The sequence below is a fragment of the Dermacentor variabilis genome, chromosome 1, assembly GCF_050947875.1.
Source record: "Dermacentor variabilis isolate Ectoservices chromosome 1, ASM5094787v1, whole genome shotgun sequence".
NCBI classification, from domain to species: Eukaryota; Metazoa; Arthropoda; class Arachnida; order Ixodida; family Ixodidae; genus Dermacentor; species Dermacentor variabilis.
In genome coordinates, this window is record NC_134568.1 from 249,106,082 (window position 1) to 249,221,403 (window position 115,322).

The 115,322-nt window shown below is 46.0% G+C and overlaps 1 protein-coding gene across 1 annotated transcript; it reads left to right on the forward strand.

Moving 5' to 3' along the window:
• The first annotated feature begins 9,186 nt into the window (after positions 1 to 9,186).
• On the forward strand, positions 9,187 to 81,567 carry LOC142563767 (uncharacterized). The gene is made up of 8 exons (XM_075674401.1): positions 9,187 to 9,400; positions 9,631 to 9,692; positions 11,586 to 12,050; positions 53,256 to 53,441; positions 55,916 to 55,948; positions 56,918 to 57,019; positions 78,375 to 78,386; positions 81,556 to 81,567. The coding sequence occupies exons 1-8, from the start codon at positions 9,274 to 9,276 to the stop codon at positions 81,565 to 81,567; spliced, it is 999 nt and encodes a 332-aa protein (XP_075530516.1). The 5' UTR covers positions 9,187 to 9,273.
• The last annotated feature ends 33,755 nt before the right edge of the window (positions 81,568 to 115,322 follow it).

Genomic DNA, 115,322 nt, shown 5'->3' on the forward strand with positions numbered 1-115,322 from the left:
TCTTTGCAAATGTAAGTAGTACGTTCAAATTCAACATAAAAAATTTAACGCTACGAACGTCGCCTCCGGGGTTCCACAAGAGAGTGTCTTGGGCCCTCTGTTATTTTTTATTTTTATTAATGATCTGCCCAAACATCATCATCAGCAGCAGCCTATTTTCCGTCCACTGCAGTACGAAGGCGTCTCCCTGCCACCTCCTATTACCCCTGTCTTGCGCCAACCGATCCCAACTGCACCTGCGAATTTCCTAATTTCATCACCCCCCCCCCCCCCCTCCCCAGTTTTCTGCCGTCCGCGACTGCGTTTCGCTTCTCTTGGCGCCCATTCTGTAACTCTAATGGTCCACCGGCTGTCTATCCTACGCATTACATGGCCTGCCCAGCTCTATTTTTTCTCTTAATATCAATTAGAATATCAGCGTTCCCAGTTTGCTCTCTGATTAACACCGCTCTCTTCCCGTCTCTTAACGTTACGCCTAACATTCTTCGCTCCACCGCTCTTTGCGCGCTCCTTAACTTATTCTCGAGCTGTCAACCTCCAAGTTTCTGCTCCATATGTTAACACCGGTAGAATGCATTGATCGTACACCTTTCTTTTCAATGATATTGGTAAGCTTCTTGCCAGGATCTCGCTATGTCTGCCGTATGCACGCCAACCTATTTTTATTCTTCTGTAAATTTCCTTCTCATCATCACAGTCCCCTGTGAGTAATTGACCCAGGTAAACATACGCCTTCACAGACTCTAGAGGCTGATTGGCGATCCTGAACTCTTGTTCCCTTGCCAGGCTATTGAGCATTATCTTTGTCTTCTGCATATTAATTTTCTACCCCACTCTTACTCTTTCGCTGTTAAGGTCTTCAAACATTTGTTGCAATTTGTCCGCAGTCTTGCTGAACAGGACACTGTCATCTGCAAACCGAAGGTTGCTGAGATATTCGCAGTTGGTTCTTACTCCTAAACCTTCGCAGTTTAATATGATATTACCCTGCTTATATTTCAGCGCATACATCTTGGCTTGTACTATGCCAAGTTTTCTTCTCACTGTTTTCGTGCTGCATTAATATATTATTATTAATATTATAATATAGTGCATTAATAATATAATATATATGTATTAATAGAGCTTTTCGTATTTCACGGAACAATGTATAGTCCGATAACTACCCCTTCCGATCAAGTAGGAGCATGTTTAAATCTGCAGAAAATAAACAATTGGTGCTGTGAGTCGCAGACAGAATGGCGTGTGTCAAAGCCAGTTGTGACGTCATTAAGCAGGAAGGAACATATATTAGAATACACGTAGCCTATAAATTACCATAAACTATAGCCAGAGTCCAGGAGCACAAATATCTGAGCTTATCGATAACGTCTGATTTGCGAGGGAATTAGAACACAGACAACCTTTGCTCCACGGCTAACAAAGCATTGTGGAGCCCTCGACGAGACTTGACTAATCCAAATCCTGAAATTAAATGCTTGACTTTTAAGGCACTAATACGTTCAATGATTGAGTATAGTATGTAGAAGCGCACGTGCGGGTATGTAGAAGTGTGCGAATATTCGAAGCTTTCGAATAACGAAACGAATATTCGATTCGTTATTTGAGTCGAATAGTCACTATTCGTAAATACGAATATTTATCTATTAGTTTTCTGATATATCAAAAGTCAACTGTGACCAATCAATATAAAATTGGGAGCAACATACAATAATTTTTATCCCCGCGGGCGTAAGACACGCATAAAGCTTGAGAACTTACGTAGTGCAACAGGCTCCATGCTGCAATAGGCTACATTACAGGGGTCATTCGCTTTCACCGGGAAGTCGTGTATAGGCGAACAAACTGCTTAATTGTTCCTTATGCTCTATTCGTGCATTTTGATAAACAACGCTGGGGAATGCGCAATGTAATGACAAAGTTGCCAATGACAATATATTCATACGCTTGGCAACTTTGTCATTATACTAGGATGTGCATACCGTTTTGCATCAATTGTGAAAATGACTGCTTATTACTCGAAAACTATTCGAATAGTACAAGATATTCGATTCTATTCCGTTCGCTTCTGATACTATTTGGTTCGTATTCGATTCGGTCTCAAAAAATCCCCATTAGCACACCCCTAGTCACGTGGGTTCCCAATACAGAAAGTAATTGCCTAAAGATTGATGAGATACAATAGCTTCCATTCAACTTTATATAAATAAATTTCAGTATTTCCACTTTCCAAATGAGCTTTGCAATCAAGTCCACCTATTACCATTTGAGAAAAAAAAAGCCTCACTATGATGTGTTGGAACTTTTGTTTCTCATAATCAAAGCTCAAGTAAAAGTAAACAAATCGAAGTACATTGAAATAAAATGCGGGGAATCATCGAGACAATAACGACACAGTATATATATTCCTCCTCCAGATCTCACAACGATTGCTTTAAGTGTAGATCTTTTTCCCCTCGGGCAATGAGCGCATCGAACAGGTTGCCAAACTACATTGTTTAGTCTCCATGCTTGAACTCATTTTTTCAAAAATGTAAATGAAATAGTATTTCCGAATGTTCTATAGTGTCACGGTATCCCTATTTTATCTTTTATTTTTTCGTTGTATAAAGCGATTTGCTTCTCCTGTGATTATTCCTTTTTCTAGTATACATGTTGTTCATGCTTTGCTGTTTGTGCAACAGAAGGGCCTTATGTTTTGGAGCCTTGCTTTTTGTCATCCCTGCAATAGACCCAGTGGGGCTGAGAGCATTAATAAGTGAAATTTAAAGAAAAGTGTGTCCCACATCTTGATTGTCTGACAGCTTCTTATGAACAGTTTTAGCGTAAGAACATTTTTGTGAATAGATTTCTATTAGTGCCGTTAGGTCATCAAGAATTACATTTTTTTACGTAAAAGATATGCTACACCAGACGTTAACGAATTGGCAGTTTTGTCTCTACGCGACGTGGGTGGCATACGCAAATATTCACAGCCCGTACGTATTCCCAAAGCAGTCGGTACGCAAAAGCGGTTAGTGACGAAACGTGTCCGACACTCGTTATATAGCGAACATGCGATTAGCGAAGGTCGTCGGCCAGTAACAAATATTTGTTACGAACGAAGCGCTCTGTGAATTAGGCCCCGCGTTCTTTAAGTCTGCTTGATCCGCTGGGGCGCTCATTCGTCGCTGCATGCCACGAATGACCGGCGCCTCTTCTTGCCAACTGTGGGCGAAACTCACTAAGCTCATTCGTTAAATAGTTTGGAACTGGACGGCCGACTTCACGAATAGTATACGCCCGCTATTACGCTTGGCCGGCGCCTCATCTTACGAAGCGCCGTAGATTACGAAGTGCTTTATAAGCGCTGGACCTTTCCTGCGTACAAAAGGGTTCGTCAGCAATGACACTGTCCTGTTGAATTAATTCATTACTCAATTTATTTATTTATTTATTTATTTCGCCAGAACCGGTGGCTGTATATGTTTACTGTTTTCTGCCGACTTGTGTATTTTGACGTCACCACAGCTCTGCTGTTGCTGTTTATCCTACAATACCCTACGTCTGTGCGGTGGGCGCCCGTTGTAAACCTGCCGCGCTCTTTACAGCAACTGACGGGGGCGAGAGTGCGGACGATGCGGGACTTGCCACCGGCACCTGGCGACGCACGGGAGAGATGGCGGCGTCTCCTGCTTCGCAGGTGTGGCTCGAAGGGCAGTCGCTGCTCGCGAGGTGGCAAGTATCAACGTTTCCCCTCTCTTTGAAAGCAATCCACTCCACTCGGCACATTGAAAGAGTGCGTCAGTTTCCGCACTTAGCGCGTATTTTAAGCGGCCTTTCTTTCCGCGCCTGATTTTCCGCCTTTAATGACGTCGTCCGGCGTCAGAGCTACAGTAGACCTGGCCAGTGGTAGCCCCTTGATCGCACCGCCCACTCGAGCAGCCTCCTGATGTGTAGTTCTTTACCGGCGCTACGTTGGAAGCCTGAAAGCCCATAGTGAAAATAACACCACATTAACACAACCGGCTCTTTAAAAATTCTGCTTTTAAAAGAATGGAATCAGCTTATACCGTATATAGACGCGTACTATACAGCTTGCTAGCCGTACGACTTATTTTAAAGCGATATGTCTAAAAAGAAATACATATGCAGTATAACCTAACTGTATTCAGCGAATCTCATGGAACCTGAACTTAGGGCATTTACTTACTGGAGCTTGCTTAGGGTAAGGGGGGGGGGGAAGGGAAGGTTAGGAAGTGTAAAAGCGTGTTAAGGAGCGTGAAAAGGATTTTATTTGGCGTTGTTCGCGTACACCTTTGGTGCCTTGTGAAAGAGATGTCTTCTGCGCTTGTGCTGTCGGGTTCTCAGACATGGCCTTATGCATATCCACGAGTATAATGCATGGCGCGGTATTAACGCGACAGCGTTAAGGGCCCCGTGTCGCAGAAAATCCTATGTCGGCGTCGTAGCCGGTGTTGACGTCCCGTGAGCGAAAAATATTCTATACGGCACTAAAGTTCTTCTATCACTGAAGTTGCTCATACCTTGTCTTACATTCTTTACATTCTCGAAATTTTGAGAATGACAACGCACAAACAAATGTCATTAAAAAAATGAAACGACAGTGCATGCCTCTTATGTTAAATCTTCTCAGACTGAAATATTAAAAGTGCGAAACAATCACAGAAGATCGGTCCACACAAGAGGCCGCGTTTCTACCAGAAAGCTCGCCTTTGTGCATATTGTTTGCCGCCAGCGTTTCCCGGTAAACATTAGTGTTACGTAAGCTGCAGCTGCCGGGAAGCGTGAGAACAAGTCAGGGATCTTTGAATGCTACCGCGTTCCACTCTTAAGGGCGAAGTTTAAGCGTCCTTCAAATTTTTGAAGGTCTATCATTTTTCTTTCTTTTTATTTGCACAAATAATTAGCTTAGGTTACGTTTTCTCTTATGGCAGCGATGTTAGGCTACGCGTGTACGTGCAAAGCAGACAGTTGCAGGTTCCCCCCCTCAAGATTTTCACAAATAAGTTGCACGATTTCTCCTGCGCACCTGAAATCATTTGAAAACGCTTGTTGCCGCTGTAAGTTTCTGGAGTGCACAATATGCTTGTCAGATTGTGCAGCGTCGCAAAAATCGGAACCCTGCACTGTTCGCTGGAACATGTATGTACGTTGGCAGTGCGTTCGATGGCGCTTGCCTTTCGATGAGTCCGTCATTGCAATGCACAGGAGTTGGCATGCTCCGGCTACTAAATCAATACCCTTTTGCACTTTTGCCACACATTACAGGTGGTGTCGTGTTATTTGTCCCTAAATTATTGACTGTACCGCACAGGACCGCCTAATGTTAATAGTATTAATACGCATTTTTCCTTGGAATAGACTATTATCAATAAACAGCCTCAGTAACAATACTTGCAGTCCATGCTGGCGGCACGTACGCAAGCTCCCGAGTAAACAATGTTAAACGCATAGTATTACTGTCAGTTATTATGCCCAGGACACGGTCACGTCCTTACACAGGGGAAGAGGAAGAATAGAGTGACGTAGTCAGTCACCCGCCTTTTCTGTAATTGCCATTGCGTGCGTTCACTTTACAACGCAGAATTTCGACCGGCACTTGGGTAAAACGCTGTTGTACAAAGAACGCGCTACTGTTGCATGAAGGTGCGCATTCATCTGTGGAAGTGCTATGCGGGTAGTGCTCGTCGACGGACGCCTTTCTGTAAGTGCACAACCGTCCGCCGTAGTTTTCTGCGTCATTGCTCGTGCTCCTCTGTTTGATTCATGTTTTCGGAGCGAAATAAGCAACGCCTGTCACATGTGTGTAGTAGCCAAATCTTCAAGGCATGTCGAAGAATAATTGTTGCGAGGTGGCGCGCTCAAATGCGTGCAAAAGTTTGCCAGTGACACGATTCTAATCGTTCTCGTCGCACGAGCTGTCACGCAATTCTTTTAATCTATTTTATGCACGCATTTCGCACATGTTGAAAGCCACTGGCACGGGGTCAAGCGGACGCCCGACCGAGAGAGGGTGCTATGCGTCTCGCGTGCCTCAGGTGTGACGGATCCCAACCCAGCGTGCCAACATTTGCTGGTTTATTCCTTTAGTAATCCATGAGTGTAAAATGTATTACAGAAGAGCCGTAGCTATGGGGCCACACACGGTAATATTATTTTTTTGTTCTAGTCGCGTACAACACACGCAAACACACACACACACACACGCTCGCACGCACGCACACATACATACACTCTCAGAACAGTTTGCACCCTTTGGCGTGCCCTTTCTGCCACACAACAATAATCGTCATCTGCCTTGATGTGTTTCCTTTCTTTAACGCTGCGAGCCCGGAACTTTCCAGTAACCAACGGCACGCGCGTTATCAGCATGGAACAGTTTACACCCTTTGGAGTGCCCCTTCTGATAACGCGCGTGCCGTTCGTTACTGGAAAGTTCCGGGCTCGCAGCGTTAAAGAAAGGAAACGCATCAAGGCAGATGATTATTGTTGTGAGGCAGAAGGGGCACGGCAAAGGGTGTAAACTGTTCTTAGAGTGCACACACACACACACACACACACACACACACACACACACACACACACACATATATATATATATATATATATATATATATATATATATATATATATATATATATATATATATATATTGTTACGTCCAAGCGCGTCAAAGGGACGCGGGGATCAAGAAGAGAGGGGAAGAGGAGAACGAAGACTGTGCAGCGGCCATTCCTGTTCTTCGTAGCCTGCCGTTCCTGCCCTCGCACGCCTAAATAAACCCCTTTTCCCCGTGCTTGTAACAATATATATATATATATATATATATATACGTGTGTGTGTGTGTGTGTGTGTGTGTATGTATGTATGTACACTCTAAGAACAGTTTACACGCTTTGCCGTGCCCCTTCTGCCTCACAACAATAATCATCTGCCTTGATGCGTTTCCTTTCTTATATATATATATATATATATATATATATATATATATATATATATATATATATATATATATATATATATATATATATATATATATATATATATAACTACAAGAAAGGCGGTTAACCGAGGGGCCCGATTTTATTAGTCATATCGTAAGAAGCCAACAAACACTGGCACCAAGGACAACATAGGGGAAATTACTTGTGCTCAAGTAATTTCCCCTATGTTGTCCTTGGTGTCAGTGTTTGCTGGCTTCTTATGATATATATATATATATATATATATATATATATATATATATATATATATATATATATATATATATATATTGTCAGGATTTGGGGCTCAATCCCGTCGCTCGTGATCCGTTGTCAAGATTGGATTCCGGCATGAATTAGAAGGTAGCTGGCCCATGCCGTCGTCCAACTTATCCACGCTGAGGACGTTGATGAAGGGAAGGACTGCTTCTCATCGAGAACGAGGAATATGGGTTATTTACAGTATTTATATCAGTCTAACATGACTGTTTGAGAAAGTACATCAGTCTAACATGACTGCTTGCGAGAGAGTGTCAGTCCAACATGACTGCTCAAGAGAAGTGTGTCGAGCATCCGCACAACAGCAGTTTTTAAACACTCGGTCCTCCGGCCATACAAGGCGGCGAACGTTCCTTTCGTCGGCGCAAACTAGCCGCCTCCCGCAGGAAGGCCTACGCACACAAAGGCACACACGTTCGAATGTCCGGAGCCGACGTCAGAGGTGCCCCGTAGCACTCGGAGCCGTACCGGGTAGCGCGTTGGGGAGTTTGGGAACAATAGTTGGCCCGCCGAACTCATTCCGTCATAAAGTCGATTTAGTCACGCTGTGGCTAGAAGTTGACGGTGAAGCCCCCGGTATGTTGCCCTCATAGTCGTAATCGGGTGGCAATCTTGCACTGCAGCTGGCCATTCTTAACAGCGCCGGGATGTTGCCTTCACAGTCGTAAGTGGGTGGCAATCCTGCACTGCAGCTGGCCATTCTTAACGATATATATATATATATATATATATATATCCTTTCTTTAACGCTGCTAGCCCAGTACTTCCCAGTAACGAACGGCATGCGCGTTATCAGCTTGACGTAGCATTCCCGACAGGAAAGGAACGAGCGCAGCGTTTTCAAGAAAGGAAACTCAAGCAAGACAGATGACGATTGTCGTTCCGTGGCAAATGTACACCCCAAAGGGTGCAACCGTTTTTAGAGTGTACGCGCACGTTTTTTTAATTTCACTCCCATCGAAATGCAGCCGCTGCGGCTTGGAATCGAGACAGCGCCCTCGGGCTTCGCATAGCACAACGCTACTATGCGATCAAGGAGGGTTTGCGCCATCGTTTCGTTCCCATTCCATTCAGGGTGCGATGCGATGGAGATGGCTGTGGCGTTCGCTCGTCGCCTGCAAGTCATACCCCATGCCATAGAGTTGGTTATATTAACCCTATGGGACCCATGCGAGCGACGATTTCGGGTAACGTCTACCCGGTGTTGCCGATATGAGGGCAGCAAATACGCGTCGAAACTAGCGTGACGCGTGCTTTATTAATTTAAGTTCATGTATTTTACTGTACAAAGCAGCATAAAATATTTCTGATGGTCTTGCAGTAGGTTCTTATTCTTGCCCGTATAAAAATTCAATTGTTTGCTTTTTCCGTGCCACGGTTCCGTGCGACAATCGGTATAATAGTATTTGAGTGACGTACGTGCATCCAGTTCCGGCATCGCGCTATTGGATAGTCGCTCATAGCACTTCCTGGCGACGAGCAACGAATTCTATATTTCCAGAACCAAGCGATCGAGCGACAAGACCGAGCTATCTGTTCAAGCGACGGCCCGTTTCGTCGCTCGTCGCCGTCGCGTACAATATGGGTGAAAACGGACAGAACAGTCCGGACAGGACAGCCGTCCTGTAGTTTGCCTACGCTGTTTTGTCATAATATACGTAAACTAACTGTCCATGCTCAGAACTCTTGTCGACCTTCGGAGTTCACACTCCGCAGCTCTGTAATCAACAAGTAGACGCGCGACAACCCCTAGCGAACCGGCTTGCGTCGGTGCAGCTGCCCGCTCGGATACCGAAACCGCAACTAGGGTACCGCTCCACGCTCTTCGGCTAGATTTGGCCACGGAGAACCTGTATTTCATGGTAGCGACGAAACTTTTTTGCCTGCGTCTGGCAACACGCGAGCAACGGTAAATGCGGTCGCCTCTGGTCGCCTCCCAAGGTAGAGAGAGCTGGAGAGGGCAGAGGGCTGTAAACAGGTGTCTTAACAGGCGCCACTTCAATTTACAATGACAAGCATAGAGGAATTTAACTTTGAACTCGTAAAGCAGTACTTAATAGACAAGGGAGGCAAAGTTACGAACCCAGAGCTCGTAAAACACTTCAGACATTACTTGAACGATCCGGTTCACAAAGGTAAGAAAACTTCGGCTGCTGCCATTGTCGGACGTGTCTAACTGCCTTATTTCCTTGTTGCCATCGTGTGTTCATTTGGTGTTGATAGTGTCTTCTGACAGTGTTTAAATTTAGTCTGTAAATCGTTACGCTAATGGCAGGGAAACAATCAAGATCTGCTATATTACATCGTCTTGTCATTGCCGGCGATCTCTGCAACTCTTAAGTAATGCGATCTTTTTCTCTTGTAGACAGCATCCGCCAGAAGTTCAAGGACTTCGTCAACAGGTTAGCGTGCGTGAAAGAAGAAAACGTGAGTAAACGAATGACGCTCTGCTTGAAGTTGACGGAAAAATCGGTGATGAGCAATCTATGTCTGTCCTTGACCCCCTAACCGTAATTACTGCCTTAAAGGAAACTCTCGCGCACGGGACATTTTAAATACAATTATTTTAAAGTGGGCTCCTCGAGTTTTGTTGAATCTGTCCCGTAATTGAGGTACTATACCTTAGAGCAACAGCGGCCTGTTGTCGCGGTATAAATTCTTTACGGGCAGGTTTCGTGTGCCAACAGTAACGATAACGGGGGATGTTGACACATTCAAGAATTGCTGCTTACCGTTTATCACGTGCGTCATTTATTCTATGACTTTGTTTGCAGTGTAGCACACTGTTGGCACATTTGCAGTGTGGCACACTTGTTGAATGTAAACACTTTTCTTTCCCACCTGCGCCCCCAATTGATTTCTGTTGTTGAATGGGTGTACGTAGCGCCGGAAAGCTGTAAGGCAGCGTATTCAAGCCACTTATGATAGTCTTGCGACTATTTGAAATGCGATCCCGTGAAACAGCGCGTCTTCCTGGTGTTCAACCTGTCGTTATAGTGCCTAGAAGGCACTATACAGTCTTGCTGTGTGATGAATCATATGGCACTGACTAAGAAGGTATTGTTATCGTGCCTGTTGAAGAATGCCACTCCTTGAGGAGAATTCTTGTTCGGATATATATATATATATATATTTTAGTGTTGTGAATAATGGGAATTCTTAACTCAGTGAACATATGTTGTTGTGCTCTTCAATGTAAACCAGTGTGTTTTACTTGTGACATGAAAGTTGCAAGTAGGACTTTTTCTTTTACTTCAATGTCTGTGCAAAACTATACCATAGTAGTTACTGACATCTTCTAAATAAATTTTTCTGTTTGGATCTTGCTCGGTACACCTAACTCGCCAAAGGCAAACACATAAGTTTGCTAGCCCCTATCAGTAACTGATGAATGACTATGTGTGGCTCAGGTCATTTCAGTGTTTGTTGCTATAGTGATAACTACTGTCAGGAAGTGGTAAGTCTTGTACCTGTCACGATAACTTGTAACAATACGCACTGGCTATATTTGAAAAATGGCTGTGGCGTTGTTGAGTGGACGGTGATGCTGGCGAAGAGGCATGCTTGGCCCAGCCAAATACACAGTAGCTGTTGAAGTAGTGAAGAGGAAAGAAGGTGTCATGTGGAACGGACCTGACAAAACTTACTTAGCTCTGCCTAAGTATCCCACCAAGATTTATGTATATGTGACATAAATACATCATGCGAGCACGTAGGTCTCAGCAGCTTACTTAGTGCCACCTGCTCGAGAAGACAAGCACTTCAATGCACAATGGTGTCTGGGCTATGAAATGACAATATTATTGGCTTCAAGATGCTTATGCCCCTGTTGATCTGCAAACTTCATGTCCCTTCATATGGGTATCACCTGGCGTTGGTGTCATTCATGGACAAGCTTCTTTTGATATTCACTGCAGTATGTACTTATCACCACATGCCTAAGAAATGGTTATTTATTATTTCATAACATGGGGGGGGGGCGCTGTCATCTTTATAATATTGAGCATTAGAATTTAGTGGAAGCATTGATACAGGATTCATTTGCATGTTGCCATGAACTAAAGGAATTTTGCCGTGCCTTGGGCACATGCTAAATGCCCTCATATGCCTTTGAAGCTGCGTTCCACATGTTCGATACTCTAAATAGTCTTGAATGCGATGTAACATGATATTGCATGCTATCGGGACTGTTTGACATTTTGAAGGAGGTGTAGTACAAACAAATACCTTTGCTTAATTTGTTTAAATCACCAAAGAGAGCAAATACTATGTTGTGTTAAATTCTCATATTTGAACTAGTGTTTTCTTGTGGTTTTACAGGGCACAAAATACTTGATCATTCGCAATGAATACTTCGAAGAACTCCACAACACCAGGCGGGACCTTTCACTTCCATCATACCCTGCAGTGGAAGAGCCTGACAATTGTGTTGGATTCATGTGCCAAGACCACTGTGCTGAGTACTTTTCACCTCCACTGGGCCAAACTCCACAGCAACCACAGTGGAGGCATTACTCTCCAGACTGTCCAATCGCAGCAAATGAGTGCCCACCTCTTTCTCCAGTGGGCGTCAGCCGCATCCACTCAAGCCCGTGTCTCCTTGTGGAGGATAACTGCTATGAAGATGTCCCACCTCCGCTACCTCAGAAAAAACACTCTTTCGGCGGGAGTCCTAAAAGGCCTGACATGCCCCTGCCACCTCCGAGGGGTAGGAAAAACCATGGTCGCCGAGGGTCACAAGTAGAGGAACGCGTCCGGCAGTTTAGTGTTGAGAAAGAGCTTGAGGTGAGTGAATCTTGCATGTCAGGGCTGCTGAAAAAGAAATTTAAGTTAGTGCCAGTGTAGCTCTGTCGTATATTAAAGGGACCTGAAACAATTGTTATTGCAGCTGTGAAAGGTGTATGAAGTGTCAATTTCTAATACAAAGATTACTTTATGGTAGACTTATTTTCGAGTTAAATTCTCCTGAAGTTTTTGAAAGCAGCAGTACTATCTGGTTGGTGAGCTGCTTATCACGAACCATCACAGGTACAGGTTTTGCAAACAGATGGTACAAAAGCTCAAGATTGCACTAGTTCTGTCATTATTCAACATGGTGAGTCAGTGGCTGAGGTATTCCGCTGCTGAGCACAAGATGATGAGCTTGAGTTGCAGGTGGTGGCAGTCACGTTTTAGTGTGGGTAAAATGGAAGAACACTCACTTGGGGTGGTTTTGTTCATGTTGTCATAATTCAGTCAAAATTAGATCTACTCCACAAAAGTGTCCTTCATAGCCCATAGCGCATTGTTGAATGGTAAATGTATTAGTCAATTGGTCAGTCGGTCATTTCTGGCCATAGTCAGCAAATGTGACTATGAAAAAGAGTCCACATGTGACAACAAAGGACAATCACTCCTGCTGCTAGTCCACATCTTTCAAATGAGTGCACAAGAGGCATATGTTTAAATTTAAGTAAGGGTAAGGGGAGGTTTTTGAAGATCTCTATGGGAGTAACATTGTAAGAGAGGCTGTGACTATCATGAATTTTCCAATATTGGTTTTCTAGTTCAAGTGTAATTTTTTTCTCAGAACTGGCTTCAAGTGTAAAATCTGAATGTAGAGTAGGCTTTCTTTCTGACAAATAAGAAATAAAAGACATGAGGGCAAATGCATCAGGATTGCATTGAAAGTAAAGCAACATTGAGCATAATTTTTTAGCAACTGACAAAATATTCAAACTGAATGTGGTGCTAGCATACTAATCAATACAGTCCCTCTATGAATGGGATGCACTTGCACCATCTGCAACAGTTGTTCCGTAGCTATGGCATTCTGCTGCCGAGTATGAAATAACAGGCCTCAATCTGGGGGAGGCAGTATGCCAAAGCTTTCGTGGGCATAGATTGGGTAAAGAACCAGAGGTTACCCACCGCGGTGGCTTAGTGGCTATAACATTGCACTCTAAACACGGGGTCGTAGGTTCGATTCCTGGTTCCGGTGGCCACCTTTCAATGAGTGCCAGATGCAGAAATGCTTGTGGACTGTGCATTAGGTGCACGTTAAAGAACCCTAGATGGTCAGAATCAACCCGCACTTTCCCACTATGCATGTGCCTGGTAATTGTATCGTGGTTATGGTGCGCAAAAACCCCAGAACTTCTTTTTAGAAACAGAGATGCTCAGATTTATAACTAAGTAATTTCTATTAAAAATGGAAGCCGGTGTCATATCTTGTTCGATCAGTGACCATCTTCCAGTGTTTTGCTTCACAGATAAACCTATGCTGACAATAATTCAAAAACAAACATTAGGTACTAGTGTTTAACTGAAACCATGCTTGAGTCCTTTAGACGAACACTGAAAGAAAACATTTCGGGTACTGCTTATGAACTGAATGATGCAAATAAGGCTTATGACATGAAAAAATCTATATGTGACCTTATATTCCCTACAGAAGTTCATAGACAAACGCATACAATTCGTAAAGCCTGGATTATACCAATGTTGCGGCAGCGAATCTAAACAAAAGATACATTATTTAGGGCATTTTTAAAAACACGCTCAATTGATCACTTAAAAGCTTTTAAACAAAATTGCAATAAGTTAAATGAGCAGTTACGATTGGGCCAAGCCGAGTATTACTCTTGCTTTCTGGAACTCAGCAGTGACTGACATGATTTGATCTGGGCTGGTTTAAGCACATTGCTGCACCGTGATCAACCGCATACTACACTTAAGAATCTAAAGGTTAATCAGAAAGACTTATCTGGGACAGAGCTGGCGAATGCACTAATTTCTCTACATCTATGGTCTCTAGTGGGTCCACTAGAGACCAAATCCACTGAACGAGCGCTACTTCAACAATAACAATATGTTCTTATACAATTTTGAAAATAGGGCATTTGTTATGCTCATCTTTATAGATTTTTCAAAGGCGTTTGACTTAGTTAACCATAAATTGCTTCTAAAAAACTATGGCACTATGGCATTAGTGGTCATGTTGCTCAAATAATAGTCATATTTAGGTTGCACAATGCAGGTCATTCATATAAACAATCTTAATTCTGAAACAAAACCGCTAGTATCAGGTGTCCCACGGGGGAGTATATTAGGACTGTTACTATTCAATCTGTACCTTCATGACATTGTTAATGTACCTTCATGACATTGTTAAAGTTAACCCCGCAGCTGAAATGATTATTTACGCCAACGATACAAGCCTTTTCTTTTCAGGACGTGGCCTAGATCGGCTGATAGAAGAATGCAATCAAACAACGATAGCACTTCAAAAATTGTCCAATGCTAATTATATGCAAATAGATGAAAGTAAAACTAATGCAGTTGTATTTCGAAAATTCCACGACCACTTCCTCGACACTAAGAGACATTGTACCATCGTCTTTGACTGAATGTGGCATACATGAACAATTATCTGTACTGCACAGGGCTTACCACTAACCCATACTGTGATAACTGTCACAACTTAGAGACAATGGAGCACATATTACTAGAATGCCCCGCGTACCGTGACGAGAGACAATTTTTTGAGCAACAAATGAACATGATTTGCCACGAACCGTTAACGTTACCGAGCATCTTAGGTCCAGTGCCGAGCCCTTCAAAACAGCGACGGGTTTTGGATTTATTGTTCCAATACCTGTGAGACATTGGTCTAATAGGAAAGCTTTAAAGATTGCACACTTCATATGCAAAAGCCTAAATTTACCCTCCATGTCTCCTATAAATATTAGTATCAGGTCCACTCGGACATTTCATATTTATTTTTATTCTCTTTTTCTCCCACTCTCCTCTGGAATCTTTTAATCCCATTCCCCATCCCTATACACAGTAGCATGCCAGCGGTTATATACGCGCCAGCAAAATTCTCTGTTCTTCTAATAAAGAGCCCTCTCTCTCTCTCAGTTGTATTTCGACCAAAAAACAAACCACCTATTATACATCAGAGTTTTATACTAAATTAGCGAGAGATAGAGATTGTAGATAATTTTAAATCCTTAGGCATTGGGTTCTCGGTCAATTTGTCATGGGCAAAACACACTAGCTATAGAACGAAGGCAAAATCTTTCGTGCACATGAAACATTCAGTAAAATTACGTTGTTACATCCTATTGTTTTCTCCTGCCTAAGGTCATGGGTTCGAGTGCCTTAATTAACTGTACGATAATAAACTCTGGCTTAATTAACTTTGCCCTCATTAACACTAACGGCCATGGATTCGACTCAACAAAAATTTCTCAAGTTACCGGTATAGTAGGTCATGTTAGATCTATTCTTCCCAACCCACAAAATTATTATTTTATAACTCGCTGTTCTATTCCCACCTTAGTTACTGAGAAGCAAACAAACAAAGACGCCAAGCACAACATAGGGGAAATGACTTGTACTTACTAATTGAATTAAAGGAATGATAAATTAATGGCAATGAAAGGGGATGAAGAAACAGCTTGCCACAGGTGGGGAATGATCCCGTGTCTTCGCATTGCGCGTGCAATGCTGTTTGTTGTTCTTTCGTCCACTTTGATAGCCATTAATTTATCATTTCTTTAATTCAGTTCGTAAGTATAAGTAATTTCACCTGTGTTGTCCTTAGGGTCTTTGTTCGTTCGCTTCTCATGATATGATTAATAAAATTGGGCTCCTTGGTTAATCCCCTTTCTTCTTGTTCAACTTAGTTACTGTCATTTAGTGTGGGGCATGGGAACCCACTTCTACTTGGAATGAATTCACCGGTTAAAAAAAGTCAAACGATTACAATACTCCACGAAATTTGAGTGCTGTTGTATGTGTGTTTTCATTTCGCGAGGCGAGGAATTTGAGACCGAAATCACCACACCAACTGGCAGTAGACTAGTGCCATCAGTGCCTTTGCAGAAGGAGAGGCAATATGGCAACGCTGGCATGTTGAGCGGCATCGGAGCCAGCTGTGGAATAAGACAACGACGAATGCGCGAGCAGTGGCACGAGTGCAGTTATGCCAAGGGGCAGCGACGCTTAACTGAGGAATGGGTGCCTAAGAGCTACAGTCTAAAGAAAATTTCTTTGACATGCTTTCATGCACCCCATAGAACACTGAGTGTGCACTTCTTTCTCGAAACAGGCGTAATAAAAATATATAGCTTGTACAAATGTTGCTTGAATGTACGGTTTAAACAAGAAATCAGTATCATCAGCAGCAGCATCAGCTTATTTTGTGTCCACTACTGGACGAAGGCCTCTCCCTAGTGTAAACCATGTACGAAATTTGGCTCATCTATAAGAAAAAAGTACTTCATGCTACAAGACATTGAAGATTGGTCAGTGCCTTTATCTCACCTAAACTCTTAAATGGAGCATATACAACATATGCTCCTTTCTCTTTTATACACTTATCAGTTTGTGAATTTCAACTTGTTTAAATGTAGTTACCGGGAGTTGAGGGCAGTGTATGGGAAAATATATATTTAACATCTTCTTAGTCCGTGGTTTGTGCCATGATTCATTTGATATGTGCAATTCTCTACTTTGATCTCCTTTATGCACAGCCACCGTAGTCCTCCATAAAGAAAGCAACAAAATCTCAATAAAGAAAGGCGTCAGACAGGGAGATACGATATCTCCAATGCTATTCACAGCGTGTTTACAGAAGGTATTCAGAGACCTGGATTGGGAAGAGTTAATGGAGAATACCTTAGTAACTTGCGATTCGCTGATATTACCTTGCTTAGCAACTCAGGGGACCAATTGCAATGCATGCTCGCTGACCTGGAGAGGCAAAGTGGAAGGGTGGGTCTAAAAATCAATATGCAGAAATCTAAAGTAATCTTTAACAGTCTCGGGAGAGAACAGCAGTTTACGATAGGCAGCGAGGCACTGGAAGTCGTAAGGGAATACATCTACTTAGGGCAGGTAGTGACCGCAGATCCGGATCATGAGACTGAAATAATCAGAAGAATACGAATGAGCTGGGGTGCGTTTGGCCGGCATTCTCAAATCATGAACAGCAGGTTGCCACTATCCCTCAAGAGAAAAGTGTATAATAGCTGTGTCTTGCCTGTACTCACGTATGGGGCAGAAACCTGGAGGCTTACGAAAAGGGTTCTACTCAAATTGAGGACGACGCAACGAGCTATGGAAAGAAGAATGATAGGTGTAACGTTAAGGCATAAGAAAAGAGCAGATTGGGTGAGGGAACAAACGCGAGTTAATGACATCTTAGTTGAAATCAAGAAAAAGAAATGGGCATGGGCAGGACATGTAATGAGGAGGGAAGATAACCGATGGTCATTAAGGGTTACGGACTGGATCCCAAGGGAAGGGAAGCGTAGCAGGGGGCGGCAGAAAGTTAGGTGGGAGGATGAGATTAAGAAGTTTGCAGGGACGGCATGGCCACAATTAGTACATGACCGGGGTTGTTGGAGAAGTATGGGAGAGGCCTTTGCCCTGCAGTGGGCGTAACCAGGCTGATGATGATGATGATGATGATGATGATGATGATGACATTAAGAAGTTTGCAGGGACGACATGGCCACAATTAGTACATGACCGGGGTAGTTGGAGAAGTATGGGAGAGGCCTTTGCCCTGCAGTGGGCGTAACCAGGCTAATGATGATGATGATGATGGTGGTGTTTTTGCTGCTGCCTAGATAATGGGGGCTGCAGCTTTGTCAAGCTGTTTAGAACAGCTTTTTCTGCAACTCCTCCGTCTTTGTTTTCATTTCAAGATGAAAATAAACATTAGTAATAACAACCACAAGAGTCCTCCACTACTGCATATCTCATAACCCACTTTTTAATGGAATATACGGGAAGTTCTATCAGTTCAATACAAACTTAGCTAATGCTGAACTGCCTTTTGATTTTTGGCATAACATAAGGGTGGCCCCGGATAAACCGAACCCAGAGCAAGTGAAGAACACATGAACTGTAAGGCGACATTATAGAAGTAATATATACACAGAAACATCGGCACGTCACACTGCCAACATCTTCCAGCCCTTCATAGAGAACTGGCACCAGACGAACAAGGTTCCGTGTATTAATATCGCTTTACAGTTCATGTATTCTTCACTTGCTTTGGATTCGGTTCACATCTTGGGCCACCGTTTCAAGCCCTTCAGGTGCGGTGTGCATGACAGTGCACACCAATATAATGCATCAAAAGCAAGAACACTGATGAAGATATTTATATTTAAGGCATGTGACATACATATCTAAATTAAACACTTCTGGATGGACCTAGTATGCTGCAACTTTGAATAATATGTGTAAAGTGCTTTAGTAAAAACCCAATTGGCAGGTAGATGGTCATGTATTTGCTTTTGGTGTCAGTATGTCATCATGTAGCAGCTTGACTTTTATCCTAGTGTACAATGTTTTCGAGCGGCAATATTTTTCAGGTGGCTGGATATGTGCTTTCCAAGTATGCTTGACGTGAACTAGATGATGATGTCATTTCTTCCATTCCTGTAGAGAGTTCTTACATGAAGCCCACATTCTGTAAACTTGACAAAATGCGCTGAAGGATAGAACATTCCCAGCCTTTCCTGCAGCTATTTGCTTTTCATGATTCTGGAGAAGCAAGAAATGTGGTGAAATAATTTTTAACAGACAGAATTAATTAGTACCTGAAAGGGATAGTTGTCATACTATTATTAATAACTTTTACTGCAAACTTCTTAGTCAATCTGTGCTCTGCCTCTTATTGTTTTTTGGCTTTTTTCTTCCTGGCAAGGGCTATAATTCTAAAAAGTTATAGTACTCGCAACTGCTAGGATTATGTGTTAGGTGCTTTATACTTCACTTGTACTCTGTGATGGATGAGAAACATGATGTGATGTGGCAGAGGCAAGGGCAATATGTCAAGACGCATTAAGGGGCCCTGCACCAGGTTTGGGCATAGCAAACAGACAAGTGTGGTTTCTAGATGATGTACTGACAGTCGTGTCTGCATATTACCACAGAACACCTATATAAACTTAGAGAACGAAAACTGTACCGTCCACAGTGTAACGGAAATAAGAGTAGCAGTGGTGTTGTAAACTAAAGTGTACGACCGAGAGATGGCGCTGACAAAATCAAAACTAGTATCATCATCATTACATAGTGAGCAGTTGGCTGCTACGGTAGTGGCTGGTGGGGCTCGTCGCGCTGCTCACTCGTTAATTTTGGGCGCTTTGTTACTGCTTTCGGGGCCGTAATCGTGTGTGTGATGCTCTAACATGACTACAGATATCTTTATTATGTCGCCAGGTGGCCGAGAGACCTCAATTTGCAAAAAAACACTTGACGCAAGTAGGCTTACATTGTTTAATGCCAATAGTGAATGAAGCAGTACACGCTAACAATTTTCGTAAAGGTCAGGTGGACTTAATGGTGTCAGTCACTAAGTTTACAACGCACAGAAACACAGATAGCCATCTATTCAATGGAATTGAAAGCTGAAGTCGAGCGAAGTTTTGTCATCGTGTTCGGCATGACACTAAAGCAGGAAGAGCGAAGCTTCAGCCAACAATATTTATGCAGGGCTACCCTCTTACTTGTAGTTGCGTACAGTGCTGCTTAAAGTGTTGTATACTATACATATATTGCCTGCATTCGACGATTTCAGCTAGATTAAAAAAGAAGCATAGAAAGTGCTTGGCAAAAATGTACTGTCAGCAAGATAAGCCCGAGCTGCAATGCCCACTGTTTCAATAACACATTAGCAAGAGGCATGTAGTGTAGGGAAAAAAAAGAACGATATGCTAAATTTTACAACAGATATTGTCTGCTACTTTTGCTGTACATTTAGTGTTCAGGTGCTGTACATTTAGTAAAGGCTTTGACACAAGTGGAGTACCCATAGGAAAGCAAGGAACGATGGAGACAACAGTGCTAAGAAGGACTTCTGCAAAGATTGTGTGAATAAACAAGTACACTAAATAAACATTTAAGTAAAACCAATTAATGCTCACAGGTCCTTGGAAAATGCAATTTGCGGTTTCATATTGAAAAAACATCTTGGTTTACGTATCCAAACAAGGCAAAGAGCTTGCAAGGAGATGAACACTTCAACTGAATAACACAAGTTAGCAAGGGAAGCCTTAGCCTGGCGCCAACGTTTCAACAAGGAAACACATTTGCGAGGGCTGTCACGAAGACAAGTTCCCATGCTGAGGCTTTCATTGCTCGTCAACTATTGATTGACTGTATGTTAAGCCAATCTTACTCCGAGTATATTTCCCACAAAATTTTTTTTTGTGCGAACACACTGTGCTCAGGTTTGTCATCTGCTGTTTGAAGAGAAAGAAAAATTGTATTTAGGAATTTGTCTGTTTGAGAAGTGTGGAATAGGCCGATTGTGTGAACATACCTTTCTAGCTATCTCTTAAAGTGCAGGGCTAGCCTAGGTATTGATTTCATGCAAACTGTACATGAATAATTTGTAATTAACAAATGTAAAGTAATGCACATATCCATATCTAATTCTAATCCTAGCATTGCCATCTTAACAACATTCCCTTAGATTTCGTAATGTCATTTAAATATTTTGATGTACACTTTACAAATAACCTAAAATGGACCATTAATGTAGATTACATCATTAACAATGCTAATCATATGCTCAGGCACTTATGGCACAACTTTTACAAAGCACCATCTGCGCTAAAACTACAGCTTTACAAGACCCTATTATGCTAGAAACTTGAATATGCATCTGCAATATGGGATCCCAGTCGCGTTAATCTTACTACCTTCCCTTGAACTAGTAAAAAATAACTGCACTTGTTTGACTCTTTCCGGTTATAACCGTACTGCGAGTATAACCTCAAGTGAAAACTAGCCTAGCACTTATTCCATCAGCTAACTCCCATAATGTCGCCCGTCTTTCGCTATTTCATAACAATTTTCCATCGCGCGACACTTCACGACGACTTCATACTGTGGCCTCAGTACATTTCAAACCGCATCAATCATTACAGTCAGGTAGGAATTGATTCATGTTACAAAATGTCTTTCTTTCAATCTTTCATTCCCTGTACATCTCGGGAATAGAACTATCTTCCCTCAAGTATCGTAACCATCGCCGATAACAAACATCTTTGCAAAATAATTACCTAACATTGTATAATCAGGATAATTGTTATGTTATCAGAACTCACTGCACTTATTGTTTTGTTTACCTTAATGCACTACTTTGTAATCGCTCCCCTCTTTAATGGCATGTGGCCGTGAGGGTATTTTAAATAAAAACAAATTTAAAGTGAGTGACCGCCAGAGTTGCGATCATCATGAAGTATCATTTCCTCAGAATTGCATTGAGCGCATTTGATGGTTTTAAGATTCTTTCCATTTTCATGTAACAAATTATTGTTGTGAGGGAGCATGTGATACCTGGTGGTAATGCCTGTCAAGCCGGTTTGCAAAGAGCAGATGATGAGTTTGTGTATTAGCAAGTAGGAGCTTGCTACATTGTTTCTGTTCTGGTTGTCATGGTTATAATGACTAGAAAAGAAACGACTTGGGACTCAAGATGTTACTTCCCTGTTTGTCATAAAATGCCCTTAAAAGCAAGTAAGCTTGTATGTAAAATTTTAGCATTCCTGCTCGGTACGACACAAAACTGTAGACTTGCTTTCCTGATAGGGCTTGCATCAGTCTATCTGGTAAGCTTGCAAACGTTTATGTTGAGGCATATAGTTCAAGGGGACCTGTTGTCATTATGGTGACCATTGAGCTTCTTGTGGCTTTTCGTGGGCAGCTTGCAGACCAATAATCTCTATCTCGTCCGTCTTCCTGAAAAGAGAAATGACGATGCCATTACAAACATGCAAACAAAAATGGTGAAGCAAAAGTTAGTCCCATAAATGAATGAATCACGGTTCTAGTTGAAGTGTTCAGAAACCTACCTTGTGAGGATTTTGGTCCTTGTTGTTTCTTCCAGTGATGACACATTCACTGTTGTTTTGTACGTCCAGACACAATAGAGTACAAAGTGGTGAACAAATATTAGCAGCGTTTTGAAGGCTGGAGTCGAAAGAAGAAAGGGCCTCAATTACTACGGTGTAAGTGTGAGTTTGTGATCCATGTATGACTAAGAACAATGCACGAAGCACTCCATGACGGAAAAGCACACACACATGCACACAACACTGTTTTGCGTGTGCATTTCTTTCAATGGGGTCAATGGAGCCTCAATGAGGTGACAGTTTTTTCTTCCAAACATTAGGTAATAAACACAGTCATTTTATTATGTCTCTAGTGCAATTATTCTAACTGAATAACCGGAAGTACATTTGCCACTAATGTGCAATGAATTTATCGCAGTGTATAATTTATGCAGACACAGCCAAACCTATTTATTATTTGTGTTGTACTCCGTCTTAGGAATTTTAGCAATGTGGCAAAAGAACAAGAGCCTCATTTGAATTGTCTTTGAAGAGGAATAACTTTATAATTATTATTTTTGACTTTTAAGAAATGACTACCGGAATCTGTTTTGTCCACCTCACACTCAAAGAAGTATAATTGTTATTATTTTCGACTTTTAAGAAATGACTACCGGAATCTGTTTTATCCACCTCACACTCAAAGAAATTCAAAGTTAAAAATTGCATTATGGAGTTTTACATGCCAAAAGCATGATCTGATTATGAGGCATGCCAAAGTGGGGAACTCCGGAAATTTGGTTCATCTGGAGTTCTTTAACGTGCACCTAAATCTAAGTACACGGGTGTTTTCGCATTGCGGCCACCGTGGCCGGGATACAAATTCAAAAGTTGAGAATGCAACGCAATGCTTTTTTGCTCACCAGTGCACACACCCAGAGGCTGCAAGATTAATCCGCTTTCATGGGTAGTCTCCACGCAGACTGCTCTGTTCCAGCGGTGAATTTTCGCATTAGCTTGCACATTTTCTTTAAAGCAACACGGCATTACGCGGTCAGACATGGCAGTTCACTAACGACGGAAGCCATGCAGCCGTTATGACCATGAAATGATGCAGCAGTTAAAATTTACCGTCTTTAAAAGCTTTTGCTTGGTGGTGGCTGTAGAATGTACATGTAAACAGGCTGAGATGTAATTATTATCTAATTAAACAGACTTGCATGATGCTGCTCAAAGGAAACGACTGCTCTGTTCGCAAATATTACCACCGTACAATTCGAATCGATAAACGGTACGGACTGCAATTGATACCAGTGGGCTGCTGCTTATCACACGTCAGTAAGGTCTCAAAACCTTTATTCAAGTAATAAAGCAGAAGCGGTAATAGCATAAGTTCAATAGAACAATGGTCTGCCTATTTTGTAAAACAATGACATGTTAACTATGTTTGTCGATTATTATATGTACATTTCTAGACAAAATATTTAGCCACATTGAGCTCCCCTAGCAGAAAAAGTATAAATTAAAGTATACAACCAAATTACAGTAGCTCCACTTACATGCTTCATGCTGGAACGTGCCGTGGTTGATATTTCACCCTCTGTGGCAATCGCGGGAACTTGAGAGTGTGCGGGGCCTGATAATTACACCAATCTGTGTGCCCTGAAAACAGCACTGATGTCAAGCTGTGTTAAAGGGCTCCGCACCAGGTTTGGGCATTGCAAACAGACAATTGTGGTGCACTGACAACCGTGTCTGCAAGATATTACACTCATGTTTGCTGTGAAAATAGCAGAAAGTTCAAATGGCAGCCTACACATCCTTAACTTGAAGGGAGCCCCGCTTTCGAGAGGGAGATATGCTGAATGCCTGTAACATTATCATTATTGATTGTGACACATGACTTCAGTAGATCACTGAATGCCGCAGTAGTTATTTGTCTGATGTGTCATTTCATTACAAAATTTAAAGTTCTGAGGGATATCAGAATTTTCAAAGAGTTGCTGAGTGTTGTTCTTTATCTGATAGTTTATTTTTTCGGTTCATAACAGCAACGATGAGAACAATACGGGAACTCCCGCACAGAATCTGCAAGCTACCACTAGTGTGCCATGCAGCAAGAAAGGAAGAGAAATACAGGAGGCAGAGCTTGTGCATAACAGGGAAGCAATGTTCCTTGTGGATGCTTGTGGACGCTAGTTAAAGTAAAGGGAGAGAGGGATTATGTTGGCCATCAAGCTTGCCTCCTGGCAGCATGGCTTTGTGACTTTTCTCATTCTCTTGTTTCAGCTATTAAAATATAATTCTAAAATTCTTGCTGTGCAATAATCCCTAGACATCACGTTACTACTTCAAATAATGTATAACCAAAATTTCTGACGGGGCCTGCTGAGGGGCCTTTTAAAGACTGTGGCAAGCCCTGCTTGACATTAAATGTGGGCATTATTTTCAGTGGGGAATACATATTCACTATTGTATTTTGCTGCAATGAATTTCTTGATGTCTTGTTTCTGTTTCAAAGGCTGAAATTGGTCACCCATATGTCCCTAGAATTCTCCATTCAAGCCAATTGAGCTCTTTAGAGGGCCCCTAAGTGTCCGTAGTCTAAAAAAACCTGGGAAAGCGGAAAGCTGCAAGGTCCACACATTTTTCGGTAGAATTTCTCTCTTGCTGGATATGATGCATTCTTCAAAATTTCCTGTGAGGACTCTGAGGACTCTACATCAGAATGTATATTAAAATTGGAATAGTTCTGTTTTAATATGAAGCAATCTTTATCTCATACCAGGCACTTTGCAGTAGGTATGTATGTTCTGGTTGTGATTGTTTTGGGTCTTCTTGAATAAAAAAAGATAGCGCCCGATGGTGGGGTTTAACCAGGGTACCCCAGCACAAGAGCTCAGTTCTCTACCAATTAATCAGCAGACACATGCATACTTCTTTCGTGCCAAAGCCAACTAGCTCTTTGAGATTATTGGCCATGCATCACATTGCATAGCAACAATTTGATTACCAAAGCAAAATCACAAGCATGCATGTCAGTTACCATTAGGCGACAGATGCAGGAATGGAGTGTGTGAAAGGAATGTCAAACTTTCCACTATCCTTCACATGCGTCACTGTGTGACACTGCACCACCCTTGGTATCGGCTCATTTTCTTTAGTTTTCCTGTGGCAGGTAACACAGAACCTGCCACCATAGCCCAGTGGTTAATGGTGTTGTGCTGCTAAACTTAAGAGTTGTGGGTTCAATGGGGGCAAAATGCAAAAAGTCTCATGGTACTTAGATTTAGGGGCATGTTAATGAAGTCCACGTGATCAGAATTACTCCCAAGGTCCTCCACTACGGTGTGCCTCATAATCATATAATGGTTTTAGCATGTAACACCCCTAGAATTTAATTTTTAGCAATTTGATTTCTATGTGATGTGTGTCACTTTTTGTGCTGCCGAGGTTGTATCGGAACAGGTTATAACATTTCTTGCCCAGAATATAATAAATAATTCGCCATCCTATTGTTGTCGCTTTGCTGCTGTCATCGCCTTGTACTAACATTTAGGCCATTAGGGGATGGGGGGGGGAGTGCGTTTGGGGTGTCAAAACCCTGCCCTCCCAACTTCCCCCTTTCCTACAGAACAAACTTTCAGGAGGTGGGCTCTGAAAGAGCAACATGGATGAAAAGGAAAGCTTGAATGTGAAAGCAAGGTGAGGGCTAGTGGCGGTCTGAAGGGTAGGGGGGTTGTCATGGGAGCGATCCCCTTTACCATGCACAGAACATTGCAGCCCCACTCATGGCACGCCTCTACCTCATTCCAAATCGTATTAGCCAGAACTGCTGAGGGAGGATCAACACTAAAAATTACACAGACAGAGAAAGAAAATATGAGTTGGTGCATAAAACTTGGGGACATTGTTGCTCTGTTACTCCCCACCAGGCCTTTGCGTCATCGAGGAGCTTCTCATTTCTGGTACTTGGCCAAGTTGTCGGCCACACTGCGTGGCAGAAAATTATTCCAAAAATAATGCATCTTGCTTCTCTAGGATATGCATAATAGCACCCTCCTCTTTTTTTCTCTTCTTTTTCTTTCCCTCGTTTCTGACCTTCGTTATGATAATAAACTTGAAAAGAGCTTGCTGTTAACGTAGTTTGTGCACGCTGCTAAGATTGAAAACAGGGTAAGAAACGGGACAAGAAGAAACGACCTACAGAACGATGATTTGTGCACAGCAAAATATACCTATCAAGGACAGCAGTGCTGGGCCAGGGAATCTAAGAAACCGCCACAACAAACTGGTGGGAGGGTAGGTAGGGGAATGGCCTTAAAGTCCACCCAGAAGAATCTTGGTTCCCCAGGTCCCCAGGCTTTCCTGAGTGTTCTTTCACCACATTTTTCGCCTGTAGCAGGGCCAGAGTGGTTCCGTTGAACCCTCACAGTTGTCGATTAGGGCGTGGACCTTTGGGAGGGTTGGTGCCAGAAATGCGGGCCAGCCGCCGATGAGCTCTGAGCTGACCAGTGGGGACTGTCCCTTCTGGGGATGCATCCCTCGTCCATCTCTTCTAGTGTTCAGCATAGAAACTAGAGAATACATGGATGGAAAACAAGACAAACACAAGCACTAACACATGTACAGGCGCTATCAATCATATTGATTGCAGGGCTTGCCTCTTTGACAGTTTCAGCTGCCAGACAGGCCTTCAAGCAAACGCCATTCAAGCACACGCATTGGAGAAGTGCCCCTTTTGAGAGGAAGCTCTATGAAAGTGCGCCAGCCATAATAAGCCATAATAAGATTTACGGACCTACAAAATGCAGGCCTTTCAGCAATAAAGCAGTAGTTGCAGCCCAGCGCCTGTGTATGTCCTTTTTATGTGCATGTGAACGTGTCAGATATAAGTGCGCGGCTTCATTATCCTGGCTCACCAACTAGCCCATCAGTTTCTATTAAGAGATCTTCAAATCGAATACATCTATTGAGATAAACTGCATTCGCATATTCCCCTACTGTAATACTACAACACTACACATTGTGTTAAAGGGATGCAAATATAGATAAAGTGGAAAATAATAATTCATGTTTAAGTTTAGACAGCAAAATTGTGGGCTGCCTTAAAGGGAGAATTCTTATAGGAAGACTAGAAATTATTACGCAGGACTTATCTGACCCATTAATTTATTCTAAACTTCTCCGGGTCATTATATGGGAAATGTCCCAGACCCTAAAAGGAACCATTGTCGATTCTCATGGGAAAATTGGGCTAGTTGGCTATTGTGTGAATGAGGTTTCATCGAGGTAAATTTCACTAAAAAAAAAATGCTTGGTGACGTAAGCACTCTGGAGGTCGGAGGTAAATTTTTTAAACTCGAAGTGTGGAACTAGGTACAATGACAGATCTTACTTTAGAATATTCTGCTGGTATGATTCGTTCACGTGACAACAAAGGTGGACACATTTAGGAATTTTCCACTTCTAATTTTCATAATGAAAAAGCAAAATAATTTGAGTTATTGAATTTCTGCATAAACATCATTAGTGTTTCAGCCAGAATAACTTTTTTTCTGCTTTTTGCAGTAACTATAGTTTCTGCTGAATATAATTTTAGACAATCAAATTAAGTATTTGTCCAGAAAGATTACTTCTGAATTTACCAAAAATCACTTTTTGGCGATGTTCAGACACAAATTAAGCATTGAGGCCCTCCAGATAAAAATAGTGAAATAGCTCAATATTTGTGCCAACCTTTTAGCTTGTGATCTAAAAATTTTGTTTGAGGTAAGAAACAAATTTTTGAAATCCACAACCATTGTCACCGGTAGGCACTACTGAACTGTCTTTTCACTGCAAAATACTTGTGGGCCGCAATTGTATGCTTGCTGGGCTTATGAACTTTTTATGCATAAAATATAGGCACTTGCTTTTTTTTGGTGGCAGTAAAGTGTCAGTTTACGCTGCTTGAATGTTGATGGCTCTGCAACTATGTTTTACGATAATATATTTGTGCGATGAAAGTAAACCATGACTGCTTCGAGGTCATTGTCAGGGGTAGTTAACTGACACGAGATATTGTGCACGGTGCTGATTTATTGTTTTGAAGTACCACAGATCAGCAGACTATGAGTTATGCGAGAACTTGAATCTTGGACACTTCATGCGAACCGTGGCGTAGGGAGACAAATGTCAAGAAATTTCCGGTTTGCAGGCTATAGTCTGCTGCGAGTGTCTGTGGGCCTGGCCAAGCACCGTTTTCACTCTGGTGTGAAGCAGCAGAGAAGAAATGAATATGTGATTATTTTGCCTCCGCATAGGACAGAATGAGGTTAAATTAGCCACAATGTACCACTTCAAAAGGTTCACATCTAATGCCATGTTCGCCTTCCTGACTGCCCGAGACCCCAAAATTAGGAGTGGTGAACTGCCGAACGTATGCCATTTACGATTTATTTATACTAATATCAAGCGGCACAGCACGCATTCGCTTGACAAATGCATATGCGTGTCAGAAAAATAGCTGGTGGTGTGTGTACATGTTCTGCAGTGAAGATACAGTTCACGAGTACCTACCAGAGCGATTGGTTGTGGACTTTAAAAATGTTTTTCTCGCCTCAAACAATATTTACTAAAATTAAGATTTCTAGACCACAAGCTGAAAGGTTGGTGTCTATAATGAGCTATCTCACATATTTTTATCTAGAGGGCCTTAATGCTTTAGGTCTGAAGATCGTCAGAAAGTGAGCTTTTGGTAAATTCGGGAATAATTTTCTGGACAAGTACTTAATCTCATAGTTGAACATTAGTTTTAGCGTAAACTGTAGCAATGGGAAAAAAACATGGAAAAATATCCTAGCTGAACATTGGCAGTGTTTTGCAAAAAAAAAGGAAACCTGAAAATGTCCAATTTCTTGCTTTTTTACTCAGCTAATTAAGTGTGTAAAATTCATAAATGTGTCTACCTATGATGTCACATGAAAAAAAACCACACAAGCAGAATACTCGAAAATAGATTGGTCATTGTACCTAATTTCACACTTGGTTAAAAAAAAAGTTACCTCCAACCAACTTTTGCTTCTTCGCGAAAACTTCAAAGAATCTTTACGTCACAAAAAAGATTTTTAAAAAAACATACTTTTGTGAAACCTTATTCACACAATCACCAAATATCCCAATTTTTTTCAAGAGAATTGGCGTTGGTCACTATTGGGGTCTGGGACGTTTTGCATGGAATGACCTCTCCATCTGTAAAATTGCAACTTTCCTGTATCAGAATCAAACAGAACACTCTTCACTTGCATTAGTCTTTCTTGCTCTTATCCACTATTCAAAGGGAAACAAATATTTGACAATTTCAAATAGTGAACTCTTGGATGTGCATAAAATAATGATGAATATTCAGTTCACGTTTGAAGTTTTTATTATTCACATACCCTTATATTTAATACATAAATTTTTATAAATGTTGGTTATATGTTCTTGGTTATGGATGCTTTCAAGCCTGTTAGAAGACATATCATCAGAATCCTGAGGCAGACAAAGCTTCTTGCTGTATTGAATTGTTTTTTCTGTGAATGCTCGAGTACTTCTTTTTGTTCTTGCTCTATCTTTTGCGGGATGGCGCTGCATTATATTTAACCTTAGTCTTCCTTGGGGGGGGCTCTTGTACCCCACACAGTTGCTGCACGAGAACTGTCATCAGTAGCATGCATTTTGAGTCTTGATAAGCATTCCAGTTCAGCCTACACATAAATGTTTTCCCACCTCACTGGGACACTCTATATCAGAAAGATTCTCCTCTTTGTAGTCTTGTCTGTCGCATATGTCGCTTGTGGTCTGTTCTATATTGATCAAAAAATCTTCAGAATTTAACTGGCATCCTGAAACTTGATGTAACCACTGAAATGTGTGCAATGAAGACTGCCATTATTATAACTCATTAATCAAATTGTTCTTGTGCCGCAGCATGAAATGTCAAGTCATATGGCCCACCGACTTGTTGAAAGCAGTAGGTCCTTTTCAAAGGGGTCATTTTTCAATTCTAAAGGTTTCTCATCCCTTTGGTTATACTGATTTTGTAGAGAAGCCACAATTCAAAAAGCAATCCTGCGCTCCAGTACTTAAATGGTGAGATGCCGATCAATGATTGTTCTCGAAAAGGCACTTTAATAAGCTGTACTTCAGTGGGAGGGGGGGGGAGTGTTCTTGACTTTGCTCACCCCCTCTCACCTAGCCTGCTTGAGTTAATCAGGCATGCTATACATGTATTTCATTCTGTCAGTTTTGTATACCTCTTTAATCATTTTTTCTCCCCCTCATCACTTCTCTATCTATCTTGTACCGCTACCTATGCCTCTAACTGATCCAGTAGTATCAATCTCTTCCCTGCTTTTTTTCCACCAATACTCTGAATGTCTCTTGCTTATCTCGACTACTGACCGGTTGATGCTTTTGTCCACTTTAAATCCAAGTGCTTCTGAAAGGTGTATATTACATACGGGTCTCACTGGGTGAATCCCTTCGCATTTGATTAGGATGTTCTGAGTGCTCTTCAGATTTTTGCTGAAGCAGACACATGCCCCATCTTGTTGTAATATTTGCTACAGTATGTTTTTGTCGTTAGGCAATCAGCTTGAGCTTCAAATAGCAAGGCACTGCACCTTGTGTTATTGTGCAGATTTTGCCTTCTCATTTCTTTCTTCGCATTCTTGTATATCTCCATGGTATTTTCTTTTCCATTCTTTGCATCCAATTTACTGTGTCTGTTTTTGCCTATTTTTGGGGACTCCTGGTTGTCTATGTGCTTGGTTGCCAACTTTCTTGACCTCTGCCTCCATAGCGTGTCCTCACTTTTGGGGTACGGATACTTGTGCACTTTAACCGCCCATTTATTTTCATCCATGTTTCTTTAGTCTTTCTTCAAAACTAATTTTGCGATGTGCTTCTATGACTTTAAAGAAGCCCAAGCCATTACGGTTTTTGTACACGCTCCAAGGCCGCGCGGCTGAGATGTGAACCAATATGACACCGGAGGAGACCGTGTCCTCACCCTGAGAGCCAAGCTTGATATCGAGGCGCCCTAACACTGGAAGTTTAGCTGCAAGAATTTTCATATGGTTCGTTAGTAGTGGAAATAGGAGAAATTGAAATTGCGCATCGCCACACAAGCTGCTAGGAGGCAAGCTTTACTGCCAACACAGGCACTCTCTCCCTTTGCCTCGACTAGCGTCTGCATGTGACATACTTTCCATGTCATCTTTCATACCGGAGGAGAGAGAACGCTTCCTGTTTATGTCACCAGTCCACCTCCTTTTCCCCATCGTTTCCTTTTCTGCTGCACGGCGCACTTCCAGTGGTGGTTTTCCATGTTTTGCATTGCATGATTTACTGATGTCCATGTACCATAATCAGTGATGTTCCAGGCAGCGCGATCTGACATAGAGACGTTTATGCGTGTGACCTTGGTCCTCCGGCAAGAAGTGCGGCTCGTCGAGAGGAAGGACGCGCGGGCTTTGGTTCAGCAGTTTGATACTTTGCAGAAATGGTTGTCAGTACACACACCGTGCTTGTCTGTCTGCAATGTCGAAACCTGGTGAGGGGCCCTTCAAGTTGTCATTGATACGAGGTATGGTGGATACTTCCTTAAGAGGTCCACTAATTAAGAATTCGACCCTGTTCCGCCAGTGGTGCTTGTATTTCTAGAACTACTGAGCCGTTTTCTGTCATAAGCACCGACGGCTGCGTTCACTGTATCCGTACAATTGAGGATTCAGTTTTTCGAAAACACTGCACAATAATTGAAGAGGGTGAGGGCAGTGGCATCGTCACAGGTGAGGCCAGGGGTTACAGCTCTCTTAGATAACTCCTTAAAACAGTGCTCCCCTCGTTGCTGCTAGTACTTCACTCTTGGTTGTCCATCTTCGTCTTCGTGACATTGTAGTTGTCAACTTTGTCGCCGAAGCTGTTCTACGAAAGCGACAAGGAGTTGTCAAAGGCAGAAAAGATATGCGGTAGATTTTGCATTTATTGTGGTTCTACTCGGGATGCGCAGTATCATTTGGTCTACGTTTTCACGGTCACATGATAGGGAATGTAATGCTCTCGATGCTGAAAATGTGCGCAGATTCCTTTCAAGGTGGCACGAACGTGCGAGGGAGTGCAAGATTCTTTACTGAAATTAATAATCTATTCGCATAAACAAACACAGTTTTTGGCAACGTAAATTTTTAAAAAGGGGGGGGGGTGTTGGCCCCGGAACAAGATTCTTTTAATTAGGTTACGTGGGGCTTAGTACCACTCAGCCTGCAGACAAATGTCTAGATTTTGTTGGCCCTTTGCTCAGCTGACTCTGGTGTTCGGGAAAAAAAATAATGAAAAACCTAATAAAGGTAACAAAGTTATGAATCGTAAAATCAATGACATTTGCTAGAATTTTGGGGAATGACCACCCAGTAGTATTTGTTCATAAACTTCAAGATCACATTGCATCACTTTTGATCAGGAAAGTGCAGGGGCGACTCCAGGATCGTTTCATTAATGGGGGGGGGGGGAATGTTGCAGAGGTTAATTCTCCATTTTCATTGAGCGTGCAGGAGGGCACTCCGTCGCATGACACTCCACAGTGCTAAGAGAGGGTGATGCAGTGGGGGGGGGGGGGGCGGAGGACCGTAGACAATAGTGGGAGGTCGGCTCTCGCTGCCCTTTATATCCGCCCCTGGAAAAAATGTATTTTAAATACTGCGATCTAATTTCAGGTCTATTGTATTTGGTCGTAGCACAAATAATAAGCATTAAAAAGCAAACAAAATTTGCTTAGCAGGCATAAATGTAGCTATAGACGTTTTAAAGCACCGTACCTATGGCCGCCGCCATATTTGGTCACGTGACCCAGGGTGTCTACCAACCGGGAAAACCGGGAATTCTCAGGGATTTTGACTAGTCTGGAAAAACTCGGGGAAAACTCAGTGAATTTGTGCCTCGATCAGGGAAAATTAGCTGTAATTTTATTGAAAGGGTTGAAAGTCACGGCAATGCTGGCTTGAGTAATAGACAGGAATCGTAATGAATCGTCTTTGACGCCCTGTCGTCGGCTGGAGGAGTTGCCAGTGTACAGTCAACGACCGACTTTCCGGGTGGCCGATAATTTGGACGGCTTCGCGGCACCACCACGTACCCCATAGAGTTAATGTATTATAACGTCTGAAATTTCGGACGCAAGAACCCTTTGCTGTCCGATTTTCCGGACTTCTTGCCGTGACCGCGGGTCCGAAACGGCATTAATCAAAGCCACCACCGCTGCCGTTTTGATTACCTCGCCGCCTCGTACCGGCGCTCTCGCATGCATATCTGCTGGCAGCCGTAGCCACCACTGCGGCAACGCTACACCTAGCTGCTTGGACGTTCGCTATTAAGCTTCTTGCCGTTGGGTGCCGTGTTTTTCATTGAAATAATTCGCTGCTGCCAGCAATGGCACCGACTCCGCCTCTGTGGTCCTCGCGATTGGCTTCAAAGCTTGGAAAGCACGGTGCGTTGCTAATGCCGGTTTCTGAAAGTGAGCTTCGCCTCTTTACAGAAATATTACTTGGTGAATCATACGAAAAAGTATTGCAGTGAAGCATAACAAGTGTGGGAACGGGCTATTGCCACGGGGCACAGTATCTATTCCTTAATTATACACTCGTGCACCCGGTATCTCCTGTCACAGAACGAGCACCGATATGCCTAATACATGTACCGACAGGCCTTCAGAGCGTTTTCGAATGCGCCTGTGGTGGTTTGAGCCTTTAAGGGCAGTAAATGACATGCATTTATTTTTTCCAAGTGGGCGATATTTCGGACGTTTTCGCGATCCTTAGGGAGTTCGAAAAATCGGACGCGGACTGTGCAACTGACCAAGAAGATGCTTCAAATGGTCTGTGGGGCGAACGAGTGGCGGAAAGAGGACAATAACAGAAAGGACCTACGCATTGAGGAAGGAATGGGAAAGGAAGCGTGCGGCCGCCGTTTTGAAGGAGCTTGAGCTCAAAAAACAAAGTGTTGGCTGCGGCCGAGATGAAGGTGTCCCTCATCCAAACCAAAATCAACGCTTTAAAGCAGTCAAACGCAACACTGAGGCGTCATGCGCGGGCTGAGAGTATTCAGGACAGTTGAGGTTCACTTACGAGCTGTTGAGAGAGAATCTCAATTGTGACAAAGTTCGGGCCTCATACCACTGAGCTTGCTATCAGTTGATAAAAATAGCTCATGTTCGAAAATATTTGCTTCTGTATGCATCTCCCTTTTATTCGTATTTGAGAATGTCCGACGCGATTTGCATTCCGATTTGAATGTCCGACTCCGATTTTATTCGGGGATATTTTACCTGCTGTGCATTTTACTATCCCCTCACTTCTGTTCTCTTTTTGAATAACATGAACACAACTCCTTAGTTAATATTAAAACTGGATTAAGTCGTTTTCTTTTTACTTTTTCATATGCTTACTAGAGAGTGACAGCATCGGGCGACATGGTTTCAGCCCGTCTTGACATAAAGCATAGTTCTGCATCACTCAGGGAATTTTGCAAAGGTACTCAGGGAAAACCTGGAAAACTCAGGGAATTTGGCAATGTAAACTTGGTAGACACCCTGGTGACCGCGCCAGCCATTGAGCGCCTTCTGATTGGCGTTTGCTCGCTTGTTTACAGTGGCCACGGCAGCCGCAGGCACGGCTCAGACAGCCTGATGTTTGCTTTTACCCTTTACATAGGCGCCGACTACGTGGCGGCTCCGGTGCCTGAGTCCCCTCCGGAGTTTTCCGGTAGGGGGGGAGGGGGGGCTGAACTCCCCCCGGCGATGCCGAGGTCTATACCCCCCCCCCCCCCCCCACACACACACACCTAACGGGTCATTGCCAGAGTTTTGTAACCCACATCAATAGGCGCCGACTACGGGGGAGCGGCGGGAGGGGGCTCCGGGGCCCGAGCCCCCGCCGGAGTGTTCCGGAGAGGGGGGGGGGCTGCGCCCCCCGCCCGAGCGATGCCGAAGCCACCTCTCCCCCCCCCCCCCCCCCCACACACACACACCTAAAGTGTCATTACCAGAGTCGCCGACATCATTTGAGGTTTCTTTTGACTTTCGTCGACCTTTTCACTTGAAATTTTACTTGGGCTAATAGCTTACTGCAACATCGCTGGCGCGGACATGCACGGCTTTTAATTCATACTTTCGCTTTATTTCTGCAAATCCTGACAAGAGGAGGGCAAGCGCATTAGAAGCAATAGCGGCGTCTGCCTCATCCGTATTTTCTCACTTCAATATTGTTTTAATTTCCACTGTAAACACTATGCACATATACGATATATTTAAATATACACAAAGGACAAAGTTTCTTGTAATATTGAAAGACATGGAGGTAGCCAATTAAATATTATTTCTAAAGGTGTGGATAGCCTATGCCTAGAGAATAAACATGTTGCTGTATGTTCACCTGGCTTCAAATTGCTTTGCGTGCTTTTTTGACCATGAAAAAAACCTATAGACTTCAGTAACCCCTTCGGCAGAGTCTTATCAGCGGCGTGAAAAATGCACGTGAATGATACGTGTCTCAGTATTGCTTCCTTTTTCAGTAGGGAATACTAACGACGCATGAAGAAAAAGTAATTTCTAATAATTTGCAACATTTATTAGGGATCGAAACATAGTTGCATGCCAAGGCCATAAACATATACAGGGTGTCCCAGTTGACTATCATGCACCAAAATTAAAAAAAAAAAAAGAGCAATGCGTTACTCGAAGAAAACCTAGTGCTTATTGTGTACAGTACAGTGGAGTAGCTGTCAGTAATTTTTTCTTTACTGAGATTTAATAGGTAATTGTAATTAATTATCTAACTCGTGAAGTACTATCCTAATTATCAAAGTGGGACTGAGACATTTGAAGTCACAGCCAAAGGACATCAAACTGCGGTATTTTCAGCGACGTGCTAATTGCGTACTAATTTTTTTTACCAACTGATAAATAACCCCCGCGAAATATGGAGAATACCATGTGACTGCACTTCCACCCGGATCATAAAGCAGCGCCCTAGAACAGGCTCCCTATGAGTTATCCAGAACGAAATAAAAGAACTAAAGAAAAACGTCGTAATCGAGCTAATGCCTTATCTGCCGCGCCCCTTCCGAAGTAACACGTCGCGTTTGGTGTTCGTTGGAAACAAGCTGTGATAGTTGTTGTCTTAGCGTAGATGAAGTGCACGGATGTTTTTTTTTTTTTTTTTACCACAGAACCTATCACTACAAAAGCGAATTGACGTCAGTGCAAAGGTTTAAAGGTGCGTTTTGTTTCGTCGTAGTCGCCATGCCTTTCTCTAATGAGCAGAAGGTAAACGTAATCCTTGCCTTGGGATCTGCAATTGGCAGCAAGAGGAAGGCCGCATATATATATATATATATATATATATATATATATATATATATATATATATATATATATATATATATATATTAATGGAAGTGTGGCGCTAGACCATACGCATCGACTATCATCAGAAATTACGAAAACCTGAGACAAACCGGCATCTTCAAGAAAGAGCGGCGGATGACTCCATCTTTGAGTCCTAGCCTACACGCGGATGGTCTAGCATTTATGGCCTCAATCCCTCATGCTAGCATGCAGGACGTGGCCGTCCAGGTATCAATTTCTAAGTCATCAGTTTGGAAGATTCTATATAACAACGGCCTTTCACTTGTACCACCTTAGCCAGCACCAATGCTAGGGATGTTGGAAGCTAGGGATCTGTAGAGTCACCTAGATTGCTCGATTTAGGTCCTCACAAAAGCCGATAAGTCACCGGACTTTTTGAGTAACATCATGTGAACGGATGAAGCCAATTTTCACGGAAACACCCAGGTAAATTCGCATAATTCACACTATTGGAGTGACTACAATGCACGCTGGGTAAAGCGCGATCGACACCATTATCAGTGGTCGTTCAGTGTGAGGTGCGGAATTTACGCCGGTGCTATAGACCGTTTCATCGGGCGAGGAGGATAGGGCGCGCGGAGAGCCTTTCCTCCTCTCTGGCTTGGGCGATCCGGCACGGCGCTGCTAGAAAGTATTGCTGTCGCGTGCTGCGGAACGATTTCGAGATGTTTTAGATGTTACTTTGGGAAATTTACGCCATGTTCGTTCATATAAGGTCGTCAGGGAAGGCTTTCGGTGCATCAGCAACACACTGTAGGCGGAAATATGTCTTGGGGGCGCAAAAATGTGACGTGCATAATCAGCCACGGTGTACGCGCATTATCAGTCGCGGTGCGTGTATGAGTTGTTTACTATTTTGCTAATATTGATTTTAATTCAACAAAGAAAAGCGGCGTCTCTGTATTACCAGCATTAAATGGTAAATCAGCTGACTGTCTGATCGATTAGCGTAGGGAGTAAAACATAAAACATACCAGCGCATGCTCGTGCACGGCCAACCTAAGGCAACCACGAAACATCTGAGCGGCAGGCGCTATCAAATATTTGTGATACACTGGCATCGTTCTCACGCATTTCAAGTCTAGTGTGCTTGAAATTACTATATGTCTACGCTAGCTTTGCTGCATGAGGCCCATGGCGCTGCTCAACACAGCGATCACTGCGTTTGGTGAGCCAGCACGATACATACATAAGCTGTGTGCTTCGGCATTGCCTTTTTGGCCTGTATACAGGCATAGTAAATGAGAGGGTTCGCATAAAAAGAATACGATGGCTATTTTTGAGCGCAAAATTTTCGTAATACGTGTCAGTACGTCGTAGAGGACTGAACGAACACAACCGAAAAAAAAAATTCGGTTATCATCTTATTTCTCTAAAAAGCAAGTTAAACGGGCTAACGCCGCACAAGCTTTATAAATATATAACCGCTGATGCCGCATGCTTGGACCATGCGCTATATAGAACAATTATATCTGTAACCCAGCACCTACTACTGCTTAGGATGCTCGCGCAGTTCGTCAACGGTCGCTTTGCTGGACAAGCTTAATTCAGACTCTAAGGTATGCTGCTATTACTAGCCAAAACTATTTTATTCATGGGTGGAAACCTCACCCATCCAACCAAGTAGTCACGCAATGTAACCTGCATCGAACAGTTTGAACGCTTGTCAAAGTATAACAGCACAGCTCCTATTGTAGCAGAACGATGCCCACGCTGTCACGATCATCGCGTATTTTTCATGGCTCCTAAACCGCAGCTTAGAAATAGAGGATAATACTGCAATAAGGTCACATTAGTGATTGGAACATTGAGAAATACACAATTCATCTCCAAGGCTGATTGTAGGCTCAAATATGCGCGCACACATCGCGCTGCGTGTTCCGTCCACCTCAACGCCAGCAGAAATTCCGGCCATGACGCCTTAAACCACTTCAGCACGTCTCGCAGAACCGTTTACCACGTAGAAGACGCACGTCATACTAAACAGACCGCACGACCGCGAAAACAAACGCCAGAACCTACCGCCAAGCGTATACCTGCCATGCAAAAGACCGCTTAGACCCAAGCCAGTATGGCGCTGCTCATAGGCGGCGCCACTGCGTTCACAATATGGCGGCGCCTACGAAAAAACGGTCTATAATCAGTCCCATCTTCTTCGATCACCCACTGACTGGACAGTGTTACGTGGACAAAATCTTTGAAGGAGTGGTGGATGAGTTTCTCAGGGAAGTCCCGCTGTCATGTCTGTGGTATCAGCAAGGGGGAGCACCAGCACACAGCAGCAGTCGAGCACGAAACTGGCTGGATGCGACTTTTCATGCGCAATAGATTGGAAGGCACGGGCCTGTAAATTGGCCGACTAGGTCACCTGACCTCTCTCCATTCTATTTCTTTCTTTGGAATTATGGGAAAGATCGTGCTTACATGAACGAGACGGACGTCAGATTAGCTCAAGACAAGGATGACGGATGTCTGCTGTGGAATTCGAGTGTCCGTCGTAAAGGAATCCACTGAAGATGTGATGAAGCGGACTCAATACTGCGTAGCTGCAGAAGGAGACGTATTCGAACACGTCCTCGAGGCAGCAGCTGGTGTTCAACGGCACTTACGAATTCATAGATAGTAAGGGCACACTGAAATCTGGTGTATTTTTTGTTTGTTTTTTGTGCAGACATCGTGATTGCCAATTGGCTCATTTAGAAGTATTTATTTACTTTCTTGAACGGATCGGTTTTGCCTTTTCTCAACACGTGGGTCGCTTCCCGCTCTTTTTATTTCGCTTTTACTTGATGCCACGAACCTGTTTTTGCAGCAGGTATACACTCTCATGAAGACTAAAACCGTCACTTTAATTTGGCTTTGGTACGAAGCAAGTTTCTGGCGCGAAATATAGCTGCGTGCGCACCCTGCCGATGCGGGGCGACCAAAGCCGTGACTTTGAAACATGCTATGCCCATTACATTGCTTTTAGCATTTCGTGCGTGGTCAGAGCGGCGCTTAGGCCGCGCTATCAAGGGGCTTTTGTTATCAATGTGATTAGTTGATCTTGAGAGACGGATAATAAGTGTGACGTAGAGAGGAAGGAATAGCTGCAAAGCCGCGAAACCTGCTGTTGGTGCTCCTTCCATATACCATTATTAAGGTGATGCGCTCTCTCTTCGGGTTTCCGACAGGCAGTGCAGTTGCTTTCAATCAGCTTATTTGAGGGCGCTGCTTCATGATGCGGGCGGGAGCGAAGTCACGTGGTATTTTTCATTTTTCGTGGGGTTTGTTTGCCAGTCGGAAAAATTGCGCGCAATTCGTACGTCACTGAAAACACAGCAGTTATATGTCATTTGGGGGTACCTTGGGGTGCCTACAAATGCCTCATTGACACTGTGATAATTAGGACAGTACTTCTAAATCAAATAATTCATTGCAGTTGTCAAAATAAATTTCAGAAACGAAAGAATTACTGGTGGCTACTCCGCTGTACTGGAAACAATATGCACTAGGTTTTCTTCGAGTGACGCAGCTGCTCTATTTTTAAGTCTTGGTGCGTGATAGTGAGGGAACCCTGTATAATTCACTCAGTTACCGAAATGAGGCCAAACCGGATTCACTCGAAATCTTAATCAGCAGCAGTCATGCGCAGGAGCGCTTATACTCGGACTCACATAAAGAAAAGAAAAAGAAAAGACAGAGAGAGGCTGCAATTTCGCCAGATAGGCGAAGCATTATTTGTGATAGCGATGCATGCGACAATTACTCGAAGGAAGATTGCACCACCGAGAGACATCAGATTGTTGGTGGTGGGAGAGGACTCAGACTGTGAAATCTCCTACTATGAGGCCTTGTAAATTATCATATCAGGCCGTCACTTCACGGAACAATTCTTCGAGGTCACACGAAGTTCTTTCAAGTGCAAGAACTATATATATATATATTTGAGGTATATATATATATATATATATATATATATATATATATATATATATATATATATATATATACACTTCAAAGAAAATGGCGGAATGTCCAGCATAGAGCTCCATGTCTCCAAGGGGTTCAGCACAAAAAATAAAGATGAACTTCAGTTTTCACAGCAGCAAAGTCAAGCTTGGACCAATAGGCGGGCACCTCGAGTTTTCGTTCAGCGTCATGAATGAAACAGCAGGCAAGCGAGCAAGCGAGCAATCGCTCAGCCACTTGGAACATTTTTGTTTACGCGTACGAGAATACATTTTATTACCAAAACATTTCCCAAGTTATCGATAACAATAACGCGGTCGAAACTAGCCACTAGGGCCCAACCAGCTTTCCGAACCCCATATATATATATATATATATATATATATATATATATATATATATATATATATATATATATATATATATATATATATATATATGCGCTAGGCGTACAAAATGGCACTGATGACCTCGATTTGGTTTCGTAACGTGACTCAAAGTTGACGTTTTGCCTAAGAAACTGAAATGGAGGCGGTGAACATAGCTAACGTTCTTGATAAAGCGAAACCGTTTTACTCCCCAGTAAAAAAGCAGCTAACTCCAAGCGGAGGATTATTGTGTAAAAAGTGTCTCTCGCTTCCTTCGTCCGCTGCGTAGAAGCCATCGTCTGCTTCATTAGCCAGTGTGTGTGTCCCTGAGAAACAGAATGAGTCAACCTATATTGGGGTCAACCTGCTTGGTTACTAACTTGTGACAGCCTATGCGACCGACCAGTGATGATGAGCGCACGTTCTAGGCCGCGCGCGTTATTGCTATCTCGTGAAACGCAAGTGACTCAACCCGGCTCGGCTGGCTGAGAAGCGGCCTAATATCGCCGATAGCGTTGCGCGCGCCACAGGTATCCGCTTGGGCGACGCAAGCGCCGGCGCTGCCATCTCTTGTGCATTTCACTGCTTACTCACACCGCATGAGGAAACATCAAGGTGCCGCCTTGCGTTCATTTTTTAAAATAAATTATAAAGCCGCCGTTGTCATAATCTCTGGTCATGTGGAAAGTCATTAATTTTGATTACGTTACGAACGCAGGAGTGAAAGCTTTTTGCACTTTTCGCTGAAAAGTGCAAAAAGTCGCAGACGGTTTGCAATGTTTAACCAATATTGTTTGAAGTAATCACGTTTTCTTTAATTATTGACCAAAATACAAATACCAACACCACCCGAGAGCGATGCAAATGCTATGAGCACGCGTTATGAACAAAATATTTTCTTTGCCGCCGACCGAGAAAATACAGCACTATGCATACCTCTCGTCCGCCATTGCATCTGGCCGCCCATTAGCATAATTCGCGTAGCTCGTCACGTCGCAAATTATGTCGGAAAAATTTTGTTGTAATGGCGGCCCACTGCAACGTCAAGCAACGTCAAATGGCGTTTACGAAACGGCCCTTCCTGTGACGCTTCTCACGGCGTATTCCTTCAGCCCATCAGCAAGCTGGCATGGTGGCTATCTTGGACCGGCACTACGTATTCGCGAAATTGCAAATGCATTGCACGCGCTTCTGCACGCTACCGCAAACTTTCGTCTTGAAGTGCTAACGCCGCAGCGACCAGAAACGTCGACCAAATTTGCAGCTCCACGTCACGTTTCGTCATCTTGATGAAAACGCAAAACTGCGTTTCGCAAAACTTCCGCTTCCCGGCCTAAACTTCAAAACACGTGACATTTCGACAGCCAATCAAAGAGTCAAGATGGCAGATATACTAAGCCCGAGAGCGTGGGCCATCGAAACCGGCCGCGGCCGCCGCATTTCGATGGGGGTGCAATGCAAAAAACGCCCGTGTACCGTGCATTGGGTGCACGTTAACCCTTTCGGACACTGTGTACACAATTGTGTAAAGCAAGTAGTGCGTCAACAGCAAAAGCACAGATGAAAGTAATGATAATAAAATGTGTTGCATACATCTTGAAACACTTACGAATGGAATTGTGCTGCAATCTTGAATAACAAGCAGAATGTTTTAGCAAATGATTGGGAAAGTAGACGGTTGGGTGTTTTTACTGTCTCTGTATATTGTATGTGACGGGTTCACTTCTTTCATTGTTTTTCACGATGTTATGCATCAGGCATAATTCTTAAGTGGCTGGAAAAGTGCTTTTCAAGCTTTTCAAGCTTTTCAAAATAGGAAATAGTTTATGTCCTCGTATTTGATGTCGCTATGTCAGTTTTCGCATAGAGTCCACATTCTCTAAAGTTGACAAAATTCACCAAATACTGGACAATTATTGATCTTTCTTGCAGCTGTACACTTTCTATGATTCTGAAGATGCAAGAAATGTGGTGAAAGCAAGTTTTCAATAAAGAGGTCAGCGTTAGAAAGGGTTAAAGAACCCAAGGGGATCAAAATTAATCCGGAGTCCCCCGCTTCGGCATGCCTCATAATGAAATCGTGGTTTTGGCACGTAAAACCCCAGACTTTCTTCTTTTTTTTTAACATGGCGGGTAATGGCGGCCGCGCAGCTGCCGTGCGTGTTGAGGATCGAGCCCATGTGCAGGCAACTCACCCAAGCTCACACTTCGGCCGAACACGACTTCATACGTTTTTGACACCGTCGCCACTTTCGCGCTGCCGATTTACGAGCTAAAAAATAGTTTGAAAGACTAATTTGCTTCTAAACTGCTTTCTTATTCGTTTTCAATGGTACCTTGCTGTATTTCATTCATTCATTCATTCATTCATTCATTCATTCATTCATTCATTCATTCATTCATTCATTATTTACAACATATTTTACAAAATACGAAAGCATTACTGGACTCATAGCCATTGGCTAGTCCCGGGTCCATAGTGAACTTAGGATATAAAACGCAGCACGCTAGCACACAAAAGCAGCTGACATAATACATAATAGTAATATTAACATAGCTAACTCAGACACGAAGCTAAATATAACTCAGTGTTCTTTTATCCTTAACGCGCGCGAGCAACAAAACAGACATAATACTTAATAATGACATTGACATGCGCAACTTGAGCAATTGACATGTACAACTTAGACAGGAATAGAAATATAAAGAAGTGCATGCAATTGCATGCATCTGTTTTTCATTATTGCGATCTGGCACATTGTTGCGCACGCATGCACACAGAAATGCAAAAGCAGAATCTGCTAAATTATGCTGCGGCGTTACTGTTAAGACCATTCCGAACTGTTTGAGGCGCGCTTTTAGGAAACAGTTAACGGGAATGCCCATGTCTTTCGTAGCACATACTTTTACGTCGCATATTTTTAGAGTGGTGCTTCTTTTAGTATTTCTGCTAAGCAGACATGATTTCACTTCTCCTCGATTTCAATTGCACAATTACAACATGTGCCCTTAACATAGTAACCAGAAAGTTGTTTGCACATTTTAGTGACTTAGCGTAATTATCGCCTTCTTTTTTCCTTTTTGCTGCTGATGTTAACCACGTTGCCTATCAGCAAAAATGGCAGGGGGCCTAGGTATGACAATTTTTCTTTAAAAAGTGTTCCACATAAAAATAAGCATCTGGTATAGTCTCGTTGGTGTTTTAGTGCCAGGTTTATTTACTGCCCCGCGTAGTTGTTAACAAAGATTTACTTTTATGCTTTGCACAATTTGGAGGCCGTCTCCGAGAAGTGCCACTAAGGTTCTAGAACGAAACTGAATGTAAAGTAATATATATATATATATATATATATATATATATATATATATATATATAGATTTGTCAACTTTGGTAACCACGCGTGTAAGAGCTACGTACGCTCCAGCGATTACAAAGTATAAATATCAAGTAGGCGTCTCGCTCACACAGGTTCCAAAATGCTGTTATGAGGATAACTCATCCGCGAACGACTTGGCAGCGATAACAATTTGAAATCGCTGCCTCCCACCAACGGCGACCGCCATTATTGCCTGGCTTGCTTGACGTCAGGAAATGCGGGGCCAGCGCTGTGTCGTCTTCTCCGAAACATTCGCGCCACGCCGAGGTGGCGCGTGCCCACAGCTCTGCGAGTGCAGAACTCTTCCCTAGAAATGAATAACAGCACCTGGCGCTCGATCTTCTTATTGTTTTGAAAACGAACCGTTAGGAAGATCGCGCCTTTAGATTCTCCGGACGGCGCATTGTGTCCGCAATTATTTCACTCGCGTGATAAATACAGCACGAACCAGAAAACGCCCGCGAAAACTATCTCGGGCTCACCACGGAGACACATATGCAAAAACGAAACAAAGCATAGCGCTCATGACGTATTTTGGGCATGCAGTGGCCTCCGGCGCTTGCAGTACACGAAAGCATGGTGTTCGAGATGTGTTCCGTAACCAAGGGAGCCGTCCCTGGGTGTACAATTTCATTTCGTCATCATTAAGTGTTGCGAGACTGCTGTACGGATTGAGTGCGGCGTAAAAAAAAAAAAAACAGTTCAAATTTTCTATCCCACTGAGTGCGCTCGGAATTTTGCCAGCTTGCTGTGGGACTTGTGCACTTTAACATGCAAAGCACTTCAAGCTCGAAACTTTGGTGTCATGGCCCCTTTAAGCATTTCCGGTAGTTTCTGCTCGCCCCACTGGGACGCGTCATTAGACATAATCTCCGGTCTCTTACGCTAGCTTATCATCTTATTGGCAGTGCGAGGATACATCAAAATAAAATTAAAAAATAAAAGAAAACATACGAGATGTTTCAGCGACGATTGGCTTATTGAAAATAAAGTATTTGAAGTGAGTAACATTTGTGGGCCTATTTTCACAGCATTGACTGATACCAGAACTCTGCAATAATCGTCAGTATATGCTCTTCAGTTAAACAAATTATATAAGCTACCTTTTGATTGATGACGTTCTATTGCCACACATATTGCAGTTGTGGAATTGAAGCCCCGCGGTCAGTGCTCAGGGCATGGCCATTCTAGTAGGAGTTCGGACAGTAGCACCAGTTCGAGATAACTTGGTTCGAGATAGCTTTGTCCCATGCACATTGCCCAAGGAAGAGTTAGCGGCCAAAGAAGTAGAACGTTGATACATTTAACCGCAAGTTTAGGGACGTTCATTTCGAAAGTGGATATTATGCCTCAGCATTGACAGACTTGAATTTCGCGAGTGCAATGTACATTCAAGCAAATATGTTAATTGGTGAAAATTAGTTGGCTAATAATTTCATTACCAATTGTCGCACAAAATATGTCCTCCGTTACTATGCATTTTGGCCAAAAAAAAAGTTATCATGTTGTCTGGAATCCGCTTAGGAAACAAAAGTCGCTGAAAAAAACCGGTGTAAACCATTGTCCACGCGGCGACCGCGTATACTCCATGCGCGGTCGTATACTCCAGCGGCCGTCGCGACGGCAAGTGTGCGTGAAGCGCTTAGCGATTTCTGAGCTACAGCTGGGAACTGTTGCTAACATAATCGAGAACACTGACGTTACAGCATGTGGTACGAATTAGCTGCGTGTTGTGTGTGATGAAGAATGAACTATAGGCAACTGGCGCTTGTTTCCAGCTATATGATTACGTCGATGTGCTTCGGTTACTGCATTTGAAGAGAGCGCTAACTATTTCCTTCTTTCGGCACAATTCTTTTTTAGCTCATTGTGGAACAAGACCCACATTGACAGCAGTTTCAAAGGATTGAAACTGCTTCGTAGACGTGTAAGAGTATAATCCGCCTTTTCGTTCGTAGCTTTCGCTTTCAGAAATGCCTATTATGTCGAGGACTCTGATTTTCGCTTTTGTGTGGTCGTTTATTGCGCTGCAAACACCTCGTCTTGCTGCCTAGACATTCGTGTCCGATGAGTATATACCTCCTCCCGGTATACCACCGCCATGAACGGGCAGGAAAACGAGGGGAAGGGGGGTACAGCTCGTACGCGAAAGCGGGCGTTTGTGGCATTGGTGCAGGCATAGCGCGTGGAGCGTACGCCCTGGCGACCGGCCTGCGGGGCCACTTGTGTAAACCCCGCGAGTTATACCGCTACCTGCAGCCTTTCCTGCGCCGGCACGCGTAGCTTTGAACATCTGCCCTGGATCGAGCCTCGCTGCGCACCGCGACGAGCGATGCGCCGCACGGGCAGGATGTGCGTCGGCTGCGCTGGTGCGTTCCGCCATAGGTTTCCGCGCTTCAGCTGTGGTGCGTGCTTGCCTCGCAAGTCCCGCGGCGTACGTACCTTTTATGTCACTGGTTGCCGCAGGTTGATTGCGCCGCCCTTCGTTCTTTGCCTGTATGCCGCCAAGGGGCGACTTTTGGGCTCGTCGCTGTATTCCATGGGTCCTGCAGACAGAGCTAAGCTCGAAACGAAACAGGGAATCGTATGACGACACACATGGCGACTCACAAGAGTGGTATCTTCCAACTAAACCGTATTCTCATACTCTGTGTGGTATTTTGCTACGCACGTGGTGTTCTTGCTCGTTTCGTTATTTTCCACTCTAGTTTCACGTCGTGCGCTACTTTAGCCAACTTCCTTGCCATATCACAAGGTTTTGCCTTCTGTAACATAATGTCTACAGCACGATTAGCATTAGCCTATAATTTGCTTTAGGGGGTGTTGAGCACCGACAAGGGAGCGTGCGGACTAACTGCTTCGACGACTGGCTTGCGAAGGAAACAACGCTTCGAAGCTCTCTGCTCGATTAGTATGTCTCCCGGCTGTCCATCATAAACCTATGCGGAGAACTTCGTTCCTTCGTCACGGTTTTGCATAACGGCCCGGGCGTATTTGTAGATGGCGAGGTCGCGGAAAAGCTTGGAGTCATGGGCTGTCAATCGCCGCTTGTCGCAACTGATTAACTTCGCTCGCAGAAAGTCACTTCGACAGTAGCAGCCCGCCATGCTTTACGATATAGTGTGTGCGAACGGATCGAGTTTCTGTGTTGTCCGAGAGTCATTTTCAAGGTAAGGTCTATCGAGCGCATGTTATTGTTATTTTTCTTTGTGAAATTGTTTGCACAGTTTGCTGCCTATGTTTTGGTCTCCTGAATCGCATCATCACTGGGGCCCTCGGAATGCATTAATCTCTGGATCTGTGCACTGCCGTATAACGACAAGCTTCTGCATAGTGAAAATGAGGTTGACCTTATTATGCTCGGCTAGTTGATTTCGCCTTGTTGATTATTTTGGGCTGCATTACGCTATTGTGGTTTTGATGGGGGTGTAATGTGCTTGTTTATTTCATTGAAGTTCAACTGCAATTCGCGTACGAGTTTTGCGTCAGTCTCCTGTGATCACACGTCCTTTAACGTATCGAATTAAGAAGTTAAACAAATAATTAAGCAGTGAAAATATGCTCGAGCAAAGGCGGGTTCTGCTTTCCTTAGTGATATCAAGGCTGCTCGCATTGTCTGGCCATTCAGTTCCCGCATGATCTGTTCTTTTTAACTGTTGCAGTGTGTACTAACTAGTCAGGTTTTATTAGGTTGCTCTTTCTTAGCCTAGTTATAAAAGCTCAGTTAAATTTCCCGACGGTTGAGACCATAACAAAGGTGCAAAATTTCTACCGTTTGGAAAGAGAGTAACGAGGTTATGTGTGTCAAAAAGTCCAGACTTCTGCGAGCACTTATAAAGGCTGGTGTATAAGGAAGAACGTTAGGCGTAACGTTAAGAGACAGAAAGAGAGCGGTTTGGATCAGAGAGCAAACGGGGATAGCCTATATTCTAGGCGACATTAAGAGAAAAAAATGGAGCTGGGTAGGTCATGTAATGCGTAGGTTAGATAACCGGTGGACCATTAGGGTTACAGAATAGGTGCCAAGAACAGGGAAGCGTAGTCGAGGACAGCAAAAGACTAGGTAGGGCGATAAAATTAGGAAATTCGCGGGCGCTAGTTGGAATCGATTGGCGCAGGATAGGGGTCATTGGAGATCGCGAGGAGATGCCTTCGTCCTACAGTGGACATAAAATAGAATGATGATGATAATGATTGTGGTGGTGGTGGTGGTATGGTGCTATGGTGCAGTAAAAATTTTTAACGCCGAAGCTGTTTTTCTTCAGCTCTCCCGCAAACTTCCGTTCCACGAAAACTACTTCATCGCCTGACATGGCGGTACCCGGCCGGCCCGTTTCAGGCCGAACGCGCAGCCGTTTCTAACCCATTTCCCCGCTTCACGGGAAGTCAGTGATGTTTTAGACTTTCACCTCACCTTGGGAGCAAAGTCCTGGCGTCGTATTCTTGAGATTGGTTGTGGATATTGAGGGAAGAAAGCGCAGTAACACACAGGCGGCTCGTCACTGTCACTGTCTTGGATCGACGTGGCTTTAGGCATTATGCGCTCTCCAAAGCTCGTCCCTCTAAACGATTGAAACATTTATTGGCGTACATAATCACACGAATGCGTAAAAGCGCTTGAATTCAATGGATGGGACGGTACTAAGTAAACAACGACATGAAGGCACACCTCCAGCGCGTCTCGCTACTATATAGCAAAATGCTTAAGGACGCGCCCATAGAACGGATTACCCTTTCGGCTGTCATTTGCTCGCGACAGCTCGCGTCGAGGGGTGACTGAAACGCCTATTTATGTTCAGAATAACCAGAATGTTTCAGAGAACGTTTTTTCAGAACGTTTCACAGGCAGATCGTCTTGCCACTGATTTGCATCGGTATTGCTTCAAGCAGCGTGCGCCAACATATACGTTCCTCTTGCTCGTGCATTAACGCTCGAGTGCGTCAAAATGCGTGTTTGTGTTTCATGACCTGTTAACCACATAGCTTCTTGTCTATGCCGTGCAATTGCCTTCTTGAGCCTTCTTTACTAACAACTCGTTACCATAAATTTCTTGGCCTAAATAAGTATTTTCTTGCCGTCTGGTTAATGCTCTCGAAATGTACGCTTATTAAATGCGTAATATTTAGCGAAAGCACTTGACGGAGCACTTGACAAAGCACTTGACAAGACAGTTTCAACAACACGGGCGCTACTGCTTGAGGATCTGTCTCGTCCCCATCTTTAGCTCCGTCAGTTGTGTTCGCGATGTGTGACCATCTAGCTCAATTCAAGATATTTCTTGGGTAATACACCTTCCGATTTAATATGTAAATTGTGCCGTATAGTTGCAAACCTATTTGTGATTACTTTCACTTTTCCTATATGGGACTCAGTGGCCGCAGCTACTGCGGTAACCTAGTTTGGTTCAGAAATCAAGTAGTCCTTTTTTTTCTACCTCTTTCACTTGATCCTAATCTTGTGCGAAGTGAATCATAAGGTGCGTTTACGGTCAGCTGCATATGACGCGTTGGGTGTTAAAAGCGAGGCCCAGATGGCGAGCTCTGCGTAACGGGCTGTGCAATATTTTGGTCGTTTGGAGTGTAGCTCGCGCAACGATGTCTCACTTTTACGTCAACACTTGCGTTCCTTCGTTACCAAACACCAGTAAAGTATACTGAAGTCATGTTAGACCCTTGGATAAGTGGCAGTGTGCTTCCACCCCTTATCCCCAGCTCCACCGCGGCGCTTTCCTTGGACCGTGCATATACCTACTTCCGTCCGTTTTCGGTTCACTTGGCGAGGTGGTTCCGCAAAATCTGTCGACTGTGCAAAGGGAAAGCGTTTGTCAATAGGCCGACCTGGAATAGCTGGTGCATGCCCGTTTGTTGATGAGCGCACAGGGGACGCGCTTGGCTAGCCACGCACCGATAGATAGTCGCTGCGGGTTGTTTTGCAGAGATCTGGTAGTCGACCACGTACCGAACGAATAGCACGTTCTTTCTCGTCTGCCAGACTCTACCACGCCGCCATCAGCCTGCACTCATAGGTACTAATGCTTTGCTTATTGAGGTGGACTGATGTTGATGCTTGCTCTTTACAGTACTCTTGAATCGCAAAAGCCCTGAACTTTTTGCTATTTGGCGCCGCATGCGCTTTATATTTGCCATTCTAAATCTGTTACGTAAAAGTCTTCTTCTATTTTTTGTTAAGTATCACGCATTGCTGTCGCAATTACTCCAGAAATAGTAGGCGAAAATCCGGCAAAGCACTTCAACTTCCTGGAAGCGGAGCCGCAGCTGCAAGATTTGCCTTGTCGGGTTAGCTATAGCTATGTTTTTAGACCAGTAGGCAGAGGGCAAATTTCTATATACGCAGTGACGTTGAACGGGCTCTCCCCGTCGTCTCGCCCTCGTGATGTCACATTGACGATGTCGTGCGGTTATCTGTCATGCGACATCGCATATGTTCGCACCGCTTGGTAGGTGTCATCGCTGTTACCCTTCGAACTTGCACCATGGTTCCTTCACTGGTTTAAAAAGCTCAAGTTACCTCAGACGGGGAACATCTGCGTGAAAGGCTGTCTCCTGTCCTCCAGTCCTCATGTTCCTTCATTCTCTCTCTCTCTCTCTCTCTCTCTGTCTCTCTTGGTTTCTGATAAGCTGCGAGCAGTTCACTGGCATTTGAATTCGCGATATTCTCCGCAAGTTGTGGATGCTCTGTCATCTGGCCTTGTTATTGCACATATGGAGGTTCGTGTCGGCCAGTGCTTCCCACATAACGATTTTGCTATCTCTTTTGGCCGATGACGGCGAAACGAGAGAATGAGAGAAAGGAACGCACTTTTTATCCGAAAGAGATTCCCTACGGACCTCTGTGAGACCGATAAAATATTGGCTGCCGTCCCAGCCGCCTTAGTCCCTATACAGCGCACTATCTGTAGACTGGGAATATTAGCCTGAGTCATGTTGAGCGAGGACGAAGGCGCTTGCATCGGAGTACGGCGGCAGGTATACGGGCAGCATGTGCGTAGAGTTAGTTCAGTGCCCCGCTTGTAGCGCGATAAAGGGACGCGGATTGGATGCACGTATATGGGAGCAGCTGCTGCTAACGAACCCTTTTTGTCTCCCACATACACTAGATTCCTAGCAGCGGTTCTGTGCTGACAACATTGCGGCCTTCTGTAGCATACGAAAGCATTGGCCTTATGACCTATCTTATTTATTCTCGCGCTCTGGCGACCCCTGAGGAGGAGGGAGGCGTGTCGTTGGCTGCCACTGTTGTGGTTATAGGCCGCAGCATGCGATATCCGCGGGACGCAGAACCGCTTGTTCCCCGGGATTGTACTGTATCGCATGGTGCAAACGCAGGGTTGTCAACTCGTTCCCCTACTCGGAGCGCTCTCCCTGTTTGCCTGCCCAAACGACTGAAAACATAACATACTCACGCGCATGGAAGAGTTAATATCACTCTTGAATCTGCTGATCATAGCGAAGGTGAGAAGCGGCTCCTGTCCATGTAATAACATTTCGAGGATCCGCTTGATACGATGATTCACCTGCTGCTAGCCGGTGTCGTCTTCACCATTTCTCTGCACGCTAACGCTGTTGCAGCCTCGTGCAGGAAACCTCCCGGAAGAGGAGGGAAATTCTGGCATGTCGTTTGGCAATATACAGTAACCTTATTCACTTGATTAGATTTAACGTCCGAAGGCTACACTTATAGGCTGCGAGACACTGTAGTGGAGGACTCCGGGCGCATCCCGACTACCTGTGAACCTTCAGTATGCGCTAAAGTGTCCGCACACGTGGTGTTCTCGCTTTCCGCTTTCATTGGACTGCGGTCGTCGCAGCCGGGAATTGAACCCTGCGTTTCGTAGCTGGTCACCTCAGCCGCTGCGAATATTTTCAAAAATAAAGTGCCTGCGAGGTTGCCGTTCGTTCCGTTCGTGCCGTTCGCGCCTGCGAGGTTTGTGCTCCCCCAAAGTCAATACAACGCTACGCTTTTATTTTACTTGTGTAAACTTTCACTAAAATAGTATAGTCCGCATCACTGTGCTGTGGCAAGCAAAGATGTTGGCTTGTTTAGATTGCGCATCGTCTTAAATGTCATCTTTCTTGCTGGGAAAACACGGGGAAGGCGGGAGATCGAAATTCAAGACGATGAGCAAAACGAGAACAAGGTGAAAGCAGCAGCCAACGTTTCGTTTCGACAAGTGGACTTGTCTTAAGGATGCGGTGCAAACTTTGTCTTGGCAATTCTTTTGCGCTGTGCCTAACATGGATGACGTCGTGTGTTTTATATGGGTGCACTTGAAGTACAGGCGTACAGCCAGAATTACATTTTAAATGTTTCGAAAGGTTAATGTTTTGTTATATTGAATGAGGGCCTTGCCACGAAAAATAGAAGTCGTTCTTTGAGCTCTTATTGATTTTCATTCGGTCTCGTTGGAGCCGCTGTACATTGGTGGCAGAAGGAAAATGAAAACTGCGTGGTTATATTTTCCACGTTGTTTGGGAACACAGAAGAAAATGGGGACACAAAAGACAAGTGGACTTGTCTTAAGACAAGTCCACTTGTCGAAATGTTGGCTCCTGCTTTCACCTTGTTCTCGTTTTGCTCATCATTTTTTTTTTGCTGATGTGTTAGGTTGGAAAAAAACTCTTAAGTTTCTGAGATTATATTGAAAACTAGCTGTAAGCCAAATATAGTAATATGGCAGTGACCTCTAATGAGAAACACGGTGAAAATGCGGCGATCGCCCCGGATAGGCGTTGTTCCCGGGTTCGATCTCCTGGCCAGGACGCATTTCTCTTCCACTGCGAAGCTTTCTTTCTGAGAAACCTGTGTAGGTTGCCTCTGTAGCTTCGTGCTACACTTGGGGCGGATGATAATTCGCTCTTTCACGGTGTAATTGCGTAAGAAAAAGAGCCGTAAGAGCTTATAGTTAACTATATTCTACAGGATTGTCAGTTGTCGTTCGGAGTGTGCCATGCGTGAGACGCGCTTCTCTTATGCGCAGGGAAACGTCACTGTCAAAAAGGAGAGCATCCAGGACGTCGCCGTGAGCCCCGGAACGGTAAAAGAAAAGACGCAGATCATCAATCGCATGGCCGAAAGCAGCGGCGCGCCTGCCAAACCAGCGCTACCGTCCGGATCCGTGGGCAACGCGGCCATCAAACGCAGGGACGGGCCCGGAGCACGCACTGTGAGTACCGGGCCCAGCCTCCGAAGGTTTCATTGGTTCGGGAATCGCTGACAAGGATGCGGTGCAAACCTTGTCTTGGCAATTCTTTTGCGCTGTGCCTAACGTGGATGACGTCGTGTGTTTTATATGGGTGCACTTGAAGTACAGGCGTACAGCCAGAATTACATTTTAAAAGTTTCGAAAGGTTAGTGTTTTGTTATATTGAATGAGGGCCTTGCCACGAGAAATAGAAGTCGTCCTTTGAGCTCTTATTGATTTTCATTCGGTCTCATTGGGGCCGCTGTACATTGGTGGCAGAAGGAAAATGAAAACTGCGTGGTTATATTTTCCACGTTGTTTGGGGACACAGAAAAGAAAATGTTTGCTTTAGTCTCTGGCGTCGAGTAGTGGTATCTTCATGAGTATATGCTGGGGCCGTATTTTCTCCGATTACATATAGTTTTCCTTGCTGTTATAATTTTCATGATATCATCGTCATATATCGTCGTCATCCATTGCTAATCGTCATTGGATCAGACGCTGCTTTCTTGCCGTTATCGCTGGGATGGGCCACTTGGCTCGGCGGGTGATGAAAATATGCAAACTGAAATCTATCATTGTTACAAAATATGGCCCCAGACTATAATATTTAAAGCGGTAGTATGAATAATATGCTTAAGGTGTTGCATCCCTCACAAAGCAAAAGCGTATACCCTCAATTTTTCTGCACCCTTTGGGGCTTATTTTGCGCCCAGCGATAATCGTCGTCTGTCTCGCGTGCTTTTCCTTTATTTAACACTGCACTCCTTGCACGTTCAGGTCACGAACCGCATGCGTGTATTAGCGTGGCACAGCGTTCCCTACAGGAAAGTATCGGACGCATTGTTAAAGGAAGCGCGCATAATATAGTTGATAATTTCCAGGGGACAAGATAAGCCCCAAAGGATGTAAAAAAATTCACAGTGTAACCAGGGGTTCATCCTCCGTAAGTAGGACGATCACTATTGCACGCTGTGACGTCATACCTTGCTATAAGAAGGCAGTTTTAGAATAGCGTTTGTAGCCTTACGTACGTTAATTAAACGCAAGAACCTTTGCGGGTCGTTTCGGTGTGCGTCCCTTCAAGATATTAGAGAGTTTTAGTTTAGCGGACGCAAGCGGCTTGCGTACGCAAGAACTAGGGGCCACGGTACTGCGCATGCGCAGACCCCTACGTCTGTGTCTGTGCATGCGCTGTACCGTCGCCCCTAGTTCTTGCGTACGCAAGCCGCTTGCGTCCCCTAAACTAAAGCTATCTATTTAGTTAGAAGTACGGAAACGAAAACGCAAGGAAGACGTTAGAAGACAGTGCACCGTCTGCTGCCTCGTGCCAAACGTACCCAAGCCAAGACAGTCCATTTGCAACCATCCTGTTGCTATGCGGACGTGTCTCGTTAGGCCTATGCGTGCCGGAATCGCAGAATGGTCTCAGAAATTGGACGAGCTATGCGCTCATAACTAGCGTTTAGGGTGAGTTTAGAGGAAGCGAAAGTTTATTTCAATAGTTACTGGCAATCAACGAGACCGAGAGTGTAGCCATGACGAGAATTCACGCCAAGGCCGTGGGTGCCACCATCTCGAAAAACGCTAGTTCTTAGCGTATGTAAACATTACAAACGTTAAACTAGCCAAATAACGTACGTTATCATAGCGCACGTAAACCACAGAAACCCAATAGCGTTCGGAGCATGCTCAATCATTACAATGCTATTCCGTTACATATGTAATGCGTTTACGTTTGGCTGCAAATGTTATTCTAAAACTGTCTTTTACGGACGTTAATTTCTCCAAATAACTTACGTTACCATAGCGCACGTAAACCTCACAAACCCAATAACGTTCGGAGCGTGCGCAGTGAAGGCGACGCTATTTCTTTGCGTACCATATGCGTCCCAGAAAGGTGCTTGCGTTTAACGTACATAAGGCGACAAATGCCATTCTAAAACTAGTGACATTTAGGCTGTGCTTCCTGCTGTGCGCTTATGGCTTCGGCTGTGGAAAATTTTTTACGCTTCTTCGAGTGCGCAGTCTCACGGCACAGGTTTTATTGAGCTTTGATAAAAATATTTTGAGACATATTTAGGACTATAAGCGTAACTAAATGGAATTAAGTTACATTGAATGAGGTCACTCGAGTGCCGACAGATAGATTTAAAGCGGAAGTGCCAAGGCATAAGCTACATCCCTGGTCGTCTCGTTAAATGGAAGATTTTATTCTGTACATTCTCGGGAGAGGGGGGTGGGTGGGTAAATATGTGAAATTCACGTGGGGAAAGCAAAGCACAAATCGCGGTTCTGAATCGCGCTTTAACATTGGCGTGCCCTCCACTGCAAGGCCTGCAACAGATATTTGTTGCTCTGGACCCGTTCTGCATGTACGATTTGCCGCTGGCATTTTAGTTGTGCCGTATTGTTGCTTAGAGGTGTTTGATTTGCCACGGTTGTCCTCCTTGCAGGCGGCCGATGATGACACTACATCGGTGAACACAGTAAGTACCAGACGGATGTTCTTTCTTTTTTCTTTGAAATGTTGTTTATTTGAAATGAGACACTCCCACACTAAGGCACATCACATGGGAGTGCTCCAAGAGGCCTCTGCACATAGACAGCCCCATAATACACAAACATCCACCAATGAGGAATAGGCTGTGGGCGGCATGGCTTGCGGACGAGGTCCGAGACAGCCAATTGGCCCTTTTGGACCAAGCCCAGCGAGCCGCTCGTGCCAGTGGGGCGATTGAATAGGGGCCCCAACCATCGTACCTTATTCGATTTATTTTCAATAAAGTTTTTACCGCTCACTCGATTATTTTTATATGCTCTTGGCATCCATATGGCTGGCAAGTAAAGCGCAACTTTGCTCCTTTAGATTGCGTTTATCGCAACTGCGGCTCAAGACATGTGGTCGCCCAGCCGCACGCCGCGCCCTCACGCCGCGATTAGGCGAAGCGATGGGGGTGGGGAGCTAGGGTGTAGGAGACGATGCGAGGCGTGCGCGTGGTTTTCGCCGCTTCCCGTACATGGCGCTGCGCGGAGCATGATCCACGCGCTCGCGTGTTCCCTCCAACATTGGACCGACCTGTACATGTACTTACATGTAGTCTCGCTATGGAGTGCAAAACGTAAATTCCATTCACCTTAAAAAAAAACAAAAAATCTTGAAAGCGTCCACGACGTCACACGTAACAGCATTTTTTTTTTATTCAGGAAAGTCGCAGATAGTTGACGAAACGTCATTCATTTCAGACGGAATGGATAGGTTAATAAACGAAGGTATGAAGGGTTAGGTACGCACTTTTTGTCGACCGTGCTACAGAGCTATCTTGCTGTCAAGCAGGCCAGTCAACGGGTGGACAGCGAAGCGATGCGTTAATGCAACGCTGGTGCTAGTTACGTTGCATTTCGCGATGCCTCCTATATCACGAGGGTTTAAACGGAAGCGCGATACTGCCTTTCAGTTGGACCCTCGCCGACGGGAGTGGCTGCTTAGGGCTTCACAGACTGACTACCACTCACTCGTACGGCTCCTTCGTGAAGACCCTGATTTGTACCGTTTTGAGGTAAGTGGTGACGACCCGTCATTGAATGTTAGCTGTGTTAGGTTCGTCCTTCATGGCGGTTTGACTGCTTCTGCCGAGTAGCGCGTGCGTCTTAGCACCGTACTGCTGTGTCTTGTGCTCAAGTTATGCTGACCGTGTGAGCATGGCAAAAATCATCGCAAGCACGCTACTCCTGCGACATCTGCGTGGCCGTGTGGCGAGATCTTGCGGCACAGAAGTGAATCAGTTACACGTCGGCAGCGGCCGTCTGCGAGGCGCCTCTGAAGTTTGCATTGGCGGGGCAAAAAATAATTGTGGTGCACTAGCACGGCGTCAGTTAGGCCCCGTTAGGCTGGCAAAAGAAGGTGGATGTACGTATGTGCAGGCACACGAGCATGAAAGGACGCGCAGTGCCATGTTTCGCCAGCAGGCGCTTGCTTCGTTAAAGGGCACAACAATACAGTTTGACACGCGTTATTAGATCCCGTATTACTTCGTCCCTGCCTGTAAGTGTTTGTATTCTTGCCGACGCGATTGCTACGCATCTATTCAAAGCTAAAAAAAAAAAAGCGGGGAGGGGGGGGCGGTGTCGTGTGGTGACAAAAGTAACTGTTGAACTGTGGTAGCCAGGGTAAGGCTTAACGCAAGAAAAAAATGTCAAGCTTACGGGGTCTCTCCAAAATTGTTCATCAAGGACGAGCGAAGCTGTCACGCTTGAATGATAGGAAAGGCTCATGCCACCGTGACGCAGTGCCTCTGGACACTAAAGGCCGGGATACATTGGGCGTTTTTCTCGACAAATTTCGCACAGCAGAAAACTTCGCAGCGGCGTGACGCCCAACTTCCGCTGGCTGGGGATACATGGAGCGAAGAAGCGGCGGGTGCCGCCTCAGTGCGGCCAGACAAGGCAAAACTGCTTTAGTCAGCATGAAATGCAGAAATAAAGTTTATGGACATTTGCTCTTTCTTTACAAAAGCAAAATACAGAAGAAAAACCCTAAAACTTTGTCTAAAGCTCCTCCAGTTGCTTTTAATAATGTATCAGTATATTTTGTGCCTGTTTAGCGGAGAGAGCGAGTTGTAAATAAGCGGTATATAGGCCACGCTGTGCGTAATCGGAAAAGATTGACGCAGAGATGTGTCTCCGTCTTTATAATCTTTATAATCGACCCTTCCACTATCCCACAATATGGGACGCTTCTGCACCGCGCAGATAAGCTTATCGTTAAATTCCACGCGAGCTGCCTTTTGAAGTCACGGCCGTGTCGCTAACACAAAGTGCCAAACCCGCGAACAGAGAAGTGCGCGCGCGAAAAGCATGTGCCGGCGAGGAAGACGGAAGTGACGGAGGTGTCGGCCAGTGAGCCATGATTGGCTGCCCTCGCTGGCCGCTTCCGGCAGCGTCCGACGACGCGCGTCAAATATCTGGCGGGTCCTGATCGGCGGCGGCGGGCATTTTTCTCGACGCTGGGCGTCGAATGCGCGCCGCGGGGCAAAAATCGCCGACTTGCCGCCGTAAAAGCGCTCCATGCATCCCGGCGTTAACTTGTCGACGTTGAGCTCACGTTATGTCTCCTCCGCCGCCGATGAGAGAACGTGCCAGTGCGATTAATACACTCCCTTAGCATTGCTGTCCGATATGTTTCAGGAGGTATAATGTATGTATAGGACTCTTTAGGATGGTATTCGCGCAGGCGGCGCACATGTACTGAATGGGCGATAGGTATAAGCTGACAACGCGCTGCTGCCCGCCATTGCAAATGTAGTCACGAGATTGGCTATAAGAACCGTCTGGTCGCGAAGAGCGGTGTTCGCAAACAAGCGTGTTGCTGTTGTCCATAGTACGCACCAGTTGACAGCTCGATGTCTGTACGTACAGTCGTGCTCAGAAATTTGGAGACCATGCGAGCCCGTGGCCGTGTTTATGCGCGCGCCGTCTGGCGGCTCGGTGCCTGCTGTCGAGAGTGTCGCAGCGCGCATGCGCGTCCATCCTATCTCGCTGGCCTGCACGTTCGCTCGCTGCGCACCCGTGCACGAGCGCGCCGTTCACAGGAATTTGCGGCCGCCGCCGCCAGTAGTGTTGTTCGCGAAACAGCGGCGCGGCATCTTCTATCCCCTTGATCCGATCTCGGCGCGGGTGTTAACGCGCTCGATCTCGGCGCCGTTTTTGACGGTCTCGACGCGCTCTGTTCCGTTGCTGCAACGTCACAAACTGGCAGTATGCAAAATTTGTGAGAATGGGTGTGAGAGTGCAGCCAATCAGCAGGCGTTGAACCATTCGTAAAACACGTTGTGGGGCTAGTTGGTGCATAACTTACAATAGAATAAGCGCCAAAATTGACGACACACAAGAAAGAATACGGACAGGACGCGCCTTGTCCTGTCCGTATTCTTTCTTGTGTGTCGTCAATTTTGGCGCTTATTCTATTGTAAGTTATGAACCATTCGTACCATGCGAAGCCGGTCTCGTAGCGGGTGGATTACCACTCGAATTTCACATCTCTAGTCGCGTTCGGCTCCTAACAGGCGACATGCTCGTAATCAAAATGATGGACAAGAACCTGTCGCCATTTTGACGTCACCAAGAACAATGACAACCTCCCCGGACGTTTGTCGTCCGGGGAGTTCACTGCTTGCCGATTGGCAGCTCTCTCCCTCCCTTGTCAGAAATTTTACATACTGCCACTTTGTGACGTTGCAGCAGCTGGACAGAACTTGAAACGAACAAAGATTTCCGATCGCGCCCTTGGTGGCAACGAACGCAAATTACGATAATCGGCCCGCGCGCCGGTGCGCAGCGAGCGAGCACGCAGGCCAGCGAGATCGGATGGACGCGCATGCGCACTGCCATACTCTCGACAGCAGGCACCGAGCCGCCAGACGGCGCGCGCATGCACGCCGCCACGGGCTCGCATGGTCTCCAAATTTGTGAACGCGACTGTACAGCTCGTTCATAATACATGGAGGGCATCACCTTAGAAATAATCACTTCATCATTATCATCGTGTAAGCTTAGCTTTCAGAACGTGCACGCCTAAGTGATGTTGTGCAGGTAGTACGAAGGCAGTGATGTAGTATGTTCTGTTAATGACTAGTGATTCTCAATGCATATGTGATAAAATGTTCGAGCTTTTTGACATTGTTACTGCGCCGACGCGGTTCATGTCTTGTGCTGAATTTTGCTAATACACTGCAATGGCAGTGTGTTTTCTCGTGACCCTTGTTCACTTCGTCCCGGTGTCGCGTTTCTCGAGCGTTGCAGCGGATTTGGTACACTTATGGCCGTTCGTTTGACAAGATGTTCGGCTCTCGTGAACCTGGCAAGCAATAATCTAGTTTAGGTCTGGTTAAAAGCTACCTTAAAGGTCGTGTTTAATACACTGCCATTAATACCTTCAAATCTAGGATGGGGCATGCAACAGGCGGCGTTACTCAGGGTTCCATTCTTGGGCCGCTTTTTTTTTCTTATTTATGTTAATGACATTGTAAATGTACCACACACACCACGTTTAACATTGTATGCGGACGACGTCAGCGATTTCTTTTCCGGCACGGAATTAGAACCATTACATGAGCAGGCTAACAATTGACTGCAGGAACTGTCAAAATGGCTTAAAATTAAGTTTAGGTTTAAACATAAAAGAAAACAGCCTGCCATATTTAGACTTCGTAATAAGGCAGCTCCTGACGAGAATTTTATTCAATTTCGTAATTAAGTAATCGACCGAGTTACATACAAATTTCTAGGTGTGTCTTTCAACGAATATCTAGATTGGTCTATGCATAGAAATATTGTCCGTGAAAATGGGTCGCGAAACATTGGTATTATATGTAAATTGCGAAGCTTGATTCCAGTGTGGTTAAAGGAAGCTGTATTGCACGTTGGTACACTCGCACATTTGTTACTGACTACTTGTGTGGGGTACCACGACAAAGACTAACATGGAAAGTTTACTTGTGCCTCAAAAAATAATCTTGTGTATTATCGAAGGTGAACAGTAGTACCATTGTCATACAGCTACAATTTTTAAAAAGCAACAAATTCCGACTATTGTTAATATACTTAATAAGAAAATAGCCAGTCTAATATATAACCAGAGAGTATCTGATCCATCTGGTTTCGTAAATATCTCCGGAGAGAACACTGCCACGAGTTAGGCTGCTGAGCACGAGGTCGCGGGATCGAATCCCGACCACGGCGGCCGCATTTCGATGGGGGCGAAATGCGAAAACACCCGTGTACTTAGATTTAGGTGCACGTTAAAGAACCCCAGGTGGTCGAAATTTCCAGAGCCCTCCACTACGGCGTGCCTCATAATCAGAAAGTGGTTTTGGCACGTAAAACCCCATAATTTAATTTAAACACTGCCACGACTTGCGACATACGTTTTATAAAAAAGAAAAGCTGCACGCCAACTACGGCACCCAGAAGCTTGATAACGTAATACCAGATTTCTTAAACAAACACTCCAATACTGTCGATTATCGAGAAAAGCACTTCTATCCAGGCCTTGCAAAAAAAAAGTATGCATACCTGCCTATTAACAATTCAGTAGGGTTGGACTGGGTAAGCAAATGCTCACCTTTGTTTTGCGGAATTGTCATGTTTTCAAAAATTGTTCATTATATCGTCTAGTATTTGTATAGTTACTCTTGAAGTCATCATATCTTACATATATTGTGTATCCTTGTAGCTATATGTGGTTTTCACCACTTCTTTATTTTTTTACGCTATGAATTTCCATTTCTTATGATTTTATATCCATCGATAGCTTTTTTTTTTTCTCCTTGAGTTTTGTGTTTATGGGTAGCTGGCACTTTGTCGGGCATTTATTTGCCTTTTCGCCAGCGTCCACGGAAAACTTGTACATGATTGTCCGAAGTAAACAAACATATCATAATATGTAAAAAAATATTTACTCGCCATCCCGGCCCTGCGAAAGTAGATGAAGCGAAGCTGTTGAAAACCACCGCTACGACTGGTGAGTGGGTATGCTACGCTTTATTGCTTTAGAGTAATGATAGTGACAATCGCTTTCTGGTCGCTGTGGTACACTGTGATGGGTTCCGTGACCACTTTCGCTATATTCGTAGCCAAGACCAAATCCAAGCACGATCCGTACTGTGTGGTTGGTTGATTGAGGTCGTTGTAGCATGCGAAGGTCCGACAAACGACAGGAACCAGTCCTTGTCGGGTTTCGCAAGGTCAACATTAAAGTCACCGACGATAACCATTGGTGTGTCTGGTACTTATCTCGCCCATGCCGAGTGCTTTCGCGTGAAGTTCTGAATGTCTGTTTTGGATGTTCCAGGGTTGACGTAGACTGTGAAGATTAGCATTTAATTTCAGAATGCGTTAAGGGGGGGGGGGGGCTACCCATAAGGGTGCTGCCCCAAAAATCGTTGCTAGGCTGGTTACTCTATACATATGGAAGGGTAGCGACGTCACGCCCCACGTCGCAAGCTGCCGTCGCCGTGGCAGCTTGCCCAACAGTAATCTTTACCGGGGAACTTATGCAAGGAACGTATGCAACGTGCTTCGCATTGTTAGCAGGAACGCCTTATTATAAATTGTATGGTTTGGATTCTTGTTTTGTGCTTGTTCTTTATTGAAACGAATGCTGTGCTGTATGTTGTATGCGTGATACCAAAGAATATGTGCTCTTTTCGCTTCAATCGCTGAAGGTTACTTTTTTTTTCCTTGAGGACCAGCTAGGGGCTAACAGCTTCGCTGTAAAACGCACATTCGCTTCGGGCCGTTAAGAATTCAGGAAATACTTGCGCAGTTTGCTGTCGATCGGATTGCTTGCGGCTAGAGGCGACGCGGCAAAAAATGAATCGATCAGTGCTGACTGCGCACGTGTTCTGCGTCTGCCGTACCTGCTGCCCCTATCTGTTGGGCTGCGCTGCAGCTGCTGACCCCTTGTTTAGGCGCTGCATCTACGCTGGCGCCCAGCAGGCTATGGTGTCGCCGATTCCTCGTCGTGCCCGTGCACGGGACTGGTTGAGCACGGCAATACGCGTGGCCGAGAGCACCTTTCGCGGCGACGTCCGCCGGGTCCCGGCGAGGGGGGTTCCGCCGGTGGGGGCGTGTGCGCATACCACCTCGGCGCGCGGAGAGGGACGACATCGGGGTGGCCCCCCGCGGTTAAAACAAACAGCGGGACGACGGGGGTTCCGCGCCCCGCTGTGGTATCCGGGATGGCCGGTGATTGCGAGTTCGTGGGACGCCTCGCGGTCGCCGCGGGGTCGAAGCATGGGAATCCTTCTGGCGCGCATAATTATCGAGCCGTTCGGTAATCAGTTTGCCTGCTCGCTGTCAACCGCGTCAGTGCTGCCGCCCGCTTTTGCACTGGCGAAGCGGTCCGCGCGCGGCGACCGGTTTCGGCCGGCCGGAGGTGCCGCGCGACAGCGGCGCGCCGGGCGCGCTCGCCGATGATTTGTACGCAGTGTTGAATGTTGTTCGAGCTGTCCGGCCGGGGCCGCTACTGTTATGGCACCACTGCCGTAGCGCGTCTCCGCCGAGCCGCGCTTTTCTGGCTTCGTGCGACTCGCTCGCGGACACTTGACCGCTGCGGGCGCGTCAAGTGCTCCTTCATTACCGCGACGATCTCTTGCAGGATCGCCCGCGCACGGACAGCGATTTCGAGGCTTTTCCCGTGGTCAGCTCATGGTGTATACGGGATAACTGTGACGTTAATTTGAGTACCATTTATCTGGATGAGGGCTGTGTCATCGCTATACGTCGATACGTTACGGGAGCAAAGTAAACAGAACTGGCGAAAATGCCGTTTCTATAGTGCTGTATTAATTGTGCTGTTTGAAAGTAACTTGTCACCCTATAAGCTTATATACAGGGTGTCCCAGCTAACTTTAGTCAGAGTTTTAAAATATGCGAATGGCACGTAGCTGGACAGAATCAAGCTAATGTTTTTTGCCGTCGCTTGGAGACACTCGGGTAATTTTTTTTCATCCCATCTAATTAATTATTCTTAATTAATGAATCAACTTCTCCAATGTTATACTTAGATGAAAAGTGTTAATGAGAAAATCGTAGAGATAGAGGAAAAACTCCCGATACAGCTTTCTGTTGCGCAATACGTGCTACATAAAAATTGGAGGACGCTTAAGCTTCGCCTTCAAGAGTGGAACACGACAGCGTTCCCGTCGACCCGCCAAGGGGTGTAAGACAATGGGCTACGGCGCAGCGATCACTTTCGAGGCGCCCCGCATCGGACGCGGTGAGCGTCGAGCAACACAGCGTTCGGCGCGGCAACGAAACGTGCGCCTGAGCCTTAGAAACAGCTCGTTTCTAAGGCAACACCGCATTCACTAGAAGCGCTTTTGTACCGCTTTGAAGCATCGAACTCGTGGCTGAGTGGTGGCGTCTCCGTCTCACACTCCGGAGACCCTGGTTCGATTCTCACCCAGCCCATCTTGCAAGTTGTTTTTTATTCATGTAGTGCCTGCCGGGATTTATCGCTCACGGCCAACGCCGCCGACACCGGCTTTTCTGCGACACGAGCTCCTTAACGCTGTCGCGTTAAAAGTGCTTTTCCGAGCGTAAAGCAGCCCGCGACTGCACGCAACATCGCCGCGCGACTGGCCGCTCGAGGCCCTTAGCGTGTGTGTAGTCGTGGATTTCTATTTGCGGGTTTTAGTATAACGCTAATGAATGGCTGATAAAGCAAGATAAGATTAATACTGAAGGATCGAATCGCCTGCTGTGTCAACAAACTTAATTGCGTGGCACCGCTGATGATGGCAATTGCTGATTGGCACCGCGATTTATCATTAAATATTCGCAGACTGGGCCACAATAACTTAAAGGCCTGCTACTTTCATTGCGGTAACTGTGGCTACATGCTAGCGCAGCGCGGGCGGCTCGAGGGCCTGGCTAATGCAATGATTAAATTTCATTTCGCGCTTCGTCAGTAATCAGAGCGGCTCTCCGCCAACATGCGTTATCAACGGGATCGGCCTTGAATGGTGCATGATAAAAAGGAATAGGATAGAGCGAAAGCAATCCTTACAATTTACGGGTTTAGATCAATACAGCCATTCCACAATCCTATAGATATCTTTCACAGAGTTCAACAGGGACTAAAGTAGTTGATTTGACGGAACGGCCTATACTTAATATTGTTGCCTGTTACATTATTGCACATTTCAATTGCGTTTGTTGTTAGTGTTAGGTTTGTCATACAACGTGTTTGTTTTTCGTTTTTTTTTTAATTCGAAGGGATATTTATCGCATAAGGCATAAAGCGGAATTCGACCTGTTTAGGTGGGTTAATTGTAAAGGTGGACATGTTGGACGCATCGCAATATCTAGGCAGCTAATTAATAAATGAATTATTCTCTTAAGGGCGCATGTTACAATTTAGATTTAGAAATCAAGTGTTAGTGTAGTTGTGGGCTTAGCAGAATTCGTAAAGATATAGCAGCACTTTTTTTTTATATCCACCCACCACAATCTGCTAAAATGATGCATTGGCGATCCAGTTAAGATATTCCCGAGCTGCTCGAAGGAAACCTCTGTGAAGTGGTTAGTGGAACGCCACTGTATATTGCAGCACATCTTAAGGACAGATATCTCGAGAGTGGTGGTAGTCTTAGTATTTACCGTTTTAAATGTCGCAGTTGCAACATGTGCCCTGAAGGGACTAATTCATCCTGTTAATTAGCTACATCAAAAATATTTTGTGTACGCAATGTCCGCCTATTACATAAACCCCCTGAAAAGGCGGATCAGCGCTGTCGCTGGCGATTCTTTAAAAGTCTGACCGAAAAAAATAAATAGTGGTATACACGCACTACTTTCAATGTTTCTTTCAAAATTTTACTTAAGACGCTACGCCACTTACGCAAATGCGGCTTGCAATGAAGCTTTTTCATGCTCTTTCGCGAACGGATTGTGCAGAGTAAGTTACCGTGACGACGTGTATAGTTAACCAAATTTAATCAATTATCCTCACATTTAGCGTCTATAGGGTCTGCATTTATATGGGAAATTTGAAAACAATTGTTCATCCTGTAGGGCGAGCTCGTTTCGATTTTTCTACGATGCTCTAGCATGTTTCGAGATATTCATCCCGACATAGTTCTGTTAACTTCGCAACTTCTTCGGTGGGAATCGTCCCTTTTTCGCTCTCAGCGGAGTTGTGAAAACGCGGCTGTGGTGTCGGTGACGAGCGCGCTCGCCTTTCGTCGTCACAGTAGCGGGGCGCACGCCGTCGCGGCTCGCCTTCTACCGCAAGCCTGGCTGAGGCTCTGCGGGATGACCACACCGGCCGCGGGATGCCTGGCGGGTCCAATGGCCTCCGCCTGGTTCGTTTGCCGCGCCAGCTTCGAAGGCAGAAGAAGTGCGATTCGGCGTGGCTTCCCTGCCGAGCTGCCGCCGATAAATTCAGCCAGCCTTTTAGTGCACGCCAGCCACGCTGTGCATTTTTGCATGCCGGGGAAACCCGAGCGCTGTGCGCGGCGCACCGGTGAGCCCGCCGGAGGGGCAGGCGCATTCGTCACCGTCCGAGTTCGCGCGACCATGCATTACGCCTGCGAGTAGCTTGGTGGCTGTGCAACACGAAAGGCCGTATTTCGCGCGCAGCGTCTCCTGTCCGTATTCGCGTTTAGCTGCATTGAGTTTTGGGCTGTCCGGCAGGGGCGAACCGAAAAGAAAGCTTGTCTTTGAGCTACGGAATAGGAAAAGAAAAAAAGGGTAGCGTCGTTTTGCGCCCGTGTAATAATATGCATACGCATCGCGGAATATAAATAAAAGAGCGACACGGTGCAGCCGTAGCGCGCGTACATCCATCTCTGGCCTTGCAGCCCAGGATCGAGCTCGCTGTTCATTTGAAGATGTTCCGCAGTGGAGCGTTTTGGTGATTCTTTCACGCCGCACTCCTTAATATCTTGTACCATTCCAAGGTGTACTTCTTTTGGCGCAGCAGTAATTGTATTCTCGTGGCGTCTTTCTGGAGGCTATAATTCTAGTCATTCCTAGGTCTGTGATTTGCGATGATGATTGAGTTGATCGCTCGAACGTTCACTTTTATAAAGTGTTTCTTTGATCGCTTGTGCAGGCCAAGTGCAAACCAAGTCGGCTCATTTTCTAAATGCGCAATATTGATAGCTTTTATCCAGTAACGGCGTACTCTGTACTGTAAGTTTTCACTGTGCTTGGTGCTCTTAGGCGGAGGAGCGAGGCCACTGCCTTGTCAGTGACGGCGAACTAATTAATTTCCGAAACGGAGGTGAACCTTGGTTTTGTAATCGTCCTAGGTGTCGTCCTTGAACGGCGAGTGTAGGTGAAATAAAGAAAGCCGAAGAATAAAGGTAATTTCACTGTGGTAGCGTCTTTCTATCGTCTGTGCGAAGCTTTCACTTTTTTTTTTTCTACCTTGGCCTTAGAGATGTAACGTCGTATTAGCCCTGTGCGGCGCACCTGGTGGCCGTTTTGCATGATTGATTTGAACGGCTACGTCATTGTCTGTTGAGTTTACTGATAATTTGTGCCCTAGTGTGCTGCCTTGTGTAGGAGCAATGAACACAATTGTAACTGTTTAGTTGATATTAACGCGTGTGCATTTCGGAACGTATAGACTGTAGTGGTCATTCTGCGTCCATTCCAAAGCACGCCTGTAGACATGGAGTTCTGACAAATAGTGAAGACATAATTGCAGAAATCGTAATATCGGATGAAGGAGTCGGCGTCTAATACACAACGCAAATCGATTTTGCCTTCTGGGGCATTTAAGCTCTTTCTTTCTCTTCTTTTTTCTCATTTTTATGTATTGGCTTCACGGCGACCGCATTCTGAAGCGGCGGTATGTAAAAATTAACGTGCACTTAACTTTGAATGCATGCAAAAAGTATTTAAAAAATAAAAATGATGGGCTGTCAGTACTAAATCCAGGGCACTCCATGATGGTGTCTCTCACATCACCTGTATTAATTTGGTACGCCAAAATCCCAACCACTCGTACACATCAGGTCGATTAAATCAATTCTGCGGAAGCCCGCAAGGTGCGGGAAGATGCACGACAGGGAGAATTGTCATCCGCTCGATTGTAGAACAAATTTGCAAACTAAACCTACACGGGTTTTTCAAAAATACAGCTTCGCAGATGAAGGAAAATTCATATTGGTCGAGGAATCGAACACAGGACCGGCGCCTTTCCTGGTTACTCAATATATCGCGGTGTTAAGGCCATGCGGGAGACTCCAAGCGAACGCGTGTTGCATGTGGGGCTGCACGTGCGCCCTGTCTCAAAAATCTGAGCGAAGATTCAGAGTATACACATTGTGCGATTTCGTATTCCACAACGCGGTTGCTCGCTTCTGCGCAATTGCGTAGTGTTTGTGACTGGTTTTATGCCACCCTCGAGAGTGCATTCCCAAGTGATTACGTGAACGTCTTTGTGGTGGGTCACTACTGCACGACATGGTTGGCAACAAAACGAATTTCTGTCGCAGTAACGCTGATCGGTTGTCAGGCAATGGTCGAGAAATTGAGCCGCTTGAGCAGAGTAGTCTAAGAAACAGCGTGGAGAGCTAGACAAAGTAAGCTAATAGGGACGTCCATGCACTCAGTTTAAAATGCTTCTTCCGTGTTGACGGGTACCGTTGTCACAGAAATGTGTCCACTTAATTCCTCGTCGTCACGTGCTCTTATAACTCGTTTGCGAATTGAAAATCACCAAGCAGGGTGACGGGCTGTGACAATAGAGTGGAACGGGACCCTTCGACGAAAAGTTAGAATGCAGGTAAAGGCAAAGTACAAGGGAGGGGCCACGGACTCGGGACGTTCAAGGATGCAGTGAACGAGTGGGCATCTACGCGCAGTGGTTTCCAGCTTGCTTAGTTGTAAATTTAGCGAGTTGAACCGAACACGGTGTAAAAAAGATTCTATAGCATGTTGCGCGGCCTTTCGACTTGGTGGCACTATTTCAGTGGAAGTGTCCGAGTTGTTCATTATGGTCAGGCACATAAGAAAGAACGAAGCAGTTAAATGTTTTTGTGACGGCATGCCTGATCACTTTAGGCCGTCACATGACGGCTCTAGAGAGGCCGCCTTTAGCATTCGTCTCTCTACCTCGTGGCGGAGATTGTTCGCGTCTGAGAAATTCCAAATTGTCGCGCCACCTGCGCAGGAAAAAGAAATAAAGTACAGATTTCACTGCTGAGTGCAGCTTTGAAACAACTTTAAACGCGCAGGGGGAAGAAGGGGCGTCAGCTGGGCGGTGCGAAGACACGAGAGCGTCGGGAGGCGGTGGCGCCGAGGAGGTCACCGCACCGGGCTCCGTATGTAGAGCTCCGAGCTTGGCATTTGGAGTGCCCGGTGGGCACCCCGGCGCCGAGCGCGGCTGCACATGATGCTTCTTTCCGCCAGGCGCAGTGTGGCGGGCGCGGTTTCCTTGTGCTGGCTGTTTTCATTTGCATACGCCTTGGACGCGCATGGAAATGACCGCATTACCCTTGCTGTCTTGGCATGTCCATGGCGGGAGCTCCCTGTTCGCGTGCTTTCATATTGCCCTTGTCGATGGCCTGCCGTTCTGTGGTTTGCCTTCGCGCCCGAGTCCGGTGCGTGAGGGGCACGAGTTTTAATACCGCGTCGTTGTCCGTTGCCCGTGGACCTTCGAGCTGCGGCTGTGAGACAGCTGCGCGTGGCGCCCTTCCCGCCTGCGCTGCAATGTTTGTCGCGTTGGGCGCAGAAGGGACGCAGGCAAGGGTTCCCCGACCGGCCCCCGACGCACGCTGGCCGAGGGTGACATCCCTCGAGCGTGAGGCGTGTTCGCTGTTTTCTTGGTTGTTGCCAGCTTTGCGAGCTCCCAGTGTCGCCTACCACTGCGCGGAGGAGTAGAAAGGATGCGTGCTTGACGCCTCAGATTGTGCGGAGGTTACTGTGCTTGATGGTGGAGGTGCGCTTTCCCTTAACGCTGTCGTCCGTAAAGTTTAGCAGGCTTGCCAAGAGGTGGCCGGTAGCTTTTGCATGAGGAGCGAAGATTGTCTTCAAATGCTCAGCGCGGATGCGAGAACTCAGTGACACAAGGATGATAAGTTACTGGATATTAGGGTTGTGCAATATTTAAAGCGATCAGTGCATCGTCCAATCTCACCGTACCGTTATACAAGCCTTCTGTTACCCCGTTATATTGTATTGATTGGCCGTAAACGTGCATGGCCTACTGTTAATTCTGTTTCTTCTTTTTTCATGCGTTCGTCAATGAGCCGACTTTTCGGATACGCATTATATACATGTCATGTATATTTAGGCATGTTTAGCTATCAGTTTCACAGGAACTGCTACAGGCAGCACTAATTTTGGTATCATTTCATTCATCGTTTTCTTCCAAATTTATTGAACTACAACTTTTATCCTTGCATACAAATATTCATTTTATAATTTTACCGAGAGCCTCAACATTTTGCATTGTTTTGGGTATAAATGCCCTTCTAGAAAAAAATAGTATGCGTCGATCCCCGTAATTCTAGTTCGTTAGCTGTATATATATATATATATATGTATATATATATATATATATATTGTGTGTGTGTGTCTGTGTGTGTGTTGCTTATAACAAAATTAACCTCCTTTTTATGTCGTTGAGATAATGGTACCTATGTAATAAAAAAATTTTTTTAGCTAGCTTTTAAGGTGCAAAAGCATCGTTACTTCAGTTTTGCTTTCGAAATTTCGCGCAAGGCAGCATTGATTCAGTAGCCACCAGCCATTTCCAGATTCATTAGTTCTCTTCTTAGCCTGTTATCTCGCCTGCCTAGCGTCCCTTGTCATCTGCTGTGGTTCTCTATCAGCAAAGCAGATTCCAGGGCAGTCAAGCTCACTCAGCCACTGAACAACGTATAGAGCCCAGATGATATTTGAAACGCCTTCAAAACACGGAATTTCGGGCAACGCTGACACGTTTGAAAGTAAGAACTGCGTCTAATGTGGCCATTCTGCAGCCTCTGCAATCCTACAATAACATTTTTGGGTGCCCGCCCTCCTAGAATAGGGTGCCTCGATACGCGCGCCCCCCGCTTTCGCGCATCGAGGCGCGCCCTATCCCAGACAACATTGGTTGAACAACTCGTTGGGGTTTCTGAGTTCGTCCATGAAAGCATTTTTTGATGAGGTCTGGTTGAGCCAGCTGCTGGTATGTAGGCTTAATGGCCTCACGAACAGCACCCGCCAAATGCTGCTTGTGCTGGCAGAGCTCGTTATGCAACTGGGATTTGTTGAAGGTATGCACCAAGTGGTGGGAGACTTCTTGCTTGTAAGGCTTGGATCTATTGACATGAAAACCACGCTGAATTCGCAAGCAGCTTTTTATGGTCTTGGCGTTTTATGAAAGATAACATTCACGCCACAAATTGGGTAAAGATAGGGAAACACGACGAACAGCCACGCGCACACTACAGCAAACGCTTCAATCGTTTGCTAGAACCTACCGCGAACATTTCATTGTTTCCAGAGGACTCGTACATAATCAGATAAGCTTATAAGTTTTGATAAGTTTGTTGATAAGTGTGATAAGTTTTGTTTTTAGAATTTTTTTTTTCAGTAGTAACTTGAATGTCTAGAAGCCTAAAAAAAAGGGGGGGGGGGGCAGCTGCCCATTTGGTTCAGAAAATGAGTTCAGAAAATCAGCGTCTAGAAAAAATGTTACATGCTAATACAGCGCACAGAAACTTGTAAGGCATTCAATAACGTTGGGAAATAAACACCGAAGCCAAACAGCAACAAAACGGGAAATCGCATTTGTATTAAAATCATTTTTGCCTTACCCTGTGCCCGTGGGTTGGACGAAATGTCTGTTTCTTTTGTGCTTTGCCACGCGTTGCCGCAGAGCACCAGGTCGCGGGTTCTGTTCCCGGCCGTCTTCGGACGGGTCCGAAATGCAAGAGCGCTCGTGTACTCAAATTCAGGCGCACGTTAACTAACCCCTGGTGGTCGAAATTACAGCGGAGCCCGCTACCATACACGGAGTCCCCCGTAACCCACTGCGCAGTTTCGGGACGTTGCGCCCCCACAAGTTTTGCAGTGCTTTGCAAGTGGGAATCCGAATGAATTCCCTATACCCATTGTGTCATTCATGCATTGCCCTGTGCACCGCCTTTTTGAAATTGGGTCGTCGCCCTTTTCCTACCCCGACGACTGTAAATATTCCTCTTAGATCGCGGCGTCCTTGGAAAACAGCGTCTGCCCAAGGTGACGTCTGGCCAACGCACTTTATTAATGTTATTTAAAGAACTCAGTAACGCTGCAAGTGATTAAAGAGATCTGTGAACCGATGGATTATTTTAACGTGAAGGCGCCCGCTAATTGATTGACGCGGGACGTGCACTGGACTTTGCCGCGCTTTTCTTGCTGATCACGCTGGGTGCGTGTCGTGTGCGTGCTGCCGAACGTTTCTGCTTGGCTCCCGCCTTCTCGGGCTCATCGCGCGCAGTGCCAGTCGCGGTAGTGGGTGCTCTTCCGGGTCGCGGAGTGTTTTGCGTTGCCTCATTCATCACGTGCGTGTCTTTCTCCGCGGGGCGCACGAGCCATCCGCCGCCTTCACTCTCCTCGGTGCTGGCTGCTACATGCAGCGCCGGTCTATAGCGCCCCTGGCCATTAAAAGCGGGAACTCCCGAGTGCCCAACAAAAGCGAGTGGAGCAGGTGGAGACGGCCTGGCGCTCTTTTATTTTTCAAGCGGGGCGGCCGGCTTCAGTGTAAATAAGGCTGCTAACAACCGAGGAAGGACTTAATTGTTGAGCCGGCAGGGCAGCGTGATGGATGAGCGGGCGCTCGCGGAGCAGTCTCCCTCTCGTTCCTCCGGGACCGTGGGTGCGGGGGCGGTGGCCCTCCCGCTGCTGTGCTTGACCGAGACTCGATCCACGTGGCGGAGCGCGCGAGCTGTCAAATGTGTCCGCGCGGCCGGGAAGGCGTGGATTCGCGGGCGCGTCTCTGTTGGGCAGCCGCGGCACGTGCTGACTTTAAACCTTCTTTGGCGAGCACGCCGCTTGCGCTCACTCGGATGGCTGGGAGCGTGCGAGTGGCTATTTTGATAGAGGAGCCGCAGTGTGTTCGGGTGCCCTCCTCGGCTGGCTTCCTTTGTTTCGGACGGCCCTTTCGCGTCTCTCGCAGTCGTGCGGCGCCGTCTTCTCTTCGCGGGCGCTTGTCCGAGTCTGTAGGGCCGCACGGCTCGTTTCCCGCGTCTCGTTCCACTTTTGCCGCCGAATTTCCTCCACGAGCCGTTCGGGCTACTGCAGCGCCGATGGCCGTTGTTCTTACCTGCCCTTTGTTTTGCTCACCGCGTGACGCAGGCGCGACGTGCCGCCGCTGGCCGACCGGTCTTGTTCGTCGGGGATCGGTTTTCGCGTGTCCGCTGGCCGCGCGTCGTGACGCCGGCGTCACTTTCCTGGAGGGGGCAGCCTGCGCTTTGTTGTGCGCCTCGCCGTTTCGGGCCCCGGCCGCCGTCGGGGGACGCGCGCTGCCGCAGCAGCGGTTCACGGGCGCGCGCCGCCGGCTGCGAGCGCCCTGACGTCGCCCATATTGTGTGACACTTTTGGCAGCTGTCTCCGGCGTGACTAGCCTCCGTGCGCCTGACCGCTCGCGCGCGCGCGCGCCTAGCTCTCTTCCTTGACCAGCTGTGCGCGCGGCCCCTTCGCGACTGTGTTTTTTCGCGGCAGATCCTTTTGCTGGTTCTTGTCCGCAACGCTGTACTGGCTCCACCAGGCCCGAGCTCGACGGGAGAAGAAAAATGGTGCTAAGTAGAAGTAGTAGAAGGATAGTAGAAGTGCATTGACGTTGCTTGGCGCCGTTTGCTCGAAAATCAAATATCGTAGCTGGCCAGCTCAATCGACGCGCGAGCTGCGCTTTTCAGCGTGACGTGACCGCTTACTCGGCTCAGAGGGTTCGCGTATTTTCCAGTTGTTTGTTCACAAAACTCGCCGCGATGGCGAGTGCAAGCTGTTTTCTTTTTGTGCCAAGTTAAAGGGATAGCTTCCCCTCGGGACAATTGACATTGACGAGAGTTTAACGGGTCGTCTCTTTACTCTATCTCTGCACGCGTCTTCATTATTTTCCCAGTCCTTTTTTTTTTTTTTCTTTAGCGGCCGTCTTAAGCTTGTATTACAACAGGGTATATAAAATCGTTCTTGTCCTGTCTCGAAGCGTGTCGCGCCTTCTGCAGATACGTGCACTCCGTCCCCGCACATTTCCGGATCTCTACGCTTTGACACGCTGTGTTGACGATTTCATTTTACACCTCGTGAACGGCGACTGGCTCACTAACAGTGGCCGCTTTCTCCAACTTATAATTGACAGGGATGCTGACGTGAGGCTTATAGCAGGGCATGCGCTGACGTTTGCGTTGCTTTAGCGTAAGCTTTTCGACGAGCGCAGGGTCTGTTTGACTGCAAGGATTCACCTGCCAAAGTGTAGGGGGCATCTTTATGCGTCGAAAAAAAAGAAGAAAATTGGGCGTGGGTGGCGTAACGACCAGAAGATAAAGCCTTCGCGAGGCTATTAATCAAACTGGCACTCGATATCAAGTAGCCTGGTGCCCTCGAGTGGCGGGAGGGGGCGAAGGCCAATGAATCCCCGAAGCAGGCGCGGACCACTCGTCGGCGGGGGCCGTTTCTGCCAGGGTGCAGCGCGCGGGTCTAATGCGCGCGCGGAGCGGTGTGGGGAGCTGTCGTCCTCTTCCCCAAGGGAGAGTGTTGCATCGTTGAGCGGCGCGTTGGCCGCTGACGTTGTGACTGTACGATGTCTCGAGCTGTTTATATAGCGCGCACGAGTTGTTCGTGACAGCCCAGAGCTGTGTGGACCATTGATTCGCGTTCTAAGGGTGAATTGTTCACTGTGTTGGGTTAGCATATGCAGAGCTAAGGAAACTGCGTACTGTGCTGTGTACCAGAGTTGAGTACTGTTAACTCTTTCGCTTTTTTTTGTTGTTGTTGTTATTGAAGGGGCGGTAAAGGCAAACTCAAAGGCTGCTAGGTTACTCTTACGAAGTTGCTTTTTAGACGAAAATAAATTTGCTTATTTGGGGGTGAAACTTAGGCTGAACGGTCAACTTCACATATTCAAATGCGGCGAAACAGTGGCAGCGATAAAAAATAAGTGCTATCAAAATCCGCTGTATTTTCACGTAATCAGCGCCGCCTTCTGCAGGAAAGATTAATTAGTTGTTTTGTTCAATTTTACGTCCGAATGCGCAGCAATTTCCCCGCCCCCTCTCTATTTATTTTTCAACAATCAACTACGTATATCGTCGGCCAGTCGCTATAGTGTTATTCGTATAGTGCCTCCGATTATAATTTCTTCCTTAAACTTCAGCAGGCAGTTAATCCAAACAGCCTGTGCGTGCGCTATATGTATATGTGCGCACGTATTGCTGATTGCTACGGGGGAAAAAATTACTCGTGCATGAAATAAACGAGAAGGAAGGGGGTTAACCGAGGGGCCCGATTTTTATTAGTCATCATAAGAAGCAAACAAGCACTGACACCAAGGACAACATAGGGAAAATTACTTGTGCTTAATAAATGAAATAAAGAAACGATAAATGAATGGAAATTAAAGTGGATGAAAAAACAACTTGCCGCAAATGGGAACCGAACCCACAACCTTCGCATTTCGCGTGCGATGCTCTACCAATTGAGCTACCGCGGCGCTGTTTTCCCATCCACTTTCTTGGGTATTTATGTGTCCTAGTAGAACCCTGGGAATGTTAGCCAGCGCCACCACTCACAGACCTTGGCGGCGGACGTGGAACGTCCTTCTTGCCGCAGGCGTCACGAGAACGTGATCTTTGTGGGTGAAGGCAACTGGTCAATAAATCACATATGCTACCTGAAGGCATCACTGTTGCCGGATTCGAGTCCCTCGTTATGTAATCAACGAGAAGAAAGGGGGTTAACCGAGGGGCTCGATTTTTATTAGTCATATCATAAGAAGCCAACAAGCACTGGCACCAAGGACAACATAGGGGAAATTACTTGTGCTTAATAAATGAAATAAAGAAACGATAAATTAATGAAAATTAAAGTGGGTGAAAAAACAACTGGTAGGTTGTTTTTTGAACCGAACCCACAACCTTCGCGAAATGCGAAGGTTGTGGGTTCGGTTCTCACCTGCGGCAAGTTGTTTTTTCATCCACTTTAATTTCCATTAATTTATCGTTTCTTTATTTCATTTATTAAGCACAAGTAATTTCTCCTATGTTGTTCAGTGCTTGTTGGCTTCTTATGATCGTGCATGAAATGGTCATTTTAACTTTATGACATAGCACAATGCACATCAGCCCTAAGGAATCTCAGTATACAGGTACGCAGTGTGGTCTAGCAGTCGTCACTACAGTTGGTGGGCAGGTTTGTTGAGTATTCATTGTACTGTAGCGTAAAGCGGACGCGAGAACGTTAACAAATAAAAATATAACTGTTCTGTAGCGTCTGTGGTGCGCGTTTTTTTAACTATTTGTGTCCATGTCTCTCTTGCATTCATTCCAAAGCAGCCGGTAGCCTTTCAAAGCGGAGCTTTCTTTGCTCCTGCGGGACACTGTTAGATACTCCCCCAGAGTTTTAGCTTGTCCGGTATTCGGGCAAACGCAGGCTCGACCAGAGAAACATAGCTAATATTGCTGTGACCAAGTATATTTAGTTTGCTGCGGCAGTAAATTTTCGGCAGCAACACGATTACGCCACTGCCGAAAATTTACATCAGCAGCGAAGTAGAATATACTTGGTTGCTGCAATATTAGCTGTTTTTGCCTGTTCAGTAAGTACAAGTAAGTGGCTGGTCCTGATCCCTTTTGACTCAGGACAGGAGTTTGTCGACGCCACAGGAGATGTTGAAAGCACGAAAGGAAAGAAAATAAGGTGAGAAAGAACATAAAACAGTTTCGTCACAGTTAATCTGTGAGGCTGTCTGGTTGGTGCGGTTCGCTGTACTCCACGCTCCCTTCACCTCGGATTTCACCAAAGCCACGACGATCCAGTTCAGCATTGCCGGTTCAACTCAGCGCGTTGAGCTGTGCGCCACCAGGTGGCTGCACCATACAGGCTGCTCACGCTTGCACCTCCGCCCCAACGCCCCATCAGCCCGCGTTTACCCGAACACCGGACCAGCTAAAACTGTTCAAGTACTAGCTCGATGACGAAGGCACTCCTCATTATAATTCTGTCACTAGTTCTCACCCATTCGTAATAAAGAGATCATTGTATTGCATTATAAGACGAAAGAAAATGCTACTTGTTCAGTTCTATTTGATATTTAGAAAAAAAGAAATAATTGACGCTACCCTTGACAACGATGCTGGTGGTCGAAAGGTTTCGTTTTCTCCTATTCTGCGTCGCCTGCGCTGTCGCGTTTCAGTAGTTCCGTTATCGCGCAATGCTGCACTCGTTTTGTTGGCTCGCGAAACTCGCGCAAGCTGCAATTGGCAGATGATTCCACGTCCGCGTGATATCGCGAGATTCGCGAACCGTCCACGCCACTTGACCAAGAGCAGCTGCAGCGGCGAATCCAACGCTCTGTCTTGGCTCGGTTTCGTGCCCATCGCGGTAGCTTTGCGGCTATGGCATTGCTCGAGGTCGCGGGTTCGATTCCGACCGTGACAGCGTACAGGTGTGAAATACAATAATGCTAGTACTTATATTTAGGCGCACGGTAAAGAACACCAGGGCGTCAAAATTAATCCTCAGTGCGCCACTACGGCATGATCCGATTGTGGTTTTGGCACGTGCAGCCCCATAATTCAATTGAAGTTTAACATTTCTGCCCCGATGCGATGTGCCAAGTGAGGCAATGACAATGCTCAAACCTCTGAGATTATGGATAATGGCGCAGAACTATACCTCAAGCAAACACGTCTCCCCGTGTGTTCTGTGGACTGCGCAGACAAACAGCAGTGGTGTATGCAAGGTAGCGTTTAACATCAACTCACCACTCTTGTATTGGACTAAACGCTGAAGAAATTACGCATTCGCTGTCAACATCACCGCTAATTATCATCAGTCAATACAAACAGCACAGAAAACTTCGCCTACGTCGATTCCCACAGTGCGTGGGATCCGCACATCTTTTTTTTTTTTTATGTTCACTGTCTGCGTCAAAGCAGTGCAGCACACACAAGCACAGTGTGTTTTCTTTCTCTATTTTTCTTTTACTTTTTTTTTTAATGTCTTGAAAAGCGCGTTGCTGCTACTTACATATTCTCGATGTAGCGTTCGCTGAACCTTGAAGTGAGGCTCAGTGGAAAGTGCCGTGCACAGATATGCACATTCGTTGCTCGACCGTTGCATGGTGTGGTTACGTTTGTAAGTCGCTGTTTCATTTTTCTTTTCTTGTTTTTTACATGTGCGGTTCCGTCTACGCTGTTTCAAAAGGACTTCACGTCGGTAAGTGCAGCGCGTTGAAAGGACGAGTGAGGACATTAGTCAGATAACAACGAGGGTATTTTGATGTCTGAGCATTGTTCTGGGTATAGGTTATGCTTATTTCATGATGTGTAACGTATGAAAGAAAGCAAAATAAAGAAATGAATAATTGCCTAAGGCAGATAGCACAAGTTTACTCCTTGAGCTGGATTACTCAAAGGCGGACGTTGCTTGCCTGAGAAATCGAACAGGATAATTGAATAATTAACATTTCACCACCTTAACTAATTACTTTAGAGCACATTGTGCAATTTGCTAATTGGAGCCGGTGAGTTCTCAAGACATATCTACTTAGAAGGAATTCTGAGGCTGGCACTATTTTCGAAATACGCGTTCCCAAATTAAACGGCGAAATGCAATGATGTCGCGGTTAAATTTGTCGTGCGCTGATTGAGAAAGCTTTTTGTATAAGTAACTAGAAGAACAGATCATTTTTGGCGCGCATTTGGCAGCGCTTGTTGCGAAACTGGTTACGAAATTTGTACGAAGAGTGCTTTGAGAATTGGCTTACATTGTAGTATGTTCCCTATAAAACTATTGTGTAAAAGGTTAGTTAGTAGAATTCTGTTAATTATCGTGAATATTCATAGTTAACACATGTGAAGCTTCATATGACCTTTGCACCGGAAATAATACGTGTCATACCAAATAGCTACGGTATCGCAGCCGAACCATCACAATGTCAGCATCAGAAACTCTGCGTACGTTGACGCATGCTGTGATAATCGCACCGCACAGGCCGCCCTGGACACAGTGCAGTAATATCGCAGGTTATTGCGTAAAGAACAAACCAATATAAACGACATGGGTGTCGGTCTTTCCTGTCAGTAAAGATTGAAATAGTATTAAACAGTACCTGATGAACATCAAGAAGACCTAGAAAGCAAGTAAAGAAAAACGAGCTTGTTCCCAAATTCACACTAGTTATTGTGGCGTCATTGAAATGAGTTGCGTGAATATGAGACTTGTATTCAAAACGCTTGCATTTACCACCTACAAGTGCTAATCGCTTTTCAGACATCTATGAACGCAGATTGCCCTTAACTTTTTCTTGCACCATCGATCAATGCTACCAGAGCTTTAGCACGCGATGATCTTGTGCCAGTTCTCTACATGTGTGGTCTCTCATAATTGTGTTTAACAATTCCTTTCGATTTTTTTTCTTCTCGCCCCTCTATTCCCGTTCACACCGTCTACTATTGGATCGCCGCGTGAAGGGCGTGAGTATACCTGCCTTTTATTGCGCTAGCATTTATAGAGACACTCCAGGCGAATTCTTGCCATAAGCCTGATGTTTCATATAGTACCCTGCTCACCGAATGCTGTGGGTGCGGGCGAAAGCGTGCGAGGGTGAGCCGAGAAGGAAATATGGTAGGGGGCCTCGATGCGCGTCTTCTCCTCTAGCCCGGTCGTTGTTGCACTGTTACTGTACTTTGGTACTTCAGTAGCGTATACAGTAACTCTAGCACTGGCTGTGCGCGCGATCTATATATCTTGGAGGTAATCTGCGGCGGGTGCAAAGCTTGGACGAGCCGACATGGGTGGTCGCTTCACGTGCGCTGTCTTCGCGCGCGTCTAGTGTTAAAGGTCGCGTAGTCGCAAGTTTCGGAGACATGTTGAAGCGAGAGACAGCACGAAGTGATCACTCCCCTCTGCATACGCTGGTCACGCCAGCGTTGTGCCAACGATTAATCGCGGTCATCGAATTAGTAATCGAATACTTACTGCAGTTTGTACTGCCTACAAAACTACGAACTTCGTGTAGTTGTCTAATACTTTGCTATCGCTATCAGTGCTTCGCCTTTGGGGTGAAGCTACCACTTTGTTTCTGCTATTAAAACGAAAAGAAAGAAAAAAGAAAGCTCTTGCATTAGCATTTATTGCCGGAGTGACATTGGGGGGGGGGGGGGAGGGTGAACACCTCATGAAAGTGAAGTTCCAATGGCGTCGATGCTTGATGTTCAAGAGCGCATAGAAGAAAGCACTGAAAAAAACTATCATTTGCAATTCGCATTGCGTTGTGTGCTCACTGGTCACCCGCATGCCTATTTGCGACGTAGTATGGCTCCGGTGTCGCCGTTAGGTTTCGTAAAACGGGCATTGTCGCTTTCCGGGCAGTGTCAAACACAGTGTCCGTGGAACCTTGTTAAATATCTCGTACTTCGGACTGGAGGAATGTTACGCGGAATGACCTTTTCCCCATTAGCACGAAGCAAGCGAGTAGGCTGAAATTATCGAGGCGTGAGGAATAATTGTTACTATATAATATACTTAAGTGCAGTATCTCGTACAAGAAATTCTGACCGCATTTTAATGAAAGTGCTTCTCCGATTATGCATTTGCGTAGTGTATATATTTGACGAGAGTGTCAAAGAAAAGTGAAACAAGGGGTATGCTGTGGGGCACGAGTTGCTTCGTGAGCGACTGTGGTGCAGTCACAATAACTACGCAAATGATTTTGTCTATACTATGCAGTAGGGCCTGGATCTAGGCTTCGAGTGCATAGAGATGACGTCATGGCGATAACCCACTGACCGACCTTAAAGGGGAACTCCGGCGAATTTTTTACCTTGTCAAGGTAGTGGCGTTTTTTGGTTCCAGAAACCACCTGTCACACGTCTGATAGCAGAATTGCCCCGAAAATTCGAAAAGTTTTAAATAAGCAAAAAAGAAGCTTAAGAATGAAATTAAAACCTGACCGGGCAGCCGAGCGAAGCTCCGCGTGGCGTCACGAGTTGTACACCAGCGGGGAAGGCGCGCAAGGCATGCCGGTCCCGTCAGCGCGGAGAACGAAAGCAGTGAAGATGAGACGCTCAGCTGATTCGTGACCGCGCCGGACTTTCGGGTGACGGTGTCAGCTGCACCAGATCTTCGGATTTGTGAAACAGTAACGGCTACGATTCTGATGAATTCAATAGCCACGGATCGCGGTTCGCATTCGACCCGCCACCGTGAGAGCCAGCGCCCATGCGCCACATCTAGCGTTGCAACATGATGACCAAGGATATCTCTAAGCACTGATTTCATACGTGCTGCTTGCTATTTTACGTGTTTTACCCCTTCTCGTGAAAGTGCTTCGCATACTCACTATAAGATGTGGAGCACGGCTTTCCACATTTGTATCTCGCAGGAATGCCGCTGACAGTCCAAAGCACGAATTGGTGCATTTGTTTACATCGGCAGGTACAGCGACCGCTCGTCGTTCGCTTGAGATATAATGCTAGCCACTTAACAGTGACATCAATTAACGTTAGAACATAGCAAGCACGTAGATTTTGTGCATGTAAACACATTTGCATCACTCAGTCGCGCTGATATGTGCGACCACGTACTTTCGAAAGCAGAGAGCGCGAGACCCTGATACGGGAGCGTTGTTACGCTGCCTACGTATCGTTCTTAGTATTCTCTTCATGCACACAATTAGTGTGTTCTGTAACGTAGACACATATTAGAAGATTGCGCGCATAATCGTTCATTTAGAGAACGCACAGTCTTCTCACGGAATCTCCGATGCCGGTATTGACACCGTTGGCAGCTGAACGAGGCGGTTGTTTACGCTTGTGTATCGAAGGGGCCTCCGCTTGCTGCCCATTTGGGATACGAGGCAAACAGTGCACATCAGAAGTTAAATAATGAGTCAGCATAAGAATACGTAAAAATACACCGATGTACGTAGTCACATTTAATTTAGGGAAGTGCCGGCGAGTGCGACTGAGCGTCTTCGAGAACGGCAACGTACCGATATTGATAGCGCGTCGTGTCGTCGCTTCCAGCTTTTGGTGTGTGCACTGTACGAAATGAGCAATGGTTTATTTCAAATCTCTAGGGTCAAGCTTTAACTACAGAAGCAGTTTTCTTCATCTTAATGACATAATCTGCTTCAGGTTAGTCGCTCAGGTCCGCCAGCAGTCGACGCACGAACTCGACAACTGTGATAGGCTTTAAGCAAGGCTGAACGCGATCGACATCGGCGCAAACTGTGTGTGCGCATGGCGAGGGCTGAAGTTCGTACAGCCGACAATGCAACACTACTTCCCATCTCTAGCCCGTCCACACAGAATGTAACTTTTCGCAACGGTTACTTCTCACGCTGTACAGCGCAAGCTCACTATCACTATAGCACACTCTTCGGCCCTGTCGTCTACCATTAATTCCCAGCATGCTCTGCGTATACCCCCTTTTACGTCATAACGCAATATGGCCAGCAGCTGAAGAGCAGGCAAGGCAGGTGTTCCGAGGGGATGAACGAAATTCATTTGTAAAAACTGCGGAACTCTCAAGACCGATGTTTTCAAGAAACGACGGATGCTTGCGGAAGAACGCACTCAGCAAATTTCGTTCAGATATGTTGATCTCAAAAAATCGCCGAAGTTGCCCTGTTAGGCTGCTTGTGGTGAAATGGCTCAAACATGAATTCTCGGTGTGCTGCGTCAATTTTTAGTTGTCGCTTCCGTGCAGTGGGGTCGTGCGGGGACCCTGAGGCCCACGTGCCCGAACCCCTTGGTCAAATAATGTTGTTTCTCTCTTTCTCTCTCTCTCTCCCCCCTCCGTGGCTTCTAATCCGCTAAATGGAAGATCCCTGTGTCCATTGTTGTATTCAAGTTTTCGTCTATCCACGTGCAAGTTATAATCTCTTTTGAGCGCTGTAACTTCCTTGCCTTATAATCCGCTCAATAGAAGGCTCTCTACTATTTCCAAAGCGGATGTTTCATGTCGCGCCGTCATCACGGCACTGAGTACGACAGGCGCGGCTAATGGGAACCCCGTTAAATGTTCTCCTCACGTTAATTCGAGTGTTGATCAGACTTGGGGCAAAGTCCAACCCCGAAGGGCGTAACTTCGACGCGGTCAGTTGGCGCGTGTCTGCGCGATTTCCCCGCGTGTCGCAAGAGCCGCTTAGCTTTGCATTTGAGAGTAGTAGTCACCCGCTGGCGACTGTGCTGCGTGGCGGCAGTCGTAGTTCACGCGCGGGCCGCATCTTCCGGTCGCGGCCGTTGGCCACGGCACGTGCGGTGGCTACTCTCCGGCGTGAACGATGTACACCGTCCGTGTACGCCGGCGGCCCTCTTCAGCTCATGTGTGTGTGCGCGCAAGCCGTTGCCGCAGGTTGTCGCCGTCGGTACGGGGCTCCGCTTTTGAATGCTTGGGCTGCTCGTTGCAGGCGTGTTTCTGTTTTGTGTGCTTCTCCATGAGCTGACGCCGCGTGCGCGCGCTCTCTCTCTCCTCTCCCCCTACCCCTGCACGCCCCCTCCGAATTTGGCTCTGCTGCTACGGCCGTGGCGTGGCTCTTCGTGCTCCCCGCTGTGGAACACCGTGCTTCGTTTGCGGGATGCCTCTCGACCCTGCTGGACCTCGCCGACGAACAGTATGTGAGTATCACGAACATCGTTACGTCCCTCCCCCTCTGCCTCTTAAAGGCATTCAGTCGACCGTTTCGTTTGGGGACCGACAGTGTAAGACCATCGGCCTCTGTACTCCTTTGGCCGATTGAAGGAGCAAGACTTGACTCTTGAATTGACACTTCAACAGCAAGGCTTGTTTTCTATTCGTTCATGGCAGCCGTGAATGCGCGAGCAGTTTTTTTTTAAAGTTATACATTCATAGAGCACTTGTGTGCTGATTTTAGAAGACTGTACCGCAAGAATTCCTGAAGTAGTCGACGCTTGGGCTAGCCCGTTTGATTTTTTTAACGCTATGATTTTTGTCATTAATGTTATGCGGGCATGCATTCGAGAATGCCTCATTTTCTTAAATGTTCACCCACTCGACACTTCAACTAGACAGCAGAAAGCAGAGGGCAGCGCCTTCTCACAACTGGCAGTAGCATTTACTACCCAAGTGTAAGAAGAAATGAAAAGCAAATTGAGAACGGCACTGCTACATGGTTGAGTCATTATTTTAACTTGTAGGTTGTGCTTGCCGGAACATCCTGCGTCGGGTGACTGCACTGCATAGAAACAAAGGAACAACAAATGGAAACGAAGCATCGCACGTTACAATGACCCGGATAATACGCGACACGTCTTGAAGGAGGACCTTATGTGTCTGTAGATCATTTACAGCGATTTGCGGAGAGCAAAAAAGATGGCGCACAGGCTCCAACACCATACGACGCCTGCAGAGTGCAGCCGAATGTCTAAATCACTGCAATGGGGAATGGGCCTGTACTAACTCTATTGACTGTATAAGATAGCATATTGCACATATGAAGTAAAATGTGACGTAGTACACCTGCGAAAAATTTCAGAACCCATCTCAATGTGACTATCGACAGTAATGCGTTTAGCATCGAATCGATATAGCGACACGACGTATTGCCACCGTCGCAGCGAGTTCTGCATCACGCTTGTACTGCAGCGGGACTCCTCTGTCACGCTTCCCTAAGAACACCTGGGGCCATCTAGCGGTGCCACCGCAAAGCCTCCGTAATGCATGGCGCGCCGGTGCGGGCAAACGCTGAGAAACGAACGCGTGATTCGACAACCGCGCTCTCTCGCGCGCTCCTTTCTGGAGACACTGCGCCATCTAGTGTGGCTGCCGAGAAGTCCGCGCGTTGCCTCCAAGACGAGAAGCGAGGCGCGCCGTTGCCTGCGAACGCTGAGAATTGTTTCCTCGCTTGCCGGACACCTAGTGGCACATGCTCAGCGACCCAAGTTGACGAGAGGTTTACTGAAAAGCGGCAAATAACCCAGTGCATTCATGGCGCAGCTTGCACTCCAAGGCACTTTGGACCAAAATTTTGATTACTTCTGCACCTTTTGATCTGAGTGACTAACTCGGTGACCGATATTCTAACGTAACAATAGTGGGCAGACTTTACTGTATGTAAAGCTTTTACTGTCGTAGCTGCGTATGTACCTCTGGGGACTATCAGGGCATTGCATGTTCAGAAGAAACGATGGAGTGCAATGGACACATTAGATGCAATGATGAACTATAATGCGGATTTTATTAAACGTGTACTAATTGCAGATTTTTTTTTGTATTTTCCGGTGGAGAATTGCGCGGCACCGGGATTTGAATCACGGTCCTCTTGCACTGGAGACGGATACTCTACCGTCCCCCGCAGGAGTTAAATTAAAAATTGAATTATGGGGTTTTGCGGGACAAAACCACTTTCTGATTATGCACGCCGTAGTGGAGGACTCCGAAAATTTCGACACCTGGTGTTCTTTAACGTGCACCTAATTCTAAGTACACGGGTGTTTTCGCATTTCGCACTCATCGAAATAGGCTGTAGGAATAGCAGAGGAGAACTATTAGTAGAGTTTGCAGAACAGAATAATATGCGGATAATGAACACCTTTTTCCGCAAGCGGGTTAGTCGAAAGTGGACGTGGAGGAGCCCGAATGGTGAGACTAGAAATGAAATAGACTTCATACTCTGCGCGAACCCTGGCATCATACAAGATGTAGACGTGCTCGACAAGGTACGCTGCAGTGACCATAGGATGGTAAGAACTCGAATTAGCCTAGACTTGAGGAGGGAACGGAAGAAACTGGTACACAAGAAGCCAATCAATGAGTTAGCGGTAAGAGGGAAACTAGAGGAATTCCGGATCAAGCTACAGAACAGGTATTCGGCTTTAACTCAGGAAGAGGACCTTAGTGTTGAAGCAATGAACGACAATCTCATGGACATCATTAAGGAGTGCGCAATAGAAGTCGGTGGTAACGCCGTTAGACAGGAAACCAGTAAGCTATCGCGGGAGACGAAAGATCTGATCAAGAAACGCCAATGTATGAAAGCCTCTAACCCTACAGCTAGAATAGAACTGGCAGAACTTTCGAAGTTAATCAACAAGCGTAAGACAGCGGACATCAGGAACTATAATATGGATAGAATTGAACAGGCTCTCAGGAACGGAGGAAGCCTAAAAACAGTGAAGAAGAAACTAGGAATAGGCAAGAATCAGATGTGTGCGTTAAGAGACAAAGCCGGCAATATCGTTACTAATATGGATGAGATAGTTCAAGTGGCTGAGGAGTTCTATAGAGATTTATGCAGCACCAGTGGCACCCACGACGATAGTGGAAGAGAGAATAGCCTAGAGGAATTCGAAATCCCACAGGTAACGCCGGAAGAAGTAAAGAAAGCCTTGGGAGCTATGCAAAGGGGGAAGGCAGCTGGGGAGGATCAGGTAACAGCAGATCTGTTAAAGGATGGTAGTCAGATTGTTCTAGAGAAACTGGCCACCCTGTATACGCAATGCCTCATAACCTCGAGCGTACCGGAGTCTTGGAAGAACGCTAACATAATCCTAATCCATAAGAAAGGGGACGCCAAAGACTTGAAAAACTATAGACCGATCAGCTTACTGTCCGTTGCCTACAAAGTATTTACTAAGGTAATCGCAAATAGGATCAGGAACGCCTTAGACTTCTGTCAACCAAAGGACCAGGCAGGATTCCGTAAAGGCTACTCAACAATAGACCATATTCACACTATCAATCAAGTGATAGAGAAATGTGCAGAATATAACCAACCCTTATATATAGCTTTCATTGATTACGAGAAAGCGTTTGATTCAGTCGAAACCTCAGCAGTCATGGAGGCATTACGGAATCAGGGTGTAGATGCGCCATATGTAAAGATACTGGAAGATATCTATAGCGGCTCCACAGCCACCGTAGTCCTCCACAAAGAAAGCAACAAAATCCCTATAAAGAAAGGTGTCAGACAGGGAGATACGATCTCTCCAATGCTGTTCACTGCGTGTTTACAGGAGGTATTCAGAGACCTGGATTGGGAAGAATTGGGGATAAAAGTTGATGGAGAATACCTTAGCAACTTGCGATTCGCTGATGATATGGCCTTGCTTAGTAACTCAGGGGACCAACTGCAATGCATGCTGACTGACCTGGAGAGGCAAGGCAGAAGGGTGGGTCTGAAAATTAATCTGCAGAAAACTAAAGTAATGTTTAACAGTCTCGGAAGAGAACAGCAGTTTACAATAGGTAGCGAAGCACTGGAAGTGGTAAGGGAATACATCTACTTAGGTCAGGTAGTGACCACGGATCCGGATCATGAGACTGAAATAACCAGAAGAATAAGAATGGGCTGGGGTGCGTTTGGCAGGCATTCTCAAATCATGAACAGCAGGTTGCCACTATCCCTCAAAAGGAAAGTGTATAACAGCTGTGTGTTACCAGTACTCACATATGGGGCAGAAACCTGGAGGCTTACGAAAAGGGTTCTGCTGAAATTGAGGACGACGCAACGAGCTATGGAAAGAAGAATGATGGGTGTAACGTTAAGGGATAAGAGAGAGAATAAACATTTATTTCATAAAGCGAGTAGAAAATTTCCTCGATGAGTGGGGCCCTCAGTCCAGGGCTCCAGTGCCATGCGCGACTTCGCGAGCCCGCTGGATAAGAAAAGAGCAGATTGGGTGAGGCAACAAACGCGGGTAAACGACATCTTAGTTGAAATCAAGAAAAAGAAATGGGCATGGGCCGGACATGTAATGAGGAGGGAAGATAACCGATGGTCACTAAGGGTTACGGACTGGATTCCAAGGGAAGGGATGCGTAGCAGGGGGCGGCAGAAAGTTAGGTGGGCGGATGACATTAAGACGTTTGCAGGGACAACATGCCCACAATTAGTACATGACCGGGGTAGTTGGAGAAGTATGGGAGAGGCCTTTGCCCTGCAGTGGGCGTAACTAGGCTGATGATGATGATGAATTGCTGATTGGCTCATTGAAAACTTATAATTTATTTTAAATTATTTACGGCGTTTCTTGCAATTTCAGAATTGTATAGTTACGCAGTGCTCGACGCATGCTTAGTAAAAGCAATCCTGAGATTAGCACCACTTTCGAGACACTCATGTTCAAACTCTCACTAGAACACCTTTCCACACTTTGTCTTAATGCTCCGCTAGACGCTCATCCACACTGCGTTCGGTCTGACCGATGTGCACACGACCGCATGATAGCGGGACCCGGTACAGTACGCCTTGCGCACAGTCGACATGGCCATTACAGTGTTTGATGCAGCATGCTTCTGTATCACTCGGAACCAGAGACAATTTGATGAACAGCTGCGACTATAGTTTTTACGCACGGTAATGGCAACTTTGACGTCGGTTTTGTTGTGAATATTATTGACATTGCGTGCCACCGCGCGAATGTATCGCATCACTGCTGTTTTCTGGTGGTGTTCGGATGTAGCCTCGTGCTGGGTGCGACAGCCCACTTTTGCGTCTCTTGTACGTAGATCCGGCAAGAGATGTGATATAGTCACTGGGGCGCAACCCCCTAATGAAAGTTGTGATAGACAGCTTGAATGCAGGGTTTCTTTAGTAAATTAGAGAGGCGCCTGAGGCATCGTTCACGGAAAGAGTTATATTCTTAGTTCATACTGTAGTGCTGTATGATGATGTTAGGCGTTGCTTTGCGTATTTGCGCGTGGCGTTCAACATTTTTTTGTTGTGCTCTCGCAATCTTTCTATAGTTATATGTAAGTGTTATTAGTGTCTATATAATAAGATCATTTAGAAGTTGGCGCTTGTGTCGTATGTCTTATCTATATTGCACTGCCTGTAGCCATGGATTTAATCATGCGTTTGGTCTGTTGACTGCAGTCGTGTTGTCTCATTGGTGGACGACTTGCCTGCTACAGGAGTGTCATGCGTAACATACTATCAGTGTCGCATGAAACGGATGTAGACAACAGGAGACAGACTATAGAGGGAATAAATATCTAAAGCTGAAGGGGAAAAAGAAAGTGTTGAAGCCAGAAAGAACTAGGAGTGTTTACGGGTAGCCATTAAAAGAGGAGGAGTTCATATTGGTGGATAAGTACCGAATCGGGAGCCGCAGTGCTAACCCATTAGTCGCCAAGGTGTAGCGTGGGGAGCTTCGAGGGGGTTTTTTTTTTCTGCATTTTCTCTTATAAGTTCCGAATGAACTAGATATTCTCAGTGCGTTGGTTTTAATTATTTGTCGGAACATTTCCAATATCGCCCTGTAGCTCGCAGTTTGTTACAAAATTTTACAGAATTTGGTAACTCTAGCGCGAACAAGTCACAAAAGCTGTTTTTACATAAAGCCGACCTAGTGCATTTGTACTCGTACTCATTAGTACCAATAAATGGAAAAGTATGAAATGCTTGCATTTTTGTTAAGTTAGAGCAGCACAGTAATCAGGACGCGGCACACAGTGTTGGCTTTCACAATGACGCATGACTTTTACCTTTGCAAGTTGGCGTATTCGCATTGTGCGTCATCAGTGCAGTCGCCCACGTCCTCTGTATAGGCCAGAATAATTTTATCAATCGTTTCTACAATGGTGCTTATGACATTAAAAGGCACTGTTCTCGGTTTATCTCGCCAAGGGCGCGCAAAGTAAATGTCTCCAAGAGGCTGTAACGCTTCCCGTAGGTTGGTGAATCTGGCGCTTTAAAAAGGAATCACGGCACGACCGCGACGCGACAGCCCGTGCTCTGAGCAGTCTTTTGTTGCAGAAGTAGGGCACGTTGGCTTCTGGCGCGTGTGCTCCTCCGCTCGTACTTGAGGTGAGGCGTGGGAGGCCGCGTAGGGAGGATTTTCTGCGTGACCACTTCAGTCGGAAAGACCCGAACCCAGGGCAGAGCCTTGTACACGGGACAAGCCGGAGAGATCGCTCGACGTGCTGCAGCGGTCTATTTCGCAGGTGCTGCACCTTGTCCGTGGTTTGGCTCTCGGCCTCACCCGGTTCATTAACCGGGGAGGCTTCCAGCCCCTCTCCTTTCGCCTGCTGATCGCTGGCGCCGCTGTCGAGGCTTCGTTGTCCCCAGTGTGTCGATATCGCGGAATGTCCGGCACGCGTCTCGGTGGTGGCATGCGGACGCATAAGTTGTGCTCGGCTGGCACTGGCCGTGAAGAAGGCGAGCGTGACCCCCGTTCGCGTTGTTGCCGGCATTCCTCCTTCTGGATCGGTAGTTTCCTGACTGCGTGGCGCACGCTGTATGTCATGCAGGCCCTCCCGGCATTACCATTTCTGTTTCGGGCGCGGGACAATTTACGAACTGATTGCTTGTCCCTAGGACAGCTTGTTTCCAGTTTTGACAGCGTGTAAGCTACGGCCGCGCGTTTGTTCTGTCCTGACACCCGCGGACACCCGGACGGCTCTGGCCTCTGGCGTGCCCGCGCGCTTGAACACTGCCGGCCCCCGCCTTCTCTCCGCCGAGCGTACGGGGCGCGACTTCGTGCACCTCGTCGTCTTATCGGTGGGCCTCACCTACCGTTGGGGCTTTTATTCTTTCTTGCCCACTATGTAATACATACAACCGTAAAAAAAAGTCCTTTCATCGAGGGGAAGAGCGAGAAAGTGCGACACTGAACGGCGTGCATGTACGTTTCCTCATGTATTGAGCGTTTCCTCTTGCATTTCAACATTTTCTTCAATTTTGATATTTTCAAGGAGACGTTTATGCAGAGCCGCGACGAAGAAAGTTTCAATTTTTGTGCCGTTTTGTCCGTAAAAAAATATTTCCAATTATTAATGCTTATGCGTGCTAGGCTTCAGTGCGCAATTTCCATTCTTTAACTACACTCATCTTTTGAGTTGGATAAGAGGAACGAAGAAAAGAAAAAAAAAGGAACTCTTTATCGGTTGACCTTGGGCTAGCTAATACGCCTGTGCTTGTACCAGCAGGGTGGTGGTATTGTAGAGCACTTCGTGCGAAGTGGCCCCTTGTATGAGTCGGCCGCGTCTGGCCTGGACGCTTTCAGTTTTGTTGCGCTTCTTCGAGAACATGTGCAAGAAGGCGTTTCCTGCACTGCGAAACCCATGCCAATGGTTTTCCCATCCCTTCATGTCTTCCCTGCTTTTCTGTGCTCTTTGGGCAAGAAAGTTTGTGGTCGCGCGTCAGCAGGCGCGCCCGCCGAATCCGCGGGTCCGTCCTCGAGTGGCACCGTTTGCCCGGTGGCTCTTCATTTGCATGCATATGCGCCGCGCTGCGAGGTTGCCCAGTCGGCAAGCCGAGCCCGTGTCTGGACGGACCTTTGCTCGTTTCCGCGTGCACTGTTTCGCCGACGGAGGCGCGTCCGGCCCGAGCTCATGCGCGTGCAAGGAGTGTTATTAGCGTGGGCCCCGAGTCCGGGTGCGCCGCTGGCGTGGCAGCCGAGACGCGCCCTTGGAAACAAGCCGCTGGCCGAGCGTTGCTCCTGTGTGATTCCAATATCTTCTCCTACCGGCCCTTGACGCAGCAGACGTGGGGTGGAGCCCATCGGCTGGGGTCCAGTGTGTGCGCGCCCTGTTTTGTGCTGTGCGCGCGGCGAACGTGAGCGGCACGCGGACGGAGCTCGAGCCCTTCCTTTTCCCGTCGACACCCTTTCCTGCGCCTCCCTCGCTTTCCTTGCTCGCCTGCCGAGACACGGCTGAGCCGTTATTTGGTGTTATTAAAGGCATCGCTGCAGCAGGCGTTCTTCCAGAACCCCGCTCACAAGGGCGCGCGCACACGCACCGGCCTCTAGGCGTTCGATGGCTTGTCGGCGCGCGTTAAAAATATCACTTTTGATATCCATCCATCTCTATATCTACGCGAATCACAGTCCACCAGCTGTCGCTAGTGTTTGTTTCCCGCCTGGGCGCCCTCCTTCGCGGCTGTATTTTTTTTTTTTCTTTCTCAGCCTGGGCTCTCTGGGACGTTGTTTGGCTCCCTCGAGCCAAGGATGGAGGCGAAGTTGCGCGGAAAATTCTTGCTCTGCCTTGGCCTTTTCTTTTTTCTTTCTGTTGTTTGCCTGTCGCTTGCCTGACTCTCCGGTCCTGATAGACCTTTTTAGGCGCTAATCGGCTTGCGCGCGCGTCTATGGCGCGCGCGCCGGTTGTGAACGAGCGCAGAATGAAGCGTCGAGCGCCTTTTGTTGCGTGCAGCTCCGCTTCCTGCGCCACTCGCCACCCTCTGCGCTCGCGCGCTCACGCATGCACGCTCCACCCGTGGTCCACGGCTGTTCGTGTCAGGGCTCTTCTTGCTATCGTCGAGGCTGCGATCGCCGGCGCGCTTCTGCTGCGGTTCGCCGGCAGACTAATGCCTTGTGGAGATGGGCGTCTATGCTTCTAATCACACGCCCATTCTCATGGCTCCGCCGACGCGTCGTTTCTACTTTGAAAGGCCTCGTTTCCTTCGCTGCAGTTAATTTGCGTGCGCCGCTCGTTGGCCTTAACGTTATTGTTAAGATGAGTGCTTGTGCAACAGCAGCTGCTGAACCGAGACGGGTTTTAGCGTTTATCAGGGGAAAAAAGGGGAGGGGGGATGGCGAGAAACTCCTCCCATTCATATTGCGCATTTCTGCTTGCGGTCCTCCCCCACTTCCGTCCGCCTTTACACTCATTGGCGGCGGTGACGACATCTGCAGAAGAGAGTTTGCTTTCTTTCAGTAGGAATCGAGAAGCTTTGGCTTTGTATATAGTGGGCGTTAGTAAATTAAAGTGAACATGTGCCCTATAGCAGGCTCTAAATTCAGTGCTTCAGCGGTGTTCCTTGTCGTGACGGCACAGTGTGCAGGCATGTACAAGCCACGCGCATATGTATTCTAAGTCCTGTACTGGAGAGTAGATGGCGCAGTTCGGGCCTAAATCATTCAGTAATGCGGAACCGTCAATAGAATATATATATAAACAAGCGCACAGAAGCACAACGCTAAGCAGTTAACATATAAATATGAATACGACAAAAGCAACCAGCAGCTCTTAGACAACCTCCCTGCCTTCTTCTTTTCTCTTTCCTCCTCCTTCTATTAAAGCTTACCTCTTGTGTAAAACGAGTGCATCTTTTCGTTATTTATTCGGGTCTGATATCGAAAACGAAATAAACGGCAGCGGTGGTGTAAACAGGGCAGAGCCGTGCGATATTGCAATGCAGCCGTCGAGAAAGAAAGCGAGTAAACGGCTATGGTTTTGAGTAAGGGGGGAGTGGAGGGGCCGGGGGGGGGTTACTCTGAGGCAGCAGCTGTACCAAAACCTGCTCACCGGAAGAAACTGTTCGCACCCGAGCCAGCAAAGAAAAGAAAGCTGCACGCAGCAAATGGCCGTGCGCAAGTTTGTCGAGTGCGCGGGATGGAGGGTGGCAGTGTAAAGAGCAAATTAAAAAGGTACGAAGACTGATAGGTTTTAGTTATTTCGTATGTGGCGCGCCCTTCGCTCCGCGTGGCGCCTCTCCTCCCGTGCTCATGGCCCCGCGCTTGTAAGATTATATCGACACCTAGCGCACTTGTCCGCGCTGCCTTGTGATTACTTGCCGGCTCGAGATGACTTGTTCTGGAGTTTTGCGCAGCCGCCTGAGTGTGAGGAGGCCGCCGAGGCTGTTTGGGTGGCGCAAGCTGCCGTGTTTGCGTTGTAAACCTCCGTCATGCAGTGTCGACTTTTCTTTTTCTCTCTCTCTCTTTCTGTTATTCTTGCCGCCCTCTCCCGCTTCCTTCCCAACGTGGCTCCCGGCGTATTATATACGTTATTAAAGCCTCCACCACTGACGCTTTGCCGAGAGGCGGCTCGGGTAAAGTTTGAAAAAGCTGTTGCCAGAGGGTTTCCCCTCTGGCTGTCCGCTCTGGCTCTTTATTTGCTGGCTGTGTATGCCTCCTTTTGCCGCGAAGATAGGAGATCGAGGGGTGGGCAGGCACATGCGAGGATTTTGCTTGAGCGTTCTTCGTGACAGTATAACGGATCAGTTTTCTGCGTTGAACTGTCGTGATATGTCGCCACATCGTTGCTGTAGCCCGTGTTACACGCACGCACATAAACGCCGTTTCTTTTTGACGCTGTCTTGTAGAGGTTATAGTCATGTGTGTATCTGGATCTCCATATATATTTATATATACATTTCGCACGTTGCCTTTCTTCAGTAGCACCTTTTCTTTTTCATTTAGCTCCAAGGACTGCTGGCGCTGTAAAATTGTACCTTTAATGGGTTGCGACGCGTATCTGACACTGTCGTTCTTGTTGCCATGTTGTGTGCTCGCTGCGCGAGAGGAGGCTGCGGTGCGCGCACTTGAAAAGAGGAAGTTGTATCGCGGTGTCGGGCTGCAGACATGGCTCGATTCCCATGCTCGTGGATGTTACACCGGTCGCGCTGTTCCCTCGTCTCGCAAGCTGCCTTCCCCCTCCCTCCTCAGCCCGCATCCCTCGGCTGCCAAGAGCTTTGACGTGGTCGTGATAAGAGGAAAACGAACTGTGCGCGGTCCGACCACACGCTGGTTTTCGTGTTCTCCAGTTGTCGACTGCCGCGCGTACTAGTTCGTGAGACGCCCGTCCGCGGTCGTTATTCTCTTCTCGAAAGGGTGGTCAGCGCGCCGGCCATGGATTTGTTTTAGCGCTGAGTCGGGTCGCCCCCGAGTGGTCGCACCCGATAGAATCGCAGGCGCCGCGAGGCTTGCCTTGCGATCGCGCTCTTCTCGCCGGGCGGCGTGATGCGTCTCGCAGCCCGCTGCCTCGTCGTCTGACAGGCCGAGCTCAGGTTTTGGCGGGTCGTGGGAGCGGCGGTGTTGCTCGCTGGGGATGACGCGCTGGCCGGACACCGCGGGGACGTCAGGCGAACTGCCGCCGCGCTGGAGGCCGGCGTTCTCCGCCTGCCGGCCCCGGGTCGTCGGGGCGTCGTTTTCTGGCTTCGCTGGTGGTGACCAAAACTGCAGAGCGTGCGACTGACTCGTTTGCGGGTAGCTAGTGGTACCGGCCAATCATACCAATGCCACGGTTTTCAGCATGAGCACTTATAGACCTGGCTATAGACCACCATTGAGCACGCCTCGCGTCTATAGAGCTTAGGTCTTTCCGTCCTAGAAAGTATGCAGAAGAATGGTGTATTTGTGTTCTGTCATCCCTTCTATAGCATTTGATGCTATCTATGGGCTGAATGATCACTTGGCTAACGAGCTGTAGTTAAGTTCATGTGGGACGCAGTCACATAAGATACAAGGACATACGAGCGATTTCGCATTGCCCAGCTATCTATAGCTGGCTCTTTTGACGCCATACCGATACCACAAGTGGCATGAAGTCATGTTAGCTTAGAACAAGCGTAGCCCTCTCCTGGGCAAAAAAACTAACTTCATAAAGGAGGACGGACGCGAACTTTCATTGTTCCACGAACCATTACATGTGGTCCTCAGGCTTGCAGGGATTGCATCAACGTATGATAAGCAGCTGAATGATAGTTTATGTCGATTTTTAAGCCCACGAATCCGAGCTTACAAGAATGCCGAACCCGTCGTAATCGCCATCAATTCTTAGGTATAAAAATGTCGGATGTCGTGGGTTTTGAAGGTACTGTCGTGCAAAGCGCGCCTTGTATATAAGCGCCCCAATGAGCCAACTTAGTTGGCCTATGGCTAAGTGTGGTCACATCGTGGCTCGCTCGCCGGCGGTGGTGTTCGGCGGTTGAGCAGCCGTTTATTGTTGTAGCTTTATTGATTCGCAGCGGCCCCATGGCGTCCCTTACTCAGAGTTCATGCAGCTTGGAGGGTTCTTGCTGACGAGGTTTCGAAATTCTAAAGTGTCTTGGTAGAATTTACCGCGTTTTCAATTAGTAATGAGACGCTGACTTAAAGAAATTTTGTATCCACAGTCTATTAAGTCTCGTTTCTTAGCAAACGAAGGAGTTTGGCAGAATCGAGAACGCGTTTCTAGTTGAAGCGCATTAGGGCATGCATAGCCTGGTTATGTTGACATTGATGGCAAAGGAAAAAGGCAACACGAGGGGGAAATTGTGGTATGCCACCATGAAAACAAACATGAAAGCGTGGCGGGTGTCCTCCCACCTTTATCAGAAAAGGGCTCACGGATGGCTATAATGGGAGCTGTTTCACTTCTGTTTTCTTCCTGCTTTCATGGTGAATTTATTCGTGCTTGCTATATTATTATTATTATTGTTGTTGTTGTTGTTTGTGAAACCACTTTTTCGTCCCGTGTCTGCTGTTTGCACATTGCAACAAGTAGTTCAGTATCTCTACGTTCTTATCTAACAGGAATTACATTGTTAAACCGACTAGTCAAACGTCACTCTCACTAGTCAAACGTTATATGTTAACTCGAGTCCGACCACAAAGCGACACAAATCAGAGTACAGGCATACTGGAGTAGAAATTTCTTTCTGAGGTGCGACCAGAAAATGTCACAAATGAGCCAAACGTCGGAAGTCGCGTAATGGTGGAACCTTCTGGTGACTTAAAATGCGCAATTCGAATTCTTTGCAGCGTATGAACATGAACAGTCGCTCATGCCGCCATCCTATATTAAAGGTAACTGAAACGTTTTCCCTTAACTGAAAAAAAAAAGAGGAACAAAATATCATTCTGTTTTAAATCCTGCTTCCAAACAGCCTATATGTGCCAGTTTCAAAAAATTTATGATCATGAGGACGAAGTGCTCAGCTCGGTTTCAGTATATAAAATTCTGACAGTCCAGAAGTGTGACTTCCCTTAAATTACTGCCACAGTTGCTATAAAGCTCGAAACTGTGTTTTAACGTGTTCGTACTTTCCATTACCTTAAGGTGCTATCGTTGTTATGCCATCTCCTTAGCCCCAACTACACCCTCACCGCGGAAGAGCAGATCCAACGCATTTAACGTAATCAGGGTTAAGCGAAGCTTTGTTCAAACGATTCAGTTAAATTATATGCAGAGACATATAGTGCGTGCAATTTTTTATTTAATTTAATTTAGTGCGCGCAATGACTCGAGCGCATTTTTCCCCATCGCAGTTTTGTGGGGTTTGGCTTCACGGTAACGGGCATGTGATTGTGCGTTTTGCGCTGGGTTTTGCAGCATATAGCAAATACGTGCCTGGCCGGTAAAATGCTTATTCTTGGCTTGAGAATGCGCTCCGGTCCCATTTGCACAGGTCCATATGCCGCACAATTGTACAATTCGGGCTTATTATGTGCTCTGCACAACCTACATTCTCCCACCAATGCTATCGCCCTCGCGGCCTACGTGACCACAGATCTGCTTCTGGAATCAGTTCTATCCTTATTTGCACCTTCGTCGGGATTGGTTCACTCTACTGTTACCCTGTCTATTACACTGGCCCACTATAATATTACAAATAAAGCTTCGCTTTTAAAGGACAAAAAAAAAGTTTTGCCTACCGTCGCCGCTGTGGTTCGAACTTATTTGGGAGCTTTAGGTTTTGGGCACCCAGAGTTTGTGGTCGCAAACAGCCTGTTTTACAGAATGCAAAAAGGTATACAAAAGAACGCAAAGGTCGTACTAAAGAATGAAGTTTGGTGTGGCACTTTGCGAGCGCAAAATCTAAAACGCCATAATAGAGGCTTTTAGATTTTCGACATAGTCATGTCGTCGTCTTCGTCATCGTTGTTGCATATTTGGGGGACTTCACAGGAGTGCAGGAGTGTTGCAAAAAGTGGAGGGTAACAGGACGACTATGGTAGGATATAACTTAAAGAAACCGCAGTTGGCCACCGAGGCACACGGACCGCGCAGGATTGTGTTACTCCGCCGGCCAATCACAGAAGCAAACACAATCGTCGTCATGCGACTTTTCAAAATGGCGCCGTACTTGATACCTCCGGAGCGTCTGCTGTTCTTGAGTCATTTTATCGGCGGAAGCGATGATGTGTGCAAAAGACATGGATAAAGTGTATGGATTCTGAGAATTTCACTTTTCAAAAGTCCGCGGTACAGCTCATTTCACTGCTGAGCCCGTTTTAGTCTTGAAACTTCACTGCCAACTAAAGTGAGACTTGACAATAAGTTGCAGCGAAGCAAGCGTTTTATTTCAGATCACTATAGACTTAGGCTTTCACCGTTTCACTATAATGAATGAGTGAAACGTATAAAATTACGCGCTTATAACTTTATTTTTGTGGTTACCGCCCTATTTAGGTAACGGGGAAAGTTTGAAGTACGAACTATTTGCAGCTTCGCGGAGGAACAGTGGCTGGCGGTTATGAGGGCGTGGGCGGGGCTTCACTGCAGATTTAAGTTGTATCCGACTATAGCGGTTGTAGCAGTAAACGAGTTCAGAGCCGATGGTATCGCCGGAGTCTGCAGATATATATATTTCAGTGCGAAACGTCAAAAAAAAAATTGCTATGTCTAGGCCCCTGCTGGTTTTGCAGATAGGCTACGTGGTCAGGCGGACATTAAGCGCTAGTTAACTAAAATGTGTAAGTAACGTAATTGCTAACTTCAGGGCTCATATTCGAATTGCGAAATTGAAGCCGAGGATTAGCGAAGTCATTCCTGCTTAGCAGAAATCCTACAACTAGCGCCACTTTCGGCTCAGTGGATACAAAGGAGTCACTTGTAAGAAGATCTTAACTTTTGTAACTCGACAGGTTATTGGCCATGGATCAGTATGCGGCAGTGACGCGAGCGCTGCGAACAGTACAGGCGAGCTGTCGATGACCCCTTCTCCTCCGTCGTAAACAATAATCGGTGGCGACATTTTTGTGCAGAGAGTTCATTGATTTTATTGCCCTGGCCCTCCTTCCTCGTGCGCTGTTTGTGCTCGCTCGTGACGGCATACAGCCGTAGCTGCGTCGCATTGCCATTCGCAGCGTGTGGACGTTGCGCGCGGCGTTGACATAGCGAGCACGGCGCGCACGGTGTGTTTTCGCGCGAGGAAAACTCTCCTTGTCAGGCAGGCTTTAAAGGTTTCGGCTGCGCCTTACGTCTCCGCTTCTCGGACCTGCTGAGCTGGCGAGCAACGACCATTGAAACCCTGCGAGGCATGGCACTGTCCTCTTGAGCTCTTGTGCCCGTGACTGTTGTTGCCCCATGACGTTTCACTCCGTTTCTTCAAAAGCGGACGCTGACTGCACTTTTCTAGGTAGAGTTGGAGTGGGACTTTTTTTTTTCTATGGGTCCTCGCAGGTAGAGCCATGTACGTGCGTCAGTGAAAACGTTGCTCATAAGTCAGTGTGAAATATCCAATTTTTTCATATAGTATATTGTGATGTGCTGAACAGGGCTTGCAGTATACTTGGCGTCCGTGCGTATTGAAAGCTATTTTTTGGAAAAGATCACGCTTGACGGCAGTGTACTTGAGCGCGCAAATTTTGGGAATCAATATATCGAAAACTGATGCTAATCTCTCGTTCCCGGTACCTGGACATGCCTTGAGCACTGGTTGGCTTCATTTCCGCAATTACAGTGTATGGCACAAAATAACTCTCTAGTTGATCAGTAAATCATTGTTTAGAATAGTTCATAGCGAATTGTTACCTTTCTGCAATGTATGTTCGTCTCCTCAACTAATCCAGCCTACAAGGCAGAATTGCGTTACTTTTCGTATTAAAAAACAACTAAGCAGTCTAAATATGAAAGAGAAGTCAACCGGGCTTCGGGAGCTGTTTAAGCGTCGGCTATAGTGCAAACACATTGTTGATTGTATGGTTAAACATTTCTGACGTTAGTTGTCGTAGGCTGTAGTATCTTAAGCTCCTCAGGTTCTTATGTAACTTTCGTGAGAAGCATGGTATCCTGATATTTTTAACTCGAGCCGTAAGCTCGCTGTGCAGGTTTTGGTCGGAGAACTCCACGACTATTAAGCGTTCTCGAGAACTTAGTGTTTCGTGTTTCATTTGTGTGACACTGGTCTATGATCTAGTGAGAGTAGGTCTTGTGTAGGTATCAATATAGAAATATCCCCTTCAGTCACGAATTGTGATGGAGTGTTGATAAATACTTCAAAGTTACAAAATTCTATTAGCTGAGAAGTGTAGGAGGATGCATCATTTTTAGTTTGCCTTCATAACAACGTAGTAAATGAATAATGTTGTAGCGTGTAGTCATTCATGTCGCGTTTTATCATATTGAGAATTGAAGGACCTGTTCAAAGCACATGGATATGTTAATTATTGGCTGCAAACAATGCGAGAAAAAAAAAACGATTCATTCGTCATTGCTAACAGAATGCTGCACGTCGAACATCGCGCCAAACACGGCAGTTCTTTATCTAGAGTGGTCGTTTGTACCAATAGGCACCGCACTGAAGCGAGTTGGAGCCATGTTGTAAACAGAGGGTGCACTACACTCGCAGATTAAGGTTCGAGATATATTGCCGTTAATGATCGAACTGGCGTAGACAAGTAGTGTACACATGTGGTGCGTGCCGTGACCGAAGGGGATAACTGCGTAATCTCACCTAAAATGCCATTGTAAATAATAGGTTTTATAGTTTTTGTAATGTTTGTGCACTCTGTCATCGAGCATTCTTAACGAATAGCTGTCAACAAATGTATGCAGAACCAATGCCACGTATTTTGCCAATATATAGGAGCAAGTGCCCATATTGTTGAAGTATGTCTCCGGTTCTCACTTGCTTTTCTTACCGTTATTGTAAAGCGAGTTGTCTTGTGAGAGATTTCATTATTTCTCTAGTATAGAATCGTTCAATACGTTTGTCAATACGTTTGTCGGTACGTTTCTCAGTTCGTTAAATTTGTAGTTTGAGTCGCGAATTCTAATCCCAATGAATCCAGCCAATTTTCACAGCTGCGTACTACGTATTGTGACGCAGACGTCTGCCTCTTACAGCATCGGTAAGACTGTTCGCCGAGTGAGATGACTGAGAACACGCTTACTGGGACACACAATATACATTGTCCATTATAAAGGAATGCCAGTGCTGGATGTGGGATATGCGAAATGCTGGAAGTAGGCTTTTCCACACTATTAGGTTTCCTTACAAAAGATGACCGATCTTCCATTCGAGACACCATTGAGTCGAGTATAGGCCTGCAAACTGCGATGATGTAGTAATTAATGAAGCAATGGTGGAAAGTATAACGGCACTAATTCGTGCGCTCCTGCTTTTATTTTCACTTCTAGGGCGACGTCCGCCATTATGGGTGGTTCGAACGAGACGTGTGGGGAAGCGTACTTGAAGAATTTCGCATAGCCCCTATTCTTGTATTATTGCAACGAAATTGTGTTATCTATTCCTCTCGCACGTCAGCGCGGAAAACACAAAGCTTTGCTTATTCATTTTATTTATTTTTGTTTCTTTCAGACTGCGCTGCACTGGGCTGCAAAGTTTGGATGCGCGGAGATTGTTAAACTCGTAGCCGGCTCCTACGGCCTGAACCCGAACGTCAAATCGGTGAGTCGCGATTAATTTCGCCACATGGGGGAATAGTAGAACACAGTAAAATGTGATGGTGGCGGCGGATCGATGGCCTGTCCTCGTGCACATATTTACACATCCGGGCACGTATGTCTTCGCTTAGTCTCTAGCACATAGCGCACACGTATCGTTGGAAACTCTCAAGCCGCAGCGTTTGCGGGGAAATAGAAAAGCGCAGCTAAAAGTACGCTGGATTTCTTTTTGAAAAATTTATTATAACAGTAAAAAGGGGGAGGGAAGTTGTTCAGCCTCAAACAGTGTTCGTCATATGTGAAAATTCTACATGTATTTACATAGTATTGGCGTGGCTGTTTTGTATATGCACTTGTACTTGGAAATTATATATGCACTTGTGACTTCGGTGTAATATAGCTTGAAATGGTTGGCCATGTGAATTGCGTAAAATTCGCAGCTTGTCAGTGTTCAAATTGTTTATATTTTTGCGCTAATGTTCCGTTATACTTTAGCGCCCATGCGTGACACGTAAGAGCGGCAGCCACCGAGATGACGACGAAGTAGATTGGCGCGAGCTGGCCTGCTTAGCGCTCTACACGCCCAACCTTGGAATTAAAGGGACACTAAAGCGAAACAATAAATCAGTTTAGACTAATAAAGCATTGTTTGAGAACCCTACAGGCAGTCATTTCAAAATAATAGTTTGATTATTAGATGAGTAAATGAAGGTCGAAGTATCAGTATTTGAATTTCGCGCCGAAACCCCGACGCCGGCACGTCAGTGTGACGTCAGGGACTACAAAGTATGTTTTCGCATTTGGGCCGCGTTGGCTGAGTCAAGGTTACCGAAACTTGCTGTGTTTAATATTTGGTTCCTTTAGAACACAATGTAGTCAATCTGTACCACTGTATAAGTAAGTAGGACCTAGAAGATGCCATCAAAATCCATGACGTCACAGTGACCAGGTTCGGGAACTTTAAGGAGGCGTCGCCACCCGTCTTTCGTTCTTGCGCTTTTTCTGGCTTACCAGGCGTCTTATTGTGGTGAGAATGGGGCTTTTAGTGTCGTAGAAAGGTAATTTACTGATGCAGAAGAAATCTTCTTTCTCTTTAGTGTCCCTTTAAGTAGTACATGAATGTCTTGTTTCCGCGTAACAAATATTACAAAAAAAAAGAAAAGTTAATTTTCACGCCGTCATCGTTTGTGGACAGATTTGGCGACGTCGTTTCTTAGCAAGGGTTTTGTCGGTTTGCCATGATGCGATACCAGCACTAGGGGTCACAAGCTAAAGGTGACACAACACGGCGTTTGTTGTGGCGCTTTCGTCTCGTGTCCTAGTTCCCTAGCGCTGGTATCGCATCATACTGATCAGCTTTCTGAATAGCTAACGAAAAAATATGTGTACTCCCCCCCCCCCCCCCCCGCACACACACACACACCTTCCTCGCCCTCTTATTGTGGAATAAAACCCGCCGTGGTTGCTCAGTGGCTATGGTGTTGGGCTGCTGAGCACGAGGTCGCGGGATCGAATCCCGGCCACGGCGGCTGCATTTCGATGGGGGCGAAATGCGAAAACACCCGTGTGCTTAGATTTAGGTGCACGTTAAAGAACCCCAGGTGGTCAAAATTTCCGGAGTCCTCCACTACGGCGTGCCTCATAATCAGAAAGTGGTTTTGGCACGTAAAACCCCAAATATTATTATTAATTATTGTAGAATAAACCTGCGCACGCCTTTAGCTTATCATGAGTCATTGTTTTGACTGAGCGATCAACTGCGTGGTCCTCCTCCTTCCTTCCTTTATGGTTATCGACATCGCTGCCTGTACGCTACTGCTCGACTTTACTGTCTTAATCGTTCCTGCTCCGACAGCCGCCACGTGGTTGTAGAGATGTAGAAGTTTCGGCATAGCTCTGGAGGTGAAGTTAATGACTTGTGTGCTTAGAAATTGAGTCCCGGGGGCTCACGAGGACGAATCACAAAGTTCTTGCCCCTATATATATATATATATATTGGCCAAATTACGGCTGTAAATGCGAAGTCACCATATCCATTCCCAGCGGTGGACTTTTCATGGACCGGCCCGGTCTTGCTTGCCGGTAGCTCCGCGGCACGGCGCTGCTGTCAATTGTTGAAGATGGCGATTGTGCTTCACACGTCCAAGGCCAACGAGCAACGAAGTGTGATTCGTTTTCTATGGAGCAAAAAACGAACGCCCATCGAAATCCTCAGGGAAATGGAGGCCACGTATGGGGAAAGGTCTCGCTTTGAGAAGTGTGAGCTGGTGGTGTTGCGAGTTCGCAAAAGGCCGTGAAGACTTGCATGACAATGAGCGTTCCGGGCGACCGTGAATACACCAAAAGTGCCTCGAGCGGCAATTTTGCGCGCATTCGCGGGCGCCTTTCACGCTCCGAAAAACACTTTTATGTAGCACGTATTGAGCAACAGAAAGCTGTATCGGGAGTTTTTCATGTCTCTCTACAATTTTCTCATTGTATCTAATTATAATCTAATCATTATCTAATTATAATATTTGAGAAGTTGATTAAGACGAATTATTTGATTAGGCAGAATTAAATAATTTGAGTATCTCGAAGTGGACGGCAAACAACAATGCCTTGGTTCTGTCCAGCTACGTGGCATTCGCATATTTTTAAACTCCGGCAAAAGTTAGCTGGGATACCCTGTATATGCGCGCATGAGCGCCGGTTTCGGATATGAGAATCCAAGGTTTTAAATACCAGCACAATTTGAGCGGAATTTTCTGTGCATTGCTCAATTATGTATGGGTAAGGGTGGTGATAACTGGCTCAAACAAGACCATGCATAAACGTGAATGGGCGAGGTTGCCGAGAATCACGCTATATATTCAAGGAGTTTTTAGCGGAAGCCTGCCTTGGAAGCCACCTATAAGTATGTCTTGCTTCTTGGTCACCTTTTGGACAGAAATTCAGCAATAGCATGCGCCGTATGCCCATTGCTATGGGCCTCTTTAACATTAGGCTTGTCCGCTGTCCATACCGCTAGCCCCAGAATTGTGCTTTTAGCCACAGCGCCAGCGCTGGTCGGAAACCGTCGCACGAGTCACTGTGCTGTCCACATAGGGAGCGCTGTTTGGGAGATTGCTGCGCTTTACATTTCAACTTCACATGTCTTCTTTCTTCTCTATCGTGACTGTCTCTGCAGCGGGGTGCCGTTCTCGCTTGGTTCTGTGCGCGCGCTTTGTGTGTGGTGGCTCCCGCTTCGCGAGGCTTGTGACAACTAAGAGCCGTGGCAAACGGAAAAGTGTCGGTCGCCGCCCTGTGTTATCGAAGACGCCGCGCATCCCTCGAATGGCACTTTGGGCTTGCTCGTCCGTCTTGAGAGAAAGGCCCAAGAACTTTGTACAGGGAAGAAGAAAAAAAAGCACGAATGACCAAAGTGTGCCGCGGGGCTCTCGCCTGGAGACTGGCGGCTGTGCTGCGAGTTCTGGTGGACATGGCTATCGAGCGTCCGGCGGGCCGGTCTACTTCTGGGCGGGGTGTTTATCTTGAGAGAGAGGGGGGAAAGGAGTCGCGGGAGCTTCGGCCGCGGTGTCTTAATCAGCGCATCCATATGTAGGAGGGCAGCCAGGCCAGCGGCGAATGCGCTGGGGCCCTTTGTTCGGCCGCTTAATTTGCGGGCCGCGAGGGGGGTGCATCTGCATGCGCTGGCACACACACGTCCGTGGGCAAACACGCGCCTGCCCTTAGCGGCCGTCCATCACGGGCTGCTCCTCCCGGCTTCATTAATGCTCGGCCGGCCTGCAGGCCTGATTGCGGCGCTCTTCTCCGGTCGCCCCTGTCCGGCCCCGTGCGCGCGCGCATGGTAGCCCCGGCTCCTCGCGACGGGCGCGCACCCGTGCCCAAGCCGGCTGCAGCGAGTGCACGCAAATCTCTCCCCTCTCTCTTCCTCGAGTTCCTTTGGTGACATGGCTCTCCGTTGGCGTGTTTCCTACAGCGACTCGAGACGATCGCGCCTTCTTGACCAGGGCTGTTATTTGGTTTTGCGTGCTGCTTTCCTTGGTGTGTATATATATATATATATATATATATATATATATATATATATATATATACTAAAAAAATAAGGGTCCTCATATTCACGAACCAAATACTACTTCGGTATAGTGCAGTTACTAACGCAACTGAAATATAATTGCCAACAATACAATGGGGCCTATTCGATTTGTAAGTGCTGCTTACATTGTCATATGAAGTCGGTGGTATTGTAAAAGCATAAGAAAAATAATAAACCCGCCGTGGTTGCTCAGTGGCTATGGTGTTGGGCTGCTGAGCACGAGGTCGCGGGATCGAATCCCGGCCACGGCGGCCGCATTTCGATGGGGGCGAAATGCGAAAACACCCGGGTACTTAGATTTAGGTGCACGTTAAAGAACCCCAGGTGGTCAAAATTTCCGGAGTCCTCCACTACGGCGTGCCTCATAATCAGAAAGTGGTTTTGGCACGTAAAACCCCAAATAAAAAAAAGAAAAATAATAAATATACATGAAAAAAAATAACAGCGTCCTTTCGCTATACAGGGTGTTTCAGCGAACACTTTCGAAAATTTTTGAAGGTTGCCTGTGGCAGATAGCACAATTCTAGTTCATGAGATGGTCTACTTGAAGCGGCGGACACTACTTGCTCATAAACATTGAAAGGGATAATTGGCTAATTAAAAATACACTAATTGATTTTCTAACTAATTACCCTATGGCCCATATTTCAATTTACAATTTCTAGCCGTGGAGTTCGCAAGACAGATCCACTTGAAACGAATGCTCAGGGTGACACCAGTTACGAGATATTAATTACCGAACTTTGCCCAGAAATGCATTGACCTTCCAGTTACTTTCTTATCAAAACATCGTTTTATGCATTGAAGCACAAAAGTAACTGGAACGCCAATACATTTTCCCGCAAAGTTCCGGAATTAATATCTCGAAATTGGTGTCATCCTGAGAATTCGTTTCAAGTGGATCCGCCTTGCGAACTCCACGGCTAGAATTTGTAAACTGCAATATGGGACCTAGGGTAATCAGTAAAATACTAAATTTGTGAATTTGTTAATTATCTAATTATCCATTTCAATTCTTTGAGCAAGTAGTGTCCGCCGCTACGAGTACACCAGCTCAAGGACCAGAATTGTCCTATCTGCAACAGGCAACCTTTAAGAATTTTCGAAAGTGTTCGCCAAAACACCCGGTATTTAAGACATCATTTAAGGGCATATACAGAGTCCCACGTATCTTGAGTCAAAACTAAAAACGAAAGGCGCATCGGAAGCGAATTGAACCGAACGCATACTATTTGCAATGGCTTATAGTAACTCAGGCAATGTTTTGTTTTCCCCATAATTCACTCATTAAGTTTAATTACCCAAGTTTTTAATTATTGGCTAAGCACCCCAAGTATGATAAGCAGAATTGTAGAGCACCTTCAGAAACCATCGACCGAGTTGTTTCCTGTACGATACGTCTCACGTAGTCATTTTTTCTGGGTTGCAAAGAAAGCCCGCGAAATATGAAAAAATGCCACGTGACGCTACGTGACAGAGCGTTTGCGCAGTGATAGCGTGCTGCTCTCAAGCGTGCGTTCGGTGTGCCAGGCTACGTGGGACACCCTGTATATATATAGGCCACGGCCAGACGAGGTAGTAGGGGCTTAGTAGTTACGTAGTAAAAACTACTAAGAAGCCCTTCTGGCTAGTGCAGAACTAGTAAGAGGGTAATAAAATAAATAAAATACAAAGTAATCTAGTAAATGCATGCATTAACTAGCTATTTACTAACCTTTATATATATATATATATATATATATATATATATATATATATATATATATATATATATATATATATAGCAGCACGCTACCACTGCGCAAACGCTCCGTCAAAATTAAAAACGTCGAAATTAAATTTGTTGCGTTTTCAAGGTGGTCCTCTCTCTCTCTCTCTCTCTATATATATATATATATATATATATATATATATATATATATATACATATATATATATATATATATATATATATATATATTGTAACCACTATTAACGTACTTCGTCGTTTTCATTTGTACATAGCCATCATCTTCCCTGTTCTTCGGCTTCTTCGCGCATGAGCTGGGGAGTTGCCTTTTTTTGGAATAAGAAAGCGCTGGGGGGGACAGCTATAGCTATAAGCTATAGGGAAAATGGACAAAAAACAAAAAAAGAAACCTTTGCCGTCGGTGGGAGCCGAACCCGCAACCTCCTCATTACGTGTATATATATACACCTACTTATATTCCCTGTTGCTATGGCATATTCGCGGCGCGGTAATTTTACGTCTACATGTCTGACCGTTATCGCTTCGGTCATACTTCGTTTGCACTGGAGCTCTGGCACTCGGTGGAGTACGACACTTGGTGGAGCATGGTTTGCTCACAAGTACCATATTTAGAGAAATAGTCTGGTTGAATTAAAGGTTGACTTAAGGATCAACCAAGCGGTCATTATGCTACGAAAATTGCCGAACGTTATAGCTTGAACTGTAATACCAATAGTGGTTCCAAGGAAATTAGCATTATCTACATTTCACCGTTGTGTACGCACAAAATCCTGCCGTGCTTACGGTTTTGCGTCCGCGCTTGAGCACATACTTTGTTCTTCACTACGAGCAAGCGCCGTAATATTTGTGCCTTTGGAGCATACATTACTGACTGGATTTTGGCGAGAAATGTTTTAAATACAGATCTTCGCCAAATAACTCCGAACTGTGTAGGGGGACTGTTCTTGTGCACGATATTAGGTGCCTTCTTTCCTCTTATGCTGGGGAAAAGGAAAATAAGCAAAAAGCGAACACTTGTCGTTTCGGTCTGACGCGTGGAGCACTTTTTGTCAGTTTTTATTTCTCTCCATCTTTCGTGGGTGGGTGAAAGTGACAAGGTATGAAATTGCGCTTTAGCTGCTGCCCGTTATGGTTCGCTACGTGATGTGGGCAGGGTCCGCGCACATGGTCGTATCATTGGCGCGGGCGTCAGTGTCCCTTTCTGAATCGTTCTCGCTTTGCTTCATCCTCCGGAGCTGACACGTGTGCGGTGTCTCTCATCGTTCCCTCTTGCTTCCGTGTGTGCTGAGGCCAAGGGCTCAGTGAGACAGGGCCTCCCCGTCTCCCATTTATTTTTATTTCTTATTTTTATGGATGGGGCGTGACCGTCGAGGAGGCACTTTCCTACCTTCTGTTTGAACATACTGTGTCGCTGCTGTTGTCAACGAGCGCACGGACGCTTCTTCATAATGGGCGAGAGAAAATGGTTATTTTGTTTTCTGTTTCGACAACGAAGAGAAAGGTCGCGCTTCTTGTGCTGCTTCAGGAACTCTTCTCTCTCTAGCTGTTCGCGCTTGTGTGTCAAGTTTTGTCGCTTTTTCTCAAGAGAGCAAGACTTCCCACGGCCGCCGAGCTTGAGCTTGTAATAACGCATATATTTCTGCGTGATACGGGGTTGGTCTTGAGTCTCGAACCATTGTTGCCCTGTGCTGTTGCTCATCCGTCCTTTGAGGTCACAACTGCAGTGAGAATAACACATCTTTAAACGAGTTAATTCTGGCAGTGCATATTTCAACGTTTTAATTACGTCTTCTAGTATTCGGTCATCAAAGTGTCTTAATTGCAGCTAGATGACTGTTGACTTTAGCTTGCTTACAACGGCAGTGTTCGCACCTGTCAACGCTTTTCTGAGTTGCATGGGATTTGTGTAGCTTAGTGCTGACAGTTTCAGAGACTGTCACCCACGAGCTCATTCGCAGCAAAATCGCATTTGCCATAAATATTTACACTAAGGTTGCTAATTAGCATCTGCAGTTGCTTCAGTTCAGGCGGAATCGCACGAAGCGAGAATAATTTCAAATTGAGTTTCATTGAACATTGTTTCTTTTTCTTTATGTGCGCTTATGTTGCTTGATGCTTCCATTTGATTATGTTGAAAGAAACCGCTCTCGTGGTGGAATTGATGTAGAAGTGGATGAATGACCATAAGTGAACCTCTGTTACCTCGTGTGCTGCGGCTCGATTATTCGACTTTCGAGGTGTAAAGCAACAATCAGCGTTGTAATATGAATGTGGCACGGTACCTTGGCCAGCCTTCGGCCATGGGTGCTTTAGAAACAAATCTGAGCAAGCGGCCGCAGATGTATACACAGTGATGCGGGGGGTGGGCATACGATTGCGAGCGTTCGAAGGTGTGTCGACTGGCGAAAATGGCGGAGTCGCTGGCGAGTGGTTTACGCAGAGAAACACCCTACTGGTCGCGAAAATTGTGTCATCGCCGGCCCGGGGAAAGAGAGGGGGCTCCTCCTCTTAGCGCTCGTTTCTGGAACAATGCGGCGACCGAGTATCCCGTTGCTGGAAATAGTGCTGCCAAGCGGGGTCGGCGCGTGCGCGCGCCGTTCGCCTCCCCGCTTCGAGCCTGCGCAGCTGCCGAGCTCTCAAAAGACGGCAGCAGCAGTCTTAAACCGTCGGCCCGGAGCAGGCGCCTCTTGTTCCTCTAAATGAACCGCGTCACGCCAGTCGTGACAACGCACGCTGCGGTGTTTTCGGTTGTCGGAAGGCGGCGGCGGCCCCGCGCAGGAGCGCTGTCAGCCGCGGACGACGCGGTGGAAAAACCGCTGCCAGCGGCGGGGGGAATCCTCCCGCGTGTGTGTGTCAAGCCGGGATGCGGGTCGGCCGTCGCGCATCTCCCGAGGATGTTTTGTTGTCTCGGCAGGACGACACGGTTCGCGTTTCTTTGCTGTTTTTGGCCGGCGCTTGCGCGGGAGCCGTGTTTGAACATGCAGATCAAATAAGCTATGTAAATGGCCCAAGCGTGACTCGGGGCCTGAGCTAGGCGGCTTGCCGCCCGCTCCAGACCCCGCGCTGTTCCCAGGCTTGTCGCGGCTCTGGGTCAGCCTTTCCTCGACCACGCGGCCACCACCGACGGAGAGTGCGGCTCCCCGCCCCCGGAATGGCGTTTGACCGTGGCGGCCGCGCTTTTCCAAGCTGTATCGGTCGCACGGAAACCCCTGGCGCACTCCGTCCACGCAAAACACGATGGACTTGTTCTGCGGTCTGTACGACCAGCCGCTGCTACTACAATGCCTGTCGCCAGTGAGAGCGTGTACTTTGTGCGGTCGGTCGTTGCTGCCGCCTGACCACAGGCATCCGATTACGGCATATCAAGGACTCTGTTCCGTCACTGGGTGATTCTGGTCGCTTGCGGTGCCTGTGATTGTTCTTATATTTATAGTCAGGCGAGTACTCACCGTAACCAGAGCTGGATGTAACAATTAAGCACTGCGTGATAATCGAGTGAATTATTTTATTGGGCATTTCTTTTGTGAACCGCAGGCATTTCAATTTGTGAACCGCAGTCGCGTTCACAAATTGTTGACAACGCATTCGGTGCGAAACGTGCTATTCTAGTTGTTTTCTTTAATCGTTTCTATTTGCAAAGGGATTGCTCGTTTAATGTATTTTGTCAGTGCCAAGCGTTGGCGACAAATTGAGCACCATGGCAAATTGTTACGGTCGTTCTTGTCATTGCATGTTTCCTTGACTAGATTTTTGTCCGGCACCGTGAATCGCGGGAGTACAGAGGCCGGTGATAAAGAAAAGAAGCCTGAGATCCTGCGTTACCTAATAAGTCTCTCCTATATATATAATACCACACACATTTATATATATATATATATATATATATATATATATATATATATATATATATATATATATATATATATAAATGTGTGTGTGTGTGTAATTTCAGTAAGTCCACATTAAAAAAGAAAGAAAATTACCCTGCAAATGTCCAAACTTTCCGGAACCGTTAGCATGGCCGCGTTTCAAATGGCAGCCAGTCGCGCATCAACTGTAATTACAGTGGTTTGGATTCTTCGGTGTAAACTGGCTAATGGCCGATGTGTGCACACCGATTTTTGAGAAAAGATGTTGAGGGCAGTCCCAAGCATGGCGGGCGCTTGTTAAACTATGGGTGTGCACGAGCTCGGGCCAACCCGAAAGCCCGTACCTGGCCCGACCCGGTGGCCGGGCTCGAGCTTACCCGATTGGCCTACGTTCGGGCAGGGTGGATATTTTCTTTTCCTTCTTTCTTTTATATCGGGCGGGGCCGTGGCTTCTAATGCCCCGCCGTCAGTGCGACCAATCTGAACGACGTTCATGCAGAACTTGTTCGCAAGACTTTTTGCCTTCAAAACAGAAGCGTGAGTTTGGTTTGTAATAAAAATAAAATTTGCTCTTTCTTATTCTTTAACTTGCTGTAAAAAACGAACTGGAATTTAAGAATACACGATCAAGTATGACTAACAGAAGCTGATATCAGTTAGGAAATGTCAGTCTTTAATAACTGATGCAGTTAGGCTACAGTTGAAGGCTTTAATGTTATCGTATGTGGCAATCGTGAGTTTGGTAAAAACGACTCGCCATGGTGTCTCAGCGGTTATGGCGTTATGCTGAGAAGTCGCGTACTATGATTCCAGGTGCCTATGCGGCCTCTGTCGCTGCCTATCCGTGGACTTGGAACATATCATCGGGTATACATATAAAAATGCAGAAATGCTTTTATGAGACAATCCCTGCACCGACTTGAGAAAGAAATTTGTTTCATTAGAAACATTCAAATTTCGTTTGAATGCTTCGTGGGTGCGACTTATGCGTAGTTAATATTCTCAGAAATTTGGTTTTAAGCGAGAAAAGTCGGTATTTTAGATCATTGTGGCACAGGATAAGTGAAAGACTTGCGCCTTTGTAGTCTCGTAGTACGAGACCATTGAAAGACAGCACATGTAGAATTGGCATGGACGCATAGTAAAGCGTTGGACTTACGCGTGTTGCAATCATGTTGGGGCGATACCTTTTCCGAAGCTGGTCCTTTTCGTGCTTCGTCAGTGGTCGGAGTGACGCTCCGACCACTGATAACGCGGGCCGAGCATCGCTCTGACCACTGGCGAAGCGTGAAAAGGAATACCATTGGAAAAGGCATCGCTGCAAAATCGCGGCCCAGAGTCATGGATATGATGGAAAGTGTCAGAATGTGAATCGTCTTTTTGTTTTGTTGTCGGTTTGGCGCTTTCACTAAACTTCTTACATATCATTTTGCCTCACTGGATTTCACCTCTGTTTTTTTTTTTTTTTTAATCGCTGTAGTTAACCACATATTTACCTGCCCCCACTTCTCGGCCGTCTTTCTAACGCAACCACAAGCTAGTTGCCGTTGGCTTATGAAAAACGAAATTGTTTACCTTACCTTAAATCCAAACGAACCCGTATAAGTGGAACATTTATCTTAAACATTTTATTAAACAGCATATATGTGTACCTGTGGACTTCGCAATGTTTGTCGCCGTTTGGAGTCGCTTTCATCTGTCTGTGTTCACCTGGCTCCTTGGAAAGTGAATAGGCCGAGACCGGAGGATGTTGACCAGCAGACTGACCCATGCTTTTATTTCTAAATGATGCAATTATAGTGCCAATATGCCTAATGTAGAACCTAAGGGGGCTTCATATATGAAACGGGTTTACTCCGCGAGTATATGATATACACCGGCGCAGTCTTGAAACGGCCAGCGTTAAACGCTCTGCACAAAGCCTCTTGAACAACACATTGACGCGCTCCCACGTTTGTTTTGTTAACTTGTCATCAACTTTGCTGGGCGCGGTCGCAGCACTTCGGCGGGTGCGGTTTGTTCAAATTTGCTGCTTGCGGAAAGAGTGGTTGCCTCCTTCTTTTGTGTGTCGTTGTGAGGAGTACGCTGACTTGTCTTTTGTCATCTCCCCCCCCCCTTTTTCTCTCTCTCTCTCTCTCCTGTCTACGTGCGTCGGTGACGGCTGCCGGGACATCCTTCACACCAACCTGGCGCGCTCACTTCACGCTCGTCACGTCGATTTCCTGCCGCGGCCATCTGCTGCGGACTGGGGCGCCCTTTCGTCGGATTAGCATGTAAGTGCTCTTGTGGGCTCCCGACGTGCGCTGGCTGTGGACAGTCGCTGACGCCGCCTAGCATTCGTCTCGCGAAGCGCGTTTGCTGGCGACCGTCGTAGCGCGTAGCGCAGCGCACGTGACTCTTGCTGTGTCCGCCCAGCCGCCTTGGTTGCGCTTTTCTGGGGACCCTGTGCAACCATGAGCTTCAGAGCGTACGCTAGAAGCAGGGGCGAAATGACGCTAGGCTTGTACTACATTTACTATGGGTGAATGAGTTTTGTTAAAGACAGTACGCTGCATATGATGTTAAAGTGAATGTCATTAACTTTTGTTTGCTTAACACCACTGTAACAGCATAAAAACGTTAAGGCAAAAACCAGTTATTGTCATTGTTATGCACAAGTGGCAGGTGCATAAACTTGTCTTCTTTAGATACCCTAATAGGTTCAGTGTACAGTGTTCCTTGTATATTATTCTTTCCAAAATTATAGGATTGTAAATTTAGTACTTCAATTTTGTTCACTTTGCTGATCTAAAATTTTTCACTGCAAAAGCAATTGTACAGACCCTCTGGCATGTTTTCTCCATCGCTGTGCTGTCCTGAGCTAAAGGGGGCACTAAAGGCAAATATTGAGTCAACGTGGACTGTTAAAATACAATTCCAGAAACTTTCCAGTGCTTGTTTCATGCAAGAAAAGACTTAGCATAACAGAAAATAGCATTTGAACGGTGCATATACCTTTAGCGCAATTCATATCACCTGCTCCCGAGCAGGGAGTGGTGACGTTGCATACGCTATGACCGCCCCTTGCTGGCATCAGTGAGTAAAACGGCACTCGACAGATGGCACTACAGTTCTTTCGTAAAACGGAAACGCGTGGCCATGGAGAAATGGAGCCAAAAGAGCATTGGATTCACCACTGAAATTGCTTTTGGTCAAGTGGCGTGCACCATTTGGGCGTCTTGCGACATCACATGGACGTGGAATTCTGCGCTTTTAGTTTCGTGAGCCAGCAATACCAACACAGCACTATTGATAATGAAGCTACTGAAACGCGAAAGGGCCGATGGCACAGAGTCGAACAAGAACGAAACCTTTCGACCACCTGCATCATTGTCAAGGGTAACGTCAATGAGTTGTTTTTTTGTCAAAATTGAGCTGGTGACATAGAACTGGTGAAGTAGCATTTTCTTCCATTTTATAATGCAGTGCAATTATCTTTTTATTATGAGTGGTTGAGCACTAGTGACAGAATTAGTCACGAGTGCCTACGTCATTGGGCTAGTAGTACTTGAATGTCCCGGGTGAGTCTCAAATCGTATCCTGCATTTACCTAAACTTCTCGATTACTAAAGCTTTGTTCGCAATAATATTGATGCCTTACATGTTCTTCAGCATTAATCTATCACGTTAGCTTGACTTAATTTTTGCCTTTACTGTCCCTTTAAGTCCACCTGCAAGGACAATGAGTGGCAGTGATGCCGGACTCTTGAGATACCCCTAGGTGACCCTAAAAGATCTCTAGTGTTGCAGGGAAATTCTAGCTTTACATTCTGTATGGTAATTTTTCACAAGTTCTTCGCTCTGTTACGTCGGTACTATAGGTGCGATAGTGGCAGTACGGCATCAATTGTGGCAGTACTATAGCATGCAAAACAAGGAACGAAAGCTCAAAAACTCACCGACACATGCTAATAATTTTTTACTTCAACTCATTTCATGCTACAAAAGCCATAACGAATCATCCAAAACTTGTCCAACTTTCTATTGATGCTTCATTGCTCACGTGACTCAAGTGGTAGTCACTCATTAATATCTTTAGTTTTTCCAAGGGGGCAAATATTATTTTGCAGTAGCCCTTTCATATAAAAGCCGGTGAAAAGGACCGAGAGACAATG

What these genes read in the sequence shown, in the direction of transcription:
- LOC142563767 (XM_075674401.1), top strand. Translation starts at nt 9,274, where the DNA reads ATGACAAGCATAGAGGAATTTAACTTTGAACTCGTAAAGCAGTACTTA. An exon ending in GAACGATCCGGTTCACAAAG is followed by an intron (nt 9,401 to 9,630) that starts GTAAGAAAACTT and finishes TTTCTCTTGTAG; the next exon opens with ACAGCATCCGCCAGAAGTTC. An exon ending in GTGTTGAGAAAGAGCTTGAG is followed by an intron (nt 12,051 to 53,255) that starts GTGAGTGAATCT and finishes TCTTATGCGCAG; the next exon opens with GGAAACGTCACTGTCAAAAA.